We start from the raw sequence: 144,179 nt of genomic DNA, 5'->3' as shown, positions 1-144,179 counted from the left end.
TTTCGTTACAAAACTGACGTGTGTAGGTGTGTGTACAGTGATTGACTATGTGATGTGAGTTCTGGCACCTTTTTTCTTGCAAAAAAAAGCACTGGTCCTAGGAATCTAAGGTGTGTTCCTATGCAAGGCTAGGCCTACCGTTTCCTACAGGGTCTTGATTTTCAGCCACAGAAATTTGAAGGGTGTGGTTAAAGGTCAGTCTTCAGCACTTTTGAATTTAAGAGGTGAGATTTAAGGTGCCCAGCCTAATGGCAGTGGGCTAGGGTTACCAGATACTTAGGTCTGCTAGGAACGGAGAAGGTGAGAGTTCTAAAGACTTACCAATCCCAGAGGCCTGGATCGTGTCAGTCCATAAATCTTCAGTGTCTAATAGTAACCAAGCCTGTTCATTTACTTGGGATTTCTCACATCCTCTCTACTATAAAACTGCAGATCAGGTTCAGCTTTGAATATGTTACAGCTGCTGCTCAATGAGCCAAGAGATATTCCAACACATATCTCTATATTTCCAACGGGACCTCCCACATGGGAAGAAAAGAGAAAAATACTCACAAAACTTCTCCCTGTGAATGTCTGCACCAGCCTACCCTCATCATAGCCCGAGTTATTGTTACTGAGCAGGAGGGATTCATTTTATTGTATTCTTTTTTTTTATTAATTACATTTGTTTTTATGGAATAGTTTTTCTCAATATAGTAAGGCACAGCTATGGTAAGAAGTAAGGAATAAGGGGGTAGCAAGTTAAAACAAAACCAGACAGCACTGAAAAATATACAAACATGTGTTGGTAAAGTAGACAAGTAGGGCCTGATTCATTAAGGATCTTAACTGAAGAAACTTCTTATTTCAGTCTCCTGGACAAAACCATGTTACAATGCAAGGGGTGCAAATTAGTATTCTGTTTTGCACATAAGTTAAATACTGACTGTTTTTTCATGTAGCACACAAATAATTGATAGCTTATTTGTACACTGAAATTTAAAGTTGATATTTGTGTGCTACATGAAAAAACAGTCAGTATTTATTATTTAACTTATGTGCAAAACAGAATACTAATTTGCACTCCTTGCATTGTAACATGGTTTTGTCCAGGAGACTGAAATAAGAAGTTTCTTTAGTTAAGATCCTTAATGAATCAGGCCCGTAGTCCTTATTCCATTATTCCAATTGCTTTCTTTTTTTTTTTCTTAAACATATTTTATTAAGGAGATTTTTCAATTTTCAAAACAGTGTAAAGGTTAAGTTACATTGATCAAACAACAAGTACCATGCAAATGAAAAGAACAATGTGAACTTTGTCAATCAAAGTAAAAACATAGAAAGGGAAAGAAAAGAGAGAAAGCAGGGAACAGGGGGAGGGGAAGGAAAGAGGGAGAGGAAAGGAGGAAATGTTAGTGTGGTAAGAGGGGGAAGGAAAAGGGGCACCTGACCTGGCATCTAGATGTATTACGTGTATCTACCATATGTTGCACATCTTCTAACTCTAAATTCAATAGTTTCCATTCTAATCAGGTCTTGGTTGTTCTGAACCAAAGGAGGCGAGCCAAGGATCCCAAATCGCACGAAATTTATTGGGACGGTCATTGAGAATGCTTGTAATGTGTTCACAGCTATATGTCTGCCATGTTCTATTGATGATTTCAGGCAGCGATGGGGATTCTGGATGTTTCCAATTTGCTGCTATTGCGCATTTAGCCTCATTAAGTATATGGCCTATGAGCGCCATAGTATATTTGTTAACATTCGGTATAGGCCTATGCAATAGTGAATATGAGGGGCAGGGGGGGAGTTTTACTGCGGTGACTCTATTAATTAAATTGTGAATTTTCCGCCAGAATTCCACAAGTCTCGGACAGGACCACCAAACATGTTGGAATGAGCCTTCCTGTCCACATAGTCTCCAGCATTGACTAGAGGAGTCAGGATATATGGCTTTCAAGCGGGTTGGGACCAAATACCATCTATAATAGAGCTTATACGAGTTCTCCTTGGTACGGACACAGATAGAGCTCTTAGCGACTCGTGACCTGATCTTAGCCCATTCCTCTATCTCTAGCTCGACGCCAAGGTCTTCTTCCCATTTCAGTTCGTAACGATCTGTGGCAGGTTGACGAAATGCCACCATGATACTGTAAAAAGTAGATATTAGACCAGTAAGAAGGGATTTACATCTGCAAAAAGTTTCTAAAGGTGTACGTTGGTATATAAGCTTAAGTGTTGGGAGCGATTGATATAAGTGTCTCAACTGAAGGTATTGATAGAAACGGTCATAGGGAATGCCATATCGTCGTTGTAAGTCCGCAAATTCGGGGAATATCCGCGTGGGCGCTATGTCAGTAATAAATCTTAGACCTTGTCGGGACCAGTGGTGAAAAGAGGTGTGTTGTTGCCCTGGTGGAAAAGCTGGATTGTTCCACAGTGGGAACATAGCTTCCGGGTTTTTTATTAGCTGAAACGTGCGGGTACTGTAGTCCCACATCTGGAGGGAGAAACGGGTGGTGGATAAGAGTAACGGGAGTGGTGGTCTATGTTTGATTGATATCCAAAGTAGTGTATATTGTGTATAGGAGAGTAATTGCAAAAAGGTAGCCTCAATGTCTACTCAGAGCCTAGTGGAAGATGGAAAATGAAATAAGACTAGTTGGGTCAGGTGTGCAGCATTATAGTATTTAGAGATGTTTGGGAGGCCTACCCCCCCCCCCCCCCTTCTGAATTTCGTCGGAAGAGCGTGCAGGCCCTTACTCTGGGTCGTTTGCCTGCCCAAACAAATCTAGTAATTTGCTTCTGGAGGGTCTGTAGCGCAAGAGAGGGTACTCGAACAGGCAGGGTTTGAAACAAATAAAGAATTTGTGGCAAGAGGTTCATTTTTACCGTCGCCATGCGGCCGAGCCAAGAGATTGCTTTCTTTTTTTTATAAAATTTTTATTGAAAGAAAAAACAGCACAAAAAACAATCAAGTTACAGGCATTGATTAAAAACAAATAGACAACCAGAAATAGCTATCAGTCTGTAACTAAAATAGACAAACATGTAAACAAACAGGAGATGGGAATGCAAATTTTACCAACAAGAGGGGGAGAGGGGTGAAAGGAGAGTCAGTGAGAGTCAGGAGCTGAGAAGAGGACAAGAGGGGGGGGGGGGGGGGGTCTAGGGCAGTGGTTCCCAAACTGTGCACTACAGCTCCCTGGAGTGCCACGGTGCTCTCACAGGGCCAGTGGTAAGCAATATGGACTATTTGGTCATTATTTTGGCTTAGGGGTGCCTTGAAAAAATTATGGAGACCCTAAGGGTGCCTCGAACGGATAAAGTTTGGAATCCACTGGTCTAGGGTAAGACAAAGAGTAACATGAAATTAGAGATTAAGAAGACGCTAGTTATGAAAGGAGGTCCATGGGGCCCATACTTTGTTAATTGGCGCAGAGGTATTCCTCAGGATACGTATAATATGCTCCATTTGATATATATGCCACACACTTGCAGACGGAGATGATGGCTGGAGGGAGGGTATTCTTCCATGATGCTGCTATTTGGCAAATCGCTGCATACATTATATGCCGCTACAAGCTGAAGGGGTGCTTAGGGAAATCTGGGATCGGCAAGGGGAGTAGAATATGTTTAAGATCAAATGGGATCTGCAAATTTATAATAATGGTGACTAGGGAGAGGTTGCTGTTTAGGGCAGCTCCATCAGATGTTAAGAAAGGGCCCTGATTGGCCACAATTCTTCCAGCAGGTATCCGAGACACTTGGGAAAATGCTTTGAAGCCTAGTTGGGACATACTACCACCTATACAGGCGTTCTCTTTAATACGAATGTTAACGGAAGATTTTGCAACCCACTCATAAATGTCAGACCATTCTTCTGGGTCAAGGGATTCACCAAAATCAGCTTTGCACCTCGATTGGTAGAGGTCCTACTCATTGGTCGTGGTAGGAAGGAGAGCATTATATAATGTGGAGATGAGGCCTTTAACGGAGTGATCAGAGAGAAAAAGGTTTTCAATTGCAGAGGCCGGTCTGCCCAATAGGCAGGTCTTAAGAGAACGAAAGAAGTGTCTAATCTGCAGGTACTGGTAGAACTTTCAAATCACCCAGGTCAGAGAATGGAGGGAAAGTGCATCTTCTAGAGAGGTTGCTTTGAAGCAGAATCCCGGCCCAGCCCATACAGAGGACATGTGGTGTGAAAGGCCTGAAATAAAATGCATCACTATATTTTGGAACATAGGGAACTCTAATAGGAAGGGAGTGGAAGAGATATAATAATCTCAGAAGGATATTTATCTTGAATTTGATTTGAGTACCAGTTACAGGAAAAATTAAGCTCAAGGAACGGCTTTTTCTTGGTGGGGATAAAAAAAAAGTCTAGAATTTCCATCTTGATGATATTCATTTTGATATTAAATAAAGGTGAGAAGAGGTGGATCTAACTGAATAAATTTGGAAGTTAAATCAATGGATTTGCAGAATGTCATATGGGTAGAGCACTACCTGGTGGTTGCCAGATGTCATAATTACACCGGAAATATCTGACTTCAACGTAATTTTGGTGGCCATGGGCTCAATAAAAAGAACAAAGATAAGGGGGGGATATAGGGCATCCCTGCTGAGTCCCGTTGCGCACCTAGAAAGGAGAAGAGATGCACCCAATCACCAGGACTAAGGCTGTGAGATTATTATATACGGCTGATATACCAGTGAAGAACTAGTCTCGAAATCTGTAGGAAGCTAGAGCTATCATCATAAAGGGCCACCCAATGCTATCGAAGGCCTTTTTTTAGCATCCAAGGAAAGGAAGAGAGATGACAACCTGCACTCATTTATGCAATGAATTAAATGAATGATACACCTGGTGTTGTCCGCTGCCCGACGACCGGGGACAAAACCAACCTGATCTAGTTGGATTAAACCTATGAGCAAGTACTTAGGCACTGATCCTTTATAGCCATTAGAAAGTTTCAGAAGATATGTCAGTATTGTCTATATTATACCTACGGTATTTGCTGGTGCTATATAAATAAATGTTGATGATGATGATGATGATGATGATACCTTTTGTCTGAGCAAGCCAAGTGTGATTTAAATAGGGAGAAAATATTGTGTTCCCGGGCATGCTCAGCTGCTTTGAGTGGATGAAATTCCCCGTCCCTGAGCATGCTCAGTATGCGTCCCTCTGCAGCATACTCAGTGCTCCAGCCACAAACACAGCTGCTGCTTATAATGACAACCAGTGTCCTAATTAAAACACTGCTTGAGTGTCATGTTTGCCAGATCATTGATATGTGTGATTCCAGACTCTCAGCTGTCCGCCTCTATATCTGATTCCTTGTGCATTGACCCAGCTTTGAATTTTGACCAAACTTTCTCTGCCGACCCGGGCGTCCATTCCTGACCTTGTTTGTTTGCTGTTTGCCCTGATCTCTGCTCAGCCTCTGACCATTCTGCCTGTCTCCTGGCTCCGGACTTTGCTCTGTCTAAAGCTAGGTACACACTACAGATAATCTCTCCCGATGCAATATCTTTAACGATTTTACCAACAACTGAAAGTCCCAATCAGCATGCTGATTCATGTGTACACACTTACATGATTTACCTTCAGATCTGTGCTCTTCATCTGTCATAACCATCTACTGAAAAGATTGTGACTCTGCACACTCTATAGAGATCTATGGACACTGCTGGTCCTGAGTACATACACACTGCAGGATTTGCCCAACATGGCTCCATCGTTTATAGAGATTTTTAGTCTGTTCATAAAATCAAATGAAACGATAAAATTTATCACGTGATTGGCACAATAATCGGGTGAAAAACTTGTAGCGTATACCCAGCTTAATTCTGCTGCTTCCTGACTTTCTCTGGTTGTATTCTGTGAGCACTCCACCTCAATCTAGTTACCAGTGTTCCTGCCCATATGGCTCTGCCACTCTGCTATTCATGTTTCACTCCTACAGCTGAATAATCGTTGCCCCTCTGCTGTCTCATTTGTCTGACCGTTGGCACCCCACCTACTGTGTCATTCACAAATAGATTTAAATTCTACAACAAGCTGTTTTCACCTGAGTTCCTAATAAAATAATTATGAAAACCGATGCATTGGAAAAAGGCGCTTTAACCCATGGAAACCAATCAGATACCTGATTTATCTTTCCAGGCAAATCATCTTATCGGCTGGAGAATATGAATTAATAAGTGGACTTAACTTTTATAGTAGAACCGCTACTCCTGGGTGATCAGAGAGATTGAATCACAAATAATTATCCTGACATTCCTCCACAAGCTATACTATAGAAGCTGAAATATTCGGTTGCAAAGGAATTAACGGATGTTGAAAAGTTCTCTGATTTGGGTAAATAATACAGGCAATAAAATGTTGACTATATTTAACAGTAACAGTACATACATGATATATAGTTTTGTGCAGCTGCCACTAAAGCTGGGTACACACTACAGAAAATGTCTCCCGATGTGTTATCGTTAACGAGTTTACCAACGATTGAAAAAAAACAAAGCCCCGATCAGCAGCTGATTCCTGTGTACACACTATACACGTTTTACAAGGTTTACCTTCAAGTCTGTGCTCTTCATTAGTCATAACCATCGGCTGAAAAGATCCTGACTCTGCACACTCCATAGAGATCTATGGACACTGCCCGTCCTGAGTGCAGACACACAGCAGAATTGGAACAACATTGTTCCATCGTTGAACAAGATTTCTTAGTTTGGTTTAAAAATCAAATGAAACGATACGATGAGCTTTGGAGCGATAATCGTTTATCGTTGGAGCGCACACACTAATGCGATATTGGGCCGAACAGTCTTTTATAGTGTGATTAGTCTGATAATCGGCTGAAAACCCTGTAGCATGTGCCCATCCTTAGTTTTTTTTTATGTGTCTCGGACTATTGTTTGTTCTCTTGCTCCAAAAGGTTCTGCTTGCGTATTGCTGACTGTATGGTGCTGGGGGATGTCGGGATCCTCATGAATAAGTGATAATAACAACAACGATGATGAAGATCAGCATTCAGCCATGGTAAACTGCAATTAGATAGCTGCGTGAACGGAGCTGATGATAGAGATCATTGATTTTGGGCTTGCCCTATTTACAATGGAGTCCCTGCTGAGGCAAGCTGACGATTGGGGGCAGCAGTGGCAGTAGTACCATTGGTGCAGCAGGTACTGTGCACCGGGGCCCATGGAGATGATGGGGCCCATGGCAGATGCAGAGGGTTGGGGGCCTCGGTTCCCTCCTCCCTGCCTCCCTGCGCCGGGGCCCACAGCTCACTAGTTGCACCGCTGGGGGGGCAGCACAATGTTTAGTATCGGATATGTACCCTAAGGTTTCTTTCACACGTAGTGAAAGAATTTTATCACACTGTAATATGCGAATGAGTCCTAAGAGCTGTTCAGCTCTACTGATTGCTCAGTGATTACAGGTATGTACACACTGGCTTTCCCAATACATTTATGTAAATATTTTATACAAGTTTACAAGTGTGTTTAATCTGCTGTGACAAACGAGGAAGTCATTGTCTTGTTCGTGCCAAAAACATTGGGAAATGACACTTTACATAATGACGTTGTGTTTACAATGCTCTGATATTGAGATAAATATGTTATAAGTTTTAATTGTGTTTACGTTAAGTTAAATTTATGTTAAAACGCAAATGTATACTCTCATTTAGTACAGTGATTTTTGTTTCCACATCCATTTACATGCGCTTAACTTGCATTAACAATGTGTGTTAAATGTATAGTTTTAACACAAGTGGATATGTAGCCTAAATGTTTTAGAAAGTGATTCCCTGCTATGTTCAAGTACATATATTGATTCCACAATTCATGATGATCTTTCATAAAGCAAACCGTTTAAAGCCCTGTTAAAATAGATAAGGGCCCCATTTGTCAGTAATAAGCAAAATAAACAGTAAAATTATGATAGACTTTCTGTTAAATAATTTCCAGACAATAAAAGCTCCTAAACATTGTTCTAGTCTGCTCTGAGAGGTGTCAAGAAAAGCCCTGACAGATCTGAAAAATCTGGTTTGAAAATAAAAATCTAAATAACTTTTTAGGGTCACCTACTGAGCATAGAACAGCGGACACATATACTTTCATCATCCATTTTCTAGCCGCAACAAAATTAACAAAGATAAGGATGAATGAGCCACTTGTACTGTGTTGCAGCCAGGTCTGACTTCTTGTGATAACGACGTGTAAATAGATGATAGAGGAATTTTCTCACCAATTTCAAAAGATATAAAATAATTTAAAGACTCCCAACATCTGTAAATATCTTCAAAGTAGACAAAGGTCTCAAATACATGAATGATCAAAGGTATCTAATTTGTGAATCAGCAATATTATGTAGATGCTGTAAAAATGTATTATATATATATATATATATATATATATATATATATGTATATATATATATATATATATATATATATATATATATATATATATATATATATATATATATACACAGTATTATTGCACATATAATTATTTTAATAATATGCATTGTGGGTTCAGTCCACCAACAATAATAGTCCACTATTCTTCAGTTTTGTGAAGACAGACAGTGAGCGAGGCCCTGGGATGTTGGCCCATCAGCTACAGAGACCCCAATAGTAGTCTAATGTTGAGTGGTACAGAGGCAAGTGTTTTCTCAAAGGGCCCTAATCCACTGAGATAAAAGGCAATCCTATATAAAATGTATACATTTTCATTGCTATCTTATGGATTAGTCCACCAAATATAGACAAAGACACTTCTACATTCATACATTGTATGTACCAATAACACTACCTATATGTCATAAAAGGCACCATGACCAATAAAACTAGATCTTTCGAGGGACTCCATTACTTTATATATGTTAGGACTCTGTCTTTATGTCTGAATTTGGCCTGCAGTCCCTCTGTGAAGCCCTCATCAGGATTGTGCTCACCTGTTTCTGGCCTTCTTAAGACTGCCTTTTCCAAGTCCCTTTGTCTTTTCTGCTACTGGCATTTCTGTGATACTCCTGTTTGACTCCTGACGTTTCCCTGGTTTTTGACTCCTGCTTTGTTTCATCCTCCTACACTGTGTCTTGTGACCCAGACCTTGGCTACGATTGACTTTGCTCTTGCTTACACTCTGGTATTTTGTGGATCTGCTGACTTATGACCCCTGGCTTGCCTGACCCTCCTTTGCCTGATTCTCCAGTAGATTATCTGGTGCCTAGTGGTGCCTACTGTCACCTGACTAAACCTGGTAACCTGCATTTTCACTTCCCTATTTGTGTCTGATATTCAGTGACTAGTGCCTCCTCACTATCCTGGTATTTACTCTCCTTGTGCATACATCCCATCTGTTACACCTGGCAATCCTGGTATCCAGCTGCTCCAGCTACCAAGCTATATTCGGTTTATCCTGTTATCTGTATCTCTGTATCTGCATTTAACCATTAACTGCACCTATTCCTGTGAAATACTTGTTATAATAAAGACACTTTGTTTGCATTTACAAATATTGTCTATGATTTTCACACTGGGAACCCTAACAACAATATAATACTTTATATATCTGATAATGTCACTGTTGGTTGAGTTTCAAGTAGCATTCCTACCAATAAGCTGAAATATCCATAAATTTGGAGACAAATCGATGGATAGTCAAATGAAGAACATCTCAAATCTCATATCAAAATACTCTACCGCCCTCGCGTCTCTGATAACCACCTCTCACTCCTGCCTACAAGACTTCTCCTGTGCTGCTCCCCACTTATGGAATTCCCTACCACTCCCAATCAGGTTTTCCCATAGACTTCAAATTTTTAGATGCTTTCTGAAAACCAATTTCTTTTTTAGAGCTTACCTTATCCCCAATGATACTACTCAAACTAAGGCACCCCCAATCTCCACTCTGAGCCACACTCACTCCTCTTGTTTCAGCTGTGCCCTCTTCCACTTAGAAAGTGAGCTCTCTAATAAGCAGGGTCCTCCATACCCTTTCTTTTCATGTCTGCATTTATTTTATCTGCCTTGTATGGTCTTGTTTTATGTATGCCCGGTTTTTGGTTGTACAGCATTGAGGAGCACTGTGGCGACTTACAAAATGTACCATAATAATACTATGTCATTATTATTATCAGAATGCTGATAACTTACTCCGGAAACAAGAACTTAAATAATAGCAATAATAGCAAAGCATATATATTCCTTCCACAGTGGGCTGTAAGTAGAAAATATCAATTTAATTATCTTGATTTCTATGTAAGTCTTGTATGGCAAAAAGCCTTTAACTTTAGTTTACTAGGAAATTATATTCTCTTGTAGTCAGTGTCCAAACAGAATAGGCATCAGCCGTACAGACTGCCACTCACATATTGCAAGAGCCATTCACAGAAGATTTGCTTTGCACGTATGTCTAATCCTCTTTTAGGCTTATTACTTGAATTAGTTCCTACATCACCCATTCATGCTCAGATTTTCTGCTTCATAGAACACTGCGCAGAAGGCTGAAGATTCATTTTTCATGTCCATGAATTTGTTGGACATAGAATTGAGCTGAGGCTCTGGTTTGTAACCTACACTGTACATGTATTACTGACATATGAACCACATCATTTGCTCATGTCCCAAAGTTACTGATCGGCAGTAAGGAAATTTACAATCCTACAAGAGGCGGACTCATTTATACAGCTTAAAACCCCACTACTTCACTTGCCCCCAGGAAATGTAGAATTAGAGACCACTTGGAGGCCACATCTGCTTCCATTAAAAGATGATTGACAGATTTTTTCTTTTTCCCAAGAGAACATTTTGCACACTGGAAGCAAAAAGTTCTCTCAAATTGTATTATCAAAAGCAAAAGTTCTCTATGATGGAACTCTCCCACTATGTATATGCTGTATATATTGTACAGATATTTAGCAAACAAACTTAATATGCCGGAGGCAGGCATCCTATCAGGACGTGCCGAGACCTGATGCTCATGAATCATGAACGATGTTGGCACAAATAGGCCATTAGCGGTTTTCTGCAGTCAACCTTTCAACCACAGTGGTCAACATGCCTCTAATGATCCGTTTAATTATAATGGGGTATTAGCGTTTTTGAGACCATACACATTCAGTAACCCCGCCTATTGTCAACCGTAAACATGATTATACTCAATAGTTTGTGTCCATGTTTTATAAGCATTTTTAGAAAAGGAAGTTATTGCTGTTTATAAACAGCATGTGGTTTTATTTACGATAAACGGACTAAACCAGAAAATAATTTTAATCAATTCCAGCCTTCAATAAATAATACACTGGATCTAGTGATGACTTGAGGTCTCGGTTTTAGCAGCCAACCTTAGCGCCAACATCCTACTGTATATATCTGAAATAAATACTAACTATAGAAATTCTTACTGTGACAAACACTGAACAATGTACACCAGAGGAGAAACCAATGGTAAATAGAGATGTTTTCTCCTTAACAGCCCACAAATCACTTACTCTGAGCTCTGAATGGTATATGTGCATTGCAGAGGTAAAGCAAACATAGAACAAGATTAGAAAAAAATAAAATAGATTAAGTGTTTCTTAAGACACAGTCTGCCTGGTGTGGCCATCTAAAGATTTAAAGTAACCTAATCCTGGCAGCAACTGCCAGTCCCAGCTGGAACATTTAAACAAGGCTTGAATTCAGCTTAAAACCAAACAGGTGCAGACCAGTTGTACGTCCTCGCAGCAGATAGAATGTTTCAGGAGAGGCGATCCTGCTGGATGGTGCTTGATGTCACTGCAAAACGAAAACTCTTATCCATTAAACATCTTTACATCCTAAAGGCTTGTTAAGACCTTTCTACACAGTCATTTTGTCTTTCTTGTGTTCTGAAGATGGATCATTGATACTTAAGGAGCTTTTCAACGGTGTATTTATGTCTATACACATATTTTGATCTTTTTATTTTATTCCTGCAATCCATTCATTTTTAATGATATCACAAGTTAGAAAATGATCATTACCACACATTGCAACTTTAACCAGACAGAGCAAAGCAACACAGTGCATGCACAATCTGGGACATTATTAGGGTGATTAGATTAATTACCGCATGATTACAATAATACTCTTCAGTCTGATCCTTTGGGATATAAGTTTTCCACCAATTCTATAATTTATTAATCAATTTGGTCATCCACATTTGATTCTATTGTCATCCAAACACATGTTGATTTAAAAAAAAAAAACTCTTTATTTTTCCAGCAACAATACTTGTCATATCAAGTACTAGCAAAGTGGTATTAAAGAATATAACAGTAAAATACATAACAAACACAGCAGAACTGTTTAATGGCTGAGCTGCACTACGTCCGGCACTTGAATGGGTAGTGGTTTAATAAAGAGGGGGGGGGGGAGACAGGTGGGTAAGTTGGTGGAGTTGGGGCCCAGGTTTGAATTTTTAGTGTAATTTGCTTATATAATGCTGTCTCTCTTTTGTCTATATTGAATGCATAGTCCCTTTCAGGGCTGGCACAACTATTAAGCGTACCTACGCAGTTGACATGGCAGGCTTCAATGTTTAGGGGCACTTGGGTTACATAATGTCACTCAGCCAATGGTTTTAATGTACCGGCGGTGCCCCCACACAAAGCACCGCCCACTGATATGGAGGAGAAGCCGCCAGCAGTGACTTACCTGTTAATGTCAGTGATAGGCTAGGAGAGTGATGTCAGGCTATGATGTCACTTCCCAGAACCACTTTCTGAGACTGAAACTGTACAGCAAAATTCCACAATTCACAGGTTGATCCATACAACAAAACAAATTAGGAGTACTTGTAAGGAGCAATTTGGCTCCTTACCAATGAAAAATGTTTGTTTTTGTCGTCTAAAATTGGACAAGACCCAAGGAAAGCTTGGTCCTTAGAGCACACAGTGTATGTATATCCTGGTGCTAATGTTTTCCTAAAGATCTAGCACAGTTTGCAGATCCAAAATTGTTTTATAGGTTGTTATATTACTGCCTAGGTGTAATCTACTATCTGGCATAACACTCACTTTATCTGCATAATTCCATTGTATTTCTGTTTATCTTACTCGGTTTCTCATTATTATGTTGTATCTTTGTTATTTCTACATATGTGTATATATATCTCAGAATTCCTGTGTAATATAGCCAGCTTAGAGGTCTATTCTCAGATTGTAATTCAGTCACACACCTGTTCTTTCTGCATAGAATACATTTCTCCCTGTATAATTACAGTATAATTACAGTAAACAGGGGACGTAAGACCAACAGGGTAAGGACATGTATGAACAAGTACACTGAATGTAGAGGAGCAAAATGGTGATGACTGTACAGTGAGGGGCAACAAAGGGCCGGTGGGTCACTGGGCTATCGGCTTTTTTGTCCTTTAAAATGTTACTATCAGTCTCACCCCCCATGCTAAAATTTGCCAGCTATCCCCTGGGGGCAACATGAAATAGCTGGAGGGCTAGATGTGCGGCCCTTCAGCCTTCAAAGGGGCCACATACTCCTTCGGTTATGACAAAAGACCTCCGTGCCCTAAGCCCCCGTTCTGATAAGATCAGTAGTAGTGTCGGCCCACTGGCCTGTTGCCCACTGCTGGTGTACAAAGTACCCACCAACCACTCTGTTATATACATCTCCCACCAAACAATAATTACTAAGGAGCAACATCATTTGAAAGAGGGGAATCCCATCAGTCAAATAAAGGTACCCCTGAGTTTATTGAAGCCACGATGGGGGATCAGTGCCCTCCTCCCCCCATCTCTGGACTTCTTAATGCTCTCTATAGCATAGGGTGTTATTGTAAGGCGATCACACATGACCACCAGGCCATAACTTCTAAAGGGCCAAATTTCTTGAACGACTTCTTTCAAACGACTGTGCCCTTGAGTTTGGAAAGCACCTGGCTTTTACATTTTTTTCTGTAGTGGTTAGTGACATGGAGCCTGATTCATTAAGGAAAGTTAAGCAAAAAACTTAGTGAGTTTTCTTACTCAAGTTTCCTGGACAAGACCATGTTACAATGCAAGGGGTGCAAATGAGTTTATTATTTTGCACATAAGGAAAATACTGGCTGTTTTTTCATGTAGCACACAAATACTTCAGAGCTTATTAGTACACTGAAATTTAAAGTTGATCTAGGACATGTCCTACCCCAACTATAAATCTGCGGTCACATTATAAATTTACCTCCCCTCCAATGCAACATGTTGTTTTCTTAATGAATCAGGCCCATGGTCATCACAGCGGATCTCATCATTATGCAATTCTTCTTCTGGCCCCCACCAACAGGAAATACCTATTATTATTTGAACCCCATGAGTGCTAAGGATAAATGGGACATGTCCTTTGCACCTCCTGTTGGAGGTCCTCCTCTCCTACAACTATATCTGAGTGGTTCACCAAAATTGATTTCTTTATGGATATGGACGATATCACTTCTGCGGCAGGCGACCATTATAAATCTTTTCGTGATACCGGATTTCGATGGTTAGAATTCAAGGACTCTACTCTCTACAGTACCTACCGCCCTCCTCCAACCATTGGAATTGCATTTACCTTGGTGTTGGATTGGGATGTGAGATATGATACTAGCTACGCCTTCAACTGATAGCGACTTACTTACACCCCTCTTTCCAGCTCTCTCCTCAGTGTACAATGGAGCAGAACCTGATCGGCTCATATGTCACATCCTGGCGAATTGGCTATTATCTTATATCTTCTCATTCTTAACCCTCTTATCGCCGATATATTGAAATAAATTCTTCCCCCTCCCCAGCATTCTCGAGATAGGGTAAATAATGTAGTTCTAGCTTAAAGAGTGGATCCTGGCCAGTGGCGTATTATAATAGGGGCGGATGAGATGACCACTTGGGGTCCAGGGCAATGAGGGAGGCCCACGGATTCGACCTCATCTGTCCCCCACCTTTCTTTTTCCCATCGCCCCTCCCCCCATTTTTGTTGGCTGACATGCAGGAGAAAGGGCCCAGAGACCTGGTCCATCTGGTCTAGTTTATCCTGGTGGCTGGTCTCTCCCGTGTGCCACATAACACACATTTGACATGAAGTATGAACAGCCATGGGCCCCAGATAATTTCAGAACTTCCGACACGGAGCTAAGCCCCCGCTTTTCCCTTGCAAACAATAAACTGCAGCAAGTTGCAACAATAAAGTATTAAGTGTAGAAATGCTTCAAAGAAACACATAAGTAGAGCAGCCAAACAGAAAGCAAATAGAGTCCACAAATCACTTGAAGGGTTTTTAACCAGAGCAAATAAATTAACTGATACACCAATGGTCTCTACCATAACTTCCAACTGCTCCGATTTAGATGGTACAGTCCTGCTACTCAGGAGTTTTGTCCCAACTGCTGGGTGTGATGCGAGGTGTGTCCTGTTCACCCCCACCATGCACAGGTGTATTTAGGGGAGGGGGGGATTGTTCAGAAGCACTAGACATGCCCATATCAGTGCCAGGCTATTATATCTTTGATATATATATAAATGTATATATATATATATATATATATATATATATATATATATATAATATTTATATATATATATATATACACACATATATAATATAGAGATCTGCCTGTATTATCCTCTCTATTTCAGAAATTTTTACAGTTTCATATGATGGTGGTTTATTTATTTTATTTAAATTATCTATTCATTTTAATTTTAAAACATAACCTGTAAAATGACTTTATTGTTGTTGTCGCTGTTATTATAGGAAGGGGCAAACATTACTCTGCAACACAGGCCCCTGGACTAATCTCTCTGTTTTCAGAGCAGTTCTGCAGCAGCTGCGGTTTAACCCATTCACCACCAATTGATATTACTTTTCAGCCAGCTGATATAGATCTGCTCTAGGTCATCATCATCGACATTTATTTATATAGCGCCACTAATTCCGCAGCGTTGTACAGAGAACTCACTCACATCAGTCCCTGCCCCATTGGAGCTTACAGTCTAAATTTCTTAACACACACACACACAGGTCCTATGATTTCAGTCCATTTACCAGCGGACAGTTTCATACTAGTTATGACTTTTCCAGTTTGGTTAACACATTCGATGGGTGTTAGATCAAGAAGGTGTTTTTACAGTAATTGTACTCCTATCAGCTACAGTCTGACTTTCTTCCTGTTCAGGCAGCTCACCACCATCCCTGAGCACACATTCCTTCCGGTCAGATTCTCATACCTCTGTCTAAAAATAATCAGCGCTTGCATGCACACCTAAAGCCAGAACTGTGCTCAAGGTCAAGGGTATTGCTCTGACCACTGGCCAAGTCTCAGCTTCTGTATAGTCCATTCAAAGCCGCTTACTTGCATTTCAACATTTTATGGACTTATTGTAGCACCCACAACAACAACTGCAGGGCTTCATATACCAGTTATGTATTAGCTTTATGCTATTACAAAAACACATGGCTTGCGAGATAAGTGAAACATTGCAGAACATTTTCAGTTACTACGAAACTACATTACATACTTTGTGCTTGGTCGCCCACTGAATCAGCCGAGTTCATTATTCATTAATATCCACTGTGGATCACTTATTAATATACTCAGGGAGTCTCATTCTCTAAGTCGTCGCAATAAACTGCAAAAAATATATCTGGACTATACAGTGATATCTTTAGTTTACATTATTTTTGTCAGTATCATATTTGTGCCACTGAGAGATGGTCTTATTGTGATCTGCCACAGCCTTAAATAAAAACAGCACCCACAAATAAAAATATACATTTGAGTTAATATAAAAAATATGAAGTTGTTCTTAGAGTGGATTTAGCACTTGCTGGGACCACCGGGGCCCCCCGATGGCTGCAATGGTCTCAGCACTCCTATCTTCTATTACCTATCGGTCTGCTTGACACAAGCTGAGCGGTTGTCAAAGACCCTCCCCCGTCAACTTCCCATTCAAGAGATACTTCATCATCATCACCATTTATTTATATAGCACCACTAATTCCGCAGCGCTGTACAGAGAACTCAGTCACATCAGTCCCTGCCCCATTGGGGCTTACAGTCTAAATTCCCTAACACACAAACACAGACAGACACACAGACTAGGGTCAATTTTTGTAAGCAGCCAATTAACCTACCAGTATGTTTTTGGAGTGTGGGAGGAAACCGGAGCACCCGGAGGAAACCCACGCAAACACGGGGAGACATACAAACTCCTCACAGATAAGGCCATGGTTGGGAATTGAACTTATGACCCCAGTGCTGTAAGGCAGAAGTGCTAACCATTTAGCCACCGTGCTGCCCATACTTTGAATTAAATGGGAGTAGAACAACCATATTTTATATTCTACATTGTAGAATTTATGTAATTCCAATATATTTTTATGTATTTTAATTTATGTATTAACTTGTATATCATTTTTATTTACTATTGTCCTGTTAAGTAGATGTATTTAGTGTTTTAGGGTAGTGTTGTTTACACTCTCCTAGACGTGATGTGATATGAAATAACCACAGGGAATATTAGTAGAGGAAGCCCAGACCATACTTTTGTACAGAACTATATGTGTGGTTTATGTTATGTACGTAGACGAGAAATGTGATGAATTTAGTGGTAAGAAATGAATAATTCTACCTTTGTGGTGTTAAACTCTGGGCCTTTGATACAAATCCTGAAAACACAACTTTTCATAGCGCTCTCAGACTACAGTTTATGGGTCTTTGTCAGGCTGGAGGACACCACAAAATATCTGATCCTGGTATCTGCTGGTCATCACCAGGTTTGAGAGGGCCATATGGAAAACGATCTGCTTTAGAATGTTAAAAGATGATGTCGTCAGCACTGGACACAGGCCTGACACTCTTCTGTATAGCAGAAGTGATGACATCATTTCTGGCTCCTGAAATTGGGGGTCTGGAAGAGATCTGAAAAGAAGAAAAAACAGGCTCCCATGGGACCCCCCACCCCCCCCATCTTAAAGGAATTGGGTGGGCAGCATTGCTTTCAAGAGTCTAAGGTGTATATTTACTAAACTGCGGGTTTGAAAAAGTGATGTTGTCTATAGCAACCAATCAGATTCTAGATGTCATTCTGTAGAATGTACTAAATAAATGATAATTAGAATCTGATTGGTTGTTATAGGCAACATCTCCACTTTTTCAAACCCGCAGTTTAGTAAATATACCCCTAAGGCAGAGATTCAATCCGACCCAAGGTGTCTCTGGAACGTCCACAGAGACACACTGTGCCGTAGTTATGGCAGGAATCTCCGCTCATTTTTTCTCGCACCCTATAGAGGTGTGCAGAAAAATTAGTGGAGATTCCTACCGTAATAGGCGCATATGAACATTGAAGTGATGTTCAGCGGTACCTTGCACCGAATAGGCATCTATCCATCATGTTGGAAATGCCTTTGACCTGCTATTAGTTTGCATGGTTGTCCCTATAGTTACCCCTATAACTGTAATTCCTCTTATAAAAGGCACATTTTCATAATAAACTCAAAAACCACCACCCAACTCCCATTACCACATGGTTTTGAGTAGATACTGACATCCACTGATGTGTAATGCACACTGTTCCCAGGCTGCAGGAGGCATCCAATGAGATGCACTAGTAATGATTTCTCCAGCTGCATAGGCAAACCGAGGGGGGGGGGGGGTTCCTAGTGCCTGGAAACCCTCTCTCCAAGCCTGGGGCACTGTATAATTGATGTGGCTGGACCCTGCCCCAGCTTCACACGGCTCTGCTTGAAAAAGGAGAGCTGCGTGCACATAACAGTAGTGCATGCAGCATTGCCCATGTATATCATGGGGATAGGAAGAGTTGGAGAGCAGCCAAGCACTGTCTAAAATTATAGCCACGCCCCCATGCATGCTGGTCACGCCCACTGGCGGTGTGGTGTGGAGACCCCCCTCTACAAATCCTGCGTTTGCTCCTGAGCTGGTAGCTGGAGAAAGTGTAAGGAGTGAACTATAGGGGATCTGAGCATAGGACTACCATGGTTGTACTAGATGGGGGGAGGAGGGTTACTGATAAAATATAATGTTTAGGTGGCATTCTCGTAAAGTCTTTTTCCCCGCATGCTTTTAGATTTGTGTGGAAATTGCTATTTTTTTTTAGCTTGCAGGGAAATTGTGAATGCCTTCTACTCTAAAGAGCCGTATTACTATATAATTTACCCACACATACTGCTTAGAGCTCTAACTAAATGCTGCCAAGCATTAAACCACACAAATCTATGTACCGTACTAATCGGATCTCAGAGGGTTGAAACAGTTGTGAATGTAATAGCTCTATATCTCTAACTTATCTGTTATACATTAAACATTGCACTGTTTTCATGAAAGGTTATATACGAAAACACAGAAATGCAGCCTGATCAGGGGCGGGGGGCAGGGTGGCATCGGTCCCCCAGGCCGCTCCGTCTGACCCTGAACATCGCCTGTCATGTGATGCGGCCGCCTGTGCGCCCCCTGGGCTGAGATTCGCCAGCCCGCCTCTGAGCCTGATTAATTTAGGAAAGTAAGGCAAAAAAATGTAGTAACTTTGCACCTTGGCAAAACCATGTTGCATTGGAGGGGGAGCTAAATTTAAAATATGGGGACAGATTTATAGTTGGGGTAGGGCATGTCCTAGATCAAACATAAAGATATCAAGTATTTGTGCGCTACATGAAAAGGCAGCCAGTATTTATCGTATGTGCAAAATAATAAACTAATTTGCACCCCTTGCATTGTAACATGCTTTTGTCATTTTTTTGCCTTACATTCCTTACTTCACTAGGAAGTGGGCAGATCAGGGAGATTGCCACACTCTCCCGGGAGTCCGTGAGACTCTCGCAAAATGCGGGAGTCTCCCGGACATGCCGGGAGAGTTGGCAAGTATGATATATATATATTACACACACACATCCTAAAACACTACTTATTCTAGCTTCATGTACGTCTTAAATTAATTATGAAAGTCAGGAGACCTTGGAAATGTCATTATTATGTGTCACTTTGAGTGTTTAAATATTTTCATTATTCATTTGTGCACTTATACTTGTGTTTACCTCCATCAACTGCACATAGATAATTTTTTTTAAAAAAAAAAGCCATCCCAGCACAAGTTCACTATTTGTACTGAGTTGTATGACTGTTATGTTGTATTTTTTAAGTGATTTCCCATAGATTGTAAGCTTGGGAGCAGGGTTCTCTTACCTCTCTGTCTGTATGTATTACCCAGTATTGTTTTATTAATGTTTGTTCCCAATTGTAAAGCACTACGGAATCTGCTAGCGCTATATAAATAAATGTTGATGCTGATGTTGGTGAATTAATAAAAAGGTCACTGAAACAATAGGACAACGCATAATGACACGTAGATCCATGTACTTAGTGTATAAAAACTTATGCATCTGAGCAACAATAGGTGTGTGACATAAGATAACGCTGCAGGGTTGCATGTTTGCAAATTTGTAAATGACCCTTTTGGTCAGCATGAAATATGTAAGACAAATAATGGGGTCATTTGCATTTCCTTACGCACAATTTTTAGGTCTACCTTTTTAACTACACTTTGATTTGTTTGGGAATTGCTTTCCAGGGCACTTGTAACTGTTTTCTTTTCTAACCTGCTAGACAAGGTAACACTAGTAACGTTTGTGGTAAGAGTGCCTCCTAGTGGTGAGTACTACAGATTACATATTTGGAAACCCAATGGAGATTGTTTGTAAAGCACAAGACGGACCCTCCGCAGCGCAAATACTGCTTTGGAATTACCATGCACCTCATTTTGCACAGCTACACTTCCACCAGTTTAGGATTGCAGAACAGGATGGCTATCTTTATGAAGAACCAGACGTTTGCGCAGGCACATGAGTGAAGGAGCTCCTAGTATATAGTAGGTGCACCGTGTGCCTCTCTTTAAAGAGCACTGATAAAAAACAGAAGCAAGAAATGTAAAATGAGATAAAGGGTGTATAGGGGGCATTTTTAAGCACCTACCAGGGTCTGCCCATATCCACACTAATACTCCTCGATCCAAACCAAGCCCATATTATCGTGATCCTACGCCCCTCTCTGGGCTTACAAATTGGGACAGTCCACCAAAATAGGGACTGTATAATGAGGCATGATAACGATAGACTCCATGTCCCCACACTGCACTAAAATAAAAATATTAATACACAGACACCATGACCCCTGCACAAATACTCAAGCAGCCCCAGCACTAGTCAACTTGATCTGGTTTCCACTGTAAAAGGAGACTGTAGTAACCTTGTGGCTATTTTACCATACGGTGTTGTAAGTAATGATCGTCACTCATTATGGTGCGAGCAATGTTTTTAATTACCAGAATTGCCATTATGCGCGCAGAAACATAGCCGCGAGGTTACTGCAGAACCTTGCCGCTAATTGAATTGGTTCCTAACGGATCCAGGGAAGGGGGACGATCGGGGCAATTGTCCCCCTCTAACAGCAACCTTCACACCATGAAACTGCGGGCCGGGAAGAAGGGGGCAGGGCCAACCAATCAGAGTAAAGGTGGAGAGTAGCTATGTGAAATCACCCCCCTCCCCTTCTAAAAAAAAGGCTAGTTCTGCCTATGGGCATGGGGTCCTCTTGCCATAGTGAAAATGAACCCCAGGCTGGTCAGCGCAGGGCCTCTGTAGTTGGGCTGAAAAACCACCCATTCCAATGCCAGAGGTTACAAGCCCCATGCTGAAAAGCACTGAAAAGGCTCTTACTGGCCCCTCTCCTGTCCATTATACTAAAAAGTTAACAAAAAAACTCCATGCTCTATCTAAGAAAATGAAAAGCTCAACACACAAAAGTGACATGTTATACAGACAATCCTGGGGGTATATTTATCAAGGTGCGGGTTTGAAAAGGTGGAAGTGTTGATCTGATTCTAGTTATCGTTTGTTTAGTACATTCTACAAAATGACAGCTAGAATCTGATTGGTTGCTATAGGCAACATCTCCACTTTTACAAACCCGCAGCTTGATAAATTTACCCGATGTCCCCTCACGCTCATCATCTATGTAAGCCTTCAAAAAACGAAACCATGCAGTATTTTAGGATAAGAGAAAAAAACAGACAAATCATTTCCTTGAAATGGGCATACCTATACCTCCCAACTGTCCTGATTTTGGCGGGATATCCCCATTCGTGACCCACAAAAGGGACATGGCTTAACAAAAAGTGGACAGAGTTTTATGGTGATTTAACCATTTGTGGGTGGAGTTTGGTTAGAACGGGGAAGGTGTTTATTTTGTCCTGATTTCGCTATTCTACATGTTGGGAGGTATAAAGAGGATGGCACTGAAGGGGCAGGAAATTGGATAATTATGTGATATTTACACTTGCACCTCTGAAGATTTCTCAACCTTTCCATCCACCAAGGACACTTTTACTGTACAACAGCAACTCCTGAGCGCGGAGGGCATTCACCATAGTCAGACTATCAAGGCGCAATGGTAAAACACCATGTTGCTTTGCTCGTTCATCGGGTGAGCTTCGTAAATGTCAGTCACTGCTGATAATAGGACTGTAAATAAACTACTGTGATTAAAACTATGACACATGGAATAGAGGAATTGTGTGAAACTGGTCATAGGCTATTTAGTTCTTCATAAACAAGTGAGAACATGACATCCTTCTACATTTTAAGATAAAGCCCTGGTTCTCATTTTATAGTATCTGCCATAATATACAATGTACAGATTAATACTGTCACGGAATTGCAGAGATGGCTGCTAACCGGTATTGGCACAACTGAACAGCGAGGCATGGAGTCTAACATACCCCCGATATTCACCAGGGACCCCCGCAAGGGAGTTTGGGCTTAGCTGCAGAGGGTACACAGGTCGCGGTTCTCCAAGACAGTCACTGGTGTAGCGACAGTAGTAGACAGGCGTAGTCAGGCAGTCCAGGTCAGAGCCAACCGAGTGGTGCAGTACACAGGGAGGTTCCAGAGAGAAGTCAGGTCAAGCCAAATAGTCAAACCAGCCGGGCAGCGAGGTACCAAAACGAAACACAGGAGAATAGTCACAGAAAGCCGAGTCAGAACCGAAGAACACTGGATCAGAAGGTCAGGAAACGCTGGAGCAGGAGTGAACCAATACTCTGGCACTAGACGTGTCAGAGGGTGCTTTATATACCATAAGGTGCATCCTGATTGGGTAGGAGATATTGGCGGTCAGACATGCTGACTGCCGACAGGTGAGCGGAGATAGCGTCCTGCTAGGCAACGGGACGCGGCTGCCGAGAAGGTGCAGGCGTCTGTCTCCTGCACCCAGTGTCAGTGCGGAGACGGCGCCTGAGAGTACCCCCCTCCCCTGAAGAGGAGGAGTTGGAAATCTGATTCTTCAAAAACTTTGAAAGCAGATGGGGGGCATGTAGGTCTTTCTTAACCACCCAGGACCTTTCTTCAGGGCCATAATTCTTCCAGTGGACGAGGAAATGAGTCTTACCATGAATAGATCGGGATTTCAAGATGCATTCAATCTCATATTCGTCGCCCAAGGCCATCTTGATGGGAGGCGGAGGCTGAAGGTTGGAGAATTCGATAAGAACCAAAGGTTTTAATAAGGAAATATGAAATGAGTTATGCACACGGAGTGAGAGAGGTAGATGCAGCTTATAGGTAACTGCATTAATAATATGAGAAATGCGGAAGGGACCAATATATCAGGGAGCGAATTTCATTGAGGGTAGATTGAGTCTGAAATTACGCGTGGACAGCCACACATTGTCCCCAACGTGAAGAACTGGAATCTTCCTACGATGCCGATCAGCAAAGTGTTTATGCCGTTCCGAGGACTGTAAAAGTTTAGATAATACCTGAGTCCAAATCTTCGAAAAGTAACAGACCATCTCATGAGCTGCAGGTACCGATGCACTGGGAACTTCTGACAAGGTGGGAAGTATGGGATGTCTGCCAAAGATGGTAAAGAAGGGAGATGTTCCAGAAGATTCATGTTCATGGATATTATGTGAAAATTCTGCCCAAGGTAAATAATCACTTCAGGAGGATAGGTGATCAGAGCAGTAACAACGGAGAAACGTCTCCAAATCCTGGTTGACCCATTCAGTTTGACCATTGGTCTGGGGATGGTATCCCGAGGAGAATTTTAGTTCAATTCCTAGATTGTTGCAAAAGGATCTCCAGAATCTGGAAATGAATTGTACACCTCTGTCAGAGATGATCTCAACGGTGCAACTGTGGATCCGAAAAATATTCTAAATGAAAGAGTGGCTAGATCAGCAGCAGATGGCAATTTCTTGAGAGGGACAAAATGTGTCCATTTGGAAGAACGATCAACCACCACCCAAATAGTGTTGAAGCCATGCCTATTGGGGAGATCAGTCATAAAGTTCATGCTGATGCTTGCCCAAGGTGAGTCTGAAACCGGGAACGGAAGAAGAAGCCCTGCTGGCGGACACCTAGGTGTCTTGTGACGAGCGCATATACCACAAGCTGCAACATACTTGTGAACATCAGCACTCAAGGATGGCCACCAATAGCTGCGAGACAAAATAGCAATGGTCTTCTTAACCCCAGTATGACCAGCAAATCTGGAATCATGGACCCAAGCCAACAGTCTGGGACGGAGATGGGTCTCCACAAAAGAGAGTACAGCAGGGTGTGTCTTAACAGAGGATTTAGTCAAAGCCAGGATCTTCAGAGGACTGATGATAGGTCTAACGTCCGACTGACAAGAATTGAAATGAAGATTCAAAAGACCTGGAAAGTGCATTGGCCCTAAAATTTTTTGACCCAGCACGGTGAGTCAGGATCACCTGGAATCTGGAAAAAAAAGCGGATTCCAAAAAAGTGAGGTTCTTATGATCTGTGAATACTGTGATAGGATGGAGAGCGCCGTCAAGCAGGTACCACCATTCTTCTAAGGCTATCTTGATGGCCAGGAGCTCCTTGTCTCCGATGCTATGGTAAAGGTAATAATTTCCTGGAGAGAAAGTGCAGACAGAATAACTTCTGAGAGAGAACTGCTCCCACACCAACTGAGGAGCCAACAACCTCTAAAAAGAACGGTCATAGTTGATCTGGTTGTCTCAAGACAGGAGCGATGGCGAAAGCTTCCTTAAGAACTTTGTAGGCCACTTTGGTCCTCTTAGAGGCAAAATTTTCCAGGGAAAGCTCAAACTAAATAGCGCACTGGTTAAGGAACCCACAACATTTGTTAGGATCGCCATCATATTTCTCCGGCGGTGGAATATGTAGGCTTCTGAAACTAGCGGTGCTGGCAGTAGACGTTGTGGCTGTGGAGGAAACAGTTATACATATAATATATATTTTGTGCTCTACTATGTCTTGAAGGCTTAGTAAATTCTACTTTATGGAGTTAGTTACAAGTTATCTAGTTCTAAAAAAGACTGTAGAGGTGTAGTAAGCTGGGACTGTGGCAGGTCGGCTCTGCATCCAGACATCCAATGCCTCCTGGTGCCGCACGATGGGGCTGCATCCAGATATCCAATACCGCCTGGTGCCGCACGATGGCGCTCCCCTCGACGAGTGCCACCTTACTCATTAGGTCACGTGATCGGCGCAGCACGGAAGAAGCCGTTTTTTTTTTGGTCAGCCTTGCGGTCGCCATTTTGTGCGCCGTCCCCGCGGGTGGTTTGCTGGGCTCACAGAGTAGGCGGGAGCTTCGTGTGAGAGGGACGTGGTCGCAGGCACAGTTAAGCGGAGACATGATGTCGACCGGGGAAGGCCCTTCCGAGCAAGTGAGTATCGGTGGCGGGCAGGCCGCGGAGCCGGGGGTGTAGGCCGCAGTGTTGCCGGGGGGAGGTGGACGGGACGGGACGGGCTGGACTGGCCGCCTGTGGGATATAGAATATAGAGAGCTAGTGGGTGTTACTGCTGCTTGTGTATGGAGGTTTCGTTCGAGTCTCATGTGCCTGGTTCGTGTACTCGGTGCTATCACTACCGGAGGGTGAGGCCTGGGCTTAGTGTAGGCCTGTGGGGGAGGCACCGTCACCTTATGAGGCACTGCTGACAAAAGGATCGACACAGGTGGCTCTCCAGCTGTTTTTAGGGGGGGGTCTGTAGGGGCTTGCTGGGACTTGTAGTGCCCGCATGTTGCACATGCTTAATCTAGGCCCAGCCTGAGCAGCAAATGAGTCTATTTCAGATATTAAGACATTGTGTAAACTGGCGGTTATTGTGTACATCTGTATGCAGGGTATTTATGATACAATCAGATTAGGGCTGTATGTCCTGCACGCAGGGGATGGCTGGGATTGTTTTGCAGGCAGTTTGTAATGAGGTTGGTGAGATGGGTAATTATGTTGTGGTTGGTGGTGACACCATGTTTTACACGTCTCTACTCCCATTTTATGTATCTGCTTTCAATAGAGCTCTATATGTGTACAGTGTAAATTGTTTATCGGTTGTAAAAACAATCCTCCTCTCTTTATTGCAATACCACATATTTTGTTTGCTTACCTTTGTCGATTGTGTGAGTGATATTTGCACTCGGCATTAATCTGATATAAAGCATATGTTTTATTGACTGGTTAGTGGATAACAAGGCCTTGTATGATTAGGTTTATTGTTTTCTAAAGGCAAGTGGAATGCTTCAATAATAGAATAGTATGACTGCATTGTACTATTTCTGTCAACACATACTGCGCTATTTTGTGCATTTAATGGGGTTTTAGTAAGTATACAGAGGATGTGTGTAAATGCATGTGAATACCAGGTTTGTCTAGGTGAAAAATATCTGTGTGTTTAAAAGTCCACTTCCATATTAACATAGTTGCAGTATCCTGCAGGAGTTAAAGATATCCAGTGTCTTTTCATAATTTGTATGAGGGTTATATGTAATTGGGGAATAAGATAAAGGCCAGTTTGAATTGTCCAAATTACTTAACTAGCTCTAAATGTGGATATTTGTTCATCTGCATGGGGCAGCACAACACTATTTCCATCTTTATTGTATTTAATTGGCTCAAATACTGTTGTTGCAGTGGCTTCACTCCATTATTATGAATGTTATTTTCCTTTGTCCTATGGCTGTGTGGAAATTTTTTATTAAGTTGTGAAAAACTAATGTATGTTTGTGTTTTTTTGTCTTTTAATTTAATGATGACTTGCCAAGATAACCTGGTGGTCACGGTGTGTACATTATAGTATATGTGTAAACATCCTTCTATTGTATGTTACCCTGCATTAACCAGGAAGTGACTGCACTGTTGTTGGTCACAAAAGGGATATATTGATTACCATTACCTGGGCTCTAACTGTACTCAATGCAGTGTTGGTAATCACTGGGCAGATCATGGGTTTAATATCGGTGTCCATGAACCATCTAGTGTCTGAAGAAACTGCCATGAGTATAGTTACAGCGCCTGCCATGCGCTAGTGATATACAACTGCCCATTTGCATGCATCAATACGATGATTAATAGACAAGTGTCCTGCTACAGGAAATCTCTTCCCATATTCTGTAATTGTTCAGGGCTTAGACATCGACAAATGTCAATAAAATGAGACTGCGTAGTGGACGTATCATCTATACAATGTAGGCATCCATATGTGTGCCCAATCACTGTTCAGTCCATCAATTTGCTAGGAAATAGTGGATTCATTAAGGCATTGCCTAACTAATATTCACAAGGCCTGACTTGTATACATGAGGTACAGGCTTCTAGTAAATGGGCAAGCTACATTGTCATGAATTTGCTTGGTCTACATGGATACCACAGCTGTTTGTAGCTGATAGTTTGCTTTATTGACCAAGTCCCTATATTTTTTTTATAGGTTAAACAACTTTTCCTCCACACACACACACACACACACACACACACACACACACACACACACTCCTTTCCCACAGCTCATTTAGATTTTAAGTTACAATAACTGAATGGTCTGTGATTTACTTTGTATCAATTGCTTTCTTTCTGTCTTCCTATACCTGTCCATGTATGCAGGATCAAAGGTCATTGCATTTAAAATCCCTTCCTGGAATTGGAAAGCTAAAGATATGGTGTGTGGGAATTTTAGTTTGGTCAGATGTTTAAGCTGCAAATAATGTAGTTTTTGAAATATATTAATGGTGTAGTTGGCTTTTATGTTTTCCCACCATTATTCATATGGTATCTGTAGGTTTCTGGTATTCTAGGTTTTATACTATAATGCCTTTGGAGGTAATGTAAAGCTGCCCATACTTGTTTGGCAAATTTTGTAGATACAGCAGTTTGGCGCTTCTATGTTTTACTCTGTAATCTTGTGGTTGTAGATTCCAACTAAAACATAATGTTTACTTTGCAATTAAAGCTACATGCCACCTGAAGCATTATTGCTCCCCATCCCTGGAGGCTGCTCATGTTGTTGTTTTTTCCTGGACTCCTTGGTTAGCCTTACAGCCCCAACTGAAAACTTGGGCTGTGTGATGGTTTGGATGGGGTATAAGTGGGAAGACCAATGAGAAGCCACAATCACGGACATTGTGGCCTCTGATTGGTCCTCCTGCTCACACCCACTTCTCTAGCAATTTAAATAATCTGTTTCAGTTTGGTGGGCTTGGTCATTTCACTGTTACCAGCTTTGTTACCCACTGTCGGCTATCCTACAACTGCAATCTCAAATCAACAAACAAATTCTAATTGTTGTACACCAGCCCTGAATAGAGACTTGTGTAAACGTAACTGAAAATGTGGAATACGATAGACATAACTACCTATTGCATTTAAAAATTAATACAAGGAATAGGTCACCAAACAAAGTTTTTAGCTCAAGCGAGTGTGCATATATATAAAAGCAAAACGTAACTGTGTTTAAAGGTTTTCTTTATTTTGGTGATAGTGCCCCTTTTAAAGGTTTTTTTCATTAGGCTTAATAGAGCAATGAACTATTAATTTCCATACCAATGAAATAAATGTACTGCTCTTGTTATGTGAGCATGATTTTCTAAAGCGGACATTAAGCTTTAGATTAGTCTATTTTAGATTGTTGTTGGCTATAAAAGACTATATTTGTTTTTATTTCAGTGTTTTCTCAAAAACCTCTTTGAAAGCACTACAGGTTCTGGTCATATATTGGCTGATCCTGCTGTCATGCCCAACTGACACTTTCCTACACCCATGGGTGCCCAATGTTTGGGTTGGGACAATTGTATCACTGTTATAAGATGACAAACAGGTTGATAGTGGTTTTCTTCATACTACATTAATGGACAAGCATGCTTCTGCTGGCTTCACACTCGTTTGTGGCCCACCCACTGCACTATTGCAGATTATATTGTGGATCTAGCATCCAAGTTGATCCAATATGAAAAGGTATTTTGTAATATTTTCAAATAAAAGTAACATTTCCTGTACTATAAGAGAATGTTTGACGCTGCAGTTTTACCTAACTTCAGCTATTATGTTGTCAGTCATTTAAGCTCCCAAGGGGTTCCCTGCAGATAGACATGTGATCAGGAAAAAGGCCTCCACTGTGATCAAATCATTATCAAAAATATCTTCTATTAAGTAACTGCTAATTTTACATATTTGTAAAAATGTATTTTCTTCATAATCTTGCATGTTAGTTTTAGTGCACCAAAATAAAATCAACTTTTTGTGCATTACATCAGCAAAATGGTGATTGTCTACTCTGCAGATCATTATATAGTTGTGTACTTATGGTTTCTGTAGCAGCCAGATGAAGCCCAGTATTTTCTTAGATTTTGACAGCCCATTAGGCCTTTTTAGACCCAGATGGCACAAATTGCAGTCAGGCAATGACCACCTTTATGCGATCAGAACCAATGGCTATTTGGAGGATGAACACCAAACAGTTTGATCTTTTATACATATGTACATGTATGAAAAATCCTGCCAGCATTTTGGCCATGCCAAGCAGGATTTTGTATGAGCTCCTTTACTATGAATTTTGGCTTTTTACTACACGTTCATTAAGCTCCATGAACCTTCTGTTGAAGATGCCACAGGGAAAGATTGTGGTGGTTAATGATTACACTCGCAGAGAATACTACAAAACAAGCAATACCTTCTTTAATGTCTATAATATAATTTTGCCAATTGCCTAATCATACATGTCTCTGAGGACCACAATTTGTGCAAGTAGGCTGGCCATTTTACATGTGATTTGGCTCCCAGTTTTAAAGGTCTGTCATAACATGGTGACTTATTGGTTAGCACTTCTGCCTCACAGCACTGTGATCATGAGTTTGATTCTCAACCATGGCCTTATCTGTGTGGAGGTTGTATGTTCTCCCTCTATTTGCGTGGGTTTCCTCCAGGTGCTCTGGTTTCCTCCCACACTCCAAAAACATACTAGTAGGTTAATTGGCTACTAACAAAATGACCTTAGTCTCTCCTGTGTGTGTGTGTGTCAGGGAATTTAGACTGTAAGCTCTATTGGGGTCGGGACTGATGTGAGTGAATTCTCTGTACAGCGCTGCGGAATTAGTGGCGCTATATAAATAAATCCTAGCTATTTTATTATACACATGTGTTAAGGATTTCCATTTTTGGACATTCACCCCTTACAATTATGCTGGGTATTCCTCCTAAGAGACACTTTTCCTGCACCGATCACTAGTGGATGCCAAACTTTTTCTTGAAATGAAGCCCCTGCTATCTACCATTTTATTAGTATTGTGACAAGTGTTTTATTTTATCATATTATGGGGCAGATTCAATTAAGCGCGAGGTGCTGTGTTTGGAGGTGCATATTACCGCCTACTATGTTAAGGAATTGCCGCTTATTTTTCTGCGCACCTCTATGGGATGCAATGGAAGATGAGCGTAGATTACAGGGAGCACATAAGGGCGATGAGACTTATTTGGCCGTATGATCCACAAGAAGTGAGTACAGAGCTCCTTATATATGGCATTGTGCAGTCGCCACCATTGACAATGCAACAGCTCCTAGCACCAAACCCTGTGCAGGCTTCTATAGCAGCATGCTTTGGAGTGCGTTGCTAAGGATTTTTTCTGTGCTAGATAAGTTTCATGTGTATAATGACATATGCTGATCTGGAGGAAAGCTAGGGTTCCTAATGTTGATAAATATCTGGGGAATAAGGTAAATTGAGAACAGGTCCGGGCATCCAGGGTTCACAATAGGGCATATTTACAAATGGATATTCAGCCAGGGCACACAGACATAGACCAACACTGCACAACAGGCATAAGGGTAAGTAGCCAACAGGATAGATATTCAGGTTATAATAAAAGGGTAAAATAGCGTCACAGACATCCAGAGCGTACAGAGGGCAAATAGAAGCACTGTGGGAAAGGCATCTAGTAAACATTGACAGCAGACAGACCTGGCGCACAAGCAGACATAAGGACATCCTGTTAGACTTAAGCTAACACCTGCAGGGACTCCTTTTACCCTTTGTCTCACATGTTCACTTCCCTCCTCCACCCTGTCTGTTCTTGTTCTATTTGTGTCTTGTATGACTTGCACACATGACTGTCCAGCACTGCAGGGGTTTTCTTTACAAATAACAATGACAGATAAAGAACTCGGAGGAGATAGAAACATAAGTAGCCTCTATACAGGTAAATAAGATACACCTATGTTATATGTAGATGCAAATGGATCAAAAAGCTGCAATGCATACAGTAAAATACACTGGAAAGAATGCAAGGTTATGGGCTAGTACATGAGTAACAGGAGGTGCAAGGACAGAAAACTAGTGATAGAATATTTTTGTACAAACTGAGGAACAGAGGGCTTAGCAGACAGTGTTATAGGAGAAGTATGGAAAATGGAGAATGTGTTGTCACTGATCAGTCATCCCTTGTGCAGCGTCTGTGGAACACGTGGTAAGTGATCAGTCTTGTGTACAATGACATGGGACTGATTTGTAGAAGTACTGGGGGTTTGCACAATGTCAGGGATGCCTGGAAGTGTGTGGATACAATATCTGGGTAGCCAGTCTATATAACTTAATGTCTGCATTTCATTCCAATTGTGAACTGTTCCCTTAACTACAAAATGCTGACATTCTGTAGTGATGTGACTGTCCTGGAGTCTAATCTTTTAAAAAGTAAATATTAGCTTTTAATGGTTCTTAGACAATCTATATGTTCCATGAGCAATGTTGATGGATGAATAGTGGATTCTGATCTTGCACGCAATAGGAGACTAGACTATACTCTGGTCTGTACATTCTGCTTCCATTATTTAGAGGAGCTTTTCATGGAGGCAACTAAAGAGGTGCCTGCTGCTCATTCATCAATCCAAAGGTTTATTCTGGGGAGGCAGTTATTGCTTATATGTAGTCATAAAAGCATTTAGCTATTTACATTAAATGTAAAGTAAAAATGTGTGTTTTGTTCAATCTTAAGTTGTATATAAGTGTCAATCGGTCATGAAAATATATATATATATTTTTTTTTCTATCCAGTGCAGAGTGCTACTTGGGTACATATGGGCCAAGTGTCATTTCACTTGATCCTCATTTGGTTAACCCTTGTGGTGGACCTTCTGACCTGTAGAACTGGCGAATTATTATTTTTATAGTTCTAAATTTGAAATTGTAATGCGTAGGAATGGTGCCTGCTTTATGCTGTAAGATGTTCTGTACATAGCCCAGTGAAGCTATGGTTCACAGAAGTTTGTCGACCAGTGTATAATATAGTTATAATGTTTCATTTGCTGTAAATTATACAGTGAAGTTTGAGTTCTGTGACCACAGAAGTGCAAACCATGGTGTCTTTGTATGTGTTGCACAAAGGTGTGGGATTATATATATATATATATATATATATATATATATATATATATATATATATATATATATTTTATTAAGTAGTAATCTGTTATTGAGGACAGCCTTTGTCTAAAGACTTGAAAACAAATCCTGCCCATATTTGCAATCCTGCTGTGAGTTGCTTAACATGAAACCACAGTTATCGGAGGTTTGTGCTTCTTTGACTTGTCCACTAATTGAGAGATTATTCTTTGCCCAATTCTGAGTTTCGAATAAGGCTGGTAACTTTATGCTGAATGTTGGGTGCGCGCAATTATGACCAATGTTGTCACAAAGATGCTGGTGTGCAAATTGCTCTTTTGTGCCTTTCATTTGTGTATAAGTCAATGGCGTTAAAAATCGGTGTTTTTTTAAAACCTGGCCTTTCCTTTCTACAGATAATTATGTTGCTTTGGTTTGTGTTTGGTTTGTGTTTATTATGGTACTAAAGTACAATTTCATATTTTATGGGCAACTCCCCATAGAGCTGTATATAATCTTTGCAGTACGTTCAACGTTCCCGGGAAATCAAGCATTTTTCTCTGTGATCCCTGACTTCAGATAATGGAGGGACTCGTGAAGGGGGGGGGGGGGGATCTTTGATAATGTGAAGGGTCCATTAACCGCGTGTTAAAAATCCTTTAACACTAAAGTGAGTGGTTTGTATATTTATTTACATTTAATTCTTTATTAAAGGATGTATATCATTTTGCAACATTGATATTTATTTATTTTTATTTTTTTTAAATCACCTCAGTAAATGTCCTGACACATTGGGAAATGATCTCTTGCTTGAGCTTAGGCTGTACCATAAAGCAAAACAATAAGGTTGGAGACAGGCTAACAGTCTGGTTATTGGTGCTTGAAATCCAGTGTGATTGGATTCTGTGTAATCACTTATCAGGACTGGATTTGTGTTCTACTTTTTTTTTTTTTTTTAAGAGCTTTATTTATGTTTTCATATACAGCAGTTGCCAGTATCCAAATTAGTAGCAATTGTAGAAGCAATCAAGTAATAAAGCCACAACATAGGGAAGAGGTACAATGTAGGAGCTATAGTTAAGCTAACAGTGGTTATTAATTTAGGGAGAATAAAAAAAGTAGGAAAATGGGCATCAGGTGAAGCGTTGCGACTTGGTTGTCATTTTGTTTGCACTATAATTTTAGAATCTGTGTAGAACTTTGATTTAAGTAGCCAATAAAAGCTTATAATATAATTTTTTTTTCTTTTTCGTTATTTCTTTTTGTTTCCTATTTGTTTTATGAAGGCTGCTGAATATGTTCCAGAAAAGGTGAAGAAAGCAGAGAAGAAGTTGGAAGACAACCCGTATGACCTCGACGCTTGGAGCATTCTCATTCGCGAAGCACAGGTTTAGTGACATAGGATTACATTACGTTCTCTCAGTCCCACTAGCGGCTTTATAATCTAAACTGTCTCTAAGTCGATGATATTGTAAATGCTGTTTATTCAAATTCTAGAATCAGCCTATAGACAAAGCACGGAAGACATATGAACGGCTTGTGGTCCAATTCCCAAGTTCTGGCAGGTTCTGGAAACTTTACATTGAAGCAGAGGTTAATAATTTTTATTTTTATTTTTTAATGGGTACTTTCACACTATTACACTTATCATATGGTATTAAGAGTGGGGACGACACAAGCAGGGCCAATAGTTCAGGTTTTATAACTTTTTAAACAGTGTCATTTAGGGTTAAAGTCATAAGTGAGATTTCTAAAGTGTTACCGTACTGATGATTGTTGCATAGTGATACTGCAACAACATTAAAACATTTTAATGGTATGGAGTGCTTTAGACTTTTATTTATTTGTCGTGTCAATTTATTGCCTCCTGTGTCATTTATTTAGATATTATAACATGTTCTTTCCATTTGACAAGTGCGAACTAATTTGAATGGTATCCTGAAACCGGTAGCTTTGCTTTTGTAATAAAACGTTATTTTTTAATGATTCATGTGGGTAATCTAACATACTTTACATTGCTTTTTTTATTATAATGTTTAAACGTGTTGCATGGAAGTGCTCTAAATGTCATGAATAACCTGATGTTCCTCTTACAGCGATCATTTTAGCAGTGTTAATGAAGGGTAATCCCCTAAAACACAGTGCAAATCAGAACACCTTTAACAATAAATGTTATGTAACATACAGTGATTAACCATTTTTATACTTAATGCCTGTAATGAAGTCATCCGGGGCCTGTTATATCCTTAATGATAGTCATTAAAATATGCTTGTTAAAGCTTCTAATTTCACATTGTGCTTCCTGTATAGGGCCTCTGTGTATTCAGCTTTCTTTTCTGTTTCAGAAATGACAGGTGGTGGTATTAAATATACTGTAAACTTTAACTATACTCAGTATACGCATGTTGTGACATTTTCACATTTGAAAAATATACTTGGTTAATTAAAATATGTTCATTATCTGTACTTTGTTGTAAATGCTATAGGTGTTATACATGATTTTATTCTTACACATGGGCCGTGGTAAAATGACATATGTGTATGCAGATAAATATAATACGCTTATTGATAGCTACAGTATAAAAGAAAGAAATCCTAAATCTGAACATGTTTTTTTCATTAGTAAGCTAGTAATGTGTGTCCCTTAATCAAACGAGTGAACACTAAAGTCTGGGGAGGATGGGGAGTTGTCTTTGTGTTTAATATTTTATTTAAAAAAAAATAAAAATGTTTTTAATCTGAATCATACTTATCCGTTAACATACAGCATGTAAGTGTCTTTGTGTGTGGGGGGGGGGGGGTTATATTTGCTTTAGATGTTGTGTACAAAGCAGTTTTATACTTTTTTACAACAAATATTTAGAAGATTACCAGCGACAGGTTCACTGTCCAGTAAATGAGGTGACTTCTACATCAGGGTGTGTTAGTGCAGTCTGGGGGGTGACCATACACAGGTGGGGTGTAGTACTAGTTAACGATAGTGTAAACAACGACAGTGTTTACACCTACAGAATTACTTCACTGAAGAGAGCGACATGTAAAACGCCTATTTACACCTAGACTGACACAGGGCAGAGCTGATGTGAGGAGAGGGTGACAATTCCAAATGACGTCCCTTCCCACCACGACTAATATTTTTATGTTTTTTAAAGCGGCAGCGCACAGACCCCTAAAGTAAAGGTAGTACTTACATGGATCCGTGCGTTGCCGTTTTAAAAACTGAAATGTCCAAGTCGCGTTTGGAAGTGTCGCCCTCTCCTCACATCGAATCTGCACTGTCTGTTTACAGGGAAGTAGGTGTTTCTTACATGTCGCTCTCTTCAGTATTGTAATAATTCTGTAGGTGTACACACAGGTGGTTGTGTCCTTCTGACTAGTTTTACCAACTTGCCAGAAAATTATCTGTCTATTGTTTATCAGGCTATTATTGGGCCACACATGTTACAATATGGCTAATGGCACTATATTGTTGCACATAGTGGAGAATATATAGCCAACATCTAATGTGATGCAAAAGAGAAATTCACGTATTTCGACTAGTTTAGAATACAATTATATAAGCCTTTTTCTTCACTTAATTGTTCCACACAGTGGAAAACATATACCAGACATACCCGGTCCTTCTGTGCTGCTATGGACCCTGTGACCTAACCATACCCTTGTGCCAAGAAAATAGTTAACATCCTGTACTACGCATATATTACAACTATTGATAATATTTCCATCAGACAAGTTCAAAGGGAAAATGGGGATATAGTGATATTAAGATGTCCTGTTCTATTATAAGTACATTGCAGGAAGCCATACTTCACCTTTATCCGATTACATGAGTAATTATTTTCATTTTATTCTGTAACCAGGTTGAATATAATTAAGTTCTTGTAGCTTTTTATTTTCGCATTATCATTCTGACTCTTAACTTTTGTTTTCAAGTGATGCCTTTACTTTAATGAATAAACTTTTGGGTTCAGTGGTCATTTTTATACTGACTTGCTATTAAAAGACCTCCTTTGTCTCGACTACCTAGCCAACAATAAGTTGTTTCATTTTTCATTGAGTTCAGTAAGATGTTTTCTATTTAGCAAAAGTTTAAAAAAAAACAAAAAACTGAGACGGTTTGGAAGCTTCCTGCGCCTGATTACTAGTAATATAAATAAATGCATATGAACGTCTCCCTTACCATCCTCGTATAACGTGTAGAGAGGCAGGGAGACCAAGTAACTTTGCCCTGTACTACGTGCTATATCTAGAATACTTCACCACATGCAGAGTAATTATTCCTGATTATATATGCAGGGCATTTATTTTGTATTCTGTGCCTTTTACCTTATTGAAGAACTATTAAGACCACAGTGAAGACTCATGAATGTAGTTAATTGAAGGTGTTTTCAATCGACTTGCTGAAGAGCAATATCCACATTCATGAAGACTGATCTTTGGCTATAGAATATGTTCTAATATGAAACGGCAATTGCCGTTTTTAAACAGGGCCGCAAGGCTAAACATTGGTGCTCTGTGAATATAGGATGTTCATTTTTCATTCCTTACTGACCTCTTTAATCAACAAATTCATTGATTATGTATAGTCCTTGGTGTGAAATTGGGTTTAGTGGTTTAAACCCTTCAGTGCTAAGATTAAGTGCCACTCTTGCACTGAAGGAGTTTATAGTAATGAAGAACAGAATAATCTATTTACTGCTGGTGGGGATGGAGCATAGACTGCACTACAGAAAAAAAAATGTTCTGTAGTGCAGGGAATACGGGCACACTAACTACCATTTCTCACCAAAGCTGGCACTTGGTTACCCTTTTTGAAATAAGGGATTATGCGGCCCCTGATAAAATCCTGTCTCGACTTATTGTGATCACTAGATCGTAAGCCCTCTAATACATAAGTAATTAAGAAGTCCTACGATGGGGGTTGGCTCATCCTGGCTTCAATAAACTCATGAGCACTCTCATTTGAAAGAACTTAATGTTTGGTGATCACATGTGATCAACAGACAATACCCTGCTCTGCAGACAACATTAAGAAGTCCAGGATTAGGGATGGGTTCTATAATGCCCATCCTGGCTGCAAGAAGCTATAGGGACCCTTCCAGTGTTCTCCCCAGCACCTCTTTCCCAAGTGCTCCACCCGGCTCTTAGAGCCCAACAGAGGCCTATTATAATAGAATAAAGCATTTTCTCCTATTATAACAGGCACTATGTGAGCACTACAGCCAGCAGTGTGTATTACACCACTAACCACCAGTCCTGGCAGGTGTGGACAATAACCACCAACATTTTGCATTATTATTGCAAAGTATTACAACTGTTCCCACTCAGCTGGCAATGTTTTTTAATACCTGATGCACCTATGTATTTGCCAAAAAACACTAAGTTCCCACTTGACCCTGTGCTAAAGAAAGCATATTTATTTATTATAGCTTATAGGGTGCCACAAAGTTCCACAGCGATTTACAAACAAAGTAGACAGTTCACATACACAAATGTTCACAGGTACATAGCACAAGTAGAACTGAAAAGCACGGGTAAATCTACAAGTAGTATTACAATATCAAGATATTTTACAAAGTTCCAGGCAATTATAAGGGTTGCTGAAGGTGACATGGGAGAGGAAAGTGTGGGGAAAGTAGGATGGAGGCTACAAGAGGAACGAGGCTCTGCTTGTCATAGCTTAAAAGTTAAAGGAGAGGAGTTGGAGTGTAAGAACAAGAGGGTGACAGAGGAATTAGGCAGCGGTCTGCTGGGCTTTGATGAACAGATGAATATTGAGGAATCTAAACATTGGATGTTGGTGGTGAGTCTGATAGAACAAGGGTGCGTGTTTCAGTGATGGGAAAAGTCTGTTATGGGAGTACGAAGTGGTAATCAGAGGGGTGGTCATTGGCTGAGCAGAGAGGGCAGGAGGGAGATGTAGGTGGAGAGGAGCGGGCAAGAGCTTTGTAGGTGACGAGTTTGTATTTGATTCTATAGAATGGGGAGCCATTGGAAGGATTGGCAGAGCAATGTGAAAGATCGGTCTTGCCCAGCGTTAAGGAGAGACAAGGGGAGGTGATGTGTAAAGTGAGTCAAGCTGTCAGACTACCAGATCAGCATGGCTTTGTCTATTTCTCACTGGTCCTGGCCCAGTAGAGCTTAAATAGTGCTTGCTTGATTAATTGCTCTTCTAGGCAAATGGGTGAACCTGAATGTGAGAATTGACAGCAGTGTAGAAGTCAATAAAATTATAGAGCACCTGGTGTCAGGTGCTCTTTAAAGGCTGTCAGATTAAACGGCTTATCTGGGAAGATTTACTTCAGTTAATGGAATAGGGCCTGATTCATTTAGGAACTTAGGCAAGAAATTTGTTACTTAAGTCTCCTGGACAAAACCATGTTAAAATGAAAGGGGTGAAAACTAGTTTTCTATTTTGCACATAAGGTAAATACTGACTTTTTTCATGTAGCGCACACATACTTGATAGCTTATTTGTACACTGAAATTTTAAAGTTGATCTTTGTGTGCTACATGAAAAAACAGTATTTAACTTGTGTGCAAAATAGAAAACCAATATTCATCCCTTTCATTTTAACATGGTTTTGTCCAGGAGACTTAAGTAACAAATTTCTTGCCTAAGTTCCTTAATGAATCGGGCCCATAGACCTTAAATGACAGACACAAAGGTGACATAGCACAACACTGAAAAACTAGTAATGGACGTATTGCAGACAAATAACAGGTTTGAAGTTAGTCCTTGTTTAATTTCACAAATGTGGTTAGTGCAGCGGTTCCCAAATTGCACAGTGACAATCTCACACTGATGCTAGGGCCAGTGGTACACTGGGGGACTGCTTGGTAATTATTATGGCTTAGGGGTGGGTTGAAAAATTTATGGAGACCCCCAAGGGTGCCTCGAACTGAGGGTTTGGGATACACTGGGTTAGTGGATCGGATCTTGCTACACCGACCATAATTCTGACTAGAAAATTGGTGCCAAATATTATACATTCAAACATCATTACTGTTTTAAGGACAACATTTATACCACCTCTTTACTTTGTGATCTTAATGACCAACTCAAAATGTTTTATGCTGTAATAAAACTATTTTCTTTTTCACTTTTCTTTCAAATTTATTATGGTTCAACTTTAATGGTGGCTAAATTAGGCCAGCTTACTAAACCCCATTAAATGAGTATTGTCAGGGTGTCACAAAATGCCTGATGCTACTTCCTAGTTGAACACTGGTCCAGCTGCCATTGCTATTTGATGACAGGTCCATGCATGCACCATAGCAACTAAGTGGCTGTGCCAAATACTGTCAGCAAATGGGACTGTGTAATGCCACCTTCTAACCAATAAGTAAATATTTTATGTATACTTTTTATATTTATAGTTTAATCATTTCATCTCCATGCCACTCTGCATGTTACTGTGTTTCAGTTAATCTGTTGCTCTATGAAGACCTAACCATTCTCCTATTTCAGAACAAGTTCTTATAAAGCAGTTTATACTGCTGTGATCGCAGTGAGGTAAGTCATTATCTCTGCAGTTAGTCTGTCATTGTCATACCTTGTTTCTACGGCCCACATAGGCTGAGAAACTGGCATTTCAGAGACTGCCATGGAAAAGTATTTGCCCCTGTAATATTTTCACAATGAATGTTATCTGCTCTTCATACAAAACATTAATTTAATTAAAAGGTCTGTAGGGGCAATTACTAACTTGAAGTTATTAGTCTCTCGCTGCTGAGGAAGAATTTTTGCCCATTCGTTTAATGCAGACTTGTGTCAGATAATTCTCTACATTACACAGCACGGTTTGTGCTTTTCCCCCAGCTTGTGGGGCAGTGGCCTGACATGCACCAATAGAATCCTCTGATGTTGTCCTTATAATTTTAATGGGGGAGTTTTGCTCTTTGTAAAGAAAAATAACACCTGTAATAGATCCTCCCCAATTTCACCCTGCTCTCCTGAGTAATTAAGATATGAGTCTCAGTGGTGCAGTATTTTAGGAGAAAAAAAAGTTGTTTTATAGGTGGTCCTATAGTAGCAGAATTATTACTATATCCACCGTGTGTATTTCCAGGTGTATCTGACATTGATTTTCTGGGGACAGTGTTAAGAACCATGAAATGAATTTACATTGTAAAATAAACTTGGCAAACAATGAAAAGCTTTTGCATTTGTTACCTGTCTGTGAATCCTGTGTTTGCCCAGTATATTACTGATCATGGATCCAAAACACCAACCTGAGTGAAGGCAGGTGACGCCTGCTAATCTAGATGGAACAAACACACGTATAACCCCATCCTTTCAAGCACCTGCTATGAGCCTATAAATTGATTGAGCAACTTCCACTTCTGTATTAGTCCTTAGATGGGCCAGGGTTGTCTGTGACTTTATGGACAGTTTTATTTCTCTTGGAGACATTTTGGCAGCCACGATTGGGAAGAGTAACTACTGGCCATGTGTACTGCCCTCCAACCTTCAGAAGGACCACTAATTAACTAGTTTCAAACAATTGGGGGTGGGATCTGACAATGGCACACTTATGTCACTCATTCCAAAATCCCACCACGTCCCACATATTCCAAGATAGCCATACATGCCACAAAATGCACCCTTATGCACTCTGATTCCCACAACCGCTCAGATCCCATATATAAGCCAAATCTATCCCCTCACACTTTCCCCATGTGCCGCTTCATAGTAAGGAGGGAGGGCACCACTCCCCCTGGTGTCGTGTGACTTCCGGAGCAATCGGTTGGACTGCAGGTGAAGGCTTGGCGGCGGGCCATTGGCATTCCACCTGTGCTCACCACTGCTCTAGAACCTGAGTGGTGACAACTGTGTAAGATCCAAATGTCCAGTTCACACAGGGCAAGGCTGACCTTAATATTTGCATTGCGTTGTTCCCCCCCCCCCCCTTGCCGGGTGAACACTTATCTTATTAAAATAAAAAAAATGCACTCAAAGCACCACAGAAAGATTCAATGTGAAAAGTATAAAACGGAGCAAATACTTTTTCACAGCACTGTATGTGCTAATGAACATTTAGATGTTTGGTTACTGCCATGTCTATAAAGTGTCAGTGTTCTACCTGGTCCTGGAAATGTATTTGTTCCTGGTATATACTGTATGTGTAAGCCCTGACATATAGTGCAGGCTCTCTGCAGCAGTTTAAATGTTTATGCACACCACAGCTGTATTGGGTAAATCACAGCTGAAAGCCTGAAAAGTAAGCAATATGTATCTTTATTTGCTTTGTCTGTATATTTTTTTCTTTTGAAACCCACTTTAAAAGCTGTACTAGCACCTCCATAAATGGTTTTACTAACATTCCCCTCCCTTTAGCCGGAGCCCTGGTGTCTACTACATCTTGACGACCAATCCCAAGCCGCACTCAAGAGGTTTTTGGCCAGGGCTGTGAGAGGAACGGAGGAGCCCAGGGAAAAACAGCTGTATTGGGGGCACATTAGTAAAATCTTTTATGTAGGCTTTATTGCAGTTTTAAATGAGAGAGAAGATATAGAATCTGTTCATGGCAAATATCTGCATTGTAATGTCTAAAGTGGCAAGTAGGGATACAATGCTGTAGTCTGATTATTGGTATCATAGTATCCTCAGCTTTACAAATACTGTATTAGAGCAAATGTCCATCAATAAATGTCAATGCATTTCCCCACTTTTCACTGCTTGTCAGTGTCTTCCAGTTCTACCAGGAACACAGATGTATCAGAATTTGTAGGTTTCTTTTTCCCCCTTGTATTATAATGCCATGACTGCACACCAGCGAATCAATGCTGATAGTATGGTGCCTGGTGTAACATCTGGCATTTTCACATCTTTTCAGTGCATTTCTGCCTCGCATCTACAAACCGCTGAACTTGTAACTTGCCTTTCTTTAGTCTAACTTGAGCTATACTCATATAGTATGTTGGTGATTTAGGATACAGATCATTTACTTTATGTTAATGTTAATACTCAAAAGCACAGAGGCCAGACATAGAGCCCATTGATGTGACCTGTGACATGGTAATCTTCTCCGTCTTCTCCGGTATAAGTATGTGGAGTAATGTTACGTCTTTACAATACTCATCCGATCCAGGACTAAAACAATAACTTTATTAGAAACATTGTAAAATATTAACTTGTTTCGGTAGCTGGGCTCTGTTCAAGCCATACAAATTAATCACACGGTGGTCATCCTATGTATCTGACTGTAAACACTAAGGATTTTACAACGTTTTATTTTGAAATTGTAATAAATTGACTCACGAGTCTTAAAATAAACCAAATATGCTCATTAGCCCGGTGAGGGAATGATTACAGCAGTGGTAAGTTTCAGTATACTTGCATTGGGCACATGGCTTTATTGTACTTCTGTAATTCTTCTTACATATTATCAACCCTCTTGGTGTTTTTAGGGTGTAAAGGTGAGTATGGTTTAACTCTGTAAATGTCCCCAATATATTTTATGTTTGGCTGCAGTTAATTTTATTTCTAGCCCTGTCTTTTTAGAAACAAAAAAAAAAAAGTTAATCATTTTCCAGATTATTTAACTTCTATGTACTTTATTTTTTTTATAACTTGGTATGAAATGATTCATATTGTAAGTGTTTAACTCTAATATATTTGTTTGAAATACTGATTAAGTCATTTGGTCTTTTTACAAACTCCTTTTTATATAGATTAAGACAAAAGCATTCTAACGTGCGGAGCCCATGGGCACACCTCTATGGCCTGTGGCCACACCCCTGCTGAATACAAAAGCTATCGTGAAAGTAATTCTTAAATGGACCTGATTCCCACAGTGACTTTTGTATTGGAATAATATTTTAGAACTTGCTCATTAATCCCTGCTAGTGTGTGTATAACAATATTCATTGTCAGACTTACAAATGTTTATTTATGCTGTTCATTTAAGTCTTGGGTTTTTATGTTGATTGAAGTTAATCTTGATTTCAAATCCACAAGCACCACTGGGCATGTCTCAAGGTGTTTACACAAGGGTCAGTCCTGTCCTGGACCTATAGGATTTTTGATCAAATTTGGAGAGGTAGATGGATCCATTCTGGCTTGATTGCGTCTTGTTAGTGTGGTCAGAATGACTGAATGCTGCCCAATAGCGGTAGATCCAAACTCTGTTTGGAAGACTAATATGAATGCCATAGAGCGGGGTAAGAAAGTTTGTGAACCCTTTAGATATTTTTTTTTTCCATATCTGCACAAATTTGAATCTTGTGTTCAGATCTTCATTGAAGTAATAATGGATAACATAAACCCAATAACTCAAGCACAAAATTATATACTTTTTCAAAATGATCCAACCTTAAAGTCCCTTTTTGAGCCTATTCTTTCAGTGACTGGTGTAACCTCATTGAGCAATAATGATTTCAATCAAATGTTTATGGTAATTGGTGATCAGTTCCACACATCGGCTTGGAGTAATCTTGGCCCATTCTTCCATACAGAAGTGCCTAAACTCATGGACGTTGATGGGCTTCTTGCATGAACTCTCTACTTAAGGTCCTGCCACCACATTTCAGTTTGATTACGGTCTTGGTTTTGAATAGAACATTTCAAAACAAGCATTTCTTCTGCCTTAACCGTTTATTTGTAGACTGACTTGTGTGTTTAGGGTCGTTTGTCTTCCCTCAAGACCCAACTTTTTTTTATCTTTAGTTCACGGACAAATACTCCGACATTCTCCTGTAGAATTTATTGGTACAATCCAAAATTCATAGTTTCATCATTGATGGCAAGCCGTCCTGGTCACAAGGCAGCAAAAAAAAGCCCCATGACACTGCCACTACAGCGTTTCACATTTGGTTTGAGGTTCTTATGTAGGAATGCAGTGTTTGGATTTTCTCCAAACATAATGTTAAACATTTAGGAGCCTATTTATGATGCACAAATTCTGTTAAATCCCCGAAAACTGCAAAAATCAGATTAATGAATCGCAGCATCGCAACATCTGCTGCTTTGCATCTCTTAGTTTTACTGAGCAGGGCCCATAACAGTGTATGGGCCCTGCTCCGTATTGCTATTTACCAATGCACAAAATTAAATGTTTTTCTTTCACTTAATGTTAGCCAGCTGGAGCTGGCCCACATTAACATAATTGAAAACTTTCACTGCTGACAGCTCTGCTCCGAAGAGCAGAGCTGCACAACGCATGTGCGGAGGGATCATGTCACATGACTCGCCTTTTTTGCAGTCCAGTATCTCTGTGCGCATGCCTGAGGTTTTCAGTTGGCGCATGCGAACAGGGATTGAAAGGAGGAAACATCATTTCATTTGGTATCGCATGGGAGGAGAAGAGGCAAGTGAAAGGTGAATTTTGCACTTAACAGGAACGGCTGTTTTTTGGAACGGCTGTTCATGTGAAGGTTTTTATAATATGAAAGATATAGTTTTCAATCCTCATTGCATAGATAAGGATTGAACTATCTTATTCTGCGGTGCGTCTTAAATATGCCCCTTAACTCAAAAAGTTCAAAGGCTCACCAATCCACAAATCCTTCTGCCAGTAGTCTTCTAGCTCATGTAGGTGGTCTAGCAAACTATATATGGGCAGCGATGTTCTTGGAGAATAGGGTCTTCCTCCTTACTATCATCCTGTGCACACTATTATTTTACATTGCCTGATCTACTAATAAACACTGACGTTAGCCAATGCAAAAGATCCGTCACCCTGGAGTTCTTTGTGATCTCCCAGGAATATATATCTTGCTCTTGGAGTGATTATTGTTGGACAACCACTCCTTGGGAGAGCAACAATGGTTTTGAATTTTCTCAATTTTTAAATTATTACCGCATCTGTTGGTGGTTTGGTGAAGTGCAAAGTCTTTGAAAATTGTTTTGGAATCCAGTCCAGCCTGAGCATCAGATCTTGCTGAGGTCCCCAGAAATCTATTATTGAGGCATGACATGATTTCACAAATCTGTGGTGAAAACAAATATTTTGTAGTGAAGACACAGGTTTGGGGTTTTCTTTTTTTTAAATAGGACAAGGCCACCCATACTCACACCTGATTGTCATCCCATTGCTTCACACCCCTGACTCCTGAATTGTCTTAACTGAACTCATAATCCTAGAGGTTCACATATTTTTTCCAACAAAGAATTTTGGACCATTTGGATCCAAAAAGGAATGAAAAAGTATATCCTTTAGTGGTTTCATGGACACTTATCTATTATAACATAGATGGAGATCTGAACACATTTAAGGTGACATGCAGGAAATTCTAACGGATTCAAAAACAATGATCGCACCCTGTAATTGGCACAAGTAGGGCAGCCAGGAATAGGAACAGTTTTAGACATGTAAGAAGGTATTTTTTGGAAATTGTCAAATATTTCCCCACCCCCATTTTTTATTTTGAAACACTCTCAAATTTGTATTTATTTTTCACATGTACATATACGGGGTCTAATATACGGAATACTTGTAATGTGGGGTTTTCCAAATAAAGGTTTTTCTTAACTTAATCATCATAAATGTTTTAGAGAGGACCTCTGTATTCCCCCACCCTGCCCCTGACATTCCCTTTCCCAATAAATTGCTTAGTAGTGCTCCTCACAGTGACTTTAGATCTGTTTATGACAGAGTAACAGTAAATTGGCATTTTCTTCCTTTCTTGGTACATTTTATTGTTTTGATAATATACAAACATTTGTGCTAATACAAAAACGCATTGAATATATTTTAACATATACTTTCCTCTTAAATGTACTGATGGATTTATTACTAATATAAATATTTTCCTTCAAGAATTAATCTTTACAGTCACAATTTTCTGGTTTACTTCAAATTGTGCCCAATGCAAGTATATTAGGAATAGTAAGTTTATATGTACTTGGCATTAGTGCCCACCAATCTTATGTGCAGTGCTTTGAAGGGTGGCCTAAATGTGATATATTGTGAGTAAAATGCACGGTCTTGTGAAAATTGTCACATTTTAACCTTTTTGATACTTGACCTGAGATGAGATTATAAAAGTCATCTATACAATTTCCAGTAGTGTTATACACTGTTTATCTTATTCTTGGATCTGGTGTGATTATTGTAAAGACTGGGCACTCATCTGTGTACCCACACCCGAATGGTGTCATCCAAGTGGATTCCCTGTACCCCTGACTGATTCTAAGACTTTGTATATATTACTGGTGATGTTCATTGTAGACTGTAACACTAGAATGCAGCATACCCAGTGATGATCTTATAGCAGCTTTCCCATATAGAGATATTATTTTCCTTTAAATGGCAAGCAAAGTACATTTTACATGCATCTGTCAGGTTTTTTTTTAGCTATCTTCCTACAAATCCTTATCGCCTTTACAAAAGCACTGTGGTTGACAAACAAAAATGGCTGCCAGACAGTCTTAATATCATGTGATAGCAGAATGGGGAGAAGGAGGATGTCTTATTGCAGAGGGGCATTGTAAAACCTCTGCTCACTACTTCATATGACTGGTTGCCATGGTAGTTCAAAATAACATAATGGCAGAATGAAAAATGGTAAATACCTACATTTTTCTTTTATGGTGTTTTTTTTTTTTGGGGGGGGGGGGGGGGGGATTTAATTGAATTTTATGAGTGATTGCTAAAATCAAGAGACTGAAACAGAGTGGAGTAAGCCACTAGTGGGGTGGGGGCTGGGGATTAATTTTGTTTTCAGATTAAACAGTAACTAAAATACAGATCAATTGAAAAGGTAATTTTGTAAACTTTATATTATAGGAAAATTGTCTACACAGATTGCCTGTTAGATGGGATGAAGGGATGGTATAGAAAGATGAATGCAGTAGGTATGATTGTTGGTGGATAGCCCCCACTAAAAATACTATTGTAATTTGAGAGCACGTTTGTGGAGATATAAAAAACTGCTGGAATAAGAACAATGCATTTTTTCCTACTAAATTCGAGTGTTGAATGCCGTATCTGGTTATATTCTTCACCTTCTGCCCCCAAATGTGACTGGGAAAAGGTCTACCAAGTGGAAAGCCCGCCATTAATTTTTTTATTTCCATCAAAGTTGGCTTTTGTGGGGCATTCTCTTGTACAACAGACGTTAATGATGTGTATTGCTCAGTAGTACAAACTGGCATGCATAATGCACGAATGCTATGACATGTTTTTAACCTCTTCAGTGCCAGGGACTCATCCTTAGCACACATGGGGTTGAGAGATGTTAAAAATATACTTATCTGGTCCAAACGGCTATTCCCGGTCAGTGGGATTATGATTACATAATTAATAATCTCCAGACACTGCCTACAGTAAAATAATGAAGAGCCAGTGATTGGGGAGAGGGCACTAAAAGTGCTGTCTCACCTATCCAGGCACCTAGAAGCTGATACAAAATCAGGGGTACCTTCATTTGAAAGATGGGAGTCTACACTTTCAATTGATATCGCCAGACAATCCCTATTAACATGACCACCAAATAACGCCCTACACTAAAGAGAACCTTAAGGAGCCTATTATGAGAGGGGTATTGTAAAGTACAGAGCTCCCCCCAACATGGTACCTAGAGACCCTTGAATGAAGGGAGTACTTACCTTTAAATAAGATGTGTGGGCGGACAGTAATACCGAACACTACTGAAAGCGTTAAGTCCAGAGAGGGGGCGTTATATTTACCAGATCTCCCCCATCCTGGCTTCAATAAACTCATTTCATGCGGTCGGCTATTTAGTTTTCATAATTGTATGTCTTTTTTTGGGCTACCCATATTGATCCTACACATTTTATGCATTTAATTCAAGACTGCAATCTAACAAATGCATTATTTGCCAGTGCGGATATAGTTGCTTTTAGTTCACTATCTTCCATTGTCAATAAAAACATAACACTTTTGATCCCATTTTGGGTAGTTTTTGTTATGACAGTATGTATAAGAAAACGAATGGTTTATTCTGATAATACAAAGTCTTCTGGGGAAAAAAAGGTATAATTTGCGTGGGTATTGCACAAATGACTGATATTGATGTTTGAATATGACCAACCCAAGGGGTGCCAAAATAGGCTCAGTGATGAAGGTGTTAAATTACTCGGATCACAATAGGTGCTTCTGGGATTATAAACCCTTTGATATAACACGGTCCTAAGCCTGTGCTTCAAACAGTCTATGCAAAGACAGCAATGTCATTAATGACTAATGACATTTACAAATATATGTAAAAGTTACAATAGCTTGGACTTGTCTCTGGAGCAATTGTGAGCACAATGACAAACATCTCAGCTTCTGTCAAATTATGGAAATGTGTACGTATTAATGTTAATAACGTTTGGTAACTTGTGTGTTATGTTTAGTGGTCCCTTTTTTTGTGTTTATTAAGATTTTTTTTAAAAAATGTATGTGTCTTTACAGCTTGTTTATAGACTCAATTCATAAATCTGAAACTCAGATGTAAGTGAACTTGTAAGTCCAGTGTGGGATTGTTGTCAGTGTGATTGAACTATTTATGCTGTATATTATTTAGGACCATATGATTCTTAAATAGGAGTATGTGATCTTTGTAACGTGTGTAATATGAAATGTTGCATTTCTTTGTAAATATACGTGTTTGTGTGTTTTTTCAATTAGCTGACGTTATTGTTAAATTAAACTAATTTAAAAACATGTATTCTGCAGTTGTTTCCTTGTTCAAGTTTTATTGACTGCAAATGTGTCCACTTGTCGAAACACACAAAGCAAACTTCATGTCTAACAGGCTTTTTGTTTTCCAGATACTCATCTCAATCCTTTTCATACCTCTCTTCCCCTCCTTACATATTAGAACTCTTGTCAGGCCTTAGTTTAAAGGGTACTCTGAGTAAAATCATACATGTATCATAGTAAGTCACCCCTCTAACATACTACAACAGTGCTTTTGGATTTGCTAAATTACATAGATTGCTTGTTTTTCTATGCAGTCATGTGTAATTTTGTATGTATGTGTAGATATAGAATATTACATATATTTTACATATACCTAGTAGGGTTATGGTGCATGGCCAATAATATTGGTCCTGAAAATCAAAAATCCAGCTCTCCTAAATATTAATCAAATGGAAGAGCTTTTATTCCATCATATAATGCTGCACACATTTTGCTGAAGGGCGTATGAGACAGCACCACTTGTTTTTTAATAAAGTGAAGTGTGCGTCACATTCTTTAGTGATTATGTAAATATGATTTAAACAATATACAATGATTAGACATTGACTGCAGCAAATTCTAAGTGTTACAATTTCCCAGTGATATAAAGAAGTCCAGATACACTAAGATCCACAAAATATCTGTGACTTTCCTTTACAAAGGCAAGTTTTTTTCTTCGGGTAATCTCTAATAGGAAAGGAGGGACACAGTGCAATAATTTTTTTTATTCAAAATCACCAAGTAAGTGAAATGCATAGTACCAGAATAAAGTCAGAAACCACATATAGAGAAGATGTTGCTTAAAAACAGTTCAGGTTGCCACTAAAGGAAGGCAGCAAACCGTATCATCTTCCGTCCGTGGCTGCTGTGGACAATCTAAAGTGAATGAACGCCAGACCACATTTCATCACACAGGACTTCAGGGGAATCGGTCTGGCCTTCATTCTGCATCTTGTACACAGCAGAAAGAAACGGGGGATTACCTGAAGTGTTTATATGGGCATATTTATAAGATGGGTATGAATAGATTCACTTATTTGGTGATTTAGTTTTTGTAGCTAATTTTTATTGAATTGTAGGAAATGGGAGGGGTACAGAGCAAAATACAGGTGGGTGAGAGTACAGATTAGATTTCAAATGAAAAAATAATAGAGTGCCCATTTTCTTTTTAGATCATCTTACTGTGTAAGAATGGGCCTTTGTAAGAGGAAGCTCCAGATCTTTGAGGATCTTAATGCATCTATACTTTGTTATATCACTGGGGAAAGCCTGTCGCTAAAGTGGGCAGTTACACTGATGCACTACATCTGTGACGTGATCACTGGTGGTAACTACAGAAGGGACACACTTTGGGTCTTGTAAGATACAGATCCCACGCATACATTGTGTTACAGCAAGCTTGCTGGATGTCTATACATGTTAACACAAGCTTAACATCACATTTGTGGGACATTAGGACAAGTGACAGAAAGGAAACCAGTGTTGCTCATAGCAACCAATCAGATGTTTGTAATATTGATAGTGTAGTTTACTTCAGACCTGTAGTTTTTCTAGTGCAGCTTAGAAATGGAAAGTAATCTGTCAGGGGGACGGCACAGCATTCCTACCATCAGCAATTTATATAGCGCCACTTATTCCGCAGCGTTCTACAGAGAACTCCTATGCATACCTCTTTATGTGTCTCCATTCATACATTTTATGTGTACACTGATTATGGTCCATATACTTGTACTAAATCTCCACTTAAGTACACACATTCACACGATTCAGACAAATAACCAAATTGGCACGTAATTAAATACATTCATTGGGCCTGATTCATTAAGGAATGTAAGGCAGAAAAATGACAATCATGTTACAATGCAAGGGGTGTAAATTAGTTTATTATTTTGCACATAAGATAAATACTGGCTGTTTTTTCATGTAGCACACAGATACTTGCTAGCTTTATTTTGACACTGAAATGTATGTGTGGGCACACACACACACACACACACACACACACACACACACACACACACACACACACACACACACACACACACACACACACACACACACACACACACACACACACACACACACGTACGTACGTCCTTGGCACAGACATGCAGCTCAGCAGTACCTATGCACAAGGGGAAGCAGTGTTACTTTTTTTTTTTAAAGATTGGGAGTTAAACAGTGGGAGGGATACAGACTGGTGAACGGGAAGTAAACCTTTCCATAGTGGTGGTCGACAATAATCAGGGAAGTACAATGTAGTCAAGGAGGTGATTCTCCAAAAGTAATCATTCTTCACAGATCTAGTATGATCACTTCTAACCATCAAGAGCCCAATCTCGTTACCAAAAGAGGGAGCTACCTATATCCCAAACGGACAGATTTAGTTTCTTATTTAATTAATGCAACCAATTTAAAAAAAAACAAAACATAGTAACCTCTTAATGACAATTAACAGACAGGTTTTCATGAATTTATAGGCACATTGGGTTCACAGTGAATATTGTTTGTTTTGGAACAGATCACATTATTTTTTTTATTCCGAAGGGGCGGGCATTTAAATATTCCAGCAAAGGTTCCTGTCATACAGTTAGTGCAATCCCTTAATTTAGCCCAGTCTTTAAATACCTAATCTGAGTTTATATATTCCAAACATCTGTACTTCAAAAATAGATGTCTGTTATAGAGCCAGGCACAAGGGTTTTATTTTATTTTCCATGACCATTCTGCAAATATAGATAGTCTCAATTGGATCAGAGTGATGTGACATTTCCCTGTTGAAAGCAGCTGTGCTGTATCATCTGGCTGTCACTATCAATGAAGGTGAAGCTCTCAGGAGTGTGGGCTGTAACGTCCATGCAGAGATCCGGTACCTCTAGAATGGGTTACATACAAATATTAACTTTTCCCTGTACCATATTTACAATTTAGCGTGTATCCAGCCTCTTGACTATGTCCAGTTTGGCCTGCACTCTGAACAGCCCAAAGATACAGTGAGATGCTGCCTCGTGGTCTAAAATGACCTTAATGACTTGCAGTATCACAGCATTTATGGTCTCAAAGAAAAATTGCACCAAAACCTTAAACTGTAGGTGTTCACTAAGAATTTGTTTATTAAAAAGCGGACTTCAGGGGTAAGGCATTGCATACCTCTCTCCTGGGGCTTGCCTTCATCGCTGGTGATTTTCTTTTGTGCAAATAGGAAGTTCAGGAGCATTGACACAGTCGGCCTAATAAAACATGTTTGTCATTCTTTCAAACTAGCATTGAAAAGCTAATGGGTATTGGAACATTAGAAACTGGTATCTGGTGGGAAACCAGTTTAAATAAAATGGCATTAACATACATGTAAAATAACAACATGGTGGATATTGTGTGCTGATATGTAAGTGGGGGAGGTGCGCCAGCTCTATAGTTAGAGGATCAGGCGATGATCAATCTGCATGCTTTTGGGGGGTGAATAATCCCAGAATTTAGATTTATTTTTTTATTTTTTTCCCCTTCCCCTCTTTTAACAAGACTTAAACATTCTTTTAAGTAACTCAAAAGCAGTCTAATTTCCTTTCTACTTTATAGGTCATTCATAGATTTCACTCCTCAGAATTGTATAGAACTGATGAATCGGCTGTCGGCTAGCTCAACATTTACTTTTTGTTTGCTTACGTAGTGCCTTGTGGACTATTAAAAATAAAAAGGCAGTAGCTCAACTGAGACCAACTAGGGCAGTTTAGTTGCCTATTACATAGTGCACATGTTGCTTTGTAGTAAACAAATAAAAACTAATGTTGAAATGGGTGACAGGTTCCAACTGCTTCACGTTCCATGAGCATTCGTAACACAGCTCTCCACTGGGTCTACTTGAGTCACTTATGTATTAAAATGCATGCAATTCAAAATAGTATGCATTTTACCTACTTTTTTCATAAGGTATTCGATAGTACAAGTGTATAGGCTTTAAGTGTATCATACGCCCGTAAGGCACATTTAAAAATTAAATAAAAAAATAACCTGCTGGCAAATGCAAATTTAAATAGACAAAGTGTGGGCTTCCCCCAAATTTGTTGGTACCAGCTCTAGGCTTTAGCACTATAGTGGGGAAACCTGTTTCTGCCATAGTGCTAAACAAGTCCTTAGCCAGTCAGCACAGGGCTGGATTCCCTAAGGGGCAATCTGGTCGCCAAAAAAATGCAGCCCCCCCCCCCCCGTCCCCCCCCTCGGGCCTAGATGTACTAGGGCTCTTCCTTCTCCCCTGGTGCAGGAAGTGTAGGGTAATGTGCCAAAATTAGAATATGTGAAGCATGTCTGAAGTGTACTACAGGTCTGCTGGGAGCTGTAGTACACCAGGGAATTATATATATATATATATATATATATATATATATATATATATATATATATATATATATATATATATATATATATATACATATACATGCATGCATGCGCACCCTTGGGAAAACATTTTAATGAAGACACGCCTCTAGTCAACTGTAATGCATCCTCTTTATTGTTCACCTACATCCAGGCCGGCATACTATTCCTTTGTGATTAATGCAGCAATCCCGGTCTTGGCAAAAAAACGTAACGCACAATGAAGTACTGGCTTCCATCACTAATGAGTGTTCAGTGGCAGTACAGTCATGTATATAATCCAGGGACTTCCCATGACCTGAACTCAGGGCTTGAATATTGGGTTTTATATGGACCCAATCCCTCTAGGGAACCCTGTGTTCCCCGGCCTAATCTGCTTTGGCACTGCACTACGGGTGCTCTTGCACCTAGTGCTGGCTAAAGCAAATATTGGGGATCTCAGAATCCACTGCCGGCAGCAGTGTGTGTGTATCATTCACATACAGATTTTGCACCATGCGGGGAGCAGCTACAAAACAGTACTCCAGTGTGGTTCCCCCCCCCCCCCCAACATAGTTATGCCCTTACTGTACTATGGCTATGCCTGAGGCACGAGTGGGAGATGTCTTAGTCTGAGAAGTAACTTTGCCTACAGTTTGAAAAACTACTTTTTGTGTTTGAGTTGGACTTATGTAGACTCTACATGACCCAGCATGTGTGGGAATTTTAATACCTGTAGATTTACCGTATATACTAGAGTATAAGCCAACCCGAATTTAAGCCGAGGCACCTAATTTTACCACAAAAAACTGGGAAAACTTATTGACTCGAGTATAAGCCTAGGGTGAGAAATTACTTCCTTCTTTTATTAAGCTCAGGCTCCCAAAATGTCTCCAAATGTACCAAAAAATCAGCAACCATATTAGTAAGGTGTATATATAGTGTATATATTAGTGTATATAGCCTTCACATGGGATAGCAGATGCCACAATTTGGAAAATATTGGAGAGGATATGTTTGTCATTAATAATTACTAGATAAACTGCTCACCCCCAGGTACTGCGCCGGTCTCCTACTAGGCTGTCTTTAGGGCAGTACACACATCTTGCATCTGTCTCATTGACGAGGAGCTCTGGATGTAAGGAGGGAGGGATTTTCTTTAGCACTCAACTTCCGCAGTGGTACGTTCCACTAACAGGAAGTTTGGCATTTGGAACGCACATACGTTTCACTGCGGAAGTTAAGAGCTTAGAGAATGGGACTCACTCGAGTATAAACCGAGGGGGGGTTTTTTTCAGCATAAAAAATGTGCTAAAAAAGTCAGCTTATACTTGAGTATATACGGTACTTTATTCAATGGGTGTAAGTATCGGGGATGGGTTTATAGAACTTGTGGCAATGGAGGGTGGCTGGGTTCAGTGTAACAAAAATAGCATTAACACATATTTTCACTAGTTACCAGGATTTCTTTAAAATATTTTTAAAAGGAGATCATTATAGGACTTGTTTTAGTATTAGGATTTTTATCAATATTTATTCCAAACTAGTTTGTTTTTTAAACTCTCTTCAACACACACAAAAATACACAAGTGTAATTCAACACAAAGTGGATTTACATAGTCCCCCGGACATTTTTTTAAATTACTTAATTTTTTAATTCAACCAATTTTAATTAATAAAAAATGGCTTACATTAAACCGTATAATAAACTTTACTAACAAGTGCCCTGAGATGTGTGGCAACCCTAATATCCTTAAAAGGCACAGTATACTGTATTTTTATCGTGTATTTTACACCTTTTAGTTTAACCTGTATGATCAATAATACTTTTTTGTTGCACTAATTTTCTGCTAAAAAAAAGTTTTGACACAAGATGAATCCCTCTTTAACAGATTCTTTGGGGTTCTTTTTTTTTTGTGGTCAGTTTCCTCACCTGGATGTTCCCAGGTAAAGTGGGTGGGAATTGATTGTCCACAGTAGCACATAGTATTTCAGGAGGTCCGTGTGCTCACGGTGTGGGAGGCAGTGACCTGTCTACTTGATGTGAATAGATTAGTGAGGACAAGAAGACAGGAATAGAGACAAGTGGGAAGCAGCAGAATGAGATTTAAGGAGCAGGATTCCCAATAGTAGAGTAGTGATGTGAGGTTCCTGTTGTCACACTGGTGTGAAACGCGCCTCTGTACTACTTGAACCTTATATTTGATACGGGGGCGGAGGGAGCTATAAATCGTTGGTGTTACCTACAATATATTCCCAAATGGTACTTGCTTTCTTTTTTCCTCATGCATCCGTCATGCGTCCTTCTGTGTATATATACGTTCTTTTCTCAACTCTACTTTATCCCGCAAATAAGCCTGTACATTTTCAAAACCTCTTAGAATCCAAAACATCATCTGTCACTTTTGCTGCCCCCATTCCCCCAACACTCTATTCTAAAGTGTTCTGTGATTAAACAAATAATCCTATTCTGTTTTAGGTAGAAAGCAGGCCGAACCTGGAAATTAAATTTACAGCTTGTACAAACATGTATTTAAAGATTAAACATTTAAGAATATATTTTAGAGTTAGGTAATACTTAAGTAACTTGAATGGCTTTCCCCCTTTACGCTCAGACAAGTACGACGACGAAGATCTGCCCCATGTAACTATTTGTTCTATGCAAGAAAACATTTGAAACCAATAATAATCTTGAAAGTAATTTCACCAAAATACAGTTTATTTCTATTTAACATCCTGATTTACATATTAAATAAGTAGGGATTTAGCGCCACTGTGTCATAATGGTCATTTACATGACAATATTGGAAGCCACTATGAATAGAGGGAGAGAGTTGTAATAACCACTTCAAGATAAAAATCAGATCTATTGACATGGAAGCTTCTAATGTAGAAGACAGTAATAGGACATTGAGCAGGTTAAACAAGGCTGTTCTTCCTCTTGTCATCTCACAAGTAGCTGTGACTACATAAGGGTCTCGGTGCAGTTTCTTCCACCCGTTTGTTACGTGTGGATGTAACTGACAATTCACGTTGAGCAAAGGCTGATTGATTTATCAAGTCCAATGCGTCAGTTACCTATGATGGAGGGCTATATATGTACATTTTACTTTGATCCTCTTGGCAAAAGAGGAATTTAATTAAAATAATTTAACATATATACTTGGTAATAAATATATTTATGCCATTACCATCCAATCAAATGAACCAAATCAAGGGCCTCATGTAGAGTTGCACATGTGTATAATCACTGTGTAAAATGATGCATGATCATAATTTGCGCTTGTACTTTGAGTTACACTTACAGACCCCTGAGCTTTGCAAGGTGGCAGAGGGGCTTTCATGTACCCGTGCAGTACATTATTGGTGTTACATTTTTCTCCTTTATGGGTTTTACCTTTTTATAAGCGCACATTTGCGCATACATCACCCGCTTGCTAGTGTACCAGTTAATGGTGACTGCCGTATCTCTCGTATTACTTTGTTTACGCTATATTTTAGGAGATACATGCAACTCAAAATAAAAACGCAAGTGTGCTCATACACAAAGGGTACATCTTTATGTGTGAGGTCCCAAGTATCAAAACTAAACACTGTATATCAAAACAAGTGATTTATAAATGTAAAAAATATATAAAATGATATACTGAAATTACTTATAACAATGTATACGTAACAAAGATAAAGTAATTCAAATATTATATACTGTGCAGTTAAATGACCTGAGCTGTAACCAATCTAACAAGAAGGTCCTCACTCCAAATAATAGTATGATTTCATCTCTGAGAATTTACAGTAAGATACTTGCTTTGTCATTGTATGTAAAATATTTGTTATGTATACATTGTTGCAAGTATTAGTGTAACATTTTATGTATTTGTTTATATTTCAATATCACTTTGTTTTACACTTGATTTGATAATAATTTGTTTATGGTACAAATATGTTGCTCACTAACTATATCTTCGTTGACCTTGTGACAACAGGTAATCACCACAGTAGTAGAAGTAAATTATTATATTTCTCTTTTGTCCTAAAAGGTTAAGGAGACAAGGAGACCTTTTCTGGCTGCAAAAGAAAAAGCTTTGTTCAAACCACAGAGGAACACCTGTTCCCATGCCACATTTTGGCCACAGCTACCTGCGAGGGGCAGCACATTAAATGGGGCTGCTCTCCTCACAATTTCCTATTATTGGTTACATGGGTATATCTTTAAAGATGTTTATTAAAACATTTGATCTGCAATAGTTCCCCTCTCTAGTCATGGCACCGAGCATTGTGAACATGGAGGAGACAGACGGCATAAGTGCCTGCGCTACGGGTGGAAGTTCAGTGTTTCTAGCAATGGATTGGATTACAATAAGAAGTCTGTTCTCTTATTTTGGGGTAAATATAGGTGTAATGCTTGAGCACTGTTGTAACTGCAATAATGCTTCTAACAAATTGACCCTAGTCTGTGTTTGTATATTAGGGAATTTAGACTGTAAGCTCCAATGGGGGCAGGGACTGATGTGAATGAGTTCTCTGTACAGCGCTGCGGAATTAGTGGCGCTATATAAATGGTGATGAACTGACAATTTATTGTTGATTAGCTGGGACAGACTCCGATAGGATCCTGTCCCAGCGAATAATCTATAATAAAGCGATCACAAATGATCACTTTATCCAAGGCCATAAGAACCTATAAGTAATCTGTGATGGGAGGAGCACGAAGCCTGCCGGGAAGAGGGACACAAAGTTCCCTCTCCTAGGATGCTCTCCCCACAGAATAGAATGACTGACGCCATCTTCAGATAGCGTTAGATGACAGGGTCAGGCTGTGAATTTCGGAGCTAAATAAATAGGGCATTATTGAATTCCCCATAGACAACTAAGGGAGACTGCACTGGCAATCGAAGAGGCTGAGGCCACAGCAGATATCTTGGGTCCTGTAATAATAGCCTCTTTATTTTAAAATGCTGTAAGCCCCGTCAGAGGTTCATACAGGCTCCTATATATGAAAAGAGAGGCTTTATTTGTGTTTGTAGTTTCGTGTATTCTCTGCATCCACTGTATAAGAGAACACATGGCAATACTCACATTTAAAAGATAACCATTTAATCACCCAGAATAAAGAAAGTGAGGCTTTAAAGCGGACTTATTTCCTCATTCTCAACGGTCACCTCACCTGCCTCTGGCATTGCCACAATGACAGGTCTGTGACAGATTTGTATATCGGAAAGAAAGATGGCCTGGTCATATCAGTCTGAGTGACGGGAACGGAGGTTTCACTAGGCTAGGTACATTGTCTAACTTATAAGACTTCCCATGGTGATTGCTTAATGTGGGATCATGAAGGCAGGACATAACAAGGGTGACCAGTTTTGATAGCTGAGAAAACAGCTTTATAGGGGACTTGTTTGCCCTTCGATTAATTCCAGTTATATCATTACGGCCTTATAAGGCTAAAAAAAAAAAATCTGTGTGGAGTTTGTATGTTCTCCCTGTGTTTGCATGGGTTTCCTCCCACACTCCAAAACATTCTGGTAGGTTAATTGGCTGCTATCAAAATTGACCCGTGTGTGTGTGTGTGTGTGTGTGTGTGTGTGTGTTAGGGGATTTAGATTGTAAGCTCCAATGGGGCAGGGACTGATGTGAATGAGTTCTCTGTACAGCACTGCGGAATTAGTGGCGCTATATGAATAAATGGTAATAATAATAATTAGTGACATTTCCCAATTACCCACTGTTTCTCTAGGTGTAATGGTTTATTTTATTTTCTTTTTTTTAGCTACAACGACTGGAGCATAGGTAACTGCTAAAAAGACAAACCATACTGATCTTCTGACCCCCTCATGACTCTTCTCTCAGGGACAGGGGAGGGCTGGCAAACTTTAGCCCAGGGGGCAAGCACACAGCACTGGCCCATAAGTAGCGGTGTGTATATATATATATATATATATATATATATATATATAAATAAGTTTTGTTTTGTTTTGGGTTTTTTTACATACCTGGCTAAGTATAATGGGATTTAATGTGATTTATCAAAATGTAAAAGGCCTGTTTGCTTTAAAAACCTGATGTTTTTGCCAGCAAAAGGGCTTGTGTTTATATTGTCCTGGCCTAGAGCTGGATTAAGGCTCTGGGGTAACCCCCTATGATGTAACATGGTTATCATTTTAGACAAGTACACAGGCAATACTGTGTGCACTACTGTTAGGTGCACACAGTTCTGCCTTCATAAGCAGTACACGGTGAAGCGGGACACACCTGCCAACTGTACTAAGCGAAACAGTCACCCAGATTCAGGACAGTTGGCAGACTGTCCTGCTCTCTCCTACCCGTTCTTGTCACTGTCACCACTTGTGGCTGCTGGTTACTTTAGCGCATTTGCTGGCTGTCTGGATCCTGAAATATTGGAGGCTCTATTTGGAAAAAAAATGGGTACATACAATTTAGAAAACTCCAACCAGACCCAGTGTTAATTCAATAGCACTCACGTTTTATAATTAGGCCTCCCTCCAGCTACAACATTAAAATAATAATATTTACATTTGCTAAATATATCTCTTTCCCTCCAACCAACTCTGACATTAGATAGGTTTATATATTAAATGTGTTTGCTATTTCCCTCTCTCCAAACAGCCCCAGCAATAATTTAAATGGCATTTACATTTAACAAATTTAACCATTTCCCACAACAATCACAGGCATTAAATAAAACATAACCGTGTATTAATAAATAGATGTAATTTTCAACAAACAGCCCACAATCAATAAATAACTCCTAAAACACCAGCATTAAATTAAAGGTCCAATTACTCCCATCTTAAATTCATAGGACCCACTATTAAATTAAATAGCCCCACCATCACCCCACAAATAAAATTGCACCCAATAATTAGCCCCCACCTGCACTCGTCGATTAAATTAATAGCCTACCCCCCACATTATAGTAAGACCCCCCCTCCCTCTCACATACATACATACATTTACATTCATATACTGGCCCCCCTCATACATACATACATACATACATACATACAACCATACATATACTGGCCCCTCACACACACACAGATTCGTATATTGGCCCCTTCTCACACATACATACATTCATATACTGGCCCCCCTCTCACACACATACATACATACATACACACACATATATATATATATATACTGGCCACACACACACACACACACACACACAGATTAGTATATTGGCCCCTTCTCACACACACATACATACATACATTTATTATACTGGCCCCCTCTTACACATACATACATTCATCTCTTCGTCCCATGTGACGAAGGGACGGAGACCCGCACCGCAGCTAGACTGGAGGAGGTGGCAGGCCCGAGGGAGTGGGCAGTCACTAAGTACACTGCACAGGGACCGGCCCGAAAACATATTTCTTGGCCCGCCCCGCCCCTGGTCAGGGGACAGACAATGCCCACTCTCGATGCAGACAAAGTTGACCAAAATGTAGGAGTGCCAAATGGTTTCAGTCTTTATTTCATAAGTGTCTCCTATTGTGTATGGAAATCATTTGCTGTGGGATTTAGGTTAAAGTAACTAAAACTTGGCATTACTGTAGAAAATTGGATATTTAATCTTCCTATGTGAGCAGGGGCCTGAGAGAAGCTCTGTAGGGAATCCCCTCTCCTGAATTTATTACTAGGAATAGTGACTCTGTGTGATTAGGCTTATGGGCAAATACCACTTTAATACAGTTGAATAGCTACAGGTCCCCTGCCTCTAGTCTAATAGAATAGTTGGCTAATCCATATGAGCTACAGGAAAGGATTAAATAATGTTTCCACTTAAGAAAATAGGCTTTTAAAAACTCATACCACTCCTCTTCTAACCCATACCCTAGGACCTCCTTCTGAAGGAACAGTGGATTTCTCTATACTGCCAGCCTCTATCACGTCATGCTGCCTTATTTCAGCAATGTACCCCAAAAAAAATCCCAGAGCCATTTGCACTACATAGCAGCTAACAGGGTTAATGCAGGACCGGATTAACCATAGGGCTAACTGGGCTACAGCCCAGGGGCCTATGGCATCCAGGGGGCCCTTGAAAGTGCTCAGCAGCAGTATTGATCGGTCGGGGTCGGGGGCGCCCCCGGCTCGATCAGTGCTCGGATCAAGGGGGGGGGTGCCCCCCCTCACGGGGGAATGGAGGCCCCCTGAGCCCAGGGGCCTCCATTCCCTTAATCCGGCCCTGGGTTAATGTAACATTTTCTTTTTAGTCTGGTCAGCATCCTCTGTTGTGGAGCTTTACTTCAGAAGTACCTCTGCCCCAGAAGTGGGTCCCCAATGTTAAGAAATTGGAAAGAGGTTTATTATTTTATTTTTATTTTTTTGGAATCCGCTAGGGCTAAAATACAAGTTACCAGTTTTAAATAAATGTTTTATTTATTTTTTTAAGGCAAAATATTTAAGATAATGTTTTAGCTGTGGGTTACCAGCAATGCCTGATAATGTTTCTATATGAGATTTCTGAATGTCACTAGTCACTCTGCCTTATAAGACAATTTATGTTTTAAGTTCACTTGTCATGAAAACCATCTTTCAAGCTCTTTGCACCCATAGGCCAAATAAAAGTATGTTTTCTACAACACAAAATCAGTAGGTAGAGAATCTATATGGTTTCTTCATTCCATAAGCCTTGAGTATTCTGTGGCTGGAGATCCTGTTAGAGTAATGACAAGGTTTGATCATTTTGTGCTAGTTCTATCAGAAGATGACATTATAACCCTGTTCCAGATGCCGTCTGTACGTTTTATATCAACGGCAGCCAGGCTATACTCCCAGTTGACTGCAATTGATGTTGGCAAGCCATGAACACCCCAAACCTAGCTTACTTGGATTCTAGTGAAGTGGCCAAAAACTTACTTGTTACTCAATTGCTCAAAACTAGCGCCATTTCCAACTTAATTATGAAGCCAGGGTTTTCCTTTTCGATACAATAATAGCACAATAGTGATGTGATCAGGGATTTCTCTGGTAAATGAAAGCTCTTGGTGGTAGAGGGGAGTTCTGTCTCCGATCTCACCTGCTTGTCGGCACTGGTGGATACAATGGGACGTGGATCACGGAGCAAGCACAGGATTTGGATAGGAGGATGTAACTGTCTATATTCTATATAGGAAAATTCTACCTTAAATATATGTAACAAGCATTCTATACAAACATTCTATGTTCACCCTTTTCTGGCATAGTTTATAGACCACACTACAGAGAGTATCCGCCAGTTTAAGTGTTCGTTTGTGTTAGTGATGGCTTTTCTTACAATTTTAAACAGTATTTTTGGTCCTGAATTTGGGTCACCTGTAATTTCCCTCAATGCTTCAGCTACTGTTAGATCTGGGTTACACTGGCTATTAATGTTAACAATAGGGTGGATATTACATAATCTCCCTGGTTTAAAATAAAACTGCCCTATATCTCCATTATACCTGGAATAAAGTACACATCCGGTGTCCCTATATTCAGGAGAACCATCGAACATGACCCCAACATTGAAGTTGGCATCTGCATGTTAAGGGCACAGATAGCTATGTTATCCTCTCTCCATGGTAGAAGGAGCGTAGTGGGGTGTACATAGTGCACAAAGCATGATGTAATACGGTACAGGTCCTCTGTAACCCTTTGAGTGCCAGGTGTTTGTGAACATAATCTTGAAGTACCTGGATAATTCATAAGATTTTGATCTATAATTTAGGCCTGATTGATATAGAGATATATATATATATATATATATATATATATATATATATATATATATATATATAACATGTTCAGCTTCAATTCATATGTCACTTGAAGTGAATTTCACATCTGATCACACATTATTAAGACTTCTTCCTTATTTCCTGTTCAGTAGATGTAAGCATTACATAAAATGATTAAATGTAGCCAGGCCAGGCTCCCTTGACCACACTAATACTGTGTATGTGTAGTTTCCATAAAATGAACAATACAATAGTGCTCATGTGCCAAACATTCCCAAAGAATACCAATCCAATCGCTCCTTGACACCATATATTTCTTGAAACTAGACAATATAGAGTTTAAAAAAAAAAAAAAGTGAGTTTTTTTCCTTTTATTTAATACTCCATTATTGAACAATTGGGTGTAAATCTAAACTTTTGACAAGAATCTACAATAATAATTGCATATATTTAACATACCCGGTGTACCAAATAGAAAACCTACATATAGTAGTAGGTGTATAAAAAACCAAAAAAAAACCTTGTATTGTTTTTACACTTGGATGCTCACAAAAATGGCAATTAGTACAAAATTGTATGTGTACCAGAGCTGTTAAAGCACAAGAGCTTGCAGGCGCTTCTTAGAAATGCTTTGCTATCTGTTCTGTGAGGACACCTACATAGAGGACAACAGAATGTAGGGAAAAAATGATAGCCATATCTCCATCCGTAACCCTCTGGATCTTGGAATTTGGAATATGGTTTTGCCACTTGGCAGACTGCTTTTAAGCCCGGGGCTGCACAGTAGTTTTTCAATTGCAATTAATTCCATAACAAAAAAATAGTCTAATTTTATGTCATTTAATGTCATTAGATTAACTGCCCAAAAGAAGGGGAAAAAAAACCACACACAAGCTTCCTGTGTGTTAACATTTCCTGCCCAGAATCGACTTACATCCCTTGGAATCAATTGCTGAAACCATTAACTATACACGATTTATCACCTGAAATTCATGCCAAGAGATCAAATTGCAGCATTCGGTGATTAGTGATTCAAATTTGCTTTTGCAGAACAGATCATGGGAAACCATTGGCTACAGAACGAACCAACAATCACTGTTATGAGATTCATTTGTTAATGGTGTGCGACCAAGTGACCCCTATATCCTACCTCTAATACGTGAGCTGTGCTATAAATACCTCTCCCTGAAAGTCTCGTTCCCTCCCAGTCTTGTCAAATATCAAATGACTCCAAATAAGGAGAATAGTCTCAAAGCCAACACCTAAATATTAGGACAGCATTGCAACAAGTGCATTTATTTACCATCTATTGGCAACTATATTGAACAATACAAATTACAAGTATAACATGATTAACTAATTGCCTTATTATTCAATTAGCATGCAAATTATTCAACTTGTTAAAATTGGAGTAAGTGTCTAGTCTTCACTAAAGACCTGATTGAAGCCTGCTCAGGGCCTGCATATAGTGGGCATTTTTTGTCCTTATGGGCTGAACCAGTATTTAGCCTATAATGTCACTAGGAAGTAGGAACTAGTGACATGAGCGAGGTATGATGCACATATGAATACTGTTTCATGTATGAAAGTAAAGAAATAGATCATTTGACGACATCACTTCCTTCCTTTTTGAAAAGTTTGTGAATACACTGCACATTGGGGTTGTTGTTGGTTTTTTTTTTTTGGGGGGGGGGGTTGCAATACTAAAATAAGTACATTGAATATGATATACAAAAGCAGACTCTCAACACAAAGGATATACATATTTATGAATCCCCATATAAGGACTGGAAAGAGTACTCCAGTAAGTTGCAATTATTTATACACAAACAGGATACCATTCAAAATAGTTTACAGTGTTAATGAAGTTATTTTCCATGCATGTCCAGTGACCATTATTTCCTATGGAAAAAACAGCACATGTTAAACTGTATCACATATCGTCTATGAGAAGTAATTTACACTGCTCATGAGGCATTCATTTAAATATGCAAAATAAAAGTGGATTTCCTAACCTGTATGTTATAATTCTGGGTTCTGAGCATTGTAAAATGATTGTGCAACTAATACACTAATCATTATTTTTCTACTATGTACAAATATGTACTTTCCTAGTGGTGAATTTTAATAACATACATTCAGTTGAAGCCACCAGTATATGTATTAACAGGAAATGTATTATTGACTGAAAACTGAACTATTGGTCCTGAAGCTGACCCCAAGATTAAAGCCTTGAAATGTGATTTATTTATTTTATTTTAGTAGAAAACACTAGCCATACGTACCTAATAAACACGGCTCTCTGAGCACTAGTTGTAAGTGGTTATTATACGTCATTGCTTTGATAGTCTTCCTGACTTATGGCTCCCCCCCCCTGCTACCTATAGCAGATTATAATGTACTATACTATTATAGTATAATGTGCAATGACAGTATAGTATATGTGAAACAATACATGTAATGAAATAAAGTGATCCCTATCTGTAACAGTTCCAGCAGGCATTTTAATGTTACAAGCTATGACAGACTAATCTGACAATAAATTAGCACAGAGCTAGGGGCCACAGGTAAAGGGCCACAAGAGACCAATCACTGGAATAGATGTTACATAAAGTGATACAGAACCTGCAGCCGTATCAGACCGTGGTTCTTAGGAAAGTATGGCTGGTATATACTACTAATATAATGTACTCTAGATGGGGGAGGTCCAAAAAATACACATTTAAGAGTAATTTGTTTAGTATGGGTCAAGAAAGGTGTATTCGTGCTTTCTTACTTTTCTAGATAGTCACAGTATGAAATGTCTCATTGTAGTTGATGTACAAAACAGTGTTGGCGGAGTAATGTGGATTTTTTTTATAACTTTTGTTCAAATTTCTTGCAGGTTAAAGCTAAAAATTATGACAAGGTCGAAAAGGTGAGTTTAATAAACCGTTCTAGATGCTGAAATCGTGGACAGACTTAACCAAAAATATTTAAAACTGTCCCTTGTATAGTCTTAAAAGCGACCACTATATATTTATATAATATGTTTGAGAAAATAGAGTTTCAACAAAAAACTTCTGCCCATTAGGTTCAAGACCTCCTCAAACTTAAAAAAAAAATTGACTAAGTTTATAAAGTTCTATGTTTCTTTTTGGTGAAAATTGTACAGTCCTTTTTATATTTTTTTTCTGTCTGCAGTTATTTCAGCGATGTCTCATGAAGGTCCTACACATAGATCTCTGGAAATGTTATGTGTTGTACGTGCGGGAGACAAAAGGAAAACTGCCAAGTTACAAGTAGGTACCTGAAGGATCTACGTAGCTCTTGGTTTAATGCAGCGGTAATTATCCTGTTCGCTAGGGTCCGTGTTTCACTGTTCTTGGACCCTAAAAGAAGTGGTTCCAAATAGAATGTAATGTATATCTGACAATTGTGGGGCCCAAAAACAGATTCTGGGTCTCAACTGTACAGAGATTTTACTCTGCTAGTACTAAACTGTAAAAAATATTATTTGTGTATTTATTGACATGGGGTATTAATGTATGCAGGGAATATAAAACATCTTACAGGGGCAAACTTACCCCAGAATGTAGAAGAGAACAGTCGGCAGTGCCCTGCAGCGGTAACATCTGCTGTTATAGACGTCACTGATACCAATGGAATGGCGCGATCTGTTCTGTAGTGATGTGTCGCAGCTATAGAATGTCACGCACACATACATTCCACACACAAACAATAACAGTATATCTTATGCACATACACATTGAACCATGACAGGTTCCACTGCCCAGTAAATTGGTAATGGGAGAAATGTTGCATTTACCGGCTGTGCTCTATTCCATTCACTTGTAACAAACCACCTATTGCACTGACCTGGGGCGTCTCTTTGTTCCCAATAAACAGATCATGGTAATATTTTAGAACAAAGTATCCTCTAGAACAAAGTAATTAGTGGAAAAGCACATTTAGAAATGACCGTTCTCTTGTATGAGCAAGATGTTAATTTACCATTAAAAGCACAATAAAATGGTTCAGCTAAGTGTAGACATTGTGGATAACATCAGTTTGCAGTTGTAAAGTGTTTAAATCCCTTCTTTGATTGTTTGTTTGTTTTTTTCTTTCAGGGAAAAAATGGCGCAAGCCTACGACTTTGCTCTGGATAAAATCGGCATGGAAATAATGTCATACCAGGTATAATTGCTATTCATATTCCAAAAGGCACAATGGGTGCAGCTTAACTATGGTGGGATTAACACTCTCCTTCTTTATTTGCAGATCTGGGTTGATTACATCAATTTTTTGAAAGGAGTGTAAGTCCATTTTTATGTCACGTGGTAAATAGTAATTGTTTAGGATTAATAAATATACCCCAGCAATAGACCAAAAATAGCTCTCACACTTTGCTTCTGGCAGCCTTCGCTGCTCAACGACTTCCGTGCATGTAGCCTGTCATTAATGTCCACTGTAGCAGCATTAATTACTTCACCTCCGTGTGGTTAATTATATGTTCCTGTAAGACTTGCTCATTTCACAGTTGCAAATATTTAATTTTAGGATAAGAGAACAACGGGAGCACCCGTCAACCTACAGCTAAAACTGCCTTTATTTTAGCCTTATAAGGCCATAATGATATAACTGGAATTAATCCAAGGGCAAACAAGTCCCCTATAAAGCTGTTTTCTCAGCTATCAAAACTGGTCACCCTTGTTATGTCCTGCCTTCATGATCCCACATTGTGCAATCACCGTGGGAAGTCTTATAAGTTAGACAATGTACCTAGCCTAGTGAAACTTCCGTTCCTGTCACTAAGACTGATATGACAAGGCCAACTTTCTTTCTGATATACAAATCTGTCTCAGACCTGTCATTGTGGCAATGCAAGAGACAGATGAGGTGACCGTTGAGAATGAGGAAATAAGTCCGCTTTAAAGCTTCACTTTCTTTATTCTGGGTGATTAAATGGTTATCTTTTGAATGTGAGTGCTGCCGTGTATTCTCTTATACAGTGGATGCAGAGAATACACAAAACTACAAACACAAATAAAGCCTCTCTCTTTTCATATATAGGAGCCTATATGAACCGCTGAACAGGGCTTACAGCATTTTAAAATAAAGAGGCTATTTATTATTACAGGACCATAGATATCTGCTGTGGTCCCAGCCTCTTCGATTGCCAGTGCAGTCTGCCTTAGTTGTCTATAGGGAATTCAAAAATGCCCTATTTATTTAGCTTCGAAATTCAGAGATTGACCCTGTCGTCTAACGCTATCTGAAGATGGCGTCAGTCATTCTATTCTGTGGGGAGAGGGATCTTTGTGTCCCCCTTCCCGGCAGGCTTTGTGCTCCTCCCATCACAAATTATCCAAGGCCATAAGAACCTGTAAGTAAAGTGATCAATTGTGATCGCTTTATTATAGATTATTCGCTGGGACAGAATCCTATCGGAGTCACTGTCCCAGCTAATCAATGCAATAAATTGTCATATTAATTCAGTTCTTATCGTTGTGATGAAAAGCCAATTAACTTAAGCAATATATGATGGGTCATTATTAGACCACATAGTAAGAAAAATACCAGTGTTAAATATCTTTTTATTAAGCTGTGGATATGTGAATTGAATGAGCAAGTTGAATTTTAGCTGGAATTCCTCTTTAAAATTAATTTTGGACTCCCGCCTGCCTTGTGTTGATATAGCCGCCCGCACACAGTTAGGGATTACCCGCTCTCTAGGATAATGTTGCAGTTCACACACTGAATAATACGTTTGGTCACGCAGTGATGTGCATTTGGTTTCTTGACAAATAGGGAAGCAGTGGGGTCTTATGCCGAAAACCAAAGAATCACCGCCGTCCGCAGGGTCTACCAGAGAGGTTGTGTCAATCCCATGATTAACATCGAGCAGCTGTGGAGAGATTACAACAAGTATGAAGAGGTAATTTGTGCAGCTTAAATTCTGAATAAGAAGTGTCCCTCCAGGTCTGAGCAGGAGTAACACGTTGTGTTTTATCTTCAGGGTATTAATATTCACCTGGCAAAGAAAATGATAGAAGATCGGAGTAGAGACTATATGAATGCCAGGAGGGTAGCAAAGGTAAGTGACCCTGCTGGTGCTCAAGTTTTACACTTGTCATTTTATTTCTACCCTATGTGCCAGTGGCCGGACCTTCTCCTTCTCTCCACTTGTAGCATAACAGGCTGGTCTGCATTATTATTTATTTGTGTAACACTTTCCTGAGCTACATGCAGTCTTTTTACATCTAGTAATGTAACGGGCAGGTCTGCTGCTGGCAGTGGTTTGGCATCCTGTAATGTAACGGGCAGGTCTGCCGCTTGGTTTGTCATCTAGTAATGTAACGGGCAAGTCTGCCGCTTGGTTTGTCATCTAGTAATGTAAAGGGCAAGTCTGCCGCTTGGTTTGGCATCTAGTAATGTAACGGTCAGGTCTGCCGCTTGGTTTGGCATCCTGTAATGTAACGGGCAGGTCTGCCGCTTGGTTTGGCATCCTGTAATGTAACGGGCAGGTCTGCTGCTTGGTTTGGCATCTAGTAATGTAACGGGCGGGTCTGCTGCTGGCAGTGGTTTGGCATCTAGTAATGTAACGTTCAGGTCTGCCGCTTGGTTTGGCATCCAGTAATGTAACGGGCAGGTCTGCTGCTTGGTTTGGCATCCTGTAATGTAACGGGCAGGTCTGCTGCTTGGTTTGGCATCTAGTAATGTAACGGGCGGGTCTGCTGCTGGCAGTGGTTTGGCATCTAGTAATGTAACGGGCAAGTCTGCCGCTTGGTTTGGCATCCTGTAATGTAACGGGCAGGTCTGCTGCTTGGTTTGGCATCTAGTAATGTAACGGGCAGGTCTGCCGCTTGGTTTGGCATCCTGTAATGTAACGGGCAAGTCTGCCGCTTGGTTTGGCATCTTGTAATGTAACGGGCAAGTCTGCCGCTTGGTTTGGCATCCTGTAATGTTACAGGTAGTTGGTTTTGCATCTTGTATTGTAGCGATGGACAGTAAAATATTAAGTATGTAGTTATCACAAATGAGTGGTCACTGCAATATTATTTGCCTAATCAGAGGGGACCGTTATTGTTGTCCATTTCCTAACAATGGCGCCCCAGTGCCTGTATCATCATCACCATTTATTTATATAGCGCCAGTAATTCTGCAGCGCTGTAGAGAGAACTCACATATATGAGATATTTGCTTTATTATTATTTTTGTTTTCACTGGGGGTTCCACCGAATTTATCTGAATGACATTTTCTATAATGAGGTTTTTTTTCTTACTGTTATAAGGAATATGAGACTGTGATGAAGGGGTTGGATCGCAATGCCCCCTCCGTCCCGCCTCAGAATACCCCACAGGAGGCTCAGCAGGTGGAGATGTGGAAGAAATATATACAGTGGGAGAAGAGTAATCCTCTCCGCACTGAAGACCAGACACTCATAACAAAAAGAGGTATAGTGCCCTGGGGAGCTGGAAGGGTTGTGTGCTCTTGGGGGGCTGCTGTTTGTTACAGGATTGTACTCAAAAGCATTCTTGCTTAATCTCCCGGAACGTCTGGGAGACTTGAATTTTGGTGAGTCCTCCTAGACTCACAGGCCATAACCCTGTATCCCACCCACTTCCCTTGTGCCATGACAACGCAATCTGCTGTAAATTGCCTCATCATGACCCCAACCACCCACTGCGTGATTACTCGAATTGCGGCTTGGCACAACGGGGTGGGGGGGGGAGGGGGTGTTATGATGCAGATTGCGTTATCCCTAACCTTAAAGATTAATCATTTTGTTAATATCAAACTGCTCTTCCTGGAGCATTGTCATTTTTCTCTGCACATGATCAATGTCTTCTCTTTCAGTCATGTTTGCTTATGAACAATGTCTGCTGGTGCTGGGACATCATCCAGACATCTGGTACGAAGCCGCCCAGTACCTGGAACAGTCCAGCAAGCTGCTCGCTGAGAAAGGGGTATGTCCTGCTTATCACTACCGCCATCACAGTCCATTTCTGTACACTAAAGCTGCAGCGATCCAGGCTGTAAAGTGTACCCATCATAGGGAGGCTCTTTGTGGGCTGGACCACGGTTCCTGAGACTGCAGCCTGTCAATGCACTTAGACGGTCCACAATATGACTATGTATAGGTGACTAGTACACTCTAATAAATGTATTGGGATACCCCACTGCAGCCCAATACGTTGTGTTGTAATATTCCTCTATAAGTGTTTTATTGTTTTTGTTTTTCCCCAAAGTGTAAAATAAATACAAATTGTAATTTTTAAATATAATTTTAAAGGAAAAAGTTGAAAAATATAATAACCTCCTACCTTCCTTATCCCTCTCCCCATTGTTATCCAATATATGTAATTCTGCTCATCTTCCATTTCATCGTAACTGTATTTCTTACTGGCTAGTTTGAGACGTGTAAATGAATGCTTTATATATAAATGTTTTTCCTCCCTGTCATTACAGGATATGAACAATGCAAAACTGTTCAGTGATGAAGCTGCAAATATTTATGAACGTGCGATTAGTACTTTGCTAAAGAAGAATATGCTGCTGTATTTTGCCTATGCAGACTATGAAGAGGTTGGTGTCTGTAGAAATAAATTCACTTTAACCCCTTCACTGCTAAGCCATTGTTCACCCCTGTTTTGGCACTTTTGGGCTCATCACACTTTGACGTCAATATCCGTCATTATCTGTGCAGCACGCACAAGTCATACCTTGTTTTCATCAGAAGACTTTGAATGAAATATTATTGGTTTCTTTATAACCCAAGACTAGAATGCACATTAGTTTGCGGAAAGTGACACAATGCCGAAAAACACTCAATTTATGTGTAAATATGATCAATCAGTTGTTCAAGAATAAACCCCATTTGTATCTGGCTCTGTGTAAAAGGGTGACGGGAGTACACATGAACCTATAAGGCGATTCCCTTCTGTATTAGATGTGGGAAGAGGGTGACTGTGGTTTCCAACAAGCTTTTCTATGCCAGGGATAAGGGAGATCAAGGCTTTGAAAGGCCTCCCCCTACCGCCTGGCATTTTCACTGCTCATTGCCTAGGGGGCACGTGACTGTGCAGCATTGCTAGAAAACCCACCGAGCATGAAGAGCAGTGATTGGTGGGGTTTCGTCTAACCCCTTATCTCCAGGACAAATGGGACTCGCCCATTGTAGTTATCTTCACATATCCATACCTCCAAACTGTACCGATTTCAATGAGACAGTCCCGGTTTTAGGGCTCTGTCCCGCCCAGGGACATGTTGGTCCCGTGGGTGGGAATGTTGGGGGAAGATAGATATGTAATGGGCAGCCTAGTGCTTTACACCGCTAGGCAGTCCTCTGGGGGTGTGGTCACGCCACCATTTTGCTGTGGCCACACCCCTGTCCCACTGGTGGGGACACGTTGGGAGGTATTCATATCAGAAAGCACCGCCCTGTTGTTATGTGAAGACATTTGATGCTCACTGCGTATTGTGTTGATCTGTTTTAATTAAAGTTAATATTTGTGTCATTACTCCTCTCATTGTAGAGTCGTATGAAGTATGAGAAGACGCACAGTATATATAATAAACTCCTCGCCATAGAAGACATTGACCCCACTTTGGTAAGATAATGATCATTATAAAGAGAAGGTGTAAATCAGGGGTTTTTAATTGTCTTCAGATTATGACAGTGACTCATAGATCAATTTATTATTAACAGACTTTCTTGTTAATTGCTTTACTGTTGTCTGCAAATTAAGGAAATATGAAACAAATATAAGGAATTGCAAATTGGGATTGTCTATAAAATAATAATATAATGTGATGTAATATTCTGCGTATTAAGTGGAATAACAAAAGGGGATGTCAACTTGAGAAATGTATGAAAAATGTTTCCTACATCTATAAACCTTAAAAAAAATAAATTTCATTTTCTCGGATAATATCTGAATTGCTTGATCCTGGGAGGCTGGAAACAGGACCTCCTAAAATACACACACACTATAACCGGATCGTGTCCCATTTCTTTTATCCAGGTTTATATCCAGTACATGAAATTCGCGAGGCGGGCCGAGGGCATCAAATCCGGGAGAATGATTTTCAAGAAAGCCAGAGAAGATCTGAGGACCCGCCATCATGTATACGTCACAGCGGCCTTAATGGAGTATTACTGCAGCAAGGTTAGTGTGTGACGGCCTGTGTATGTTATCTGTATGAGTGTAGAACAGACAAATGGAGAATATGTTTGGGAGCAGTGGCGCACACAGGGGGGGTTTCTGAGTCTCTAGAAACCCCCCCTGCGCTAACTAAGTGGCCACTGTCCTATACAGCAGCCGCGGCGCTGTCAAAGAAGCATCCGCGGCAGTGCTGTAGTGTATACAGCACCGCCGCGGACGCTTCTTAGACAGCGCCGCGGCTGCTGTATAGGACAGAGCTGACGAAACGGAGCTGCATGCGCAGCAGCTCTCTCTCGGGTTTTTTTTGTTTTGTTTTTTTGGGTCGGGGGGGGGGGGAAACCCCCCAACAATCCTCCGTGCGCCCCTGGGGAGTATATATGTGGAAGGCCTCTCTCCTCTGTATGTAGGATATGCATTTCTGGGGGAGGCATGAGAAGGAGTCTTTCTTTTTTCACCTTGTTTATAAAATTATTTTAAATGCCTTTGTGGTCTTTACCATTAGAGCTTGTCTCTATTGCTGTTTATAGCAAGAAGTAACAATAGTGCCACCTCCAGGTCACGAGGGGTTACTGCATTCTATTAATGTACACCTCTCCCTTACACGGTGGAGACAGTTACTTTGTGGGCCGGCCCACTATTCATGGGAATGCAGCCTCTCCGTTTCCTAGGAACCGTTTACCTCAATGAGGCAAGAAGTGACAGTGACGTCAATGAGGTCTGGTGAATGGATGGGGTTATGTTCTTATGGATACTCTACAAAGTAGCCGCCTCCACTATATGTGATGTAATAAATTGGAAGATTAAAACATTTATTGTTATGTAAAATAATAAATGGTAAGTAAAAGTTCCCATACCATGAGCATGTTTGCTGTTGTATGTTAGCGTCTTATGTATATTGCCTACAGAATGAACATAAATGGCTTCCTGCAGTGTCCAATAGGCGTCTTTCAGTGAGAAAGGTTTACCGCAAACACTTATATTAAAACCCTTTATTTTTGAGAAGGTTATGAAGCGTTTACATGTTAGTGAACGCTGCTAGCAGCTCTTTGATCTAACTCAACTTGCATTCTAGTTATCTGGTCCTTTAATATACTACTTAAATGCAGCTTTTCTCTTACAATATTAAGCAAATGTTCCTTTTTTTTTTTTGTTCATCAACACAGTTTTAAGTCTGAACCAATGGCTTCTCTTACAGGACACGTCGGTGGCCTTCAAGATTTTTGAGTTAGGGTTGAAGAAATACGGGGATATCCCAGAATATGTTCTGGCTTATATTGATTATTTATCTCACCTCAATGGTAAGTTCTAGGTATATGTGGTGATCTTGTTATACGTTTTTAGTAACTGCGCGGTGTATGACTGGTCACCATATCTCACTGTCAGTCATAGTCACACGTCATTCACTCCGGACCTGGGTATCGGCAGAATTAGAGGAAAAATATTTAGAAATAATTATTAAAGAGAACATTGAGCAAAGTATAAAATAAATGGGAAGTGGGAGTGGTCAGCGGAAGCCTCTGTGTGCCAATCAGACCTGAGCTGTGGGGCCTGTTTATAAATCCAGCCAGCCTTAATAGTATGCAGAAGGTAACAAGTCTGAGTTTGACTTCATTTTTTCATTCTACTACTGTTATGTCAGTTTATTTGTATATTCTGATGGGGTTTTTTTAAGTAGAATCTTTTATTTGTATTTCATTTATAGAGGAAGTTGTATTGATAATTTTTTTTCTACTTGCAGAGGACAACAACACTAGGGTATTATTTGAACGAGTTTTAACATCAGGGAGTCTGCCCCCTGAGAAGTCTGGGTATGTGTACTTGACGTAATGAATACACTTTTTTTTTTATTTTGCGCATAATGTATTGGGCAATCTCATTACCTTCTGATCTTACAGTATCTGAACATACAGGAATGTTTCAGTGTTTCATACAACATTTAATTGGTCATTGAACTGTGCCATTGCAGTAATATTGTAGAGTGTACGTATTTATTTTGTATGTTCTGTAAGATCTGTTATTACACAAACTCCAAGTGATGGGATTACTGTCCAGTGATCCGCTGGTTTCCCCTGTGTATGGTGCACACAGATGGGACACACACTCATATGATAATGTGGATGTATTTTGGGTAGGCTGGGACACATTATTTGGAATTGGGGAGATGTTTTACCTGTATATACGCTGTACTTTACACACATAATATAGTATTTGCCTAATACAAATCTTCATTTGGTTTCTTCAGTGAAATCTGGGCGCGATTCTTGGCATTTGAAAGTAATATTGGTGATTTAGCGAGTATTCTGAAAGTGGAGAAGCGGAGATACACTGCATTCAAAGAAGAGTACGAGGGGAAGGAGACTGCACTGCTGGTTGATAGGTACAAGTTCATGGATCTCTACCCCTGCTCTGCAAGTGAACTTAAAGCTCTGGGATATAAAGTACGTGTTATAGGGCTCCATGTACTTAGTGTACCTCTGACTTCATTGTTCTGCTAAACCCCTCTGTCTGTCCCCTGTGGTTTCACTCACTCCTTCCCCCTCTTTTTACTTTTGTTCTTTACCCTCCTATTTCCCCCTTCTATCTCTACCCCTTTTCTCTTACTACCTCTTCAAAGACTCATTCATCTGACTCCCTCTCTCTGTCCCGCTTTTTCCATTTGTCTGTCTCCCTCTCGCTGTCTGTCTGTCTCTCTGCCTCTCCCTCTCTCTCTCTGTCTGTCTCTCTGCCTCTCCCTCTCTCTCTGTCTCTCTGCCTCTCCCCCTCTCTCTGTCTGTCTGTCTCTCTGCCTCTCCCTCTCTGTCTGTCTGTCTCTCTCCCTCTCTGTCTGTCTGTCTCTCTCTCCCTATCTCTGTCTGTCTCTCTCCCTCTCTCTGTCTGTCTCTCCCTCCCTCTCTCTGTCTGTCTGTCTCTCCCTCCCTCTCTCTGTCTATCTGTCTCTCCCTCCATCTCTCTGTCTGTCTGTCTCTCCCTCCCTCTCTCTGTCTGTCTCTCCCTCCCTCTCTCTGTCTGTCTGTCTCTCCCTCTCTCTCTCTGTCTGTCTCTCCCTCTCTCTCTCTCTCTGTCTGTCTCTCCCTCTCTCTCTGTGTCTGTCTCTGTCTCTCTCCCTCTCTCTCTGTGTCTGTCTCTGTCTGTCTCTCCCTCTCTCTCTGTGTCTGTCTCTGTCTGTCTCTCCCTCTCTCTCTGTGTCTGTCTCTGTTTGTCTCTCCCTCTCTCTCTGTGTCTGTCTCTGTCTGTCTCTCCCTCTCTCTCTGTGTCTGTCTCTGTCTGTCTCTCCCTCTCTCTCTGTGTCTGTCTCTCCCTCTCTCTCTGTGTCTGTCTCTCCCTCTCTCTCTGTGTCTGTCTCTCTCCCTCTCTCTGTCTTTCTCCCTCTTTCTCTGTCTCTGTCTCTCTCCCTCTTTCTCTCTCTCTCCCTCTTTCTCTGTCTCTGTCTCTCTCCCTCTTTCTCTGTCTCTGTCTCTCTCCCTCTTTCTCTGTCTCTGTCTCTCTCCCTCTCCCTCTCTGCCTCTCTCCCTCTCCCTCTCTCTCTCTGCCTCTCTCCCTCTCTGCCTCTCTCCCTCTCCCTCTCCCTCTCTGCCTCTCCCTCTCTCTCTGTCTCTGTCTCTCTGCCTCTCCCTCTTTCTCTCTCTCTCTCTCTGCCTCTCCCTCTTTCTCTCTCTCTCTGTCTGTCTCTCTGCCTCTCCCTCTCTCTCTCTGTCTGTCTCTCTGCCTCTCCCTCTCTCTCATTATATAATTGTAATATCAACTCCTTTTTCCAGGATGTCTCTCGTGCCAAAATGACATCTATGCTCCCAGACCCTGTGATAACTCCTTCAATAGCTCCTTCCTTAAAGGACGAGGCTGATAGGAAACCCGAGTACCCCAAACCAGATACCAGCCAGATGATCCCTTTCCAGCCAAGACATCTAGCGCGTAAGTCACTATCCAGACCAAGACATGAAGGCCAAGGGAAGTGGCTTATAGAGGAGAATAGTAACACACTGACAGTCATAGCTCTGCTAATGGTACAATGCTTGGTAACATGTAATGGGCTAGTTCAGCAGACATTCATGTCAGTCAGCTTCTGTATGTGGCAGGTGTTGTAAGTGTGATTTACATCTGTCTCAATAAGAACTGATTACACAAAACAATCTTAAACTCACAATGTTTATATTCCCATATTTCAGACTTTTGATGCACCCAAATTAACAGGATAAGGAGGAAACAGCTCCTATAACTGTTCTGCTTTAGCAGTAAAATGAAGTGTGGGTGTATTTTATGACCTGAGCAAACAATCATTACACGGGGCTGTTGTTTTATTTCACGGTTATCGGAGCCCTATGCAGGCTGCCTCCATCTATGTGGGCAGTAATCGTTCATCATTTACAGACCATTTCCCTATAATCTTAAACATTGAAAGACACAAGGGGTGTTGCAGAGTAACGGAGGTATATAATGCCCAGGATGACACCTGTATGGTATCTTCCAGCTCCTGGACTTCACCCTGTGCCTGGAGGGGTGTTCCCAGTGCCTCCCGCTGCTGTGCTATTGATGAAGTTACTTCCACCGCCTTTGTGCTACCAGGTTAGTGATTGGTCTCTTCCTCTTTTATCCATTGTTCTATGCTTACATTCTAAACCAGTGATCCCTGACACCTGTGGGCTTTAATAAAACAAAGAGCCAAGATGATCCTGTTGGCTCTATTTATGTTTTTTACCCTTTTCTCCCTTATGTATTTGCTTACTGGAAATAATTTGAAATGACTGTAGATTAATATAAGTATTATGGGACATTTTATATTTCCTATGAAGGTGTTGGTAAGCCTGCTTGCTGACATGCAGCAGTGTGTCATTGGAAAATGAAACCGGCAATAGAAGCCGCATAGAATTCTTTCATCGATCACCTTTACCCTGACACCCACATCGTGTTTCCATCAGTGAATATTCCAGGTGTGAGTTTTCATCACTGTTTTTCTCCTCACAGGGGCCTTTTGTGCAGGTGGATGAACTCATGGAAATCTTCCGCAGGTGTAAGATTCCAGATAGTAAGTATGGTAAATATCTTGCTGAAAATAATCAATATGTACATAAGTAGTTTGCCTTGGAACAGGCCAGGACTTGTCCAGTAGAATTCAGACCAGTGTGGGATCATGTGCAGCGTCAGGAGAGTCGAGTGGTCCGATAACCATCCTATGTTCAGAATGAAATGTCTGGGATTATTCACCCCTCTCATTAGATGTGTGCTGAGAATTGTGGTGTAATCCCATCACATAACTTATTTAACACTAAATATATGTGTTGTTTAGTGTGCAAGAAAAATATTTTGTCAAATTGTAAATATTATGGTTTTAAAATAAACAAAACTGCATAATATTGGCTGGTGAGGAAGACATCATTTTGAGTTTTGTATTTAAAATAAAGGAAATGCTTCTAAATGATATTTACTGTATATCTGACACAGAGTCCACCGTTTACAGCGTGCCCCATATGTTAATCACTCATCTCAGAGATGCCGCTCTCCCACCATTCCTGTCCGTCGGGTCGCTGCTCTCCCCGCCATTCCCGTACCTCTAAGCTCCGGCCTAGATCCTCTAGGGCCTAGATCCTCTAGGCCTTATTTACTATACTGTTTAGTATAGTAAGACCAACCTTGACCCTCGAGACCTTTTGAGAACCCCTCAAGAACTGTTATATCCTTCACGGATATAACAGAAATCATTCCAGACACTCTTCCCCTCAGTAAAATAAACTTGGACCTTCTAAGCACCTAAATAGACCATAATTTATACAATACAATCGTGGCAGTGTAGGAATGTATTTCCTATACCAGTGTGAACCTTCTTTCTCTTCTTACCTAGCTGTTGAAGAGGCGGTTAGACTAATTAGTGGCGGCCAAGCTGATCTGATCCTAGAAGGAAACGGCCCTATGGAGGTAAACACCCTGATTAATAAATCCCTTAAGAGACCCAATGAAGATTCTGACGACGATGAAGAGAAGGGAGCAGTCGTACCACCAGTCCACGACATCTACAGAGCTCGGCAGCAGAAGAGAATTCGGTGAAGCGGTTCCAAAACCAGGAACGTTCTATAAAAGAGACAAACAGACTTTTTATCAACCAATCTCTTTCTTTTTGCCTCGAACCTTCTGCTTTAAGGACAACAATGTTGTTACAAGCATCCTGAAAGTAACTTAGCATCGGTGCCTGTACACCCCACAAGCTGAAAAAGAGAAGAAACAAAATAAAAACCACGTTCATAGGGAAGGACAAAGTCTTGAAATGTACATACTCCTTGGTTTTCATTATCTGTGTTTTTATGTACAATTGGAAGACTCGTTGGGACTCCAAGGTTTTATTTTAAAAACTGGACAGCTTATAATTGTGACCATTTTTGTTTTTTTAACTCATACTTCGAGTTGTTCTTGATCCCCCCCCTCCCCTCTTGGCTTATTAATTTTATTTGTGAAAGTATACCAGACACTGTATTTTTTTTTTCTTTGTTCTTTTAATTTGCAGCTTAGAGTGGATTTACATTCCTGAACACCAGAGGGTGCTGCAACCTTATGCCTTGTTTGTTTGGTTTTTATAAGTAAGAAACAGCTGCTATTTTAAAACAACACTGTAAGATGGGAAACCAGTATCTCCATCATGAAACACTTTATTCTGCGCCGTTTGTCCCCTTTCTGAATTGCACAATTTAACCTGTTCATATCAATGAATTGTTTTGTTTAGTGCTAGTATCCGCTGTGACGCGCTGCAGAAGATTTCAGGGAACTTCCCTAGAGCAGAGAGCGTTTATAGTGCAAAATCCACTCTTATTTCTTTTTTTTTACCTTCATATACTGTTATGTGACCGGCTGTTTGATACACAGCACTTGTTTTTCCATACAATGAATAAAAACATTAAACCAATCTGTCTTGTGTTGGGGTTATTGTAAAGCTATGTTATGTTTTAACTCCAATTTGATGCAAAAAAATAAATAAACAATGAACATAACATACCGTTCCCAATCTCTTAGCATCAGGCGGCTATTATGGTTCATAATACCAGGCACTTACCTTTGACAGCCAGATTCCAGTTAGGTCACCTTCTGCGTCATCTTGAAAGCTGCCACATGGGGCAGCACTCTCACCTTAGCGCCTGCAGGTAAATGTCTAGTCCAGACTTGGCTAACCTGTGGCACTCCAGGTGTTGTGAAACTACAAGCCCCAGCATGCTTTGCCAATATATAGCAGCTTATTGCTGGAAGGGTATGCTGGGACTTGTAGTTTCACAACACCTGGAGTGCCACAGGTTAGCCAACACTGGTCTAGTCCATACAATGTGTATTGTTTGTTCTGTGCAGATGCTGGGCGCTCTTTTCACAATTCCCTGAGATTATCAAAATTTTCCGATCCGTTCTACAAAATATTTATATCATTTGGCTACTGGAATTTGGCTTCGTGTTCCTGGTCCTAATCCAACCACACAGCATTATGAATTGTCTGTCGTCATGGCCCAATGGAAGCTGCAATTTTAACGGAGAATAGAGCCAGAAAGTAATGTATTATTTGCTTACACGTATGATAGGCTTTCAGATCTTACACTACATATGTATTTTATATACTATGCAAAATACAGATTTTCTTAAATAAATTGCATCCAATTTGGCAACACGCTCTGAGTGTTCATCAGGGTGGGCGAGGCTTGATGCCATCCACATTTTCAACCGGGTCGGGACAAATCATAAGATGATGCAATCCACGTCTTCAAGGAACCTCCCTGCCCGTGCTGCAAGGAAGGAAGGCTCCCTTCTAGGAGATCCACTTCTCTCAGGAGGTCTGATTCTAGTTTGTGGGGAATCTCTTGGACATTTTCGGAGACTGAGCAATTATAGTTATAATGTGAAGTCCCCTCAAAATCGGAGCCCGAGATACAAATTGACTATAAAAAAAACCATTATGCATCCTTCTGCACGAAAATTGTCCATTCCTTTTCCTCCTCCATGCCGGCCATTGCTTATGGCTTATATCTTACTCAACTGAGCAGAGACCGGGGAAAAAAAATGGGACACCCTTTTCCAGTACTCTTGGAGAGAGGAAATGGACCTCTCAGGATTCAATTAGAAAAAAGTATGCATGATGTGTCTCCAACGACCTTGGAAACACTGCGCGTATTTTTATTAGCGAAATCTTCCCTGACTTTTACTTGTGCCCCATAGAGGTGCAAGTGACAGTGTATATTTTTACTGTACCAATGGTAAAAATACACAGCAGGAACATTGTGGCTAATTGAATCTCCCCCAAGTCTCATAACCACATATGTGGTCCCTGTGATAAAGATTTACATAATAATTATAAGGAAGCCCTATGTATGACTTGTGTTCCACAAAGCTCAAATGCATTGCAACCCCTGGAATGATTTTTAAAGAATTAATTGAATTGATGAAGTATTTTGTAGAGAATGTTCAGGTTAGACAAGGGGTTAAAAGGTCCCAGTCTGCTGTCCAATTCTATACACATCAATTTGTAGTAATATCTTATTACCAGGTCAGATTATTTTGTCATGTTAAACCCTTCATGCGCAGACCACATTTCATAATTTCGCTATGCATTCAAACTGATAACTAACTGTACTACGCGCTTCACTGACATCTCCATTTGTGATCCTGAAGCCTGTGGAAGAGGGTATCTCTTTAAAACACATACCAAAAGGTTTGTGCAATTCTAGAGAGCTGGGAGCTTGTAGAGCGAACGTGGAAAGTAGCCTTTAAATTGTTTAGATGTGATTATTATTTTATTGTAAGAGCAATTTTATACAAACTATTAATAAATCAATGTAGTTCATACCTTGTCCAACACCCTCTATTTTGACTACTGTGTGTTGACTCACAATTTATGGGGCATTTAAACAGAACACCCACCTGCTGTCCGGGTTGAGCCGATTAATAAATTGCGGTTATTCATTACGTTAAACTGCGTGTTGGTCATTAATCTGTTTTTATTCTGCTTGGGGAAACACTGCTTCCCTGGCGTGGTGTAGAAAACTTCATTGCAGATCCAGCGATTCCCCCTTCACACTTAAGGTAATTTTGGTCTCCAGATACTCATCTGTGGGGTCGGGTACGATATGGCGACAAACTGTCGACATTCATTCTGACATGTTTAAAATGTTGACATTGTGATTGTTGACAGTCACAATGTTGACACTTAAACGGCAATGCCAGTGGTATTAACCCCAACCCCCCCACACACACACAAAAAAAAACAACCAATCTGCCGGCACGATACAGTAAGAGATTAACCCTTGTGCTGCCAGCCTAGGCTGATACTAGTAAAATCAAGGGGACAAAGCGTAGGGTTCCCCTGATTTTGCTAGAGCCAGCACTAGGTGTGCCAGCCGGGGCTGGTGGCACTATAGAAGGGGAACCCGCAGAGTGTGATGCCCCTGCCATAATGACAACCAGACCCGGACTGGATTCCTCAGGGAAAATCGGCCCACAAGAAAAAAAAAATCAAGAAAAAATCCACAGTATTTAATATAAATATATAAATAAATCTAACGGGAGACCACACCAGACACAGGTTTTATATTTCATAGAATAAAGTTCAGATTTATTGATAGACACTTTACACAGTTAGATTGAAAGTTCATCTCTGTACACAAAGTACATTCTGTCAGCATATACAATTGATAGATGAATGCTCGTTAAAACAGATTTTTATTACACAAATATGCCATTTCTATCACCCACACACAGGGACGGTGTCCATTCCCAGTCAGCTTATCCACTGACTGGGAACGAGAGGTGATCACATGTATATTAGCAGCTCCTAGTCCAGTGTTGGCTAACCTGTGACACTCCAGGTGTTGTGAAACTACAAGTCCAGCAATAAGCTGCTATATTATGGCAAAGCATGCTGGGGCTTGTAGTTTCACAACACCTGGAGTGTCACAGGTTAGCCAACACTGTCCTAGTCAATGGATAGGCGGAGCATACAGATATTGGTTCAGCCCACAAAATGGCTACTTCCACTGTAAGCAAGTAAAAGGTACATTGTAAATATCAAAGATAAAAGTTTTACCAGACAAAATAGGGGAAACGTAACAAAAATATTTATGTGGGGTCAGAAATTGTATCACAGCAGCACAGAATTCTATGTGATTGGGCAGAGCATGTTTCTTGAGTATACAATAAGTGTCTCTTGCTTTTAGTACATATTTAGATATGGAGGAAATCAATTATGGTTGCAGTGCACAATATGGGTGCGTACACTGATTGAGCAGCAGTTGATTGGGGATTAAGTCAAAGTTGATTCTAACGTTAGAAATATTTTGAAAACAAACAAAAAAGTGATCATGAGCAAACTGGAAGCCAGACGCGAACAGCTGGTTGGATATGGATAGATCCAGTTTAGTATGACCACAAGACAACCAGATCTGTGCTCAATGAGATTGTACAGATCCAGACACTTGCGTCTAATGACCAAATCACAATGGGACACACACAGCCATTTACACCGTTCTGCAGGCAAAGCGCTCAAAACCGATTCGGATGCTGTGTATTTAGAGAAGTTCTACAGCAGATAAGATTATAACCTCAGTGGTCTCTACTGGATGTTATTAGAAGTATTTTTGCTCAATCAACAAAATAAAAAAATTGTGTATCTACATGAATACTGCCCACAGGCATAAAAGTTATTTTATTGGAATATGGTGAGTGCTGCAACAACTATTTCCTTCTTGCTAATGAATATACAGACTTCTTGTCAGTGGCGGTTCAAGCACCGGGTCGGGACATGTATTGTTGGGCAATGTTGTAACGTTTGACCCTTACCTAACCAACCAGATTGGCTTACCTGCCCCGAGTGCTTGGGGTACCTGAATCTACATTTTTCAGGTTCTCTCTTTATAAAGGATCATGAAGACAGCAGTTAAGTTGCATTTAGTTAACGTAACCAAACATTAGGCCTAGTTCACAAAGGCCTTTTTTATCTTTCTTATTTTAAACACTTTTTATAAACAAAATAAAACTTCCAAATTGTTTTTTGTGCATCATCCAAGAACACAAACTGATACGAACCGGTTCCTCATGCTGGGACAGAGAGTTTTTAAAAGGAAAAAAAAAAACCACAGTGTAAATCTCTTACATAAAAGTCTTTGAGGAAGTAAATTAGATGCCGTCTACAAGCATTTTGGAGATATGCAAACTGCCTCCATATAACTAAAAAATTGTGTACAATCCTTATAGGAGAAAGGCAACCAATCAGCAGACACTTACAGAATCGCCAAGGGTGGCACCATTGGAACGGCAGACACAATACCTGCGAGGTGGATGGATTGAGACAGATATCCGGGATTGCGATATAATAATGATAGATCATTCCAATTACAATGGAAAACATCACCACTGTTTGATTATAACAGTATAATTTACTGGTGTCTGTCAGTAACATTGCTTATGGATGACAGAATTACCATTAATCACCTTCTTGATGGCAACACATTGTTTTTGCAGATATACTGCAGACCACATACAACTCTCCAGTCACTGGCTACCAATAGCCATAGGAGTATTATAGCAACTTGAGAACCACAGATTACGCTATTCTCTGGCCAGCTGGACTACAAGTCCCACAATGCCTCCACAAAGATAGAACAGGCATCTCAATATTACATCCCCTTTAAAAGCTGTGCTCATCTATTACAAAATAAATATTATATGACAGACTTCAGCGTCTGTTCTTTGGAATCAACACTGCATTGACAACGTTTTCATAACACACAGGTAAAATGTTTTAAAAACAAATGCAGACGGACAAACAACTTGTACTAAAAACCCACCAAGAATGGAAAGGTTTCCCCCACATATAATAACTTGTTTTGACACATAAATACAATATTTAGCTTGAAGTGGAAATCGCAGCAATATGTATTAAAGATTCAAGACTGAAAGACTGAGGTAAGTACCTCAGAGGAAGACACAGCGCATGTGACTTTCCGGTAAATCTGGTAGTTTAAGGAGTTCTTTCAGTTTTTCTTTGTGAAAAATATGTATATCCTGACTGAATTAGGAGATTGGTGTTAGGAAGACGATGGGGCTTCCATAAGCCAGGCGTCTGAACACAGAGGAAGCAGCCATCTTGTGTGCTGAACCACTAACTGCTGCAATTAGATCATTCATTCCTACTGGATGAATACTCTAAATGTTGGTTCAGCCTACAAAATGGCTGCCTCTGCTAAGAGTGGGGTTTAAGGGCTCGCTCAAACCTGTGTTTTGGCTGCAGAATCCGCTACATGCAGTTATGTACAATCAACACAGAGATGGTCAAGCGCAAAATGGCAGAGATGAAAAGCTAAAATGTTACTGGTGGCGATGTGCACCTAGATTTACACCACGCCGTACGGGTTTTAGGAGCTAGATGGCGGCATTTTAAGAAGAGAAATTTGCAATAGGAGGAATTGGGGGTTGTGGAGCGAGATCATTGAAATTAGATAAAGAGATGGAGCATTTTTAAGGGGTGTTCCACTCAGAAAAGGGCATTCATTTTGCATCAGCTCAGAGCTGGTTTCATACTATACTTTTAATGAGGTGGCATGGTGGTTAGCATTGCTGGGATCATGAGTTTGATTCCAACCATATCTACGTGGTGTTTGTATGTTCACCTCGTGTTTGTGTGGGATTTCTTCCACAGTCCAAAAACATACTGGTAGGTTAATAGGCTACTGATAAAATGCACCCTAGAGAGTGAGAGTGTGAGTTAGGGAATTTAGATTGTAAGCTCCAATGGGGCAGTAACCGATTTGAATGATTACTTATGTTCTGCACAAAGCTGCGTAATATGATTGGTGCAGAGAATTGCATTTATTTAATAATAAAAAAAAAAAAAAATCTTCAAATGCACAAAGTACCATGTAATAGAGGCAGCCCGATCTCTGTCCAAAAGCACACTGAAAACACCGATCTCCCAAATCAGTGCGGCTTTCACAGAGTTTCCCAGACTCCAGTCTCTACCAGAGATGAAATATCTATGTGGGATAGATAGTAGGATCCTCTGATCTTGTCCTTTATGTGGGAATTCCAATGTCTGGGAGATTAACGTGTCAGTGATAGAACATTGTGTCCCGTACACTGGAAGCTATGTAACAAAGAGCAGCTATGACAGGACATCCTGGCTTCTCATCTCCGTCAATCTATTGATCGCAGGCTCAAGGCCGGGGATCTTGTTTGTTCAGTATCTCGCTCAGGATTGAGTCATAGTACGGACTAAACACCATCTTGTTATAGTTGACAAGGCGCAGGAATTTCACAGCCATCTCTTCCAGTTCTTTCTGGATGGGACCCAGCCCTCCGGGCAGTACAGGGATAGATCTCTGGTTGGTGGCGGACAGGTAGCTCAGTAAAAACATCTGGACCCTGGAGTCTGCAAGAGTCATGTAAACACATTACTGTAACTTATCTCAGCTGGAGTCTGTGCAAAACAGCCTATTACAGAGAAAATAATATCTATATCCAACTCCACATCACCCTGGGTTTCCCTTTCTCTATAACTCTTTGTAAACTATCAGGCATTTACAGTCATTTTCTAAACTGTACTAGAAAAACGTCGGACATCATCTGATTGGTGGCTAAGTGTTCCAGGACCTTTTTCTGCGTGCCTGTGTTCGTTTAGGCCATAAAGTTGTTTTTTTTTCTCTTTCAAACGTGCCTGCACCATCTTTAAAGAATAGTTTGGCCCAAAACTGAAAATGAAGTTCTGGGTGGAATATCCGAAAAAACGAATACACAGGAGTAAACTTGTGTGGTTACCCCTAGTAACGGAATTAGAATGTTACTTTCTAAACAGCGCTAGATAAAGGACATTTAGAATCCGATTGGCGATTGTGAGAAACGAGCCTTGTTAGCATGTACAACGGTTTTCATTCACGTCCATTAGTGAGTAGAATTGCTGATATCTGTTGCTATCACTATAAGGGAGCACTGCCTAATGGCGGAATTATGTGGAGGGGGAATGAACAATATGCCAGACGCCAATAGAACACTTCCCCTATTAACAAAGTTATGATACAAAGATGTAGAACAGCTGTTCAACTACAATGTACATAACACCACTTCTATTAATAATATGCATTAAATACAGCATGACTAGTTCCTCCCATGCAGACAAATCATTCTATCACTGCTGAGACAACGTCATAGAAAAAAAAAAGGTCAAATAAATAAATATATGTTACCGATTACTCGGTGTATCTGGTTGGAAGGCGATGCAGCGCTCTGAATCTGCCCTTTAAGACATTCCTCTCTCTCTGTGGAGAAGCTGGGGGAGCCATGTTGACTGAGGTAGCTGTTCACTTCCACACACATCTTCTCACCGAGCGTAGCCAGCGCCTCCTCTGTCTTCACATAACTAAGGGTGGCATGACAGGAACGGAACATTAATGGACTCCATTATTGACACATGTATGTTGTTTTACAAATGTAAACCCCAATATACTGTATAGTAGGTGAGAAGAGACAATGGCCACCTGACTACTTTCTGCTCTGACACAGAAACAAGCTGTGTAATGTGTTGAAACCACTTTAGCTTTAATTCAAACTGGTTTCCATTTGTAACAAAGTTTGAAAATCATTGCCTTATGTTGTCTTATCAGCTGTCCATCAAGCCTATTTAAGGCACATTTGGGTGCGGCTCACAAGCCAGCCCTTGCTGGATGTAAACCCCTACACCTGGGAGGAGAGTGCATCTGATCTTAACTACATTTTAATGGTGTTTGAAGCATAAATCAGTGTAGGACCTGCACAGAATGAGGTGCCCTTGACGCTGGGATGCAGGCTTAATAGTTTTGATCAAAATATGAACCAGTACCTCATGTTTTCATTTTGCTAGATACACACAGATATGCCGTGTTAAGGATAAGCGCTGACAACAATTGTCTTTAAGTCTGAAAAGCAGTTTGAATGTGAAATCTGCTCGTGTGACACCATTTACAATGAAATGGATCTAAGGCAATGACCGAAGTGACAGTCATCTTGTCCAATCAGAAAATTGCTATCATGTCAGTCCGCGGTTTGAAGTGCTCTCGTGGCTCCTCTACAGTACAGCAATGACCACAGGTCAAGCTGCATCAAAGGGAGTACAATGAGTTATTGGGTAGGAGGGGTTCTGTATCCCCTCAATGTGGTAGAAATCTATCCAACCAACCAGTCTACTTACGGAGTCCCCACTCCCTTCAGTAACAGACTGATGAGATTTTTCATTCTGTCCATAAAGCCAGGAAGACCCGAGACAGCAGGACCTGCAGAATTGTGTATTATCAGGAGCAAAGTCCCCTGCAGGGTAAACTGCGTCAGTTCCAACTTTATCTCCTGGAACCGGATCTGGTCCATCACCACAGTCTAGAATAGAGTAATAGAACACAGCTATAGCTAGAAGAATGCCAATACAGAACGTAAAGCAATGAAACGACACAGGAAGCCCCTACATTTATATATGCATTCTAACAAAACAATTGCCAATTAAGGCGGAATAACCATATATTGTGTTTTTTCCAGATATATTGCAGTTACTGGCTGCTAACTATTCAGCTGTATTCTGTACTGCAGGATGTGATCTTCCAGTGTTTTCATGTCTGTTACTTGTTCAAGTAAAGTTCTGCTGTGACCAGACATTTATAACAATGGTCAGTACAGTTTGTAGAAATATAGGGGGTTCTGCTCATTAAATTCCTGCTGCTTTATTCTTGTACAGGTTTTCTGTGTGAATGGATCTATAAATGGGCGTCACACTGGGTGCCAGACTCACACCACAAATCACAAACTGAGCCATGAGTGGAAGTGGGCAGTCAGGGAGCAGTTTTAACATCATATTACCTTTAAAAACCCAACACCATATTTTGGGGTTTACTTCGTATTTACACCGATATTGTTGCCACTGATGGACACTCCCTGTTCTATAATAATAATGGCCTCAGGGGCCACAGGACTGAATGAACCATTGGAATATCAGGCATGGTATATGGTGGTCATTCATACCTCTGGGAAGGGTCTTTGCTCATGGTCCCAGGTGAGAAGTTTGATGAAGCCATTATTTAATACAGAGACGGGACCCAGTGACCCAGCAGATGCTCCCTGGGGGACAGGGCTCTTAGCACGCAGGTCATCAGCGGCTTCCTGAAGCCAACTAGTTGTATATTCCAAAAATTCTAGAAAATACAGAAAGAAAAGGAAAAAAAAGTGTTTCAAATTGTGTTATGGAAAAAAACATTTTGGATATAAAAATGTATTTCATATAGAGGTAAATTTTACACCCCAATATCCTGCCATTTGACAGAAGGCCGACATCACAACTATTGGGGACTCTGAGTGATAGATAGTGGAAGGAGCAGTCTGTGTTGTCTCTATTCCCCTCCTCACATCATGTCACTGCCTCTGTCACATGCAGACCTGTCCTCACTAACACATCACTCATCTCCTGATATACTCTGTGCTGCTGGGGACCCTGCTCTTTCCACTATATAACTCAGACTTCCTGCTGCCTCCATTCCACTCCTTACATCATGTCACTGCCCCTGTCACATGCAGTCCTGTCCTCACTATTACAATGACACAAGAGGACAGGCCACTGCCTCCCACAAGATCAGCACACTAAGCTATGGCTGTTATCCTAATGATATGATTGAGCATATTAAGGTGCTCAGACCCCAGCGAATTGCACCTTAAAAATTACACTACAGCCAATAGGGAGCCACGTGTGGTTACACCACAGCCAATAGTGTGCCGCGTGTGGTTCCACCACAGCCAATAGGGAGCCGCGTGTGGTTCCACCACAGCCAATAGGGAGCCGCGTGTGGTTCCACCACAGCCAATAGGGAGCCGCGTGTGGTTCCACCACAGCCAATAGGGAGCCGCGTGTGGTTCCACCAACCCACTGTGATAACGTCTAAACAGAAGTCTCACACATACTCCCAGTCCTCCAGGAAGCTTTGCACTCCGCTACTGTGGTATAATGGAAATTAAACACTTTACAATATGTTGTGGAGGAGCTCTGACAATCAGAATAAGGCCCTGAGCAGGACCACCCATATAATGAAAGGATAGGGGTTGTATCCTCTTAAATTGCTAAATTAGACACAATGGACATACAGAAAAACAGATACTATGGCCATTCTCCAAAGACAGTGTTTCTGTTTTCTTTACCAATTCTGGATAAGACTGTGGAGCTAATTGTTCTATAATTACTGTGTGAGCCAGGATTAACAAAAGGCCGCAAGCACAGCACACAGCTCTGTTGTTTCCCTAAGGAACCGATCACGTTGCTTTAATTTAATCAACCTGAAGTCTTTACTTGCCACTACTTTGGGGTGGTCTTTGTTTGGGGGAGAACGGGGTACAAAGACCCCCACAAAGTAAATGGAAAAAACACAATTAACTCTTTACATATCAAGAAATATCAATATTGCCTAAAATACGCTACAAAAGTTAAAAAGTAAAAATAAACTATGAAACACCAAAATCAGCTTCTACATTAACACTTATGAGCAGTGAGAGATACAGAGCCCTTTTCACACCTCATATACTAATGTACAACTTGTCACTTACTGCATATATTGTGTATAGGTTATATGTATGTTAGGTATATATCAAGCATTAGATCTGTCATGTGACAAAAAGGAATCTGAATCCTGTGTTTATACTGGAACCACCTTCAAAAAGCCGGCGCTCAAATCCATGTCCTCCATACCCTTTGTTTTCATGTCTGCACTTATTTTATCTACCTTGTATATCCTTGTTTTATGTTTGTACTATACGTCCCTACTATACCGCACTGTTGCACCTTACAAATCTACGGTAATAATAATAATAAATACTGGAAGACTTCCGATTTCCTTATAATTTACAATAGAGTAACTTTATCCCACATATATTTCTTTTAATATTCTTGCTTTACAAACAAACTATTCAACGGTTGAGTATTTTTTATTTTTTTTTGTGCTTTTGTACAGTGTATCTATGCTCCATAAGTACTTGTTCTTTAAAGTACCACCCAATATAAAACTGTAAAATACAAGACATGAGGACGTCATACTTGGCTGCTTTTCAAAGAAATCCTGGAACTTCTTTCTCTCATACTCCACGGACTGTTGCATCAAATGTGGCCGAATGGTGCCGATTGCAAAGTTGGCCATGTCTAATTTCATCAGGTCTAGGACCGCAAAGATGGCTCTGTGGAACAAGAAGGACAGACACTATTACTGTCCCATACAAACGTGTATCGCCCACACACTCCCTCCTAGAACGCCGTAAACCCCGGTGACGGCATAACTGGGGTTTCTGTATAGGAGAGTGGCCCTAGCCACCATCACTGGGGGGTTTCCTGCCAACGACAGCCTGGGACCTCTAAACATCGAGAACATTAATCTCACTAGAAGACACCCCTGCCTTCTAGAATGTAAGCTCCCGTGGGCAGGGTCCTCTCTACCCTATGTCTCATACGACAAGGATGTTATGTCTTAAGCTGAATCTTCTGCTGTTTGGTTACTCACATGGATGGTATTCGTACCGGTATCCATGCTAGCTGTAATTGCCATCTCCTCTTATTAAGTTTAATTGTGTTTATGTATCTGTTAATATGTTTATTATATTTATGTCATATCTGTAAAAGCCTTGTCAGGTCTTACGTAATCTATGGAACCCTATAAACAATGAAAATAATAAATACTTTTCTGTTGTTTTTGGCTTCTAACTTACTAAACACACTGATAATCTATAACCCTCCTATCTAACTTTGCCATATTAACTCTTAATCCTTTATAGTGGGCTATGGACATATTTAATATACTGAAATAACCTTCTGCCAGCTTAAGCGAAATTGAACTACTGTACAAAAAGATTTTGAATGAAAATAGCGGAAAATATAAATCTTCTCCAAACCATGTTCTTCTTCCAGATTAATAATCATTTAAGGAAATATGTGAATTGCAGAAAGACTTGTCTTGGCGACTGCAGACTCCCATAATGTGCTTTATTCGCTTGTGTGGACCGTTCATACTGTTCTTTAATCCTGGCGGTTCCCATTTTCAAAGCCAAAGATTTTACATTAAACAGTGAAACATTTTTAGTCTACAGTGATTTATGAGAGATTTGTGCAAAGAGTAAAACATGTTTGATTATATACACAAAAGACGATATTACCACGTCTTCCCAATAAATCTGTACGTGCAAGCCGTACGTACCGATTGCCAGAATGAGAACAGTCTTTTCTTTATGCACGCTTTAAAACATCGGACACACGTCAAAACAAAATATAAATCACAGAATGGTAAAAGCAACAATTATTGTGCTGCTATCGAAGGTAGATTATGCCCAAAACATTTCACCCCAGAGACAGGCTCAGACTTTAATGAGCCCTTGAACATACTTTACAATTGAAAATGTTGGTAACAAAAGAGAGTTACCATAATGTTCATTAAAAATTATTTCATATTTTTATATACTTTAAGCTATATAAGAAATGTAAATGTTGGTTACTGTATCCAGATTCCCTGGTGGACCCTTACTGAAACAGTGAGAGACGGGCAGTCTGTCTCTATAACACTTCATCTGCCAACCAGAAAAATTCTATCCTGCACTGAGGAGCTCTAATGAGGACAAAACAAGCTGTCTATAAATGGAATATTCTGTATCAGCACAAGCTAATGACTTGCTCAGCGAGTCAAAAGCCTGCCATGTAAATGACATTATCCAGAATGCTACTCTTCTGAAAAGGAGTGACTTAAGCTAGGTACACACTACACGGTTTTCGTCCAATAATCGGCTAAATCAGCCGACGTACGACCGCTCGTTCAAAAGTTGGGTCAGTGTGTGCAGTGACACGATGGTCGAAAGTCTGCCCAAATGGACGATTGTCGCCTCATTTGGTTGGTCGTACCGTTTAATATTTGCGTTCCAATCTCGTTTCCGCTGTGTAATGTGTATAAACTTCCGACCGATCCACAACAGTGAGTACAAAATTACAGTCATTGCTCACGACAACATGGCTGTAAAAAGTCGCTAAAGGGACGTCCGCTCTTCCCTTTATCGTCCTAAACAAGGCTAGTGTGTATGCAGTCCATGGACCGAGCGATCGGACCATCGGTCGCATGTAAAATTGCTCAGCATAAAAAGTTGGTGGAAAATTATGTAGTGTATACCCAGCTTTATTCTGCTTGTGGTCCAACACTGCATGCAAACAATGTAACACAATTATTAATGCATACAGTTTTACATCACTACGCTATGAGCAATCTGGAAATTTTGTATCCTATTTAGAAAAGAAATTAAAATATTTTTACTGTATATTACTTGTGTGTGATGCATTACACAACAATTGTAGTGTATGTATGTTAAAGAAATCATACAGATGTTTATCATAATATTGATACAGATCTTTAAAACATGATTCAGGTAAAAAACTAAGGAATTGTGTGAGAGAATACAATGCCATGTTTTATTGTTCATTAATATTAATTCCACCGTTTAAAATAAAAATTTAGAATGTGGTGAAATTAGATGATCTGGGGATCTGGATTCAGGGCTTTAAAAGCCCATTCCGGGGGCTCATCATTTGCATGAATTGGAAGTTTATGTGGAGGAGCTTTGACAATGAGAATAAAGCCCTAAGCAGGACCACTCATTGCCAAGCAACACATCAACGCGTCGGTTAATAAAACTTTGTTTATGCCGGCGGTTCCCATTTTCTTTCACCCCATAGGGTGGTGAAGGGATATCTGCGATGTGGTGGTACCGTAATTGCACTTTATGTGCGCTGTCAGCATAGCCGCGATCCCGACAGCTAATTGAATAATTCCCCTTAGGATGTAAACATGGTCCAGCATGAAGAATATACTCCCATTTCCACTATGTGAATTGGCTCTACTAATAAGAGCATTCATTACCTGAATAAGGCCACCGGCTCCTTAATGTCACGAAGCTTCTTGACCTCATCGTCTCGAGCTGGAGCACAGAGAGTCCCCATCATCCCTATTGTAAAGTCCGCTAGCTTGGGGATGTCCAGGGCTCCGTTCTCCGCTTCCTGCTTAAGGAGATCCAGGTCCAGGACCTCATTGATCTGATTCCTCAGCCGTGTGTGACCGGGTAACAAGAAGGAGAAGAGGGTCTTAAAGAGAATTAAATAAAAACACATTTTGTTACATTCCTGGAGTCCTCTACAGCTGTCTAACGCTGGCCGTAGACAAGACAATCCCGCCCCTCGGAGCAACCAGACAAGTATTCAGTATGGACACCGTTGTTTGGGTGCCAAATTGGAAAATCTCTGAGAGGATGTCCAGACAGATTGGGGAGAGAGGTTTGATCATGTGGTAAAGAAGGAATGAGTGGTACTTGGAAGGAGATATTTGCATTGAGACATGAAAAATTGTACAGTAACAGAAACAATAAAGAAATAGCAGCCGACGATGACTACAATGGAAAAGAAATAGACATATAGAAAAGAAGGAAAAAAGAAAAAAAAAAGAAAAGTTTAGTTAAAGGCTGCATTAAAAGGTTTTCAATGATGCAACGGCTTTGTAACCTGCCAATATTATGTACTTAGAGGCAATGGTGAAATCCGTATTACCTCTTTAACTTCTCCCAGTAGTATAATCATGTGGTTGTAAACTGGAGGGTCTTCATTGAACTGAGCCTCTAAGCAATCCCAGAATGCTTTATGTACAATGTCCCGAACTGCTCTTTCCAGACTATGGAAAAATGAAACAAGAGAATCTGGATTAAAGTGAACGTGTCACCTACACACGGTGGGGGCAGCCATTTTGAGAGCTGTACCAATAACAATATCACATGACTAAGTACAAGTGACATCATTGGGGCCTGGGGAACTTTGTTACTGGTTCACAATGAATTGAGGCCTATGCTGTTTATTTTCCTTTTTCCCTGGAAAAGACCCCATGCGCATACCCTGTACGTGTGCTAGGCAATATTAAGAAAAAAACAATACTTGAGGTAATATTGTCTTTAACGCTAAACAAGCAGCCGGCTAGATATCCAGGTAAGTACCTAAAAATCGGCCCCTTCAGAGTTTCCCACATCAGGTGAAGATGGACACGTTTTTGGAGTTAATGAAATATGACAACAGCAATGGCTGCAGATCCATTATCTCATGATAGAACATGGATCATCCTTAACCACAACAAACATGTCCCCCGCATTATTCGTGGAAAAATAAACCACCATTAATACAAGTAAGGTGTTTCTTAAGGATAAGTAAATCACAGTTATATCAATTTACGAAAACATTTGCTAAAGATGCATTCACTGGACCGGTTCCGATATGAATAACATTATTTAAGGACAATGACATTTCCTATACTGTATCCTCAGGCACCGAGACCACATCAGGAAACCGGTTGTTTGCAGGTAAACGTCATCTCTCCTAAGCAGGTGCATGAATCTACTGGCAGGAGAAAGAGGTTCCTGGGTTTAAAAAATAAACGTGGACTGTATGTAAAGCAGGTGACAGATTTACTCTGAGCTGTGTTTATTCTTGTGCCCTTCAAGCTAATCCAATTTTATTAAACAAATATTGCCAACGGCTGTTGGGCATTTCAGTAGCACACTACAATGAGGAAATGTACAACTCAACTGATTTATTGATGTACATTTTTACGGTGTTTGACTGCATTCAATGTCAGCCTCTTTAAATGTTGAAGTGGGCAATCTGTAGCCATTACAGGATTAGAGAGCTCACATTTCAATTTGCACCTTAAGCCCCTACTGCAAAGATGATCTTGCCTCACGGTAACAGTTTGTTCTGCCGTTCAAAACACCTTGAAACATTTACTCAAAAAGAGCATAAATTAGCTAATGCTTGTAGAATACGAGACCCAGACACACAACAGTACATTTACAATTCAGCCTCAGACTCGTAGTCTTATAGACTACCTGCTTCATAATCTGGCTGGAATACGATCACTCCAAAGAGCCGGATATGATGCGCGCTACAACGCAAAATCCAGATCACAAATGAATGCAGAGAGTAATTGATCAATCGCCAAGAGAAATCATTACATGTTTCGCCAGACCCTTTCAAGACTCCTACACAGGTCAACGAAGTTTCCCAACCATGACTGGAGACCAAATGACTCTTTGGCCAAGGAAGATACTCAATAAGAGGTAATTTGGCCGCTCAAGTCTTCCAAAGCTCCCAGCCCCATCAGTCTACCGGCAAGTTACTACAAAACTTATAAAGCTGAACCAAATAGTCTCACTGGTGGATTTCTTTCACATCTCTGTTAATATATCTTTTCCTCTTCTTCCTTTATTCCTTTTAAAGCCCTACGTTCTTTCTTCAACATCATTACATAACTTTTTGTTTCTCTTTCATGGAGTTGACAACAATAGTGATGCGATACTTCGATAATGTAAACAAAAAATGTCATAACCTTTTATAATAAAACATAATAAAAAAAACTTTTTTCCATGAAAACTATTATTGTGGGTCTTTGGGAGGATTATATAAATGGAGGAAAGAGTGACGAAAGTGGAATATGGAAACAATTATTATCCTTCTTTATAATGACCCAACGCATTTCACAATTCTGCATAGTAGGGCAATAATACAAACAAACATTGATAACAATACAGGAACATGGTATAATACAAGAGGTGGTAACAAGACAATGGCCCTAAACATATAATCTAGAATTAAATATAAAAGTAAAATAAAAAGTTATTATGAAAGAATACAAAAAGAAACCACGCAAAAGGTTCCTATTTGATAGAGGTCCGTGTGCGCTATTTAAAGAGAGGACTCCTATTCACTTTAATCTTTATTATAAATGCTGAATAAAACATGGGGACATAAGATATAAATCACAGACAAGATTACTCTGAAATATGTCTATATGTATTTTTCCTAGTCAGGGGGCATTTAAAATCACATAAAAGATAAAATGAAATCTCAGCCATATATAGCATCAGAACACTGCCACCTAGAGGCCAACTTGTACTACTAAGCAACACAATCTACGGCTCTGCTATGACCAATCAGACATGTAAATAAATCAGCTCTCAGACGTACTAGAAGATACTAATTGTGTCAGAGTAATCTCTCTCATGCCAGGAGATAGGCTTATTCGGTGTGTACATTGTACTGTCCCCCATAGGCCATAGTTAAGCTGGGTACACACTACAGAAATTTCAACCAACTTTTTATGCCGAGCGATTTTACATGTGCTTGATGTTCCGATCGCTCGGTCCATGGACTGCATACACACTAGCCTTGTTTAGGACAATAAAGGGAAGAGCAGACGTCCCTTTAGCGACTTTTTACAGCCATGTTGTCGTGAGCAATGACTGTAATTTCGTACTCCCTGTTGTGGATCGGTCGGAAGTTTATACACACTACACAACGGAAACGAGATTGAAACGAAAATATTTAATGGTACGACCAACCAAATAAGGCGACAATCGTCCATTTGACAAACTTACGACCATCGTGTCCCTGCACACACTGACCCGACTTTTGAACGAGCGGTCGTATGCCGGCTGATTTGGCCGATTATTGGACGAAAATCATGTAGTGTGTACCCAGCTTAAGTCAGACTAGCTACGCTGTGTCTTCAGGCGGTCTTTGTATATTTGGCTGCACTATCCCCATTTTTCTTTGACATTTGGAATGGAACGTCCACTGTCTGTTATTACCACATCTTACCTTCCCTGAGGGAACTCCATGGGTTTGATCTGGAAATCTTTATTGACCATAATCTCATGAGCCAAAGCCATGTTGTTCACCCCTTTAGCAGCATCCATGAGCTCTTCCACCGACACAAACTGAGGGGGGCTGGCTGCAACACAAACAGCAAGTCAATACATGCTCATACAATATGCAGACCCAGATACAAAATGGTAGAGTAACTTGGCTGTGACTGAAGTTAAAATGGAATTTTCTTTTTGCATGTCCTAATTCGATATATGCTGCTATCTATAGTCTATATTTAAAAGATACGTATAAAAATAGTCAGGTTCTGGGCGCTTGTAAAGGAAAGATATATCAATTTAATATGGATAGGTCCACAATACGCTCCGGCCGGAACGAGACAGCTTAGATGTGTTAAACAATTAACATGCATCAATTGACACTGCCGAAAACAATGATAATGGTAAAAAACACTATAAACTCAGTGTGATTGAAAATATGGTTTACAAGCGCCCAGAACCTGACTATTTTTATACGTATCTAACATTGTTGGGAGTTTAGGGGTCCCCCACACACTCTCAGGTTCGCATTTGGCTGCTTCATATATTTGGAGGAAGCGCAGCCTATCCCTCTTTTTCAACCACTATATTTAAAAGAGTTGTCTTCTTTGGAACAACCTCCTTCTTTAGTAATTGCTCTCTTCATGAATAAAATTTAATGGGATCTGTTGGGTGACGACCACACTTTTACCTGGTAGGAGCCCCTGGACCATACCATTTGATAGAGAGGGAGTACAGCTTCCACTACCAAGGGACTCGACTGGGAGACAATTAAAATCTGGTAGCAAGGGGTGCAGTGAATTCAGAATGGTCCTGCAGCCATCTAATCAGGTGCCACACTGCCTGACAAAGGTTACCAAATTGCTAGAAAAGGGTGAACAATACCTTAAGAAAACATTTTGGGCCTGATTCATTAAGGAAAGTAAAGCAAAAAATAAAAAAATAAAAGAATACATTTTCACCTGGACAAAACCATGCTGCATTGGAGGGGGAGATAAATTTAAAATGTGGGGACAGATATATAGTGGAGGTAAGGCATGTCCTAGATCAACTTCAAATGTCAATGTAAAAATAAAACTATCAAGTATTTGTGCCCTACATGAAAAAACAGTCTGTATTTTCCTTATGTGCAAAATAATAAACTTATCTGCACCCCTTGCAGTGTAACATGGTTTTGTCCAGGAGAAAAACTTACTCGTTTTTTTGTCTTACTTTCCTTAATAAATCAGGCCCATTGTGTCTTCTGCCTTCATACACAGTGCACACGGCACCATTACTAACTGTCTGCCAAGAAGTATCGCTGGTGACCAAATGCTCTCCATTGATGCCAAACCAACAGTGGCACCTGCAGACTATCTGAATCTATTGCAATAACAAATTCCAATTACTTTATTAATAGCTTTTTAATCATCCGATCAAAATCCCTAAACAATCTTGGTCACATGTACTTCTAAATCCCAGGGAAAGGTTGCTATGTATTTTCAAGTTATAGTAGCACTGTGGTTAGCATTGCTGTCTCACTGCCTATTTACTAATCTGCAGGTTTGAAAAAGTGGAGATGTTGCCTATAGCAACCAATCAGATCCTAGTTATCATTTATTCAGTGCATTCTACAAAATGACAGTTAGAATCTGATTGGTTGCTGTAGGCAACATCTCAACTTTTTCAAACCCGCAGTTTAGTAAATATACCCCTATGTTTCTAACTGTGTGGAGTTTGTATGTTCCCCCTGGGTTTGTTTGGTTTTCCTCCATGTGCTCCAGTTTCCTTACAGTGTCTACAAAATTACTGGTAACTTAATTGGCTTCAGACAAAACTGGCCCTAGTGAGCTTGTTTGTGCATTTGGGAATTTAGACTGCATCAAACAGGGCAGGAACTTATGTGATTAATTCAATATTCTCTGGAAATTCCTGCATACTATAGAGGTGCTAAACAAACACATAAGTATGTAGAACTGTATCTCCCAGCTAAATATGTAAGCTAACGATAGTGGTGTAATCAATCATTTACAAACAGATCCATGATGCGGTTAGATCTGAAGCCTCTGACGACACTTATGTTGTCGCTGTACCACTTACAGTTACTACAAGAATAAAAGGTGAACATTAAGCTATTCTCACCTTGGGGTCTGTTCCCGCGGTGTGGGCTTGGAGTGTTTTGCCGGATCCGCTCACACACCGCTTTCTCATCCGAGCGGTCGCCGCCGCTGGCTCTGTTGGGTTCACTGGACGATTCATCCCCGGACCGCGACTTATCTGGTTCCAGAGGCATGGTCCTGTTATTCAATGTAAAATAAATTTAGATTAACTCTCTGCTTTGTTAATAGCCATATCTATCTCCACCTGTATGATCCACGAAGGTGTAACACAAACACGTCATCGTCTCTCCCAGACACTCTGCTTCGACTATGAAGATCGAGGCAGCTGACCTAACTATATACAGATAGTTAAATCATTTAAAACTAAAACAAACTGTCACTGCCATAGTCTGAATGAGCAGCTTCTAGGTTGCTGGGAGATCTATTTGCTTTTTCAATGTACACTGCACAAATACAAAAGGTTTGTTAATTGGTGTAAGTGTAGGGAAGGGCTCTTTGCCACATCAACAGAATGACCAGGTTATGTCTACTGGCATCTCTGGAGCACTATAGTGTGGAGAATTCTGCTGGTACTCTCATAGGGGTCTATACATCAAGAAGATGCGGTGCAACTAAATATGGATTGCTGCACATCACAGTGATGCATATTAATGCTCTGCAAACCCTGCGTTGTCTTCGTGTTCTAGTACTTCTCTTCCTTTGAAAAATGTTTCCCTCCTGTACCTTGGTAAAACCCTTGATATATTTGAAGTTCCTATCATGTTCCCCTTTTACCTTCTCTGGTCCAAACTATACCTAGATAGTTCAACATGGCTTACACGCATGCAGAAAACATTGTGGAACCGAAATAAACTGTGATCACCGATAATGATCCTCTAAAAATTAAGAGCCCCATTTTTAATGGTAATTGCTGACCCAAAACAAATAATTACTCAGACATAATGGGAGACTTCTCTCGTATGGTATGTCACAATTACTTTTTGACTGCATTAATCTGGCTTTAGTGGATTAACCGGATAATATAATTTTAACTGCAACAAAGCCACCCACACAAAATACAATCTTTTACAAACCAAGCACAAGTTCTGAATGTATACTGTATCCATTGCCGTACAATTTCCCCACACACGATTTAGAGCCAATCAGAAATGAATCCGATGGCATTGAAAAAAATAATAGATTACTTCACATGTACAAAGACTTTCCTGTTTCCATTGGCTGCAAAATGTGAACTACAATGATGAAATGTACATTTACTGCAACATACACAACTTGATTGCATTGCACCTTCTCCAACTCATCCAAACTAAATTATGTACAAGTTATCTATGCAGTTTTGATGTCTCCCACGAAGTGTACAATTTAATTAAATCAAAATCTATGTCTAAATTGTATCGCTGGGCAGGTATTTTAAAGATACCCACAAATAGCGATTCTCTGATCAAAAATTAGGTTCTCACTGAACAATTTGTCTACCTAAAGAACAATCTCATCATCATTATTTATTTATATAGCGCCACTGATTCTGCAGCGCTGTACAGAGAACTCACTCACATGATAAACTTGCTATAGTGATGCACAGAAGAAGAGATCACCTAGTTACAGTCAATCTTCCCGCACACTTTGTGACAATGGTTTTCAAGTCTGGGCAATAAGCATTTTCAAACTTGGACTATTATATTTTTAAAAAAATACCTTTCCTATGCCAGATACGAAACAATACAAATGATAAGATTTTATCTGATATGATCAAATGGTGGGGAAACAGAAAAAGGTTTCATTTGTGGTCAATTTAAGATGTACATTTTTAATAAGGGGTAAGAACTGCATTATGAATCTTCAGTGTTACCGTGCAGATGTGGTAGATACTATAGGGTTAACTTTATGTGATAACGCCAAGAAACATTTACTTTTACTCTGGCAACAAATGATTCCAACTTAACTCTCAACTTCCTGCCAGAGGAGAACCCCCAAAAATCCACGTGACTCACTGGAGACAAAAGAACAGTCTCTTCAAATTGAGAACGACTGTACAATAAGCGTTTTGCAATATGCTCAGGCACACATCTATGGCAGATTCTGACATTAAATTAATGGGTTCTCCACTTAAAGTGATTTTTCTCCATTATACACACCCTGTGGGGATAATAATGAATAGGTTAGTCTATCCTGCAATGACTTACTATTTCCATCTATTCTATCATTGACCCCCAATGCTGGAAACTATATGGGCACAGAACTCAGATGTACACTCATGGACTACTGTAAAATGTCAGATTATAGCACAAAGGAGTATGATAACATTGCATTATATCTCCAGCAATAAAAAATTACATGTCTTCTGATGTGTGACAAATATCTAGTGCCCACATACATAGTACTTTATGTGAAGGAGCGTAAATAGTGCCATCTTATATTCCTTTGAATATCATGAGGTATATTTACTAAACTGTGGGTTTGAAAAAGTAATGATGTTGCCTATAGCAACCAATCAGATTCTAGCTGTCATTTTGTAGAATGAACTAAATAAATGATAACTAGAATCTGATTGGTTGCTATAGGCAACATCTCCACTTTCTCAAACCCGCAGTTTAGTACATAGACCCGCAAGACTGGACGGTTTACTTATGGCTATAAACTGATTTAGGAACAATTTAACTTCTTTTCAAAAAGCCACTTATTCTGTGCAGTGAGATGTCATGACTCCAGAATTCTGTGCAGGATGCGGAGTTCCTTATTAGTCATATAGAAACCCAAATTATTATTAATGTACAGAAGACATGACAGTATAGGATTATCCGTCCATAATGCTAGGTTCACTTCAGGCTCCAGACAGTCTGAAACGCCCAGTGCCTAACTTCACCATAACAGGAATAGCATTGATGGTTTAATGCAGAGTCTGTCACATAAAATGTCTGTGTTGTAGCATTTCCACACAGCAGGTCATCAATAACACATCTAGACACGATAGCTTTGTGAAAGCATCACACCATCTCTCAGGCACGGAAAGACAATTGTTCTTGTTCACAGGGTGGGCACTACCACTAGGTGAACTAGGTAATCGGTCATAATATCACTTACTCATCATCAGTAATTGGCTGGGGGTGTGGTGCTGGAGTATGATGTCACATCATCATATGATGTCACATCATCACACCTCCATTCTGACAAGAGTAGAAGATTCTGCACCCGTGACCCCAAACAAAACTCCGACCCAAACTCTCTCTCAAATTACCGTCCCATCTCTCAGCTCCCTTGCCCCTCCAAGCTTCTAGAGAGACTTGCCTACACTCGCCTCACACGCTTTCTTTCCGCAAACAACCTGTTGGATCCTCTTCAGTCTGGCTTTCGTTCTCAACACTCCACAGAGACTGCGCTGACCAAGGTTGTTAATGATCTGATCACTGCTAAGACTGAACGCCATTACTCTCTCCTAATTCTCCTTGATCTCTCGGCTGCATTTGACACCGTTGACCACTCTCTTCTCATACAAACACTGCAATCCCTAGGTCTTCAAGACACAGTTCTATCCTGGTTCTCATCTTACCTCTCTAATCGCTCTTTCACTGTTAATTTCTCTGGAGCCACCTCTGCTCCGCTTCCCCTATCAGTTGGAGTACCACAAGGCTCGGTGCTAGGTCCTCTGCTGTTCTCTATCTATACCGCTTCTCTTGGAAATCTAATAAGTTCCTTTGGCTTTCAGTATCATCTCTATGCGGATGATACCCAAATCTATCTATCCTCTCCTGATATCTCGACATCTGTGTTGTCCCGTGTAACTGACTGTCTTTCTGCCATTTCATCTTGGATGGCCTCTCGTCAACTCAAACTTAATCTTTCTAAAACAGAGTTAATAATATTCCCACCCGCCAACAAGAGCATACCTGACATTTCTATCTCTGTTGATAACATGACCATAAATCCCACCCCACAAGCTCGCTGCCTAGGTGTAATCCTTGATTCACACCTATCCTTTGTTCCCCACATTGACTCTATATCTAAATCATGTTACATACATCTAAAGAACATTTCCAGAATCCGCACATATCTCACACAAGACACTGCTAAAACCTTAATTCATGCACTAATCATCTCCCGCATTGACTATTGCAATTCCCTCCTTACTGGTCTTCCCAAAAACAGACTCAAACCCCTAAAATCTATTTTACATGCTTCGGCAAGACTGATTTTCCTTGCAAATAGCTATTCCTCTGTTGAATCACTCTGTATGTCTCTACACTGGCTGCCTGTCTTCTACCGAATCCAATATAAAATACTTTTACTAACCTACAAGGCCATCAACAAAGCTGCACCAACATACATCTCCTCTCTTGTCTCAAAATATCTCCCAACTCGGCAACTCCGTTCTGCAAAAGATCTGCGTCTCTCATCCACCCTCATTACATCCTCCCATTCCCGGTTACAGGACTTTTTTCGGGCTGCACCCACTCTATGGAACTCTCTCCCTCGCACAATAAGACTCTCCTCTGTTCTACAAACTTTCAAGCATTCTCTGAAAACCTACCTATTCAGACAAGCTTATAATATTCCTCAACCACCATCTTAACCTCACTACCTTTAGCCTGTTACACAATTTCACACAAGACAACTACCCCCGGAATAACATTGTTGTGTGACAGGATCATTTAGCTTATGAGTCACCCTACCTTTGCAGTCTGGCTGGGCCAAGATGCAAAATGTATACTTAACCTCATGTGTCAATCTCCCATTGTCCCATAGATTGTAAGCTTGCGAGCAGGGCCTTCTCACCTCTTTGTCTGTTTTACCCAGTTTGTTTATTAGTTTATTACGTTTGTCCCCAATTGTAAAGCGCTACGGAATATGTTGGCGCTATATAAATAAATGATGATGATGATGATGATGACCCCCCGCCCCCCTCTCCACACAAGGCAAGAAGTGAATCTTAACCCTTTAACACCATATATTAACCGGCTGCTCACACTTACCTCCCCGGCCCACATTCTCCTCCTCCTGTGCGTCAGTGAAATCTCCCCTAATCCAGGGCCCCATGTTTTGCTCTCAAGCAGCCAATTACCCCAATCTCACACTCCCTTTCTCCTGTGCTTTCTGGAATGCCAGGTTCCTGTGCAACAAACTGGCCTCCATCCATGACCTTTTCATCGCTAACTCACTGAAACTTGGCTCCACCACTGCCCTCTCCTTCATCCACTCAATCAGGACCGATGACAGAAGATGGTGGTGTGTGCATCCTGCTCTCTCCCAGCTGCACCTTGGGGGCCACTCCAACTGAACCCTCTCCCTCAAACTCCTCCTTTGTGTTATCAACCTTTCAGTCGTGGTCATCTACCGCACTCCGGGCCCCACTCGCTCAACAACTTTGTGGCCTGGCTCCCCCCAGTTGCTGTCCTCTGTTGCAGCGCCTCCAAACTTCTCTCCCTCACCTCCTGCATTGTCCTCTCTTAACGGACATTCACTTCCTCGGCCACTCCTTAGACCTCTTCTCTAACCTTTGCACTATTTCGGAGTTCTCCAACTCTCCTTTTCCAATATCCAACCATCACCTTCTTCTCACCTCCGGCACCACCTCCTCCCCCCAACTCCTTGCTCATCATATGCAATATCATCACAATCAGTACCACTACCTTCTCTTCCTCATTTTGAAACACTCCTCTCGCCTACTACTGCCTTGGCCTGTCCTGACCAGGCTGTAACCTTGTACAACTGTACTCTCGCCTCTGCCTTTGCCTCCTTTGCTCTACCACCTTCAGTGGTCCTTCAGCACTCCAAAACACAACCATGGCACTCCAAACTGACTGTTTCTACAAATGTTCTTGCAATGCTAACCGGACCATCAAAATAGAACCCATCAGACTAGATATCACTTCTAACCAGGACCCTCCCCCTCTAACTACCCAACTTCAAGTTCTTTTTCCCTCCAACCATAGCGGTTGAAGTCCATGGTCTTCTCTCACCCCCCTCTATTCCATTCCCTCCCACTTTCTCTCTCCCTTCCATCCACCTCCACCACATATTTAACCTTGCCCTCTCCACTGACATCTTCCCCACTTCCTTCAAACACATTCTCATCTACCCGAATCTCAAAATAAAAAATATTTTGTGTTAATACGGTTAGTGTAAAAAAATAATAAAATAAAAATGTATTTCTATGGCTCCACTCACAAGTTTAAAAAAGTAGTACGCCCATTATGCAAATGCAAAATCGACTCTTACACTATAATTACTCTGAAACCGAGCCCACGCATTTGTATACAGAGAATGCTTTTCTTACACTCTCTCCTGAGAAGTATAGAAAGCGATGCAAAACTATATTAAACTTACAATGTGCACAAGGACCCTATGTAAAAACACAAGAGGTCGTCTTTAATGTAATGAGCATTTTGCGAGTCAACATAAGTACATTCCTTGTTGGTGGAATGAACGGATGGTCTCTGGATTGTATTCCGATCCGAGCAACCGACACAGATGTTTTATTTATAACTTATTAATCAGATTATATATATATATATATATATATATATATATATATATATATATATATATATATATATATATATATAGCGTCTATATATTATGCAGCACTTTACAAATAATATGCAATCATTCCCTGCCCCAAACAGGGATAATAAACGACTAGACCTTAGTCCAAATTGGCCACACGTGGAAAACCTGACTTTGCTGATAACTGCATATATATGCAGATGTGATGTTCGGATCTCATTTTGTGAACTGAAACAATACAGAGTGAAGCCTTCTGGTTTAGTATGAACCAGTGAGGCTACTGGAGAAATGACGAGCTATATTTGAAAAAAATTTCAGGAAGATTATGGAAGTAGAAGGGGGCGTGTCCTGTTCTGACCATGGGGCGTGTCTAGTTCCACCAACAGGGGTATCTAACGCCGACCAGTGGCGTATCCAGCACCACCAGGTGGAAGCTATAGCACTTGGCACAGCATACCTCCATAGGGTATGGGTGGCACATCGCCAGAATCTGTATAGTCTAGCAGAGCTGAAGGGAAGTTTATCTTTATTTTACAGGAAGGGGGGGGATTCAATTTGGCGCAAGGTGTCCACGGAACATCCGCGGACAAGCTCACTGGGCAGTTATCTTGAGGAAACACTGTAGAAAACAGAAGTAATAACTACATAAGCCTGCTGGAGGGAGGGTGGTGGCCATTTTCATGAACTACTAAATGAAATGTTACTGAATCTCATTGGGGGGATTCAATTAGCTGCAAAGTGTCTCCGGAACGTCAGTGAGACACTTTACGGCAAACATTTGACAGAAATCCCCACTAATTTTTCTTACAACCCATAGAGGTACGAGGAAAAGTGAGAGGAGATTTCTACCATAACTGACAGCAGCGAGCGTAACGCGATGTCCACACACCACATCACTGGCAATTGAATTCCCCTCAATAAGTGTATAACAAGTCCTGCCCCAGTTTAGTATTAGGCTATCTGGATTAGGGGGGCTGGAAGACGGGTTTTTATATGGACACGACAGCAGTATTGGGATTAGTGGGCAGTGCCAACAGAGTGGCACCCGTATAATTTGGCTGCTAGCCCCAAGCATCCATAAAGGTTACAGATAACTTTGTCGTGGCAGACCTTGGAGCACTACAATTGTCATAATGTTGGGCCTGATTCATTAAGGAAAGGCAAAACTATGTTACAATGCAAGGGGTGCAAATTAGTTTTCTATTTTGCACATAAGTTAAATACTGTGTTATTTCATGTAACACACAAATATCAACTTTAAATGTCAGTGTAGAAATAAACTATCAAGTATTTGTGTGCTACATGAAAAAACAGACAGTATTTTCCTTATGTGCAAAATAATAAACTCATTTACACCCCTTGCGTTGCAACATGGTTTTGTCCAGAAAACTTGAGTAAGAAAACTTACTCAATTTGTTGCTTAACTTTCCTTAATGAATCAGGCCCATTATGTTTAATGAATTTAATAATAGTCTTTTTTTGAAGTGAAACTTCTTTGCTGGTACATAGTAAAAAAAGCATTCATGGAGATGAAAATGTGTAACGCAAGTGACATCAAACATTTCCCCCACGCACTCTGCGGGCATTACTCCTGTGGGGGGTGATGATGTGGTGCCCAGTGTTGCCCCCAAATCTCACAGGGGAGCAGATCAGTGCTGTGTCAGCAGGGTACCTGCTGGGGGATCTGATGCTGAGCCCTCCTGTATCCACTACCCGCGCACGACATTGCCTGCTATCCTTGCTGCAAGCATTTGAGCTTCGCGGCTCCAGGATGACAGGATTCCAGGAGGCAGTAAGTGCCTTCTACTGATGGTGGCTCCACTGCCCAACACAAATCTTGAGGGAACGCTGGGAAGCACTTCTGCCTCACAGCACTGGGGTCAGGAGTTTGATTCCCCACCATGGCCTGATCTGTGTGGAGTTTGTATGTTCTCTCCGTGTTTGCGTGGGTTTCCTCAAGGTGTTCCGGTTTCCTCTCACACTCCAAAAACATACACATAGGTTAATTGGCTGCTATCTAAATTGACACATATGTGTGTGTGTTACGGAATATAGACTGTAAGCTCCAATGGGGCATGGACTGATGTGAGTTCTCTGTACAGTGCTGTGGAATTAGTGGCGCTATATAAATAACTAATGATGATGATGATGCACAGCATGTCTGGACTTATAACAATACTGTAAACTACATCACAGGTTTAGTTTAACTTAAAATGCGCATGCTTGGCATTAAATTTATTTGTATTCAAATTAATGCATAGAAAAATTAAAACCTAGGGAGCCATAATAGATTATAAGAATTGCATCTAATATTCAATCTAAGCATTAATTTCATTGTGCTGTTGGTCAATACTAGAAAAACAGGGACTCATCCTTGAAACGTGGGGTTGTCTTTAAAATGAGGGACAGTTGCCAACTGCCATGTAATAACCACTGCTTCTCCTGCCTGGATAAATGCAATTAAAATAGAATGTAATATCATTACGTCATGTGTGTGGCCCCTTGGACACCAGCAGGTCATTCTGTTCACCAGTGACGTGCAGCCCGTGGACACAGGGACTAATAGAGGGGATGACTCACCCAGTGTGTATCCAGCAGCAATCAGCTCCCCCGATGACTGACCAGGACAATGCAAACAACACTTTAGATGCAGCACCCTGTGGTCTGAGGTCCCCGGTGATGGACACAAGATGGGAAACTGTCACTTCATAGATCTGCAGCAAGTCCGGGCTGGAAGGAGCGGCCCATTGCTGCTGTATTTACGGAAGCTGGACGGGGGGCTGCTGGGAAATGTAGTTTTCAGGGCACGTTGTGTGGACGGTTTTGCAAGCAAACCATGACACAGTGATTTCACAGGCCTAGGAGTGGAGGTGACTGAGGCAGGGCTTTGGGGTGAAAGGTCAGCCCCGCCCCCCTGCTACACTGGATGCCTGACTACCTGGGGGTGAGGTACAGGGCCCTGGCATGGGAGGGGGCAGTGGTATTCTGGTATAGGAAGAATACCAACAATAAAACTGAATGGAAGGAGTCTGGTTTAGTAAATAGATGGCACCTCAAACCTATAGTACAGACAGATACTATATAAAGTATAGTCACACAGATGTTTTACCTGTTTTTGCAATGGATAAAATATGTAATGTACATATCTTTATTTTTTTTGCCTATCCCAAGTTTTTTGCCTGTCCAAGTAAAATAAAAATTATATATATTAGTATATATATATATATATATATATATGTACACACACACACACATATATATATATATATATATATATATATATATATATATATATATATATATATATACATAAATATATATATATATATATATATATATATATATATTTTACTGCTCACGTTTTCATAGTCAAAAAAACGGAAAAAGCAGGATTCAACATTTCTTGCATATGTTTTATGTTGAACACCCAAGCATAAGAAATACACCCAAGCATAAGAAATATGTCAGTGGTTGTTTTATTTAATATGAGACAGTTAGGGCTCTCTTATATTTACTATTGCATTATATAGGGCCAACAGTCAAAATATAGGAGGGGAGGTGCAACTTTTAATGATTCTCTGGGGTATATTTAGTAAACTGCGGGTTTCAAAAAGTGGAGATGTTGCCTATAGCAACCAATCAGATTCTAGCTGTCATTTTGTAGAATGTACTAAATAAATGACAGCTAGAATTTGATTGGTTGCTATAGGCAACATGTCCACTTTTTGAAACCCACAGTTTAGTAAATATAGGGCATATTTAAAAAAAGCACGATAGTGCTTTTAACAGATAATTAAGGTCCCACAGTGTCCTCCGCAAATTTATTAAGGGTGCATCGCAGCAGATATCATGGATATCTGCTGCTTTGCATTCCTCTTCGTTTTTGGGAGCAGTCACCATTCAACAGAATGGTGACTGCTCCTGGCCGCAATCTAACAAGTCCCGAAAAAACATTTTTTTCGGGAACTTGTCATGTTAATGTACGCCAGTACATCATCCGAATTGAGGAATTCTAATGCTGTCAGCTCTGCTCCGGAGAGCAGAGCTGTACAGCGCATGTGTGGAGGGATCACATGATCCCTCCCTGTCACTCAGCGCTCTCTCTCTGCAACTATCGTTGCAGAGACAGAGAGGGGATCTGTGTGCACATGTCCAGTTCTTGGAACTGGACATGCGCACTTGAAGAGTGAAGAGAAGACCCGAAGAGGGGGGTAAGTATGGGGTTTTTTTCCACAGAAACAGCAGATTATCGGGACTGCTGTTTCTGTACTCCGGTTTTGATAAATTTGAGAAATTAATCAATACTTATCTGTCCGATAAGGATTGATAACCATTTCTCTATTTCAACGATAAATGATAAATGTGCCCCTATATCCCTGTGTCTCTTACCATGCCATTCAATTTGTGCATCCCAAGAAAGTTACCCTAAAAACAGTCTTTCTTGTTTAGAGATAGCACATTTGTGTCATTTTATCAGGTTCTCACAGGGTCATAGGGCCTTATTATACAGAGAGAAGTATTTTGTGTATTTTCCATCTGGATATAGGGCTTCTCCCTATTTAACAGTCCAGCAATAGATTTCGTCAGGACTGTCATGCGAAGGCTTCTCCAGGCAAAGCATAGGGAAGACTACTTAACATGGTCCTCCTATTACTATAGCCATCTCAGGGTAGAGATAACATCCGCTCTGCAACAGAAAACATTTTCTATTATTTAAGTAAATAATTTTTTTCCATAAATAAAATAATATATATTTTTCTAATAATAATAATAAATATTTTGTAGGGCCCCACCGAAATTTAAATAGTAAATTGTGGAGAGAGAAGACTTGCTATCCCTGCACTAAGCAGTGATAGAAAATGTTAAAATATCACCAGGTTTTGATAAATAGAGCCCTATAAGTCTAAAAAGCAGAGGTACTCATTTTTTTTTTATTTTTTTATATATTATTTCTTTTTCTTACTTTGATAGGTTTCCCTTATTGCAGCCATTTATACATGCGCCACCTACTATTAAGTCCTGGCTACAATCGGTTTATTAATGTTGATATGCAGTGGCGTCCAGGTTAGTATTGCATTTGGGTCCATATATGGGATATTTTGGCCAGTTATCCAATATCATTGTCAGTATGCCATTGTGTGTGCCCAGCTTTATTTAGCCTGCCCAGCTTTCCCCTGGCATCTCTTCACATACTGTATGAGAAGAGCACACAATTTCATTTTTGTTTGCTGTCTGTGATTGACCACAAAATGAATATATCTAAATACATCACTGTAACACAGGACTGCCATTGTTACCAAAGGCACAAGCAGCTGTATCCTGTTAGTACAGAGCTTCTATTCAGATTACAGTGAGGTTGACTGCATATAAAAGGCTCTCCATTTTAAAACATAAGGTATTCACATGTCCTGCTATAAAAAAGCATTGTCTTATGAAAATGATTTTTAATGGACTTTAATAAATTGTCAATATATCTTTATACTCCTACCCAGTGTTGCTCTAACACAGTTTAGACCCAAGTTACAATCCTGCGTACTAATCAGTGGATTCAGGAGGACATTTATAAGCACAGAACGGTGGAGATGCAATGCTCAATCCTCTTTGCTAACGTCACACTCCTCAGTCAGCGCTGGTACTCCTTGATTTCCGCCAAAGTGCCCGGATTTGTGGTACAAGATTGTGGCGCTTGCTGAGTTTGCACTGGGAGGGATTGGCCAAAATATAGTTTTGTGAAGTAGGACTAGAACAAGATTTCATTTTGCAGAGTCGGATTGATAAAGAGGTGGAGAAGATGCAATTGAATTGTTCCTTGCTTTTTGGAAGGAAGCAAACACTTAATTTTTGCAGCAGCTCAGATTGGGTGTCGTCATATACATATAAAGGGGCGAACTTTGCACCAACCTTTTGCACTTTAGCAGATAAGTGCTTTGGTACGTGGTAGTATAGTGGTATATAGTGGTCCACTTCTCTTTTTCCACTTACCAGCAAACCTGGGCGTACACTTCTATTTTTGGAGGTGTCTTCAAAAATCGAGTAGTAGACATGTACCTTGAACTGCTCTGGGTACACTATGTAGTGCAGAACCAACGCGTTTTGTGATGCGCAGCCTCTGCGTGTCACATATGAAGTTCACTGTGTGCACTTGTTAGATTTACTTTCTTAAAGTAAGAAATGAGACACACAGGCCTTTTAGACCCAGGAATCCACTGCATTGTAAACAGAAGATACCTTGAGAAACGCCCACTCAGCATAACATGGAAATGAATGAGGAACAGTTACCTTGTCACACCATATCGATTCCACTGTCACAACATGTGCCCTAACCCTTACTGGGATTTTTAATTGATTGCTGCCGAGTAAAAGCAAACACACACTGCAGCTGTCACTAAACAGAATGATTTTCTATAGTGGACAATTACGTTTTATTCTCATTAATCAAAGGAATAAGCCCAAAGGTGAAAGAAAAATTAAGTATGCCCAAAATAATATTTTAATATACTGTCATTTTTTTTTCTTTTGTTCAAACTTTTTTTACTGAATTTTTTACAGTTATAACAATTTACATATACCAAGTAATCATTGCTCTATACATCAATGACATACTGGTAGCCATAGGTAAGGAGCAGTACAGAGTTCTTGTGAATTACATTCTAACCATGTCCACTGGCTGCCTTTTCTATCTGTGTAATGTGCAGTTATCAGGGGCAAACACAGGATTTGTAGAGAGGGGTTTCCACACCACACCACCAGTGGGCATGACCAGCATGCATGGGGGCGTGACTATAATTTTAGACAGTACTTGGCTGCTCTCCAACTCTTCCTATCCCCATCATATACATGGGCAATGCTGCGTGCACTACTGTTAGATGCACACAGCTCTCCCTTCTCGAGCAGAGCTGTGGAAGCTAGACATAGCCCCCAACTGTCCCTACAGTCCTGACTGAGTGTGTCAGAACAGTTGGCAGATTGTCCTGCTCTCTCCTACCTGTTCTTGCTGCTTTCAATACTTGTTGGGGAGAGATGGCTGTGAACAGTGCAGACAGAAACGAACGGCACACAAGCTGAAAAGTGGCTGGTCCCGGGGCAGGGTCCAGCCACCTCAAGCATACAGTACCCCAGGCTGGGAGGGGGGTTTCCAGGAGCTAGGAAACCCCCCTCGCTTTGCCTATGGTTATTGTAGACATGTGAAATATGGGGTAAAAAAACGAGAGAAGGAACTAGAAGGGGAGTTGGGGCGATGGAGCATGTTTTGGGAAGACGGGGTTGTGATAATAGGTAATGTTTGTATCTGGACCCATATACTGTCACTTTCATATAGTCACTGATAGTCACGTCATGTAGCGCATCCTCCAGATTTCAAAGCTCGACCTCTACAGGGGAGGAATATAGATTGTAAGCTCCACTGGGGCAGGGACTGATGTGACTGAATATTCCCTGCGCTGTGAAATACAGTCGTGGCCAATAATATTGGCACCACTGTACTTTTTCCAACTCACAATTTCCTCTAAACAAAAAGTGAAATTAACAACAGCATTTGGTCTTCACAATTCTTTCTCTGTTAGTATTGCAGAAACTTTTGGTGTTTGATTCTGAATGTAATACTCTATATCCTTTTAAATCAGAAAATGAAAAGCAATGTCAATGGCTAAATTACTGACACCTTGGACTTAGTATTTGGTGTTACGGCCTGTGGTCAAAATAGCCGCAATCATCCGCTTCCTATAGCCGTGGGTGAGCGTCCTGCACCTCTCTACTGGCAGGTTGGTCCACTCTTCTAGTGCAAACTGCTCCAGTTCTTCCAGATGGGAAGGTTCCTTCTCCCAACTGCTGATTTCACATCTCTCTAGAGGGGTCTAGGAGATTTAGAGCTGGACTCATTGAAGGCCACTAAAGAACAGTCCAGCGTCTTGTCTTGAACCATTCCTGGGTTCTGTTTGTAGAGAGTTTGGCTCACTGTCCTGCTAGACGTCCTTCAACAGAGACCCACCCGTCTAAGAGGAGATATGATTACTATGTACAAATACGTTAAGGGTCAATACAGAGAACTTTCATGGGAACTTTTTACACCAAGGACTATACACAGGACACGCGGTCATCCCCTAAGGTTAGAGGAGAGGAAATTTCACAACCAGCAAAGGAAGGGGTTCTTTACAGTAAGGGCAGTCAAGATATGGAATTCACTGCCAGTGAAGGTTGTGATGGCAGATTCAATAGATATGTTTAAGAAAGAGTTAGACAATTTTTTTTGCGGAAAAGAGAATCCAGGGATACGACCGTTAATTAAAATGAAGGATAGTAGTGGATATAGTGTAAAAATAGGACTGCAATATTGGGTCTGGGGGGATTTTTAAAATTTTAACAATTGAAACAGATTGGCGGTTGCTTACTCTGGATCAATTTCAAATATAAGTGCAGGATCGCAGGAGATCCAAAATAGGTTGAACTTGATGGACTGGTGTTTTTTTTTTCAACCTCATCAACTATGTTACTATGACCCAGCTTTCTGACAGCGGGTTCAACATTATACTTCAAAATGGCCTGATAATCCTCAGATTTCATTATGCCGAACACACATTCAAGACACCCAGTGCCAGAAAACATCACTGAACCTCCTCCATGTTTGACTGTAGGGAAGATGTTCTTTTTATTTTGTTTTCTGCTAACATAGGGATGACGTGCGAGCCGAAAGCTGTAATTTGGTCTGATCTGTCCTGAAATTTGGCTTGTTCAGGTGTTTGGCAAACTCCATTTGGGCTTTCTTACGTCTCTCTAAGCAGTAGGGTCCTCCTAGGTCAACTACCAGGTAACCCCTTTACATTGAGTTGGTGATAGATGGTGCAAGTTAAAACGTCATATCTTGTGTCTAAAGGTCAGCTTGAATCTGATTGGCAGTGCATCCAGATGCTTTCTCCACCATTCAAACACACCTGCAATCAATTTTTACCTTGCCAGGCATGTGGGCGACAGGGCTATGGGCCTTAAACTTTCCGCTAACATTATATAATGTGGAACCGAGAACATCAAGGTCTCTGGACATTGATTTGCAGCCATGATATAGTCCGTACTTGGCTATAATCTTTCGTCTGACCTCCGCAGACAATTCTCCGGCTTTCTTTCTTAATTGCAGTACACACAGTGACACAAAACAAGAGAACGAGTCATTTTCTATATTTAAGCTCATTTAATTCATATATTTATTTTTTTTATATTGCTGCTTACCACAGCTGAATTCAGTTACAAAGTGAAAGAGAATCACCTGCTTGAAATCTAATTATTTCTAACTGATTTTAAAAAGGTGCCAATAATTTTGTCCCATTTTAAGATGTATGTGTGTAGTAAGCTACGACATAGTAATTTTTCTGCTTTTTGTGTTTTATTCCACTACAAAACAACAAAATATATATGTGGTTACCAAAATCTTTATTTATTTCAACAATTTTCTTGGAGAAATGGTGCATTATTACCTAAAACTGCAATGATGCCAATATATTTTGCCACGACTGCATGTAAGCACTATATAAATAACTCTTGTTAACAATAATAATATTAATAGGCTGCACTGTCCATGCTATACTAAATTTACCCATCATCAGTTATTTATATAGCGCCACTAATTTCGCAGCGCTGTACAGAGAACTCACTCACATCAGTCCCTGTCCCATTGGGGCTTACAGACACTAGGGTCAATTTGTTAGCAGCCAATTAACCTACCAGTATGTTTTTGGAGTGTGGGAGGAAACCGGAGCACCCGGAGGAAACCCACGCAAACACAGGGAGAACATACAAACTCCTCACATATAAGGCCATGGTCGAGAATTGAACTCAACCCCAGTGCTGTAAGGCAGAAGTGCTAACCACTAAGCCACCATGCTGCCCCATTTATAGGTATCGTAAATATTTTGTGCTGTGCAAAATTGGATGTAACTGAGTAGAAAAAAATATTTGGGATACAGCTAACTACTTAAATAAATAATATTCTATTTGACGTAAGTCAAGGCCACCCGTCACATCACTTAGTGGGGATAGAACCTCCTCTCTGTGCTTGTTTCAGATTGTGCACCTGCCCAAGAGCTAACACTAGGGGGCACAGCAACCTGCCAAATTACAGAAAGGATCCTTACTTTTGCTGATGGTTTTGACACAAATCGATGACCACAGAGAGGTTATTAGATCAGGATGCATATTTCTTATCCTCCAGTCCCATTGATAAGATTAGACCGCTAACAATGCAAAATCAATAAATGTTTTTAGTTGACAGTGAGTTTGTAAACATAAATGCATGAGAGTTCCAAAAATATTTTTACATGTTCCAGGTTCGACAAACATTGCAATAAATAAAACTATTAGATAGGGAAGGTGAGCGGGACCTGATTTCTCTGCCATGAGGTGAGCTCTTTGTCTTGCATGGCTGTCTGGAGTGTCGTGTGTGGGAGTTGGAGAGAGACGTTTACTATAGGTCAGTGTTGGCTAACCTGTGACACTCCAGGTGTTTGTGAAACTACATTTCCCAGCATGCTTTGCCAATAGATAGCAGCTTATTGCTGGAAGGGTATGCTGGGACTTGACACCTGGAGTGTCACAGGTTAGCCAACACTGCTATAGGTAGTCTCAAGGGACATTTGGCCCAGGAAGTGCGCCGGAGACAACCAAGATGGAGTCTGTGTAGTAACGTCCTGCCTGACACAACTAAATGCAACGAAGGTAAATTTTATATATTTAATCAGTTGGTTTTATTATTCAGAATTTTATTGTGAACACGGGTTTATGTAATAAAACAATGTAAGTAGAAAACATTTGCTGTAATCCATAGAGACAATCATATAATCAGTAAAGATGGCTGCTCTGGATTACTTCACATCACTACTCTGCACCAACGGGACCTGATTCTCTGAAACTAACCAAACACAGGCCGATCAAGGCACTCGACCAGGCTGACCAGCGGCCAGATCTCTGTTAGTGTGAATAATATACATTAAATAACCAGAGTGTTTATATGTCCGTCATGCTCTCTCTCTCTCTCATCCTTGCCATGTTTGGAAGGATGTGCTTCTCTAACTGAGCAGGCACAATGCTGACAGCTAGGCAGACTTCTTTTGCAGAAATGCACTGTGTGGATTGGTTAATCCATATAGAGAGGGGTGGTGCCAGTGATGTCACAGTAACTGAAGTGACTGCATCCTCAGGTTTTTAACCTGTATGAGATCCGCTTAGGACGCTGCCTTAAAGGGTGGAGTTTTAGTTGCCTGTAATGGAGTGCAGTGGTAATACTTGACTTTTTAACACAGCTGCAGTGAACTCTCAGATGATCACTCAACAATATTTGTTCCTTCCATGCTTATCTGAAAATGTAAATTTTTGGGTTTAGTGGTACTTTAAGTTTTTTTTCTAAGGTCTCAACACCTTTATTATAATCAATCATTCTTCAACTACTGCGCGTCCGGCGGACTTCACGACTTCTTTTGAAATGGGAGGTGATAAAAATAACCATCCACCAATCAGTTCATAGAACTGGTGAGTGGACTGATCTTGTGGGAGGCAGTGCCTTCTGCACTGGTGTCATCATGTTATACCCCATTCATACTGCACCAAAATCTCGGGTTTTTGCCGGGGCAAGCTCAAACGACCCGGGTCTTGGTGCAGTATGAATGGTACAAGTCAAAAATCCCGGGTCTAAAAACCCGGGTCTTCAACCCGGGATTTATCGAGGGGTAATTCCCGGGTCGGACCCTGGTTGCCTGCACTATGAATGGTGCAACCCGGGTTGCACAGAAAACAAGCTGATTGGCTGTCTGACCTGTAATGCTCACAATATTTACATTAACTGCATACATAAAACCAGGAAAAAAAAAAACGCGAGAGGAAAACAACAGTATGGACTGAAACAACTACTTCTATCATCCACACTATAAGAAACAAACGAAAGAGAAAGGTCGCACATACTTTACATAGGTGACTAAAGTAAAGTACGGAGCGGTGAGCAGTACAGAACGGAATTGGTGGAAACACTGAAGAAATGTCTGATTGTTTACAAATGATACAATGGAACAATAAAAAATTAAAATATCTTATAAGATACACTCACACATCTTTATGGACAAAACAGCAGAAAAGCAGACTTACAAAAAAAAAAATGTTTTCAGCCAATGAAAACTGCTCTGGTGATGACTCCCACAAATTGCCAGGGCACAGACTTGTGCAGTATGAATGGGGTCAACCCGGGAAATTCCCGGGTCCGAGGTGCAGTATGAATGGTGTTTCTGAGCTGGGACGCTCCGAGCCCCGGCAAAAACCCGGCTTGAAAAACCCGGGATATTGCCGGGGCGGCAGTATGAAAGCGGTATTAGTGAGGACAGGACTGCATGTGACAGGGCCAGTGTCTTGCTGTGAGAGTGAAGCCACAGACTGAACGTTAGATAATGGAAGATGCAGGATGCCCAACAGCGGACTTCAGGTCACATAGGTATCCTGGCGCACTCATGCTAATTACTCATTGGGCAGAGCTATGTTCTTCCCCTACTGTCCTCCGCTCCTTATTTAGAATACTGACAGCACAGAGGGCCGACTGCGGAGGCATAGCACTTACAAATTTTCATTAGGATGCTAATTACCCAATGTGCCACAGCCAACCCTGGGGAGGAAGGGAATTGTTTCTCACCTTTGATTCACTTGTAAGTAACTAAAGTGAACAGACTCCCTAGATGACCAGTCCTTTTTAAATAAGCCCCATATTAATTACCAGTTTATCTTGCGCTGGGCAGAGATCACATTGTCTGTGCCAAAATAAAACAATCTGCAAGCAGCAACAGAATAGGGCCAATGTACAATGTTTGGATCAGTGTACTCTGGGTCTAAAAGTAATGATTAAACACCTGCAAAGCATTAGGTTTCTTCAGAACATGTTTGCGTACGATTTTCTATCATCCAGTCACTATCATCACTTTCTCCAAGAATACCAGTGTCGTTAGGTCTGATATAACAATCACTTTTCCAAAAACTATTATGGAAGATGCAGGACCCCGCCTTTAGTACACAGTAAAACCACAAATGTGATTTACTGTACACATTACACATTCCTGCAGCGTGTTTGTTCAGGGAGATGAAAGGTCATCCTGTCGTATGACAACATTCCTGCCACTGCACTGGTTGTGCTCAAGCAGCTCCATGGCAATGTCGTTGTAAAACGTCTGTATGATCAGATTATCCAAGTTATTTCATCCAGCTGCTAGACTTATCTTTATAGACTTCAGCTGTGTGATGTACTTACTCACTGGTACCTACTCTAATCTTTCGTATTGGGGCTGTATTTACTGTAATAACCATATAGGCAAACTAGACGTATTTTATGAAAATCTTATTGTTTATTTATATAGCACCAATTATTCAGCACTGTATAGAGAATATATATTCATTCAGTCCCTGCCACATGGGAGCTTACAATCCAAGTTACTTACCGCACACAGACACGGACATAGACTACTCAACTTGGTCAGAAGCCAATTAACCTACTAGTATGTTTTTTAACTGTGGGAAAAAACCAGCGCACCCAGAGGAAACCCGTGGAGAACATACAAATTACACAGAGAGGGCCCTGATCGGAATCGAATGCCTGACCCATATGCCTAAGAAAGCGAAGTTCAAGGGGCAGCGTTGAAATGAGGATAGAGAGTGTACAGTGACTAGTTTAGATCGTACCCACAATGCACAGGGTGTCAGTGCTAGATATCAAAGTTATTTCAGTTGCTTGATAACTACAGCTTCAGAGTAATACATTGGCTGCTTCACTTTTAAAATATAAATTTAAACAAACGTTTTGTTTCATCTTTATACATTTTAAGATATCACATTTAGGAGGAATTTGTCAATTCTATTAAACACACATTCTTTCTAAGGTACAGACCTTAACACCCCACGTTTTACTCATAATCGCACATTATTGCATTACAGTTATACGCACCAATCATGCACATATCTGTCTGACAGTTTCCCCTCCACATTGTCCATTGTATTTCTCAATGGAATGGGGTCTAGTGGGCTGGCAGTTACCAAGCCAGTGTCTGCTGAGACAAGCGAGGATTCCCCAAACACAACCAGTCCTGTCTGTAATAACAGTCAGTTTACCATCTACAACCCATAGACAACACAAGAAACCATTCTCATAGTTGACCAATTAACCATTCAGTCTCTGCCTATGTGGGAATGCAAAGCAGTGTTTTAAAGCCCTACACACATTAAAAATGTGTGCACTACAAGCATCCTAAGGTGGGATTAACTGGTCATGTATTCTGCTCCTTTCTAGACTAAGATCAGGACTTCGGGTAAACTTCTCCAAATTCTTCCTAATACATGTACATGTCTTCATTTCTTTGTACACATCTTCCACCGGAAGGATCAAAAATGTAAACAAGCCCTTACTACTGCCACATTGATAAAGGAGACGGGAATCAGAAAGGTTGGCAGCTCAGTCTGGAACATTCTGCTCATCATGCCAAGGACATCTGCAATCATCTCAAAGAAGCAATTGTTGCTGCTCATCAGTCTGGTAAGCGCTATAAGGACATTTACAAAAGGGGTCACAGTCCATCATTTACGAGAGTGGACACCACTGGAGACCAGTGCCAATCTTCCCAAGAGTGGACGTTCCAACAAATTCACAGACCATAACTGATCAGAGAAAATCACAAATAAGCCAAAAGTCAGGTTTCAGTATCAGTGATCCAATTAGGCAGAATAAAGGCTAAAAATAAGAATACTAGAATGTTCTCTTAAGTGTTTGGTATTCAATACTTTCTTATGGACACTGGAACAGACGCTGTGCCAAAAAGCATAAGTCAGTGCCATAGAAACTCAAGTGTGCATCAACAGCAGGGCTGAAAGGTTTGTTTTATGCTGCGTAAATAATCCTGAACATTTAATTATGTAATTTGTACAGTACCAGTCCTACTGTTGTGTATACTGGCCTGTCCTTGTGAATGGCGAACTAGCATAGCCCACATACATATTTTATATAGGGACATAGTATCTGTTCATATGAAGTTCATTTTTATTGTCTACATTTGCTGTGGAGTTTCACTAGGTCTCTTAGTGCCTATATATAACTTCTGTTTGCTATGTAGAGGCTTTGTGAGAAGCTGGTTGATGAGCTGGAGAGAGGGAACCAGTTTGTACTGTTTCAGATGAAGCCTGAGCCAGAGAGATTAAACAGGATTTCAACTCCCTTCACTAATTCAGCCATATTCAGCACACATCACATCTGGCATTCCGTGCGTGAGAGGGGGTGGACCAAAGTGATGGATTCAAAACACCCAATGGGTCAACTAAAGGGAAACCATTATACAAATCTTGTATAAAAGCACACTCTGGATTACGCATGTTGGGATATGCCCAGTGATCATCTGGATATGTAAACATTGAACACAATGTTACTGTAGATCACTAAACTATAATTGCATTTTATGAGGGGGTGTAATGCAGGGCAAGCTGTCAGCCCAAAGACTGTCTATATTTATATAATGTTTCTTCTCAAGTAATAGAGTGCAAATATAGGGGGACAAACCTTGTGCCTCCGTCCCCTGTTACACTGAGAGAGCACAATTGTCTGATTTTACCAAAGGTTTATGTTTGCCTATGGCCAGCTCTACCATTAGGCAAGTATATGCCTAATGGTAGAGCTGGCCATAGACATACACTATCTATACCTAGTGTATGCTCCCCACCCACACTGAGGCCTTAACCACCTATGGCTTCCTGGCTGTTGCTCCATTACGTCAGTGATGGATCAGTATCGCATTCCCAGACTATATTATGCCCAGCATCACATGTCCATTCTGACTGATGCAGCTCTTGCTCCTCCCCACTTGTTATGGTAAGAAACATAGGCAAGTCAAGGGGGAAGGGGGGTTCCTAGTGCCTGGAAACCCCCCTCCCAGCCTGGGGTACTGTATGCTGGAGGCGGCTGGACCCTGCCCCAGGACCAGCCACTAGTCACGGGGCAGTAGTGCACGCAGCATTGCCTGTGTATATGATAGGGATAGGAAGAGTTGGAGAGCAGCCAAGTACTGTAATATTATAGCCACGCCCCGAAGCACGCTGGCCACGCCCATTGGTGGTGTGTAATGGAAACCCCTCTACAAATCCTGCGTTTGCCCCCGAGAAGTGCTCTTAGATCATGGGACCCACAGACCCTCCGCTGGCCATGTTTCTAACCTACTTAGGACAGTTCTCCACGAAAAATGTATTTAAGCTTAATCATGTTTCCACCACATGTAAAAAACAAAAAAGTGGTTTTAATTAACATGCAAAATAGACAGTTAGAAACATATACAATATTAACATTTAAAATTTACATGACATGTTATTTACAAATACTTCATTACATATACACCGTGCTCACTCGGTCACCGAAGAACTGGAAGAAGATTTCTGGGTGACTCTTATAAAACTGACCCAGCAACCGTTTCTTCTCTTTGGGGGAAAGCTTAGGGTTCTCATAAATAGTTTTTAACAAAGTCCAGAGTTCAGTCTGTGTAGTTTTCTGCGACGTGGCATCAAATTCTCTTTTGTCCACTCTTTGGCAAAAGGTGTAACCTGGGGGTGCAAAGATATAAGACAATTCAAAAGGATTTTGCAAGTTATAAAACAGTTTTATAAAATCCCATTCATAGGGGCATATTCAATTGTTGGCGGAAACAAAAAATCTCGCGCTCCGCCCACTATTACTGTTATTACAGTAATAGTGCTTGTAAAAACAATTATGGTAGTTTTCTCGCAGGATTTCAGCTCTTACTATTACTGTAATAACGGTATTCGTTTTAATGCCGCGGAAAACGGTAAGAATTGAATATGCCCCATAAACTGCTTGTTTCATTTAGTGTCTAGTTAAAGGATGGTTGGTATTTAATAATGGCACTACCTGTGTCCTTGTCCGGGTCTCTTCCTTGTTGAATAGCCACTAGCTTATCACTGACCATCTTGTGCAAGGTCCCAGGAATCTTAAAATAAAAGTAAAAAATAATTTTAGATTTAAAATAGATTTAACAATTTAATTATACAAGTAGGCAGCATACTCCCTACCGAAACTATACAATTCAGCACCAGCTTTGATAGAATACTAGGTTATAGCAATATTCCTCTTGTTTTGAAAATTAGATTGCTTTTAAAAACTGGGCAAATCTTTAAAATTAGGTGATTAAGTACATATTTGTGCTTATTCAAAGGTCCACCAATTCACCAACTGGAACAGTTTAGATACAGCTCTTGATACAGGTGACCTCCTGCGAGTATTTCAGCCGGAAAAATTTAACAGGTTGTAACTTCCTCAGTCACTTCACCCTACTGTACAAAAACCAAGCCATGACCAGCATTGTTAAAAGGGCACTGCCAGAATCTAAACAAGCATTTGGGGGACCCCCGTCTCCAGAACAGCAAGGTTTCCACCCTAGTTCTGCTAGGGCGGAAATGGAGAGAAATTAAGTGCTCATTAAAGCGCACATCCATAAAACTACTCCAAATTTGGCTCTATCACTGGAGACTTGAAACATTCAACTCCAGATATTATACCCATCCCCTTCCCCAGAATTCACCAGCCCATTTACCTTGAATACGTCCTTGTGATGGTCCAACAGAAACAGCACCAAGAGATCAGACTTGCCTTTGGATAGGTTCTTATTGTTTACAATTGCTCTGGAGAATTTTCTCTTAACAGTCATCCTGTTTTCGCTCTAGAACACAAACATATTACCAGCATTATCCTCCGTTCATCCAATTCATATCTCCCATTTTACAGGGACCCTGCACGTCTGCCAAGAAAAGCCATGGAGGCCAAATGCTTTGTCATTTTTACATTAAGTACAAAGTCATTAGCCAACTTCATTTTGAGAAAAAAAAAAAAAGTATAGTTTTGTCTCCAACAATTGCCCAAAGCATTGTGCAAGCTCCAATTTTACCTCTTCCTGCAGTCTAAACTCTGAAGGTTCTGCAGCGACAGCCATGAAATACAGGAGTCTTCTGAACTCTTCTCGATTTTGGGAATCCAAGAGCTTCAAGCATAACTGTGTGGCCTCTAACGCTTGCTCTGTCTTTCCATTCACTATAAAGAAGCAAAGCAAGGTTCATTAAAAGACGACCCTTACATTAATAAATCCCTGTCATAGGGTATCTAACTGCTTGCTACCAGTACTGAGCAATAGTTACTTCGTACAAGTTATTTTGGAATTTAAAATACAGAGATTCCTAACTGGTCTGATCATGAATTGAAGGTGCCCTAGCTGACGGGAGGTTGACAGAAAGCATTTATGAAGGTATTTCGGTTGTTAGAAGGTACAGGTTGTGTCAGGTATTCACTGTCTAGTCAAACTACAGTCCAGGAAAGGGCTTTTCTGTGTTGAGAAACAGTAAAACTATAGTAGAAGATGCTGCTGTTTAAAAACAAATATTATACACAGTCAAACTAGGGCGACCAGGCGGATTGCAAATGTTTGCAGGTCAGTGATGTTCATATGTTCTTAGTTTGATGTTAATACAGGTATAATTGCAGCTTTAAGCGAGAATTTTTATCCATCTATACTCAATACTTTTACAAACATCCGATAGAATAAGCGGTGTTCAAAGTTCTATTCTTGATTACCAGGGTTCACAAACGCACGTCAGTGTGTCTCTCCATCTGGTGAACACCGAGCAGGTCAAAGCACTATAGACAGATGCGAGGCTGCTTGGGAGGATCCAGGTCACTTTGTCAAGACACAGGTATGTAGGTTATTCCCAAATAATGAGTCAATCAAGCTGATCAGGCAGCATAATCTATAGATGCCATTATGGGGCATCCAACAGGATCCTTGCACATTTCCAAATATGGTAGCGTGCACCAACGAGGTGCAAACACAAATCAGCACTTGTTTTAGTATATTTGGCATCAATTCCTTTTCTTTATGGTGTACCCACAGGGCCTGATTAACCCGCCGAGGTTTAACTGGGCTATAGCCCAGGGTCCTGGGCAGTGGCGGATCCAGGGGGGGGCAATCGGGGCAGGGTTTCAGGATTTCTGCCTGTAGAAACATGTGGGGTAATTACTGACCCAGCAAAATAGATTTACTCACCTGTGACTGATTAAAGAAATCCTGAAAACATGTACGGTTGGGTAGCTTTCGAGGATAGAGTTTGGACACCTCTGACCTAATACAAACATTCTGGGGGCTGGACCAATATTTAACCCGTAAACTTACTTGCCTTAGTAAAATCACCAATTCCTAATAAATTGAGAAGCCAATTTAAAATATGGCATCAGCCCAAAACATAGATGACTCCACTACGTAGGCGAAAGGTTAAATAAAAAGTCTAAATAGGAGGGGTTATTTTAAATTGACTGTTTTATGCTCCGTCCCGACTGAAGTCCTGTAAATAGCATAAGTAGAACACACAGCAAGGTCAATACCACAGAACGACTTTCTTCGCACTTTATCTTATCTCGTTCTCTTGTAGTTTATTTGCCGTGAACTGGTTTGTAACTGAATTCTGGATAATGTAAACTCTGGAAATAAATACAAGCCACAGCTTAAGTTTTGCTGTTTAACAAGAGTCTCTCACAAACCAAACTTACCCAAAAGCTCAGCGATACCGGTGTGGATGTCAAAGAACGGGTTGGTGACCAAAGGAACCCTGTTCTGGTTGTAGTGTTTGCTAATGGTCTCAAACAGAAGCAGTTTCCAAGAACCATCCTTGTCTTGCTGGTCAGGGAGATTCCTGCTCACATCCACCACCATCTGGTCAGGGAGGAATTCCAAGCAATCCACTGCGGCCGAGACCCACTCGTCTGCCCTGCAACCAAGGGAAATTGCACAGGTAAGAAGGGAGATGACTGCTGACCTGCAGTCTCTCCACCAGCCGTAGTGGCCAGGTGTTTAGGCAGCTATACCCTGACTGAGCACCCAAAATATTGTTAAGCATTGACTCCTATGCTCAGAGGTACTATAGGAATTTGCCATCTTGGTGGACATGCTTACAAGTCCTGGGAAGTAGACACCTCGCCAACTACCATCATTGCTTACTGCATGTAATGTTAGAGAAAGATTCTTAAGTGTTGCATTGAGTTCCTAAACAAACATCAAGGCTTTCGCCAGTACACTAGGTCATCATCAATTTATATAGAATATATGAGAACTCATCACACACTAAGGGCAATTTAATAGCAGCCAATTAACCGATCATTAAGGTTTTGTAGTTTGGGAGGAAACCGGAGCATCTGGAGGAAACCCACACAAAACACAGGGAGACCATCCAAACCCCACACAGATAAGGTCATGGCCGGGAATTGAACCGATAACCGCAGTGCTGTGAGGTAGAAGTGCTAACCACTGAGCCACCGTGCTGCCCACTTCATAGGTTAACTGGAGACAGACAACAGCATTAAGGTCACTTACTGAGAGTCGCTAAATGCCTTGAGGATCTCTCGGTCCAGGTAGTGGCTGGTCATGATCAGCTCTTCACTCTTTGCTTTCTGGACTTTAGGTGCTACGGGTGTGTTTTCCAACAGAGCATCCAAAACTGGTAGGTCCACCAGCTGCAGAAGTCGACGAATGGTCTGTTCCTGCCAGACTTCACAGAGAACTAGAAGGAACAAAGAGATAAATAGGTCAAGGTTGCCAGATGAATAGAAAAGTATACAGACAGCGACTTGGCTACAAGAATTATGCTTGGCCCACAAATGGGCTTTTTATCCAAAACTATGTCGGATCGGTGCTTGGTACAATATGTGAAGCATTCAGCAATTATTTAATCATTGGCACTGATCTGTTGATCTAATCATGTCAGAGCTAAACTATCAGATTTCTCACAGACGCAGGCCTATGGCAGTAAGGCTCTCTCCCCATGTTTCATGGTTTAAGGTATAAAAATAAGTTGAGTTAAAAAAAAAAACCAAAAAAAAAAAAACCACAAGCAAAAGAACACTTTGCCTATACTGATAAGACGCAAGTTCTGAAATAAATACCCCAAATGACATGGATTGGCCCAAATGCAAAGACTGCTGAATGTTTGGATTCCTTGTCACCACGGAATGCTGCTACGGAACACAGAAAGAGAGGGAACAGCTGCTGTAGAGTATCCTGAACATGCACCCATTAGCTTTATGGGAAGGTGGGCTATTTTTTTGTTTTGTTTTTTGAAAGAGCATTTCACAGTAAATCATGCATAAGCATTTTTAATATAGAATCTCCACATTAAAGGAAATCTTCAGTCGCATTATGCTGCCACCATTACCTTAAACAGCCTTGTGTACTCCCAGAATGTGCAGTAGCAGGGAGAATTTGACTCGAATCCAGGTGTAACTACTACGCTGCAGGCACGATGAATTGAAAAAGTGGATGGGGGAGGAGGTGTAATATCAGTGTACAGATCAGGTGGGGTGTATTGCAATTGTATGCATCTTTTAAATTGAGGACTGTGCAATGTGACTAGCAAGGTGATTTTACAATGAAAATGTAATTCTGGTTTTATGGAGTTTTTAATTTTTATTTTTAAAACCGTGTCACTCCCAGAAAACTTCCTGGAATATTTTCCATGTAACCACCATCATAGCATGGGGACACAGGGGGGTTGACATAGGAAGACAGCATAAGTTCCTAGTTACACCTCTGCTATAATCAATCCTTATTGTGTGCAATATTCATTCTGCACCGCTTTCTACATAACACCGACAGCTTTTGAAAATATCCTGGGATGACGAATTTTAAGGAAGACAAAAGAGCACCGACGATTAAATATTTAAGATAAGCAGCTGTGATAATGGGTCAAATTGTCTTCTATATTAAAAATTCACAGCACTAAATGAAAAAAAAAAAAAAAAAAAAAAGGTCACAGTTAAATGGAAGAAATATCGGAGAAATATGGCATGTAAATTCTTTAAAGAAATTACATAATCAAAATAGAATAGTATGTAAGAGGAATTACTTTTGCATATTTTATTAAACCAACTCTTTAAATATGATAAAAATAAAAAAGACAGGACTACATGAAAAAAAAAAAAAAGTGATTTATTCCATCAATTGGCCAGAGAGATCTTAAAATGTTACAAAGTAACCCTACGATTGATGTATTCAATTCACAGAACGAACATTTTAATAAACTCTCGTTAGCCAATTATATCACTCCTGTGTGAAAACCTAAAACACCAGTAAGTATAGGACAACAAAGATATCAAATTGTATACAACAAACCCATTTACATAGATTTAATTTCATTTAGGCAAAATGTTTAAGTATGGATTTGTAGTATTTTCTTATGATATATGCAAGTTTAGTACACCAAAAAGTCACAAGTCAATCAGCGCCACTAATCAAAGACAGCCTTCTGTACCTAGGCTCTTGATCTGTTTGAAAGCCAAACGCTCAATAGTACAACAAAACAGAAACAAAAAACTTAGTGACAGATGTCACTATGGATACATCTTATAGATGCAGTTTATAGAGAAGTTACCCAAAAATCATAAAACATTCCAAACAATCAAAAATCTACAATGTCAATTAAAAATATTTGTGATCAAAAGGGTCATTTTTAAATATTTGCAGTTCTATTTATGGATGCAGGCTTAAATATTTTGATCAAAATATGAACTAATACCTCATGTTTTCCTTTTGCTAGATACACAGATATGCAGTGTAAAGGATAAGCACTGACAACTGTCTTTCTATTTATGGACTTCCCATTCTGCAACGTTGATCAAAAGTCCCAAAAGTTCATAGTGTGAAAGTTCCTCAATTTTTCTACCCAAAAATTGTGAATAGATGTGTGAAAATATGTGAAAATATGTGAATATATATATTATATATATATATATATATATATATATATATATATATATATATATATATATATATATATATATATATATATATATATATATATATATATATATATATATATTAATCTGCATGCATATGCACCATATGTCCCTATATTTTTTGTTATTATGTAATTTTGCTTTAACTGAATTATAGGGTTTGGGGAAGCCCACCTGTTACATAGGTAGGAAGGAATGTGCACCATTTGAAGCATTTGCAGATGATGAATCTCTATACTACCAAAGAAATATGTTGGGTTCCTAGTGAATAAATGTGCTGTATTCTCAAGTATCTCAGGCTACCAACATATTGATCTAAAGACTTAACAAGCCACACAAGTACCACCGAGTCTCACTCCGTATCTGCGCTTTACTGTATAAATAGAAAACAGACATGAAAGTTTAATAAATGTACCGTTTTGTATGTTTCCAGATTGTAAACAAAAACAAAGAAATTAGGATTCAGCTTCTATTAGAAGCCAATGTACAGACTACAATTAATACCATTGTAACACACAAGAGACCTTTAAAGATTTCCCTTTACAATGTTAAAGCCAAAAGTTGTCAGCCAGTAGCTGAAGCTACATATAACAAACCCATTCATTGGCTTACTGAGGTTGTCATTATACTTTATAATTAATGTGACAACAAGGATTGAACAATGCATTAAACTGTGCCTAGCTCAATAGGAGCGTTTGTTACTTTACTAGCAGCAGATTTTGCCTCAGGGCAAATATTTAAGGTTCTTTAAAAAATTCTTTATTAAAAAAAAAAAATCAGTACAGAATTAACTCTTAACCAGCCAGAATTCTGACGTTTACGAGTAAATGGATTAAGGGCCATTGGATTATGCATTGGAAGTGTACCATCACCTAGACAATAGAAGTAACGGTTCAAACCAATATTCATGACAAGGCAGCCTATCAAATAAGAAAGTGACATAAATTGTGTCATGTCCATGGCTCCCAGTGAATTGATAGGCTGCATTCTTCACATGCTAGAGGGGTAATTCTATGTACGGATTAAAAAAAAAAAAAAACACAGGTGGCATTTACTCTACTCAAGATAAGTATGAACAAGGTCACATGGGCAGATTAGAACCCCACCAATTCTCTTTTTTTGTTTAGAAAGTCCTAAAGAGCATATTGCTATGGCTCTGTATGCAGTGATTTTGACAACTAAATCATCACTATGGTGCAAGAGGGGACCAGCGTTCCCTTTTACTTCCATGTTATGTTGAGTGAACATGTCCTATTCTGAAGATAGGACCTTGGATACCCACTCACACCAGTATGTGACCGCCAATTGACATTTTGAAGGTTAAAGACTTAAATAGCTAAGGAACCTATAAGCCTTAAGTTCCCACAATTGAAGTATATTTAGAGACATGTTAAGCCGGTACTGGCAATTTCCCCCGTCTCTACTAAGAGATTAAGGGGTAGATTGAATGTATACTTGGCAACTCCCAGAATTTCTGGGAGACACTTGAAATCAAGACAGGTCTCCCAGACTCCCGGGAGAGCAGGCAAAACTTCTGCATCCTGCCCACTTCCTAGTGAAGCGAATAGGACAGAAGTTAATGACACGAGTCGCTGTGTTCTGCTCCCTTCCACCACTTCTCCTATCCGGCATCTCCCAGAGCTCCATATATCAAAGTTGACAAGTAGGATTTAATAAAGAGCAACAAGAAAAAGTGGAGCAACAAGATTCTAGCCATCATTTTCTTGAATGCAGTGGATGGATGATAGCTGGAATCTAATTGGGTGCTATTGGCAACACCTCCACTTTTCCTTTTTGCAAGCTTTAGTAAATAGAACCCTGAGTGTTTTAAAAATTAGCAGTCCTGTTACAACGCAGAAAGACACATGCAGTCCACTTCGAAAAACTCATTAATGTAAATCCTGATTAGCAACATTTTCTTACAGTGTAGATTACATATAAAAAAAAAAAAAAAGGCAATGTAAAGAAATTTTGTCAAATGTGGATACCAATATCACAATTTGTATTATAGACACCAACACATACCTGGGGCACCATTAACATCCATCTACATAGAATGAATTTTAAATTGACTAAATCATAAAAACAGATTGATAGCATTACACCCAGTGTCCAGAAGTGGTGCTGAGCACTTGTTCACGCGTCCAGAGCAAGATCAAATGCTGAAAACAATCAACCACTATGCGGCAGTCAGTGGTACTGTGCACTTTGACCATCTTATGTATGGTTAACACTAATTGGTTCCCTATTGGTTTTGCACATTAGTTGAGACAGACAAGGTCCTCCAGTCACAATACCCGACAACTTTCACCCAATTACAACAAGCAATGTCAAGAATAAAACCCACACTGACTGGCATTGCAATAGAGCTACCACAGTCTCGAAACAGTAGCGGGTGAAGTAATGTTCACAACATCCTTGCAACAATGCAGATACACAGTAACCCAGTGAAAAGTTTTAATACCAGGAACTTAAAAGGAGGATGGGATGACGGCATTGGATCAGTTGAGCAGCTGGCCCAACACATTGTACTTCCATAATACAGAAGTGAAAACCCAGAAGACGCCACACCCAATGTTCTGTTGTCACAGGAGGAGAAATGAAAGTTTTAGCTGCCACCTCTGTTATTTGCTGTTTTTAGCCAGAGCAGTTTTATAATAAATGTTGTGTCATTCCCAGTATGTGTCTGGGGGGGCGGATACAATGCATCAAGGCTGCAAAAACCCTAACTTACCACTGGCTGGAAGGTCTATTGGCAGATTCATCTGCGTCGGGTCAGCAGGAGTCAAACTGAGATTATCCCAGAGTTCTTCCAAGCTCTGTGCCTGGCCAGGAGAGGACTGGAAACTGGCCTGTTCATGCCTGTCGGTGATAGATTACAGATTATTCAATGAACAATGCAACAAGGTCACACTGTTTACACATACAGGATAGGAGGCAGTCTACTGTAAAAAGTAAAGTGCAGCGTTTCTATAAATCGAATGGTCAATAAAGTTTGTCAGGTCCAGAAATTGATAGCCTGGCTGATGAAGATACACATATACCATAAATCCCAGACAAGCAGATCAATGAGCAATTTTACAGCACACAAAACCAAAGTACAGTCTTTATTAGTCTGGACGCCAAGCTGAGGAATCAGATCGCATGGCGACGAATACAGGTTCAATGACCGCTGCACACAGCAATAGGAAAAGTCCATCAACCTCGTTTCTTGCCCACCCAAACAATTTACATGTATACACTTTTACTCTTGAGTCAATGAACAGTAAAACAAATCTGTTAAATAATATTCGGCTTACGAAATAACCAAGCGCTAAGCAATGCACCTCAACCAACCCTTCAGTGATGTTAAACCTGAGTGAGGGGAGGTCATTGGTCCTTAAAGTCGACAAACCATAATATTGCTGCCTGCACTGAAGATAACAGACTATTTAACCTACCAAGCATTACTTTACTTAATGTCATGTGTTTAGACTTTCCAAAGATTACACTTTATGTGCGTTTATGAATCAGACAATTTACTACCTCTCAAGATGCCCAAATTAATCTAGACACGTTCCTTCTTTCCCCGAACATTGATGTACTCTTTGTTTACACAGCACGAAGAACACAAAGTCTTGTTATAAGTGGTTTGTGCTCTTAAGAATTTGAGCTAGTGACAATAGCCCAGTTTTGGAAGACGTTGCCATGAAAACATAAACTTTCCTAGAATTATCTGCTTTGTACACCAAGCACTAAAACCTCAGACTTCAGGAAGACCTGCAGAACTGCCTCAACTGGATGTATATACACAATACAGGATTGAACTGGAGAGATACTTGTGTAATTTCTATCAGCTCATCTGAGGAGTCAGGAAAGTGTGTGACAGAGTTAAACAAAATCACATAGAATAGATCGAGAGCAATTGGATCCTATACAAATATCAGCCTATATTACCAGCCTAAGAAGGTGGCGTCCGTGGAGTTTAGGCCACTTTAATACTCTAGAATTGCAGTAGTAACATTTAAGTATACCTATTGAAATACATTTTACAGCATTGACTAAGCAGATGTTTTATTCAGTTAAAAATCAATTCCTGGCCAATTAAACTTACCATCTCATTCCCCTATAACATTCATACAAACACAGCCGCTATTAACTACCCTAGCAGCACCTCCCAAAGGCTCCTTTGGATCTCAGTATCATCTCCATGCGGATGATACACAAATCTATCCGCTCCTGATCTCTCACCATCTGTGTTGTCTCGCATTACTGATGGTCTTTCATCTTGATGTCCTCTCGCCAACTCAAGCTTCTAAAAACTGAATATTCCCACCCAAAAACAAAAAAAAAAAAAAAAAAAAGTTTCCTGCCCAACATTTCTATGTCTGTTGATAACACGACCATAAATCCCATCCTGCTTAGGATAGTTGCGATTCAAGGATTACACCTTTGTTCACCATATCGACTATCTAAATCATGGTTTTTTTAGATGTATAACATTTCCAGAATACGTACATAACTCACACAAAACACTGCAAAAAGTGGGAGATGAGTGCATGAATTGACTATTGCAATTCCCTCCTTACTGGTCTCCCCAAAATCAGTCTTAAACCCCTACAATCTATTTTGCACACAGCAGATTGATTTTTCTTGCAAATTATTCTTCCTCTGCTGACTCACTGTCAGTCTCTACATTGGTTGCCTGTTTTTCAACGAATCCAAATAAATTTCTTCTACTAACTTACAAGGCCATCAATAAAATTGCACCGACATACATCTCCTCACTTGTCTTAAAATATCTCTCAACTCGACACCTCCTTTCTGCATCTCTCTTCTACTCTCATCACTTCCTTCCATTCTCAGTTACAGGACTTTTTTGGGCTGCACCCACTTTGTGGAATTGCCTCCCTCCCACAATTAGACTTTACTCTAGTCTTCAAGCCTTCAAGTGTTCTCTGAAAACCCACTTCTTCAGGCAAGCTTATGATATTCCTCAACCAGCATTTTAATCTCCTTAGGTTACCTATTACCACCCTCTACACAGACAACACCCCTTTAACCAATGTAGTTGTGTGACTGATCATACAGCCCACTAAACACTTTTTACCTTTGCATTCTAGCTGGAAAAATATTCAATATGATGTAGCACTTACCCTTGTGTATCAAATTCCCATTGTCCCATAGATTGGAAGCAGGGCCCGTATGTATGTATGTATGTATGCATGTATGCATGTATGCATGTATGCATGTATGCATGTATGCATGTATGCATGTATGCATGTATGCATGTATGCATGTATGCATGTATGCATGTATGCATGTATGCATGTATGCATGTCCCAGTATTGTTTTATTACTCTTTGTTCCCAATTGTACAGCACTACGGAATCCGCTGGTGCTATATGAATGAATATTGACAATGAAGGCTCTCAACACTTCGCGTTCAGCAGAATGGAGCTGTCCTTCAACTGTTATTTACCCTTACCAAGAAAGCACACAAAACAAGGCTTACCTTCCAGTATATCTCTGCGGTGTACACCGGCCAGTATCCCTCTGGCCGGCAGGATGATTAGGCACATTGAGAAATCTGTACAGGCTGCAGCTGCTGTCCTCAAACACTAAACGTTTCTTCTCCTTCCCAAACATACAAGTCGTCAGCACAGACTCAAACACTTTACAGTCCATGAGCGCCTGGCACACGCGCACCACTTTGGAACGTGGGATATCGGCATCGCCAAAATACTTGTGCTGCACCAGATGGGCAAATACAACGTCCACAGCATCTGAACCAATAAAGCAATCTGGGTGAGACTTTAAGTGGTGCCGCCTCTTCTTCACCTCCACCTGACTGTGGAGGGCGTGGATAATACTACTCCATATGTATGTGGCTCTGAATGGTTTGTTATTCAGGTTTGGACCTAGGAGGGAAAAAAAATAAATATATGTTTACTTGTTTGAGCCTGGAACATTACAGGACAAAATATTAAAAGCAGACTACCCATCCTCCCATTCTCGGTTACAAGACTTTTTCCAGGCTGCACACACTTTGTGCAATTCCCTCCCTCGCACAGCAAGACTTTCCTCTAGTCTTCAAGCGTTCTCTGAAAACCCACCTCTTCAGGCAAGCTTATGATATTCCTCTACCACCATCTTAATTACCTAGATTACCCTATTGCCATCCTCTACACAGCTAACGCAAGACAACAACCCTCTGACCAATATTGCCACACACACAGTCCACTCAATACTTTTACCTTTGCATTCTAGCTGGTCCATTGTGCAATATGATGTAGCACATGCCCTTGTGTTTCAATCCCATTGTCCTATAGATTGTAAACGTGCGAGCAGGGTTCTCTTACCTCTCTGTCTGTATGTATTACCCAGTATTGTCTTATTAATGTTTGTTCCCAATTGTAAAGTGCTACGGAATCTGCTGGCACTATATAAATAAATGATGATGACTACGTTGTACAAGAGACCTAGTCATAAGAGCTTACAATCTAATATTAAGGGCACTGTGGTCACTATTGGGCTGTACAGTATTTAGCATTGTTGCTTCAATGCTGGGGACACGGGTTCCATCTGTGTAGTGATTGTATGGGTTGTTTTTGGTTAATTGGTTCCTAACAAAATTAGCCATAGAGAATTGAGTGCAACCAAAGTGCTGTATAGTATATGTTGGTACTATAGAGGTAAGCGTTATTAATGCATTGATTTTTAGTACTGAACGTACAGATGAATGCATGCAACGATTGCATTGGCCGTCTACTAAGAACATTTCATTTCCATGTATAAACTGCTCTTATTTTATATATCATGTTATATTTTTATAGATCCTACAATTAGCACGTTTTATTTTAACAGTAGATTTGTATTTAAATGAATGCAGTTAGCATTACCAATGGTTTTTATTAATTTTGTTTATCAGACTGTTGGCAGTTTGTGTAGTTTTGACTGAGTGCACTTGTTCCTTTGTACCAACAACTATCATTCTAAATATACTATTAACGAGTAAGCAGCAAAGGGGAGTCATTTTGAAATTGTAGTTTTAAAAAGTCTTTGCCAACAATTTCAACACACTGGTTCTGTATATAAACAAAGAAAAACAAACAGTTCAGTAAAGAGGCATTAGATGAATTATTTGAAATTCCAGGAACTGAGCGCATTTCCACAATTTGGAGTACTGGGACCACCAATTGCCCCTGAAACTTTACTGTCAATGCAGAAGGTGGAGGTTACATACATTTTATCTAGTAGGATTATTTAAATACTGCCCCCCCCCAATGGAATATTTGGACAAGTATTCTTCTGTGTGTGGCCCAACAAACTATTCTCATGCAAACCCAATTTGCTTTTAGATGCAAAGTCTCAGAGATGCATCTTCTCTAACGAAATGAAAGGCTAATTATTGGTAGGGTTGACAAAAACAACAATTGTAGCCAAGTAGGCGACAGGTTCAACAAGTACAGTATCATATTACTTAAACACTTTCAGTAACTAGAGTTTGAAGTAAACATTTTAAAATTGTGCAGTAAACATACAAGCACAGGTACTGGGATACCCCATACAGACCCAAATGTGCCATTTATAATATAAATGAGGACTACTAAACAAGCACTTGCAGAGGCCCCTTTAGGGAAGGGTCAGGTGGGTGTTTTAGAACCAGAGCGATTCAGCTGTCAAAACGCTGCACAAATTAAACAGTGGAAAGGCTCATTTAACAGGGAACCAGCACTCCCACCTACGACATGCTGAATGGATCATAACTTTAGAACACCATAATTTTCAGAACAGAAAACTGCAGCGTTCCAAGACCCCCCTACCTGACAGCCATTTGCAGGGCATAGGGATATGTAAACTTTTCTAGGAGATTATTATATTAGCACTGTATTATTTGCAGATTATACATATACAATGCACAAAATAATATTTTAGTGAAAGGCAATGTTGCAAACCACTACTTCCCAAATCCTGTGTCTACAACTGCTCCATATAATATATTACTAGCTTTACCTTTGTACTGTTGAAAGGCATATATTTTCCTGGCTGACATTTTTACTGCCAAAAATAAAACACTAAAGTTCCCTGTTCTTTTGAGAACTGCAGTCAATTCACAGACAGCAGTAAATCTCAGGGCGATTACTTCAGTACTAGTGGGGAGCCATGATTTGTGGTGTTTAGAAAAAAATATAAGAAGCCTGACTAGGTGCACAAGAGAAAAATATATATATTCCTAAGACCACCGTGAAATAAGTCAGTTTATGTCTCAAATCCCTTTTCAGCAGCACATGCATCCAAGTGGTTTATTTCACAATGGATTTTTTCTAGACCTTAATCTCAGAGGGGGGAACTTGATCATTTTCAGTAGATTTTATACTAGCAGCTTCCAGGAGTTAGAAGTGCACTCAACAGCTACAGTGGGGTCGGAAAGACAATGAGAATTGAGCCAATATTCAGTCCTCCAATTACAGACACCACCAAGGTGGCTCTAATGTAGGTAGAGCAAAATAGCCCTTCAGTCTCCATATTAAATTGTATAAGAATTGTATAAGAGCTTATAGCAATTCTCAGCAGCTATCCAGTTTCCAAAGAGTAGCAAGAAAAAAAAAATATTGCAATTAAAATATAAACACATACTATACACACTCACACAAAGTTGTAGAAGTGGACCCGTATACAATGATATGCCATATCGCCACTTCTCCTATACTACCTTCAATATAAAAAAACATTTAAATTCCATTCACTTACATTTTCCACACCGCCACTTCTAGATATCCACTGTGACTGCTATGGTGGATATAGATAGAGGTCTATTCACCATTCTGCCACAACATGAAAACCACTGACAAGTGAAGAGAATAACACTGATTATCTCGTTACAGTGGCACCCGTCAAGGGGTGGGATATATTGGGCAGCAAGTGAACAGTCAGTTCTGGGTGAGAGAATCTCCAAAACAGCAGGTGTTGTGAGGTCTTCCTGGTATGCAGTGGTTAGTATCTACCAAAAGTGGTCCAAGGAAGGACAAACGGTGAACCGACAACAGGTTCATGGGCGCCCAAGGGTCATTGATCATCGTGGGGAACGAAGGTTAGTCCGTCTGTTCCAATCCCACAGAAGAGCTACTGTAGCACAAATTGCTGAAGTTAATGCTGACTATGATAGAAAGGTGTCAGTACACACAGTGCATCGCAGTTAGCTGCATACCGCACACCGGTCAGAGAGCCCAAGCGGACCTTTGTCCACTGACAAAAGCACCTATAATGGGTATGTGACCACCAGAACTGGACCATGGAGCCTGGTCTGATGAACCACGTTTTCTTTCACATTCTATGGACAGCCAGGTGTGTGTGTGCGCCATTTACCTGGGGAAGTGATGGCACCAGGATGCACTATGGGAAGGCGGCAAGCCAGCGGAGGCAGTGTCCTGCTCTGGGCACTGTACTTCTGGGAAACCTTGGGTCCTGGCATTCATGTGAATGTTACTTTGACACGTACCACCTAACTAAACATTGTTGCAGACCAAGTACACCCTTCATGGCTAGTGTATTCCCTGATGGTAGTGTCCTCATTCAGCAGGATAATGCACCCTGCAAGAGTTGTTCAGGAATAGTTTGAGGAACATGACAAAGAGTTCAAGGTGTTGACTTGTCCTCCAAACTCCCCAGATCTCAATCTGATCAAGCATCTGTGGGATGTGCTAGAAAAACAAGCACGAGCCATGGAGGTTCGGGCTAACGTCTTGGTGCCAGATACCACAGGACACCTTCACAGGTCTTCTGGAGTCCATGCCTCAATGGGTCAGCTGTATTGGTGGCACAAGGGGGACCTACACAATATAAGGCAGGTGATTTAAAATGTTGCGGCGGATCGGTATATAAAATATTTATTAATAAAAAAAGAAAAAAAAAAAAAGTCTCCCAGGGTCAAAACCTTATATCAGTATCTCCAGCTGTGAATAGCTTCCTGAAACCTTTACACCTTTTAGGTATTTATGAAGGTTATTAGTAGCTTATAGATAAAGCAGTTTGAGTTTTAGGTTCAGGGGCATTTATTCTGCTACCAACAGTGTACAAGTAGATTCCGCTGATAGAGCAGTTCTGAGGCCAACGCTCCTTTCAGGTTATATTCTATGCAGAAAGGCACAGCACATATGGTTTCCATATTTATAATTAAAAACAGCACAGAGCTTCCCATTAAATATGACTATACAACCGTGCTATAGTCATCGCACCGTGTTGTGGCAACAGTTAATAGTTACAGTTCAAAAAATACACACAATGTAAGAATATCCCCGGAAAGCCCAGACAAAACCTTGAAGGGTTAATCAGCACTTTATGCAGTCACTAAATCATAATAAAAAGGTGACAGGAAAATGGAACATTGGACTCCCACACCAACCAAGGTCACATTCAGATGATGTAATAAATACCTGTGTTCCTTAGCTGTCCTTTTATCCAACAACCCTGCTGGAGACTACAGTCACCCTGCAATTAAACTGTATTCATACATTCCTCAGACTGCTATATTTGTGAACAGTTACTAGGAATTTCACACCCCATCTTTGTACAACGTGTACAGACACAGATTGACACCCAAACAGTGCACTGGGATGAAATAACCCCTGGATTGTGGTACTTGGTGCAAGGCAGACCCTGAATATTAGATTATTCTGCATAGATGACAATCACTCAAACACAAAAATACAGCAAGGCAATCTAGCCAGAATATATAGCCAATTTAACAAACGGTAATGGAAAGAAAGGTAAACTATTTGTTTTCTAAGAAAGTTTAAGAGGAGAAGCAGTCAGTGATTGGATGTAAGAGGTATAGATTGTGAAGTTTCTCTGCACTCCCCACATTTGTGTTGATTACTTCTCAAAGTCCATAGACCTACTAGTAGGTCAGGGACTCCCAGGCTAGGCAGAGTATAGCCATGTGCTTGATGCTAAAGTCACACGATCATCAGCTATTTATATAGCGCCACTGATTCCGCGGCGCTGTACAGAGAACTCACTCACATCAGTCCCGGCCCCATTGGAGCTTACAGTCTAAATTCCATGAGAGGAGGAGGGAGAGGGAGACTTGGGTCCATTTGATAACGGCCAATTAACCTACCAGTATATTATTCGTTTCTCATGACACATCAAGGGTGCAATGTAGCAATATAACACAATAATAAACAAGGGTCTAACAGAAAAACAAAGCAAGTTAAATATAAGAAATTACAGGTTTTGAGTTAGTTTTTTTTTTTTATTATAAAGTTCACCTATAACCTTCACTGCACAGCTACAACTTATTTAGAGTCCTATAAAATCTTAGATGAGACATCCAACCTTACATTGGAACAGACGTGTGGCGACTCACTGGTCTAGCGTCACTCTGACAGGTTAACTAGCCGGAGTGTACGCAGGTTTTAGAGAAAGATAGTAAAAGTTACTGGTGCATCTAAATAAATGAAAAAGTAAAACAAGCCAAAATAAATAAATAAAAACCTCACACACTTTACAGCACTGGGGTATATGTTTGCACTATATATAAATACCAACATAAAGAGGCAACCATTCCTAATTTATTACCAACTCAAAGGACAGTCCAAACATTAACCAGAACTTATACTGTTCAAATTGCTACATTGTGTCTAAATAAAAAACTAAAGATAAATACATATAATAAATGCATAACTATAAAGTGTACAAGTCACAACATGTTAAATTGAACCAAATAATAAATACAAGGGGTAGAACAGCCACTAGTGCCAGAAAGATCAACCAGGAGAAACAGTTTATGGTATAGATGGTTTGCACCTCCCAAAAATAATAAAATAAAAGGTACTGTTTAAATATTCCAGCAGACTGACAGGAAGGCATAAGCAGTGCAGAGGAAATGACCAAATACAAATTTAAAACCAAACTATTTAACTGACCCAGTTACATTCTCTGCGCTGAGACACCACATACCTGAGCATGAGTACAAGGAGAGGCTGTCTAAATGCCATATGTTATGTATGTTATTATGCAGAGATCACACGCACACATAGAGACACCTTTACTCCGAAAGCAGAGACCAGTCATCAGGTGTTGACAATAACCAGATGGTAGCAAAACAGCACGATCAACCTCAGTGCAATATATATATATATATATATATATATATATATATATATATATATATATATATATATATATATATATATATTACGCACTCACTTTTTCCCAATGGAAACAAAGTTGCACAGTGCCACATGCAAATACTAATTAGGTGCACTCGAATACCAATATAGGAAAAGGTTTAGATAAGGTCTCAGGACAGATAGATTAGGTAGGATAGGATAGGATAGGATAGGATAGGATAGGATAGATGCTGTAAGACCTCACTGCCCTGTCTCAGTGATACCTGGGGGTCTGTGCACCGGGCTGTACGTGGTGCAGAGGTTCAGAGCCAGCGCTTTCTCCCGCACTGTAGCCATCCCCGTGCACTGCTGGACTGAGCCGGGAAGTTGAGCTCTCACTGCTCTTCTACTACAGACTGGGCGGTACTTGTGACGTCAGAGGAGCCCACAGCACGCGCTCGCTGTGTAGGTTCTCTGCTTTGATTGACAGCTCTGGTTAGGATCCCCCTCTGCCTATAGAGCGTGGGACCTCTGCAGATTGACCGGAGCCAGGCATAGATTGGAAGTAGAAGAAAAAAGAAGAGAAAGTCATGGATTTACAAGGCACTCCTGTCCTATTAGAAAAGTTATGTTAAAATACATTGGTTTATATCTTTATTAATTATATTGCGTTAAAAAATATTTTACCCCAAGCACAGAAATAAACCCTTTTGGTCTGCAGTAGACAATATAAACATGTGAATAGAAGAAAAAAGAGTGTTTAAAAAGATCAACCACAAAAAAATGGAGCCAGTGAGTAAGATCGTTTGTTCAAACAATAATATTTGCCTTCATCAATGTATATTCCTATTGTCCCTCCTTTATTGCTCCTATAAATTCCCAATGTATCAGTGGAATTTTATGGCATATGGTGATAACGATTGATTATTAAACTATACAGTTGTTAATATGCAGCTGCATCCACGTTTCATTATATATAGATAGATTTTCAACATCCATGCAGACTTATAAATACCATCAGTTAGCTGTCACCGATGCTTAAAATAACAAGAAGGAAGGACTCCCTAAAAATCTTCTCCCCAGTACACCTGTATGTAAACATTAGGTCTAAGGGATCTAGTTTATATCAATCCTTAAATAGGCTGTTGATAACATCTAACAGTACAATTATCAGAGAACATACTCCACATCTACTATCTTATTTCATATATCATCATAGTGGATATGCATTTAAAAATCTCTGAAATAATGTCATGCAACGCTGCAGGAAATATGTGGCTTCTTTTAAGGGATAGACAATGTATTTTAACATAACTTTTCTAATAGGATAGAAGTGCCTTGTAAATCCATGACTTTCTCTTCTTTTTTCTTCTGTGGTTGCAAATGGGAAGAGCACCTCCTCACCTATTAATATTAATGATACTATATGGAAGTATATGGTGCTGGTAGGGTCCAAAGACATCCAGATGAGCAATTAATCATCTCATGCATCTCTGGCTGTTGTTATATATTTGTGGCTGACTATATAGTTTCTGGCGATGTTGTATCCAATTATAGATCAGGTTTTGCTATTTTTGTATCAAGAACCTGCGGCTCGCTGGCTTTTGTGTCATGCTGGGTCTTGCAGTTCCACCCCAGATGGAGAGCCCCGGGATGCCTAGAAGAATCAGCGATTAATAAAACATTAGTATCTGTTGTCTGTTTATGACTCATGATATTTCCATAAACAATTGTGTCTACCTTGACTAACAGTCTGTAAAAGCAAACAAACAAACAATAGAGGTGTATTTTCCATTAAACTATGCACTATGTAGTTAATTAGGTGTAGGCAATATGCTGCTTCTTAACTATTTTCGGAACAGTGATTAACCCAAAAATCCAAGAATAGCTGGGATGACATTATGACGTTTATCATTAAGGTATTTTTAGGGTTATTGTTGATCTGCAGCAGAGACAATGGGGGCTGTAAAAAGCGACCAATCTTCTGTTTTTATTTTATTTTTTGTGAAGACTGATATCTGATTGGTTGATGTGGGTGAAAGCTTCTCATTCCTCTTTGCACCATGTTATTAAATAAACACCAACACAGATCCACAGGTGGTCATCATCATCATCACCACTTATTTATATAGCGCCACTGATTCCGCAGCGCTGTACAGAGAACTCACTCACATCAGTCCCTGTCCCACTGGAGCTCACAGTCTAAATTCCCTGATATAGGCACACACTCACACACACAGGCAGAGAGGAAGACAGACAGACAGGTACAGACTAGGGTCAATTTTGATAGTAGCCAATTAACCTACTAGTATGTTTTTGGAGTGTGGGAGGAAACCGGAGCACCCAGAGGAAACCCATGCAAACACAGGGAGAACATACAAACTCCA

The 144,179-nt window shown here is 40.3% G+C and overlaps 3 protein-coding genes across 4 annotated transcripts; 1 reads left to right on the top strand and 2 right to left on the bottom strand.

Annotated features, from left to right (window-relative positions):
- The first annotated feature begins 25,574 nt into the window (after positions 1–25,574).
- Positions 25,575–80,450, top strand: CSTF3 (cleavage stimulation factor subunit 3). Of its 2 annotated transcripts, none has more exons than XM_075188059.1 (21): positions 25,575–25,729; positions 33,990–34,091; positions 34,201–34,296; positions 66,300–66,332; positions 66,599–66,696; positions 67,525–67,591; positions 67,676–67,710; positions 69,206–69,332; positions 69,414–69,491; positions 70,690–70,852; positions 71,256–71,365; positions 71,868–71,984; positions 72,935–73,009; positions 73,424–73,567; positions 74,760–74,862; positions 75,303–75,372; positions 75,807–76,002; positions 77,320–77,473; positions 78,030–78,124; positions 78,524–78,584; positions 79,398–80,450. In XM_075188059.1, exons 1-21 carry the CDS (start codon positions 25,697–25,699, stop codon positions 79,598–79,600), a joined length of 2,160 nt encoding a protein of 719 aa, XP_075044160.1. In that variant the 5' UTR covers positions 25,575–25,696; the 3' UTR covers positions 79,601–80,450. The 2 variants fall into 2 exon arrangements, with proteins under 2 accessions (XP_075044160.1, XP_075044159.1); XM_075188058.1 differs by having other exon boundaries at positions 78,524–78,593.
- Positions 80,451–83,103: 2,653 nt separating this feature from the next.
- On the bottom strand, positions 83,104–109,670 carry TCP11L1 (t-complex 11 like 1). Its single transcript, XM_075188057.1, has 10 exons — positions 109,450–109,670; positions 100,391–100,545; positions 98,226–98,358; positions 95,133–95,253; positions 94,453–94,673; positions 91,605–91,741; positions 89,552–89,721; positions 88,734–88,915; positions 87,754–87,926; positions 83,104–86,942 (listed from the first exon to the last, which is right to left on the bottom strand). Exons 2-10 carry the CDS (start codon positions 100,539–100,541, stop codon positions 86,728–86,730), a joined length of 1,503 nt encoding a protein of 500 aa, XP_075044158.1. The 5' UTR covers positions 100,542–100,545; positions 109,450–109,670; the 3' UTR covers positions 83,104–86,727.
- Positions 109,671–123,132: 13,462 nt separating this feature from the next.
- Positions 123,133–142,183, bottom strand: DEPDC7 (DEP domain containing 7). The gene is made up of 9 exons (XM_075188056.1): positions 142,077–142,183; positions 135,192–135,597; positions 132,432–132,559; positions 127,281–127,467; positions 126,461–126,678; positions 124,812–124,954; positions 124,461–124,586; positions 123,779–123,857; positions 123,133–123,453 (listed from the first exon to the last, which is right to left on the bottom strand). Exons 1-9 carry the CDS (start codon positions 142,147–142,149, stop codon positions 123,239–123,241), a joined length of 1,575 nt encoding a protein of 524 aa, XP_075044157.1. The 5' UTR covers positions 142,150–142,183; the 3' UTR covers positions 123,133–123,238.
- Positions 142,184–144,179: the final 1,996 nt, after the last annotated feature.

This window comes from Mixophyes fleayi, chromosome 10 (genome assembly GCF_038048845.1).
Source record: "Mixophyes fleayi isolate aMixFle1 chromosome 10, aMixFle1.hap1, whole genome shotgun sequence".
Taxonomy (NCBI): Eukaryota; Metazoa; Chordata; class Amphibia; order Anura; family Limnodynastidae; genus Mixophyes; species Mixophyes fleayi.
Note: the sequence above shows the minus strand (reverse complement) of the source record. Positions and strands in the feature narration are given on the sequence as shown.

Excerpts from the sequence above, each read along its gene's own strand:
- CSTF3 (XM_075188058.1), top strand. The coding sequence starts at position 25,697 with ATGATGTCGACCGGGGAAGGCCCTTCCGAGCAA. Across the intron at positions 73,010-73,423 it reads AAGACATTGACCCCACTTTG|GTTTATATCCAGTACATGAA; the intron begins GTAAGATAATGA and ends TCTTTTATCCAG. Across the intron at positions 76,003-77,319 it reads TTAAAGCTCTGGGATATAAA|GATGTCTCTCGTGCCAAAAT; the intron begins GTACGTGTTATA and ends TCCTTTTTCCAG.
- TCP11L1 (XM_075188057.1), bottom strand. The coding sequence starts at position 100,541 with ATGCCTCTGGAACCAGATAAGTCGCGGTCCGGGGATGAATCGTCCAGT. Across the intron at positions 94,674-95,132 it reads TACTGGGAGAAGTTAAAGAG|ACCCTCTTCTCCTTCTTGTT; the intron begins GTAATACGGATT and ends ATTCTCTTTAAG. Across the intron at positions 86,943-87,753 it reads CCAGATACACCGAGTAATCG|ACTCCAGGGTCCAGATGTTT; the intron begins GTAACATATATT and ends TGACTCTTGCAG.
- DEPDC7 (XM_075188056.1), bottom strand. The coding sequence starts at position 142,149 with ATGGCTACAGTGCGGGAGAAAGCGCTGGCTCTGAACCTCTGCACCACG. Across the intron at positions 132,560-135,191 it reads CCGCAGAGATATACTGGAAG|GCATGAACAGGCCAGTTTCC; the intron begins GTAAGCCTTGTT and ends TATCACCGACAG. Across the intron at positions 123,858-124,460 it reads ATCACAAGGACGTATTCAAG|ATTCCTGGGACCTTGCACAA; the intron begins GTAAATGGGCTG and ends TTTTATTTTAAG.